The sequence below is a fragment of the Mytilus galloprovincialis genome, chromosome 11 (assembly GCF_965363235.1).
Source record: "Mytilus galloprovincialis chromosome 11, xbMytGall1.hap1.1, whole genome shotgun sequence".
Classification (NCBI taxonomy): Eukaryota; Metazoa; Mollusca; class Bivalvia; order Mytilida; family Mytilidae; genus Mytilus; species Mytilus galloprovincialis.
Window position 1 is genome coordinate 39,554,508 of NC_134848.1, and position 119,673 is coordinate 39,674,180.

Here is a 119,673-nt window from a genome sequence, read left to right on the forward strand (position 1 = left end):
TATTTGGTATGTGCGTACCTTGCAAGGTCCTCATGCCCGTCAGACAGTTTTCACTTGACCTCGACCTCATTTCATGGATCAGTGAACAAGGTTAAGTTTTGGTGGTCAAGTCCATATCTCAGATACTATAAGCAATAGGACTAGTATATTTGGTGTATGGAAGGACTGTAAGGTGTATATGTCCAGCTGGCAGGTGTCATCTGACCTTGACCTCATTTTCATGGTTCAGTGGTTATAGTTAAGTTTTTGTGTTTTGGTCTGTTTTTCTCATACTTTATGCAATAGGTCTACTATATTTGTTGTATGGAATGATTGTAAGGTGTACATGTCTAGCGGGCAGATGTCATCTGACCTTGACCTCATTTTCATGGTTCAGTGGTCAAAGTTAAGTTTTTAAGTTTTGGTCTTTTTATCTAATATTATATGCCAAAGGTCAACTATATTTGGTGTATGGAAATATATTATGATCTATATGTCAGTTCCGCAGGTTTTATTTGGCCATGACCTCAATTTCATGGTTAATTGCACAATGTAAAGTTTTTGTGTTTTGGTCTATTTTTCTTAAACTATAAGTAATAGGTCAACTATATTTGTTGTTATCGACTCCTCGGAGTCGATATTAAGAATTGAACGATGGACAGTAAGTGCGTGAATTTTTCTTGTTTGTTATAAATTAGGCTGTAAGTTTTCTTTTTTTAATTCTAGGCATTGCAAGCTTACTATACGGAATTGTGTTTTTCTCATTGTAAATGCCGTATATATACGATAGCCTATACCAAAAGTCATTGCTTACATCCACATCAAATGAACTTTGGTGGATATTTATCTCATTTGCAATTCTACCACATCTTCTGGTTTTTGTCGAGCCTGCAACTTTTGTTGCAGAAAGCTCGACATAGGGATAGTGATCTGGCGGCGGCGGCGTTAGCTAACTTCTTAAAAGCTTTATATTGTAGAAGGTGAAAGACCTGGATGCTTCATACTTTGTATATAGATGTCTCATGTTACGAAGTTTCCGTCAGTCACATCTCCAATGTCCTTGACCTCATTTTCATGGTTCAGTTGCCACTTCAAAAAAAAGTTCAGAATTTTTGTTATGTTGAATTCTCTCTTATTATAAGTAATAGGATAACTATATATATTTGGTATGTGCGTACCTTGCAAGGTCCTCATGCCCGTCAGACAGTTTTCACTTGACCTCGACCTCATTTCATGGATCAGTGAACAAGGTTAAGTTTTGGTGGTCAAGTCCATATCTCAGATACTATAAGCAATAGGACTAGTATATTTGGTGTATGGAAGGACTGTAAGGTGTATATGTCCAGCTGGCAGGTGTCATCTGACCTTGACCTCATTTTCATGGTTCAGTGGTTATAGTTAAGTTTTTGTGTTTTGGTCTGTTTTTCTCATACTTTATGCAATAGGTCTACTATATTTGTTGTATGGAATGATTGTAAGGTGTACATGTCTAGCGGGCAGATGTCATCTGACCTTGACCTCATTTTCATGGTTCAGTGGTCAAAGTTAAGTTTTTAAGTTTTGGTCTTTTTATCTAATATTATATGCCAAAGGTCAACTATATTTGGTGTATGGAAATATATTATGATCTATATGTCAGTTCCGCAGGTTTTATTTGGCCATGACCTCAATTTCATGGTTAATTGCACAATGTAAAGTTTTTGTGTTTTGGTCTATTTTTCTTAAACTATAAGTAATAGGTCAACTATATTTGTTGTTATCGACTCCTCGGAGTCGATATTAAGAATTGAACGATGGACAGTAAGTGCGTGAATTTTTCTTGTTTGTTATAAATTAGGCTGTAAGTTTTCTTTTTTTAATTCTAGGCATTGCAAGCTTACTATACGGAATTGTGTTTTTCTCATTGTAAATGCCGTATATATACGATAGCCTATACCAAAAGTCATTGCTTACATCCACATCAAATGAACTTTGGTGGATATTTATCTCATTTGCAATTCTACCACATCTTCTGGTTTTTGTCGAGCCTGCAACTTTTGTTGCAGAAAGCTCGACATAGGGATAGTGATCTGGCGGCGGCGGCGGCGGCGTTAGCTAACTTCTTAAAAGCTTTATATTGTAGAAGGTGAAAGACCTGGATGCTTCATACTTTGTATATAGATGTCTCATGTTACGAAGTTTCCGTCAGTCACATCTCCAATGTCCTTGACCTCATTTTCATGGTTCAGTTGCCACTTCAAAAAAAAGTTCAGAATTTTTGTTATGTTGAATTCTCTCTTATTATAAGTAATAGGATAACTATATATATTTGGTATGTGCGTACCTTGCAAGGTCCTCATGCCCGTCAGACAGTTTTCACTTGACCTCGACCTCATTTCATGGATCAGTGAACAAGGTTAAGTTTTGGTGGTCAAGTCCATATCTCAGATACTATAAGCAATAGGACTAGTATATTTGGTGTATGGAAGGACTGTAAGGTGTATATGTCCAGCTGGCAGGTGTCATCTGACCTTGACCTCATTTTCATGGTTCAGTGGTTATAGTTAAGTTTTTGTGTTTTGGTCTGTTTTTCTCATACTTTATGCAATAGGTCTACTATATTTGTTGTATGGAATGATTGTAAGGTGTACATGTCTAGCGGGCAGATGTCATCTGACCTTGACCTCATTTTCATGGTTCAGTGGTCAAAGTTAAGTTTTTAAGTTTTGGTCTTTTTATCTAATATTATATGCCAAAGGTCAACTATATTTGGTGTATGGAAATATATTATGATCTATATGTCAGTTCCGCAGGTTTTATTTGGCCATGACCTCAATTTCATGGTTAATTGCACAATGTAAAGTTTTTGTGTTTTGGTCTATTTTTCTTAAACTATAAGTAATAGGTCAACTATATTTGTTGTTATCGACTCCTCGGAGTCGATATTAAGAATTGAACGATGGACAGTAAGTGCGTGAATTTTTCTTGTTTGTTATAAATTAGGCTGTAAGTTTTCTTTTTTTAATTCTAGGCATTGCAAGCTTACTATACGGAATTGTGTTTTTCTCATTGTAAATGCCGTATATATACGATAGCCTATACCAAAAGTCATTGCTTACATCCACATCAAATGAACTTTGGTGGATATTTATCTCATTTGCAATTCTACCACATCTTCTGGTTTTTGTCGAGCCTGCAACTTTTGTTGCAGAAAGCTCGACATAGGGATAGTGATCTGGCGGCGGCGGCGGCGGCGTTAGCTAACTTCTTAAAAGCTTTATATTTTAGAAGGTAAAAGACCTGGATGCTTCATACTTTGTATATAGATGTCTCATGTTACGAAGTTTCCGTCAGTCACATCTCCAATGTCCTTGACCTCATTTTCATGGTTCAGTTGCCACTTGAAAAAAAAAGTTCAGAATTTTTGTTATGTTGAATTCTCTCTTATTATAAGTAATAGGATAACTATATATATTTGGTATGTGCGTACCTTGCAAGGTCCTCATGCCCGTCAGACAGTTTTCACTTGACCTCGACATCATTTCACGGATCAGTGAACAAGGTTAAGTTTTGGTGGTCAAGTCCATATCTCAGATACTATAAGCAATAGGGCTAGTATATTTGGTGTATGGAAGGACTGTAAGGTGTATATGTCCAGCTGGCAGGTGTCATCTGACCTTGACCTCATTTTCATGGTTCATTGGTTATAGTTAAGTTTTTGTGTTTTGGTCTGTTTTTCTCATACTTTATGCAATAGGTCTACTATATTTGTTGTATGGAATGATTGTAAGGTGTACATGTCTAGCGGGCAGATGTCATCTGACCTTGACCTCATTTTCATGGTTCAGTGGTCAAAGTTAAGTTTTTAAGTTTTGGTCTTTTTATCTAATATTATATGCCAAAGGTCAACTATATTTGGTGTATGGAAATATATTATGATCTATATGTCAGTTCCGCAGGTTTTTATTTGACCATGACCTCAATTTCATGGTTAATTGCACAATGTAAAGTTTTTGTGTTTTGGTCTATTTTTCTTAAACTATAAGTAATAGGTCAACTATATTTGTTGTTATCGACTCCTCGGAGTCGATATTAAGAATTGAACGATGGACAGTTAGTGCGTGAATTTTTCTTGCTACGTGATTGGAAGATATTACGAGACGTGAATAATCAAAGTTTATTGATTGGTTAGGACAATCAAAACCTAGAAAATGTCCTTCAATCCCGTAGAGTATCGGATTTGTCCTCTCTATTTTTGCAATTTAGCAATTAGATTTTGCCTGGTAATTTATCATGCTTAATTCATGATATTGGTACACAGGTAACTTTTATCTATAAATAGTCAAATCTTCTGGAGTTTCGTAAACAGCAACGTTAAACGATATATACTACTTCATAACGTGTGACCTCACGTGTGTGGTAAAATTTGTTGAGTGATGCACGTGGCTATTCTAGTAAATGAATCTACAAAGCGAGAGCACTTTCCATTTTCATCAGCTAAGAGTCGACTAGCCCTTTTTGAAAGGCTAATGCTTGTATCGAAGCATTGTTAGCTTTACCTGTCTGCCTGGCATGGTTCATCTGACCTTGACCTCATTTTCATGGTTCATTGGTCTTTGTTTAGCTATCTTGGTTAATGTTAAGTTTATGTGAGTCTGACAGTTGTAATAAAGCTTTATACTTAGGACTATCAACATAATATCAATGATTAGTAAAGAAGGCGAGACATTTCAGTGGGTGCACTCTTGTTTTTTTTTTATTTATAAGGCAAGTGCAGAAAGGTGACGCTTTATTTAGAAATAAAATTATAGACCATGTACACCTTGGACGTCTATTTGCTACACATGGTACAGAAGAATAAACAAGTACATATCAGTATCATTTAAAGTGGAGTCGTATCAGTTTCTGTACTTAAACCTGAAAATAAAAAAAAATAAAAAATATTATTGTTACACGAAAAATAAAGAACTGATTTATAAAATTAAAGTCTTTCCATGAGGTCGATACTACGAAAAGCTGAACACAACGGTATTGTCATACAGACTGAATACATACAAAAGTATATGTGTATTTAGTACTATTTACATTGTGTCATAGGTCAAATTTATGTGTTCAGTGTATGTTCACTTGTTGGTGTTAATATGTATTGTGATCGAGTAAAGCCATTTCAACTGATATTTTATAGTGTGTCTTTCTATGATGTGATGTTACACTATCGTTTAAGGTAAGGGTGAAGGTTGGTACTAATTAAAGCATTTAAACCCGCTGCATTTGTTTGCATCTGTCCTAAGTCAGTAATTGTCGTTTGTTGATGTTGTTCATACGTGTTTCTAGTTTCTCTTTTTTAAATATAAAGATTAGACGGTTGGTTTTCCTGTTTGAATGTTTTTTCGTGAACGTGTACTGTGTTAATAGATCGTAAACTAAATTGAAAATAATACTGTAGTTGAAATATAAATTTTTTTCTGAATTAACTATTCTTCCTTATGATACAGAAACTGATTGAAAAATTAAAGAATACTGAGGGGGATACCATCATATACAAATATGAAGCAGAATTCGAATAATATACATTTGTATTACCCTTTCACAGATATATCCTGCGCGACTCGAGCACGGATAATCATTCCATCGGTAAGAATTACTACTGTACATATATATGTGTGCACAGTCTTCTGCACCATAACCATTGTCGGGCTGATTTTTGTTCCAGTTACTGAATGTCAATTTAGATCGGTCTGATTCCCACACCCAGCTGCCTTCTCTTGATATATCGTTTGCGCCAATCCATGTACTTTTTAATCCTGATCCTGAATGTTAAAATGTAAGAGTAAATAATAAAATTGTATTTTGAAGTATTGTGTATGTGGATATAATGTTTGTCTCACTGAATAAAAAAATGAGGAGGCAAACGGGGAATTTGTCATGGAGACAACAACGCGACCAGATATCAGAAAACACCTTTTACAGCACAAGGCCACCAATGGGTCTTCAATGAGCAATCCCTCAACCAGAAGAGGGTTTTTAAAATCTGACCCCTACACAATTACGTATACTAGTTGGCCCGATAACATAGTTATTTCGTAGTATATTTCTTTTAAACAATATTTTTAAATTATAAAAATCGCACCTGCTTTATTTCAAAAAGATTTTTACAGTTTAATGTACTACTACTGGGAGAAATAATATCAAAATCATAGAAAAGTCTACAAGCTCTAACTCAATATATGGACAACTCTGTGTTAAGAGGGTCTAAAATTCAGTTTGACAGTTTCATACATACTATTGTTTTTTTCTTTTTTTAACTAGAATAAATCACTACTTAACATAAAGCACCCATTACATTTTTTTAACACGTAATTTCATTGCATGAAAAATATAAATTGGGAAAGTGTATGAAAAAAAATTGCAAGTTACACACTGTTTACACTAGGGACTATATTCATACACACTGTTTACACTAGGGACTATATTCATACACACTGTTTACACTAGGGACTATATTCATATGTTTACACTAGGGACTATATTCATACACACTGTTTACACTAGGGACTATATTCATACACACTGTTTACACTAGGGACTATATTTAAAAATACACGTCACACTAAACCTGAGAGACGCGCTTTTCGTCTACATAAGACTCATCAGTGTCGCTCATATCAAAATATTTATAAAGCCAAATAAGTACAAAGTAAACTCGGAACTAAATAAATGAACCAGATTTTAATAATAATAAAAAAAAATACAAGGTTATAAAAGGCCAGAGGTTCCTGACTTAGGTAACCTTATAATGGTTTTTATGATAATTTGCAGTGGTCAAGACTAAGATATAGGTTTGTATATATGTTTGAATATGCATGATGTTTTAACCTGGTGGAGTGTCCATGTAACACACTCGATTTGGTATATTTTTATATAGAAAATATTGCAAATGAGACACATATATCTTAGTCAGATGACGTGGACGTAAGGCAATTGTGCAGCCTTTAACAATGAACAAAACTTATCTCGTATAGTCGGATATAAAAGACCATCACATAACAAAATGTGATCGATTCAAACGAAAAAACAAACGGCTGATTTAAGACAACAAATTATTTAACGGAAAAAAATCTAAAAAAGACTAAATCAGACCGTCTAGTCTTCTTTCAAGTACAGTTATATAAAAAAAATTGTTTGATATGAAAAGACAAAATAAGGCAGTCTTATTGAAAATGCATGTGTTAGTAAATAAATTTTCACTTTTTGTTTGGTTTAGATCTGTTATATTAAAATTTTGTCTTTGGCAATTTATAATTTTACTTTAGCAACTTTATCGTAAAATTATGAATTGTTAAAGACAGAATTAAATTAATATAACACCTAGAAAGCACTGGATATTGGGTTAAGATTTGACATTACACACACACACACCTTTCAGAAGAGAATGATGAACATACTAAAAAAATCATGTAATTACAAAAAAGTAATTGTAAATCATATTTATGAGAAATCCAGAAAAGCGCTTCGGACACAAGAAATTGTTAAACGTCTTGTTTTCAATTTTTTACATCACTGGGTCGATACCTCTGCTGGTGGACTATCAGTCCCCGAGGGTATCATCAGCTCAGTAGTCAGTACTTTGGTACTGATATGATTTAACAAACTTTACTTAATTTGCCCGTTTATAAATTTTGATATTATCAAGAAACTATAAGGTTTCAACTTCCTCAGGCATAGTTTTTATGAATTTGGCTATTTATTTTAGGTATTTTTGCATATAGCTCTTTAACGGTTTCGGTACTTATACATCTTCGGATTTCAAATGTTTGGCTTTGAGCTTTCCTGATGAAGGTAAATCCAGAAAACCGCTTCGGACGGAAGAAATTATTAAACGTCTTGTCTTCAAATTTTTACAGAATAAGCATTGTGTTGAGTAAAATAAGATGTTGGGTTAAGATTTGACAGCACACACACAAACCTTTCATAACTTCTATAATCCAAAGGCTTTCTGACGAATCGTCGATCTTAACTAAGTGACCACCCTTGTTATTACACACAGTCTGAAAGAAATAACAAAATTTACTTTTAGGTATAAATATGAAATATTTTTTTTAAGATTGGTTTTTTAAAAGTAAAAACATCTTTGAAATTTAAGTAATTAAGATATCTTATTTACCTCAAATTTTATGCAGATATATCATAAGTAATACAGATATCTCATAAGAATGGATAACATTTATTTTCAATAAAAGATCCATCATGGGCATAATCAGTACAGTGATTTTTATTTGCAATAAAAGATATATTATACACTCAGTAAGATATTTCATAAACATTTTAAGGTACCTTAAAATTGATTTTTTTTTAAATGGCTTTGTATGATTATTCTTTTGTTGACAGATGTCTATTGCATTGTCACAATTTCAATCTTACTTTTAGAATACGTTCTTTTTGTGTTGATTTTTATCAGATATCATAATGCAACGTTATTTTGAAATGCGTTCTATGCTTACCTTTGCGCTTGTCCAAGACATGTTATCGCCGTTGAAGTAATAGCAGTGTCCGCTATAGTGCTTCCAACCACTTGGACAATATACCGGACGGATTCCATTTGTAGACTTTTCTATAAAAAAAATATTCGATATTTTTTATAACCTTGTTAATATAAAGAGCATCAACAATTAGCTTTTTTCACCAGTATTAACACAACTCTTAAAATAGAAAGCATGTATAATGCCTTAAAAAATATAAAATATTCTTATTTGAAATTATAGCTCAGTTTTGTTTTCAACAGTTAATTTAAACTGATAATTTGCTGGTCAGAATATATGTTTATTAGTTTTTATCAATACATTTTTTTCTATCTCTTTGAGTTTAAATTTAAGTATACATCTTTGGTGGATAGTTGTCTCATTGGTCAATCATTTCTCATCTTCTTATTTTTACATAGTAACCTTATAGATCAAACTGATATAATAACTCTTTGGAAAAAAAAATCATACTTTTTAAGTTTGTTTCCAGAACTTGCATCTGCTCATTCAATGCTAGCATCGTCTGTCTCATGCTCGTTATTAGAGCTTCATCTTTCTCATTGAGACACGGTTCTATGTATTGTTCATCTATCTCTATAGCACGAACCAATGTAAAAAGTAAACAAGCAAATTTCACCTGAAGCATCTACAAATAGAAAAGCAATATACTATTTGATTGTACAATTACACGGTCGGTATAGTGTCCAGCTAAAATCGTGGTTTTTCGAGTAATTTGATCGGCCTTTTTCGAGTGTTACCACTTTTTTTCGAGTGATTACAGACTTCCTTTCTGACAAAACGTGATATAGACGCTTGAGTTTAACATACAAAGATATACAAGGTGTGTTAGTATTCAATGCTTTTATTCCAAAAAACTGAATATAGCCAATTTTATACACATACCAATGCATATTTCGATGGAAATGTATACAGAGAATCTTTATATCCTTAGGTATATACAGACACTTTACAAAAATTCTTGTTATTGCATTAAAAACGACATTTTTAGACCAAAAGAGTATGGGCATTTAGGCCTGGTTTTGGCCCAAGAAAATAAAATGATTGATAACCATTTCAAATTGACACATAATGTTAAGAAATGCATAGGGTCAAGAAATATAAAAACTTGAAAAACTTAAAGATTTTTATCTAATGACGTCATAATATGTACTGTTTTCACAAAAACGATGAAAAATAGAGAATTTATGCAGTTTTCTGTCTTTGTTTTCATTGTGGAAACATCCTGCGCAGCCGAGAAACAACAAAATAATTTAACAGAAGCTTTAATATAACTATTGGCATAATCTCACCACTACTTAATGTTATTTCTTGGGTGCGCACATACTTTTTCTATGTAAAATATACTTAAAACACGATGAAAAAACAAGGAAAATCATGAAATTTAACAAAATATGCAAATCAGGTCATGATTTGTTGCCATGGTAACTTGTTCGATTTCAAATTTGTGTAGTTTTTCTTAGTACTTTATACCTTAGTCAAGTTTTCATTAATTTAGGCATATGTATGATAACTTTTAAATTTGCAGTAATTTTTGGGCCAAATAAGGGCCTTATTGTCCCTACTCCTGGGCTGGGCTTTTTCGAGTGCGTCCGTGTTTTATCGAGTGATTATACAAATTTCTGTAGCTTATTGTGTTAAATGTCAGTGTATTTACGTTTAAAAACAATTAAAAAAAAAGAGAGTTCAAATTATGTACTTTTCAAGGCACAAAACCATCATGGCCAATGTATTGTGTACTACGATTAAACTTTATAAACAAGTATCGTACATTTTTATAAAAAATATACTGTTGTATTTTTACTTCTTATAAATTACATGTTCATTATATATGCATGATGCCGAAAATATAATGTAAGCATAGACAATTTGTTTTGAGACGTTCGCATAGTGTGTAAAGCTGATGAACTACAATTCATTTCATTGTTAACTGTCTATATAATTATGAAATTTAAATCTATTGTAAATGGGAATAAAAAATTGGTCGGATTTATTTTGTGTATGTTTTTTGTTCTTGTTTTTATGATTTTATTTTGTGGAGCCAGGGAGCAGACTTCTTTTATTAGAATATTTCTTATTGCATAGCATTTTTCTGATTCTTCTCTGCTGTCCAGTAGGTTCCTTCCTGGGTTTTTTAATAAAAAGCTGCGCCATGAGCGCATGCTACTCCCGTAGCGTTTTCAAAGAATAAAGTTCATTCTCTTATGGTTGTGGCTCATTATCTATATCTTGCATGAATAAATATTTCTCGTACCACACTGCATAGAGCACACGTAAAATCTAAAATTCATAAAAGGGAGGATATCTCAATAGATATAAACAATTCTCCGAAGTTTCATGTAAATCGGTTACTGCGTTTGTGAGTTATTGTCCGACTTGCTGACAAGGACGGACAACGGTATAGCATAAAACGTCCCCTAAAAAACTCTCAGGAATCTGAAGTACAGTAGTTGTCGTTTGTTTATGTAATTTATACGTGTTTCTTGTTTCTCTTGTTTTATATAGATTAGACCGTTGGTTTTCCCATTTGAATGGTTTTACACTAGTAATTTTGGGGTCCTTTATAGCTTGTTGTTCGGTGTTAGCCAAGGCTCCGTGTTGAAGGCCGAACATTGACCTATAATGGTTTACTTTTATAAATTGTTATTTGGATGGAGAGTTGTCTCATTGGCACTCACACCACATCTTCCTATATCTATTGAAAATACTATGAGTCCCCTACACTATATTCTAAAGACCTTTTTATATAGGATCCAATAATTTCTAATTTAATACTGGAAAGTTGTGGTAGAACGTTTTCCAAACGGAATTAATTCGAAAAAGGTTAATTTTGATCACCATAGTAATATGGCTTTGTGATTTGTTGGGAGGGTATGATATTGCCCTTCATTTGATTACAGTCAAAAGTATTTCTTTCAAGTCAATATAACCTTTTTTTTCATCAAAATTTTCTATTAAAAAAACGGACCATTTGTTGAAAAACCCGGACGATTTCACAGTTGCTCTCGAAAAAGCCCGGACAATAATAAACACTCATTTGATCTGTTAGATACAAGGAAATTGTGATTCTTTGTTGATCAAAACATGTATAGGTGGGTAGTCGTGAAAAAACCCCATTATAATTACGAATAAGCAGTTAATAAACGATTTCGCATGCTTTTTCATTTGAAAAAGCAAAGCCCGAACTACACTCGAATAAAACGGACCAAATCACTCGAAAAACCACGATCCTAGCCGGACACTATAACTACCGCGAATTAGATAGATGTTTGGTAAAAATTCGCACATCCAAGTTGAAATATAATCTCATGTCATTGGCAGAAAGTTCGTTGAGTATAGAAAGTTATTAGACAATCACAACGTTTTCTAAAATGGCGAATTCCAAATGAAGTGATATCAGAAGTATCTAGTAGTAATTTGATTTAATATTTATATATTAATGATTAATATATATTGTAAATAAGTCATTCTTTCTTTAATATTCACATATTCACGTAAGTACCGAATGTTATACATGTATAAAAGATACCACAACCAAAATTTATATCGAAATAAGCCAGCACACCCCTTTTCCATTATATGAATGAAAGTAACCTTTGACCACTGAATTAACAGCTGCATGTTTTATTTTAATTAAGCTCTGTCTATATTGTATTTTTTTTTGGCAAAAATTATCAAAATTTAAGATATCTATACATCGATATATTCCATTTAGATTTATAGAAATGGAATGATATTGATAAAAATACAAATTAAAAAGATAAACGTAGAAATCTATACTTACCATTAAATCCTTTACTGTGCAATATAGAATTTGAGAAAAACGTAAAAAAATCAAATGACCGAATTGCGTGCCTTTTTACACACAATACAGCTGAATGTTTGTTAAATAGTTTACTATTTCAATGTCAGATACTTATATCTATTGATGTTTGGAAACATATACTAGATTAATTGTAATATGATCGAAGCCATGTTTGCTCGGTTTAAAAAATAAAAAAAATAACATGTTTACGTGTTGAACTCATTTTTTCAAGCTACGTTTTACGTGTTGAAGTCATATTTTTCAATCTACGTTTTCTATGTATGCTAGTATATGGGTGAGACTACTTTAACACACATGTTATAGTAGTCACAGCTTTCAGTATCAGTCCCAGGTAATATGAATTAATAAAAAAAAAATCTGATTTGACGAACTTTGAAAATTAATTTTAAAATAACTGAGAGAAGTATACAATATTTGTTGTAGACATTGATGACTAAGGCAAACATGATATTTTTTCACATACTAAGCCCACATTACAATAAATATTCATAGGGCCTGCATATAAAAGCTAGCTACTTTCTAGTTACGGGTTTTGTTTGAATCAAGACTACATGACCTACTTTCTAGTTATGTGTTTTATTTGAATCAAGACTACATGACCTACTTTCTAGTTATGTGTTTTATTTGAATCAAGACTACACAAACTTTATTTATATAAATGTAACTTAATCATCGAAAGATGTAATAGCTGTGTATTGAATATGATGAATTGGTGTTAAACGTCCAGTGGCAAATACTACATGCACATCAGGACTTGCATAAATTTGTGTATTTTAACTATTAACCCTGCTAAAATCCAACCAACCACTCTTCACTCTTAATTCTAAATAGATATAAGAAGATGTCGTATGAGTTCCAATGAGACAACTCTCCATCTAAATCTTAATTTGTAAAAGCATTATAGGTTAAAGTACTACAGTACAGGTCAAAAGCTGCATACTTAGCAGAAAAGCAGCAAATATGTAATAAAAGAGGGACGAAAGATACCAAAGGGACAGTCAAACTCATAAATCTAAAACAAACTGACAACGCCATGGCTAAAAATAAAAAAGACAAACAGAAAAACAATAGTACACACGACACAACATAGAAAACTAAAGAATAAACAACACGAACCCCACCAAAAACTAGGGGTGATCTCAGGTGCTCCGGAAGGGTAAGTGATTACAAATCCGGTAAATAGTCTAATTCGGTAGGTCATATTCATGAAAGGGAAGGGGATTGTAGTTACGACGTAAGGAACATATCCGATATCATTTGTGAAACGGTTATTCCATAACGGTCAACCAACTATACTTTTATAGTCTTTGATTTGATCCAGCTGAGTCAATAAACATTTGTAATAGGTAAAAGCAGGGTTCTCATTAGAACAAGACCATGAGTCCTGTGATCCTGTAAGTCTGTCATAGCTGATAATGTTGAAAACTGGTGAGTTAAAAGATACACACAGATTGGACAATGCTGTAGCACACATATCATGATTTTATAATGAGTGTTAAAAAATAAATCTTAAATGTTGTGTCATTTCCTTCGTCTACTTTGTCTTAATTGGGGACTGAAATCATAAATTATATAGAAATGAAATTTCATCTTCTGGATGTTGGACATGTCATGGCAAAAATAAAAATATGTCATTCGACTTGCCTTCAAAAATCCTTACTAAAATCCTGCTGATTGTCCATTTCATCTTGCTTCTTTCCTATTTACAATTTTTACTCATACCAGAGTCCTTGGTCATAATAATGAGTTTTCAAATAAATGATCTGTGTTTAGTGGTAATAAGCATGCCATGGCCACAAAAATATAAGTCCTTAGAGAGAATCCTGCTGAAAAGTTTTGTCTATTTTATTTTGCTTCTCTCTTATCAATTTACAACTATAAATAATACCAGGGACCTTGGTCATAAACCCTTGATGAGTTCTACAAAAAACTGTGTGCTTGTATCACCAAATACAGTATTTAGATGGACAGATTTCTGTAAATGTTTTGAAATGAATAACTAAAACTTAAGTTTTATTTTTTTTATTTGGAAAGATGGCATGTACATTATATGTAAACATCCCTTCATCAAAATGTTCAATAACAAATGCAAAAGAAAACAAAACAAGTGTAAAAGTTCACAAAAAATTTAAATACATGTAAAAAATATAGAAATATCAAAACAACACAAAAAGAGTACACTCACAAAAAAAATTAAATACACTTTGTAATTCTATGAATACAATAAATTAATTGTAATTCTATGAATAGAATAAATTATATATTGTAATTCTATGAATAGAATAAATTACATTTGTAATTCTATGAATAGAATAAACTACATATTGTAATTCTATGAATAGAATAAATTACATATTGTAATTCTATGAATAGAATAAACTACATATTGTAATTCTATGAATAGAATAAATTACATATTGTAATTCTATGAATAGAATAATTAACTCATTGGAATCCATGAATAGAATAAATTACATATTGTAATTCCATGATTAAGATAAATTAGTATTGTTATTCTAAGAATAGAATAAAATACACATTTAATTCCATGAATAGAATAAAATACACATTGTTATTCTACAATAAGAAAAACCAGGTAATGAAACAACAGAATTCCTGCATTCATGAATTAAGAAAGTTATGAAAAATTTGGGACGGAATAGCATAACTTATCTCAACAAAGTTTTTTTCTTATCAAAATAACTAACTGAAAATAAAATACATGTAAAGTAATAGACTATTTATACCCATTTTATTGAGTTCTGACACGAGTAAATACAATGAATTTCCAGTTGATAGGCACTTTAACATATACATTTCTACAAGAGGTCCAGAAATAAGAATAGAACTCTGACAACAATATATTTTTGGAAAAGGCCTTATTGTATGATGTAAATTTTTGCCATGGTTTTATTTTTCAGTAAATTGCTGTTGGATGTTTTTGCAAATTAAAATTGTTTGTATGGAGCATTTTATTTAATGTGATAAATAATTTTGCACCTTTTTAAAAAATTGCAAAAAATGTATGTAAAAATTTCTGAGTTGACATTATTACAAAAAAACTGTTTCAAGTACTAAAACCATCGAGGATTTTATAACGTCACAGTAATAAGTATTAATAATCATTTGTTCTATGATGTTTTTACACTGATTTACTGGGGTCAACTAATTCACCAAAAAATAAACCCATCAAGATTGGTAAATATTGGGCACTGACTTATCAATATAGATCAAATTCACCAGATTTTACTTTATAACTTAATTTTTTTTTATATGAATTAGCAGGTTATTTACAATATGGCGATGACATTTATACTTCAAATAATCTGTAATAGCATCTGTTTACTACAATGGTGTGCTTCAAATCTTCTTAACTTCAAAGTTGGATCTTCTCATTGTATATTTTAATACTTTGCAAAAGTATATATGTATTTACATTTCAGGTATTTAGCTGAATTTGCTCTATATTACACTAGATCTAGCTAAAAATAATCTTTTGAAGTCACAATCAACACTATCTAGACTGAAGATTATAAAGTAAAATTATGATGTCACATGTTTTTTTTCTGATGATTTTTTTTTCTCCAGAGCTTGTACCAAGTAAGAACAGACAAATTTGCATACAAATGTAAATATGTCCATTTAGAAGATGATCAGACTCAATATAACATAATATAGAACAACTTATACTCTAACAGCCAGGATGTAAAAGCAACAAATAACATAATATTGGTTAGGGTCATGATTTTCTAGGGTTAAGGTGGACCAAATTTGGGGCAAAAATCTTAATATTTATTTTTTTTTAATTATAAATTTCATATAGACTTCAATGCATGATTAATACATAAAACCAATAAATCACATATCAACAAAAACACATTTTTTTCTCAATCCAAGAAGGTTGGTTACCAATCATGAATGTTAAGATTTACAATTCCCATCAATCTACTTAGGGCAGCAGTTACTATGTAATGAATGGTATCCACTATTTTAAGCTTCATAATATATCATAAGGACGAGAAATTTAGACTGAAGTATATGACAAAGTTGCTCACTTTATTATGAGAATCTAAGATGATCAGTATTTTTTAAGATTCAATTAAAAGCACAGCCTTCCATAAATCAGGTAATAAAAAAAATATATTTTAGCTGTCTAAGAAAAGAGTAGGACACTGAATGTCTCAGATTATGACCCCTTCAACAAACTACTGTGAATTCATTTAAATTATGTTTTTGTGGGTATCAATTTTTCAGGGATATTGAAAAAAATCATGGTTTTGACTACCGGTAATATAAAAAAGAAGATGTGCATACAAGCCTATAGAACAGTTGTTATTCTTTAAACATATAAATTTGTGGTACTAGGTTATACACAAATTCAAAGAAAATTGGTATCCTGTAAATTGAAGTGTTAGTCTAAAGGATTTGAACTTGGTTCACTGTAGATTACAGACTTTGCTATCTCTACCAGATCTCTCCTTCACTTTCTTCAAATCATTCTATAAAATAAATAAAAAAATAAGATTTTTTAAACAATGACATCAACAAACAATTTGGGATAATGAATTTCAAATAAGTATCATATATTACTTGAACTGTTGAATTTTCTAATAATTTAGACATTCGTCCAAAACTATGTGTTATCTATTTTTCAAAATTCTGAACTTTAATTTGTCAGTGCATCGTAAGCCTATCTGGCTGGCTGTAATGTAATATTGTATTGATATGTATCTATTGTATATATACAGGTTGCACTATAATAAATCATTCATTCATTCATATATGATATGATGATTTTGACGATCAATCTGAGCATAGAAATTTTGATTCCAAATTAAATTTTTGATACTTTTTTTTTAATATTTTTATAGGTTAATGGTGGCCTGACAGGTTTTTTTGCTAACTGCAAATTGGTACAATTTTGAGAGGGTATTTATTTTTAATAATTTCTAGATTATGATAAAAATAAATTGTATCTTTGGAAGATCAGAATAAGATTAAAACAAAGTGAAAGTAAAACTTTGTGATCAGGTTTGACTTTATACACAACCTTGAACTTTACACTTCACAACAAAACACTTTAAAAGGATGTTTGCTTGTCATGCTTTGTAATTTCTGTCAGATATTTGCTATCCTCTTGTTTTATCCATTTGAATGCCCTAAAAAAAAATCCCCATGAACCCCCATTTTTCTTTTTATAAATCTTTTACATGTATAATTATAAGTCATTTGTAAAAGTCTTATAAAATTTTATTTATTTTTTAATAGTATTTGAGAACTTAAACTGATCAATGATAAAGCTATGAAAAAGCATGAGAGAACATTTTCCTGCCAAAATTCCAATGGCTAATATCTCGAAAACAAGCACATTGGCCCCTATATTTTTTTTGCTTTTTTGATTCCTCAATTTATTCCCTATTAATACATACTAGTTTTTGAAAAATTATTTATTTTGAAAATGAGCAGCGAACATCCTTAACACATATATAAAGGTGACCTCTATCATGTCTATAGCAGGTATGACTGTTTTACCTGAAGTGCCATGACAGCTTTCTGATGATCTTGCATCTGTGATTTCTGGTCGGTAATCTGTTTCCGTAGGTCAGATATTTCTCCCTCTAATGCTGCTTCTCTCTCCTATAAAGAAATATGTCATATAAATTTAATTTTTACTTTCTACCTCATATTCTCAAAAGATGGAAATGTTATCCTAAATTCAAAATCAAATGATTAAAAATACATTGATAGAACTAGGAGCTTATTTTTTTAAGATAACACACATTTTGTTGTTGTTAAGGTTTCTTTTTCCTTTAATCATTGTATTTTTTTTCCATTATTTGTGGATGTTTTCTTTTTTACATTTTTAAACAAAAATATACCTTTGCCTTCTTTTCTACCTCTCTCTTCAACAGTTCTGTCTGAAACTTATGTTCCTCTTCTAAGATTTTTATCTTTTCTTGAGCTCTTCTTTTCTCTCCTCTTGTTAGTTCCAATTCATTCTGAAAGGACATAATTTTGTTTTATACAGAAAAATAGCAATAGTATAAAATGATTTAGGTTATTTCCTTTTAACTGAATAAATATTTACACACTATTTACTGTAATATGATTTCAACCAAACATCTAGACGTCGGCATGCAGTCTCTCTAATAAAAATTAAAATGTGTCTACAGTACTTTGTTATATTTTACCTTAAGAGCCTCTTGTTTCCTTTTAACAGTGACATCAGATACAAATCCCCTGGCTGCTAGCTGTTCCTTCCAATCTTGCCTATAACAAAAAATGTTATGTTTGCAAATATATTCAATAGCAATTTGTTTTATATAATATATATTTATTTTACATCAATTGCTCTCAAATTGTCTGCTTACTTTATCAATTAACCAGATGCTCCACAGGGTGTAGCTTTATACGACCGCAGAGGTCAAACCCTGAACAATTATGGACACAACATTCAAGCTTGATACAGCTCTGAATTTGGATAGTGATTAAATAGTTGACAAAGCATAGGTTTCTGACACAGAATGAATGTTGTCTAATGAACTTAAAAAAATCTTATTACTTTTGAGCAATACACTATGCTGTTGGATATTAATCCCCTCAAAAAAAAATTAATGAAGAAATTTTCTTTTTAATTTTTTGTACCCTCCACCAATTTTTTTTCACCTCCCCTTTTCCTCATTCCAGAAATAATCTCAATTCAAATTTCTAATGTATATATAAGGGAAATAATCAATTATATATATATATATATAACAGTATTCATTAAATGGAATTGAAATTACCTCCCTTACACTGCTTTTTAATTGTCTAAATTGTCCTTTAACCAGAAAAACCCTTGATTTCCCCCTTTTTTTGACCCAATTGCTAAATGATTTGAGCCATAACCCCTCATAACCATTCATTTGTAGTATGGAGCTTTGTGGTATAATTTCAGAGAGATTTATACACTTGAACACAAGTTATTGACTGGAAACTATAAAAATGCTTATTTGTGACCCTTTTTGGCCCCTTATTCCTAAAACCTTTGGGACCATAAACCCCAAAATCAATCCCAACCTTCCTTTTGTCGTTAAAAACATTGTGTTAAAATGTTATAAATTTCTATATACTTATACTAAAGTAATTATCCAGAAACCATGCATCTTCGGACAACGATGCAGACGACGCTGAAGACACAGTCGACGCTGACAACAACATGAGGCTGCTGAGTAAAATTAAGCTACCAGAATAAACACAGAATACATAAAACTAGAGGCTCTAAAGAGCCTGTGTCGATCACCTTGGTCTATGTGAATATTAAACAAAGGACACAGATGGATTCATGACAAAATTGTATTTTGGTGATGGTGATGTGTTAGATCTTACTTTACTAAACATTCTTGCTGCTTACAATTATCTCTATCTATAATGAACTTGGCCCAGTAGTTACAGAGGAAAATATTTTGTAAAAACTTACCAAAATTTATCAAATTAATGAAAATTGTTAAAAATTGACTATAAAGGGCAATAACTCCTTAAGGGGTCAACTGACCATTTTGGTCATGTTGACTTATTTGTAAATCTTAACTTGCTGAACATTATTGCTGTTTACAGTTTATCTCTATCTATAATAGTATTCAAGACAATAACCAAAAACGACCAAAATTTCCATAAAAATTACCAATTCAGGGGGCAGCAACCTAACAACTAGTTGTCCAATTCATCTGAAAATTTCAGGGCATATAGATTTTTACTTGATAAACAAGTTGTCCCCTTGTAAGATTTGCTTTGAATGCTTTGGTTTCAATGTTATAAGCCAAAATCTACATTTTACCCCTATGTTCCATTTTAAGCTATGGCAGCCATCTTGGTTGGTTGGCTGGGCCACCACACACATTTTTTAAACTAGATACCCAAATAATGATTGTAGCCACGTTTGGTTAAATTTGGCCCAGTAGTTTCAGAGGAGAAGACTTTTGTAAAAGATTACAAAAATTTGCGAAAAATTGGTAAAAAATGACTATAAAGGGCAATAACTCCTTAAGGTGTCAACTGACCATTTTGTTCATGTGACTTATTTGTAGATCTTACTTTGCTGAACATTATTGCTGTTGAAAGTTTATCTCTATCTATAATAATATTCAAGATAATAAGCGAAAACTGAAAATTTTCCTTAAAATTACCAATTCATGGGCAGCAACCCAACAAACGATTGTCCGATTGATCTGAAAACTTCAGAGCAGATAGATCTTCACTTGATAAACAATTTCACTCTCTGTCAGATTTGCTCTAAATGCTTTGGTTTCAGAGTTATAAGCCAAAATATACATTTTATCCCTATGTTCTATTTTTAGCCATGGCGGCCATCTTGGTTGGTTTGGCGGGTCACAAGACACAATTTTTAAACTAAATACCCCAATGATGATTGTGGCAAGTTTGGTTAAATTTGGCCCAGTAGTTTAAGAGGAGAAGATTTTTGAAAAAGTTAACGACGCCGAATGCCGGACGCCAAGTGATGAGAAAAGCTCACTTGGCCCATTGGGCCAGGTGAGCTAAAAATAAACCATGGGTGTCATTAATAAAAAAAAACATTAGTTTTCTGTTTATAGTTTTTGGTAACTAGAGGTACATTTTCCTATAATAGTTATTTTTCCTCGATGTTATGTACTAACATGTATCTCTTAAAATAAAACCCTCGTTCTTTGAGTTGACTTTCCCTTTGTTTTGAAATGGGACAGGCAAAGAGACAAAAGATGGAAGGACAGAAATACAAAAAGAAGGAAGAACATGAAGACCATAGGACAGAAAGACAGCCGGTCAAGGATAATACTTAATGCCTCTGTAGCCTACGATGGGGGCAAAAAAATACCAATACACAAACAATAACTTACCCTTGGCCTCTATCTCTAGATTGGACCTTATTTCTATTGGTCCCTGATGGTCCTGGTGGTAGTCTGTTCCTGATGGTCTGTGGTGATACCTTTCTTACCCTAGCCACATCAATCTTCAGTCTGTTGTTGTCTTTAGTTTGTTTAGATCTGAATAAAAAATGAAAATCTGATACATGCACTAAAAAGTTTAAATTAAATACAATCAATTATTATTGAACATCTCCACCATTAACAGTACAATTACAATAGTTACTGTTATCTATGCTTATAATGTAGAAGATTACAATTAATTTTACCCCCCACCCCCTCTAATTAATAACAAGAGCTGTCAAAATGACAGTAAACCGGATTCTTTAACATTTATTTGTGTTCTGGCATTTATCAATATTACAAGGACCAAAACTCCTAATAAGTAAAATTTATGATTATCAATATCAAACTTGACTTCCATGTTGTCAACAATAACAACATATAGACTACCGGTAGATAGAAAATGACCCTCTAGCAGGACAAACTGTGTGCCCTTAATGCATAAAGTAAGAAAAAATTACTAAGTCCACCTACCTAGGATTTTGAAAATATCTAAAAAGGTTTGGTTGAACGGTTCATGAGTAAATGCAGGGACACAACATTTTTTAAACTTTCAAGAACCGTAACTCCTGAACAGTAAAAGTCAAAACCGTCATTATTAAACTTGACCTCCATTTTGTTGTCAGTAACAACATATTAAAATTTTAAAAGGTTTGGTTGACTGGTTCATGAGTAAATGCACGGACACGACATTTTTAAAACTTTCAAGAACCGTAACTCCTGAACGGTAAAAGTAAAAATCGTCATTATTGAACTTGACCTCCATTTTGTTGTCAGTAACAACATATTAAAATCTTAAAAGGTTTGGTTGAACGCTTCATGAGTAAATGCACGGACAATATTTGGTTGCCGCCTGCACGCCCGAAGCCGGGCCGCCCGCTGTACATCCCCAAATCAATAACCGACATTTTTGACACAAAAATCTGGTTAAAAACTTCCCATTAATTCTAAATTTCCAATAATTCAATTAAAATGACAAAGACAGGAACGACAATTTATGACTTTTGAAGCTAAACAAGTCCATATTTCAAGTCAGGAAAAATGATAGTAAAATTTTCAATTATAAGGTCATTTAGATTTAATTAAAGATACAGATTCAGTTACAATGACTTGACTGGGTCTGAGATATCTTATTTAAAAGGGGCCAGACTTACTCATTATTATCCTTAGAACTTCCGTCAGATTGTAGATCTAACTCACTCTCTGTACTGTTGTATGACAGGCTTTTAACCTGGTGGACCTCAACCTTTCCAAAGGCCTAAAAAGAAACAAATCAAAGACTTTAACATACACATGATAATTACAACATTATAAATCCAACAAAAATACATAATAAACAAATAAGAATTAATTATAAAACTATTAGTATCTGGAAATTTTAAATAAGATTTTTACTTAGTGTCTTGTTTTGGTTTTTGGTTCTTAAGGTGGTACCCAACACCTTCACTAAAATTAATTTGGTCATTTAATTTTCATAAAATTTTTACAAACAATTTACTTTGACACTTTGACAAAAATATAAAAATTTCAATAAATTTGAATTAACGGTTTTATCAGGAAAATTACACTGGTTATATAGCAGTTTGACACATTTATTTTGATCATTGAGAAGCTTAATATTCCCTTAACATCACAAGGTAATTAAAACGTTAAGCTGATTTTACAGAGTTATCTCCCTGTAGTGTTAGGTACCACCTTAATAAAGATGTGAGGAGGCTTCCCTTATCTACTGATTTTTACAGTTTGTTCTTTAGTCATACCTTTTTACCACTGTCCTAATTGATTTGTTCATAATCTGTGTGCTTAAAATTAAGTAAAATTATAATCTTAATATATTTTGCTTCATATTTTAATTCTTATTTTATCATTTAATAAATGATCATGAATTGAAACTTTTGTTTATACATTCCAACAGAGTTTTTTTTATCACAAATAATTATATATTTGAACTAGTATCATACCTGTACTGTAAACTTTGCTGAGTTACTGAAATCTTTGGACAGTTTCCCTTCAGGATTAGACGAATCATCACAATTTTTTCCTATAAAATATTAAAAGTATAGTAAGTAGGTCAGCATCTTACAAACTATGAATCTATTGGTTGAAAAACATACAACATGTAATTGGATGTTAGAAGGATGCATTTTGGGAAAGCATCATTTCTTCATATATGAAAGGACATTTTAATATAGCCAAAATAATTGTTTCAATATTCCAGAAAAAAACAATTTTGAGTAAAGATTTTGCAATAAAAATCTAAACCTCAGTGGCGGATCCAGGGGGGGGGGGTTCCGGGGGTGCGCACCCCCCCTTTATTTTTGCCGATCAATGCATTTGTATCGGGACATATGTTTTGCACCCCCTCTTTGCCCTGGGTGCCCTGGGTTAGCACCCCCCCCTTTCGAAAATTCCTGCATCCGCCCCTGAACCTTGCTAAAGAACAATGTGCACAAATATGCAATTCAATTCAGTCCAGTTCAGTGATTAAAATTGTCACATGGATACTATTTTGCTCGGCCTTACCAATCCGAATATGAGGTGGGGTCAGATCCCAGGATATTGTATCATAAATAAGGGAGATAATAATTCTCTAATCAGTTTATTCTCATGTCAGGTTTTGTTTGCAGTTTCTGCTTAAGTTGGGGCAGTAAAATACTTGCTGTGTTTTTTAGTCACAATAATTGACCTTGATTTTCATATAAAGAAGATTTTATCTTTCAATCAATTTAATGTAGATCTGGTGCGATCATGTCAGTAACTACTAGTAGTCCTTTGTTCATTCATGTATAATTGTAATTAGGTCTTTCCACTATTCTATGGAAAGACCTATTGTATTTCTTCTGATTATTATTAAATTTTTTTCCGCCAAGTTTTGAAATTTTTGTTTCACAATATGTTGCTTAGATATTTCTAACATGGTATCGTACAGTTTATGCGCTGCTAAATTTCACTCTGCTAAGACGAACAATTTTCTTTGTAAGAGTTATCTCCCTATTTACTGTTTATCATCTGTGTGCATCTTCTTTGTAACAAAATGATATCCTCAAAATTCTTTTTTCTACTTGTTCTTTACATCCTTAGGAATTTTTGGCTAATTTGGAACGAAGCGATTCGATGAAATTTTATAGGAGTTATCTACCTTTACAAAATAAATTTGTTGGTATGTTTTTTTTATCTCATAAACCTTTAACATTATAACCCTAGAACCTTTTTATTTGAGGTCCCTAGGTCCTAACTAAGAAAATGAGGTCAAGGTCAAATTCTAAATATGGACTTTTGCTTATTTTTGCATTTTCCCCAACACTTTTAATGATATATATAAAAGAACAGGTGCAAAATGTTTGCTTCATTGTAATGAAGATACATTACATTTGGTCTGAAACAATCCAATGGCATCTTATAGGAGTTAGTGCCCCTAAAATGTCTTATTATAAGGTTTATTGGTTATTTCTTCAACTAGGTTCATTATAAAGCCATATGATCTTTTACAAAAGGTTGGATGACATATGACCTTGAAAAATGACAACCGGAAGTGACCTTGAGAAAATCAGAAGTAGCCATTTTTGCACTTTTTTCATGAAATAAATTCAAATACTTTTAAGTATCACTTAAGACTAGAAATGACTTTTGATAAACCGGAAGTGGCCAATTATCTCCTGTTTTACAGGCGAAAGTATATAGAAACTAAATATTTTTGGAATCAGTGTGAAAGAAGCTATCATATGAGACCGAAAGTGACATTCACTTCATCGGAAGTAGCTAATTATCTCCATTATTTCACTCAAAAGAAAATACAAACCATTGATTCATCCCCATCAGTATAAAGAAACTATCTTCTTTTCTTAATTTCTTTGATGTGGAAAGACCTTCAATTGTTCTCTGAACAATTGGTTTTTAATTTTGTTTAGTTTCTTTTGTTACCTATTCTGACATAGGACTTTGACTTCTTTTAAACTGAGTTTTACTGTGCGAATTGCTATGTGTTTCTTAATTAAACATTGGCTAGAGTTATAGGGGGAGGGTTAAGACCTCACAAAACATGTTTAACACTTCCACATTTTTGCGCCTGTCCCAAGTCAGGAGCCTCTGGCCTTTGTTAGTCTTGTATGTGTTTTTAATTTTAGTTCATTTATATGTTTTAGAGTGTAGTGTCACTTCAATTTTCACTGAACTAGTACACAATTTTATTTAGGGGTCAGCTGAGGACCACCTACAGGTGGAGGATTTTCTCGCTGTTTTGAAGTTTCACAGAATAGAAGTTCCTTCATAATATAAGTTCCAAGAGAAAAAAATATTGACAGAAGACCCATTGGGGGCCTTTGGCTGTTGTCTGCTCTTTGGTGGGGTTGCTGTCTCTTTGACACATTCCCCATTTCCATTCCCAATTTTATTGTTCTATGTCCTTCAAATAGGCAGTTGATAACCTCATGTAGGGTGAACTTTACAATACATGGTCATTTATCTCATTTGTTTGATCACAAAAGGAGACACATTGTCTATTTTTTTCAATTGATAATTTTCCTTTGTTATATTAGTTTTGTAGATCTATAACTTCTATCATTTCCACTCACCAACAAGGAATGTAATACCTACTATTTGTTAATTCTTTATTTATCTGTATACTGGACATTAACCCGAATAATTCAGTCGTTATATTCCACTCATCTACGAAGGCTACATTAACGCCTAAACGTCTTCCTCGATAAAGACCGTCAACCGGAAAATTCACACCGCTATGCAATATAGGAATTTTATTTAAGTTGGCAGCTAAAGAAGGAGGAGTTCCGGATGTTAATCGATGTTAAATGATGTAAACTGATGTTAATTGGTGTTAATTAATTATTATCGGATTTGTGTTAATTGAACACATGTGTTTGGTAAGACAGTTGCGCAGACTCATTATCCTGATCGCCGCCGATTGGCTCTCTCTCTCAGAGAGCAGGCGACCCGGCCAATGATCATAAGGAGTTCAAGCCCTCGTGTGGGAGAAAATCGAACACGGGAGGGCTTGAATTATTCGAGTTAACTGGACATAGAGGCATCAACAAGTCCACTTCTTATTTGTCAGTAGGGGAGATAACTCCTATCTTCACAACAAGGGAGATAATACCTACTGTTTGTTAATTCTTTATTTATCTGTATACTGGACATAGAGGCATCAACAAGTCCACTTCTAATTTCATCATCAGAATGGTCACTGGTATCATCTGGTTCATTACCATCATTTAACTCATCTTCAGAGAGAGCTAACTCCTGCTTGATCCAGTTTGGTACCTTAAACATGAAAAGGGTAAAAAGGCGCAACTTATTAACTACACTTCTATAAAAACAATATAAAATCTAGCAGATACTTCTTTTCTCTAACAATTAACTTTTACAATAAATAATGAAGAGAAAAAATTAGTCTAGCCTTTGTTTAGCTGCCCCAAAATGATAAAAAATAAGAAATTATTTAAAATGCTTGAAATGTATAGTATCAGTTAACTTGCTTTTATAATGCCAGTAGTGATATTTTCCTTCACATATTTTGTATAAATAAAATTAATTATGTCTCACATTTTCAAGTAATCAGTGATTCTAAAAATAATCAGTGCATGCATTAATATCTAAATTTACAGTATTCAAATGGCTTAAAATACTAACAGGTCCATGTGTATCCATTTCTGATGCTTCTGATGAATATTCATCACCACCTTCATGACTAGATAAAGAGTACAGGGCCTTAGTTTCCTGTGGCACATTTAATGTGTTTCCACTGTAACGTTTTCTACAATAAATGAACAAAGATTATCATCAGTATATATACAGTATACAGGGCCTTGGTTTCCTGTGGCACATTTAGAGTGTTTCCACTGTAACTTTTTCTACAATTGATTAATTATATCATTAGTATACATGGTAAAGAGACTTAATATCCTGGGTCCTAATTAAAATGTTTCCACTGTAACATTTTCTTCAAAAGAAACAGCCATATTATCTTCAATATACAGAGTATTTCTACCACACATAAAGGCAGATTATCTAGAACAGGGCCTTGGTTGGCCATCTTAATATTGGTGTGATGTGTGAGCTGTTACTCCATGTTGGAAGCCTCCTGTTGATCTTCTGATGAAAACCAGCAATACAACTGTTGGCTTTGTAAAGTGTGTTTTAGTGTCATGAATAAATACCTTATTCCCCTTTTCTTTCTACTTTTACGTTTTGGAGGTGGCGCTGTTGTCTCCATCTGTATAAATAGATTCTCCCCATGACAGTTAAAACTACTGATTGTCAGCTGTTCAGCACTATTCTTCATTATTCTGAAAATGGAACATATGTAAGATTTAAATTGTGGTAAAGAGAGATAATTTCTTTTCTTATAATCATTTTTTTTTTTTTATTAAATTGTGGTAAAAGTATATATATGTTTTTTTTTTTTATCAAAACGAAGCTATCCTATGTTGCTATAGATGCAAAAAGAAAAAGTATAAAGAAAGACATCAACGCAGTATTATGGTAAAGAAAGAGGAATAACCTATTTCCCCGAGGGTATCACAAGCCCAGTAGTCAGCACTTTTTGTGCTGACATAAATTGTCATTGATATGGTTAAATTTATAAATTAACTGTTTACAAAATTTTGAATTTTTTGAAATACTAAGGCTTTCTACCTCAGGCATAGATTACCTTAGCTGTATTTGGCAAAACTTTTAGGAATTTTGGTCCTCAATGCTCTTCAACTTCGTACTTTATTTGGCCTTTTTAACTTTTTTTGGATTCAAGCGTCACTGATGAGTCTTTTGTAGACGAAATGTTGTCTGGCGTATATACTAATTTTAGTCCTCGTTTTTATGATGAGTTTATTTTCAACTATAATTTTTAAACCAAACACCTGCATAAGAAGAAATATTGGGAATTACTTATAATATAATCATTGAACTAATTTCTCATTGACATTTACCACACATTTCCTTTTTATAATAAAATATGTAAGAAATAAATAACTGTTTACTTGAGCAAATGTTTTGGCGGGTAGATAATTTCAGCGTCATCTGTCAGTGTATCTTCCTTGTCTTTATTATCTTTACTACTGGCACTTGCTGTCCTTCTTCTAGAACTACCTATAAATATAAATAACTGTTTAAACTTTGTACTTCAAAATCAAATATGAATCCATCTTCTAACTTTTAATTTTCATGGCGAGACTGTCTTAGATCAGGAAATAAAGTTTTATCCTTATCCATCATTCCATTATTCTGAAAAGTTATACAGACTTTTTTTTAATAATCTTCATAAATCGAGCTGATTTTTAGTATATTAGTCTACTATAGATGATAAGTTACAGATTGAGTATACCTTTTGTTCTGCTCTGCTAATTTTTGCTAAATTTACAGGCTTTGGACTTTGAAAATTTTCTATCCTAAAATGGTTTCAGGCTTTTTTGTGAGTGGAGCCATTCTAGTTATTCCAAGTATTAGTTCAAGATTTTTAAAGTTTTATACATAATCAATAAAAACAACATAATACACATGTCAAAGGTGAAATGTTTCTTTTTTTTAATTCTTGCAAGGGACCGTCAACTTTTTTCTGGTTTCTCAAAATACTTACTTAAAGGTCTGAATCCAGGTTTTGTTTCATTGCTTTGAGAAGGAAATCCACTGTCAGTCAGACTGGCTGATAATGCACTGTCTACACTTGTCTGTCTCTGGTGGGAGGGGCTTTGTTTGACACCTCCCCCACTTTCAACACCTGAAATAGGAATAAATTGATTCAGATTATATCTATGCTTGTCTGTTTTTGATGGGAGATGCTTTGTTTGGCTCCTTCGCTTCTTTCTACACCCGAATTTAACAGTAATTGGTTAAGACTTCATATTATACTTTATATTTTGAGAGTGTAAACATTCCATTCTATATATTCTTGCAACTGGTATAATGTATTCTTAATTCATGTATGGAAAATTTAAACAACACTTTGTGTCCATTATAGGTTACTAGCACTATATTTCTATCTCAATTGAACCATTTACAGGGTCAAAACCCAAATTTTGCGTACAAATTAAATAGTTCACATCAAAATGAACATGTGCACTAAGTCTTAATTGATATGATAAATTATAAAATTACCTTCTTCTTTACTGTGATTAAGTGAATCTTTGTTACTAACTATGCTAGAAACACTTGTTAAACTTGTTTGTCGGGAATGTGTCTTACTGGTTGCCAGTTTAGACTGAGAACCATAATCCTTTCTTAAGTCCACTGAGCTAGCATGACGAGAACTATTTCCTGAATCTCTTTTTGCAGCACTGTTTTCACCTACACTAGGACTAGATTGTAATTTAGTCAGGGAACCAGATTCTCTCCGTAAATCAGTAGAACTGGCATGCCGAGAATGATTCCCAGAATCACGCCTCAACATAGTTTCTTTGTCCTTTTGAAGGAAACTATCCATACCACTTCCGTGGCTTAGTTGACGAGTGTGCAAAGATTTACTTCCCTTGTCACTCGTTATTATTTCATTAACACTCGATGAACTATTTTGTCGGGAGTGACCTCCCGCAGCCTTACGAGGAGTAATACTCTCTAATCTACAATCCCCAGTATTTATAACACTGCCGTTGGTACTTGAATGGCTGTCATTATCCTCTAAATAAAATGAAGTAGGATTTTTAAATCTTAGTCCCCAGTAATAAAGTTCATTATCTTCTGTACTGGCAACTGTATAATGATGTCCACACTGCACTCTCTGAAAAAAAATAATAATGTGTAATGTCAGTCTTCACAAATACTGTGGATTCATTATTATACATTGCATACTCATTTTTTGTGGATTTCGTGGTAACACAAAAACCACGAATTCCAATGTACACGAAATAATAATTTTTCTTCTGAATGTATACATAACCACAAAATCAAATACTGTAAACCAACTTATTTTCGCGGATACTTTATTTCCCTTTTAGCCCTTACTAACCCATTTCCCGATTCTCAAATATGTTTGATGTAATTAAATGAGAATAGATCCAAGATTTACATATTCACGGCAATTTATATTCCCGATACTTTTCTAGTCGCGATAGACGCAAAAATAAGTTGGTTTACAGTATCCATGAAAATGCAAGTTTTCCTCGATTCATGAAATTGGTACACACAAACATAAATGAATCTTTTGAACTAAATTTCAATTTTAAGAATATTTAAGTTAAATTCTTTTGTTCTGTAGACCTGTTTTTAACATGCCTGACAGCAATTTACAAGCATGGGTGCATTACTTTTTATTGATTATCTGTTGTTGAAGATCAGATCTGCATAAAATGTTTAAATTATCATAATCATAACAATTGAATTAAAATCAAGGAAACTCCACTCTCCTGAAATGAGCAGTTTTATTCATCGAGTCTAGGAGTATTTATTTAACATTAAACTCATTGCCATACCTTAATTTACCATCTAAAAGTTCCAAATACTTTACTATGTTTATTATATTATGTATAGTCTATTACAAAACATGACATTCACAGCTCTTACATTAACAGTTTTATCCTTCATGGCCTTGACCTCTACATAACCACCAATTTGTTTGACATTACTAGCTCCAAGTTGACCTTCTGTGTTCCTACCAAAAGTATATATCTGCCCTGGTTTCACCATTACAGCTGTATGGGTCGATCCCATGGAGATATCCAGTACACCTTTGATGGCCTTGACTGGTGTAGGGACCTTCTGACCTTCTACTTCTGTCTGGAAAAATTCAAAATATACCATTAAAAAAAATGTGTCGACAATAAAGACAACAACACTCATGTTTTTACCGCATAGTATCTGTTTATTTGGTCTACATGTTTCGCCTAATCGATAGGCATCATCAGGACAATTGTACAAAGAAATATGACAGTGAAGTATGAATTTAGCGGTTAGCGGTTTTAACCGGAAGTGTAAGTTACATAATAGTAGTTATGGTGACGTTTTATGAATAGAAAGTGAAAGTGAAAGTAAATTAAAATAGAAAATATATAAATAGAAATGTTAGTGTTTTCTTGAAAGGTAACAGCATCTCGTGTGGTTGACATCTATCCCGTTCTGTGTAGTTAATCTCATGGGAGGTCTTTGGTGGTATTGTACGTTATTGTTATCTAATAATCATGTCAGTGAATTCCAAATTGGACAACACCTCACTATTCATTCCGTACAGCCAACTGGCTTCGCTCTGGGACCCTCGAGTTACTGCTTCCAATTGCGTCGGTAATGGTGTGAAGTGTATGATCGTCGCACATTTTGGAAATTAAAATAGTGGTAGATCCGTAAATATTTAAATATGAGTTGTGTTAATGATTAAAGCTTTTGCTGTGGTTTGATGTTGAATCTGTAAGGGCTTCCAGCAGGTTTCTTCTTTCTAAACTGGTGGTAAAGTATTGTAATACTCTGTTAAATCTTTATGTTAATTTTGCGTAGTGTCATAAATTCAGCTAGGTGGTCTTGATTTCTTATTAGTGTTATCAGCGGTTGTAGCGGTTTCTTCTTCTCTTGCTCCTTCTCTTCTTGGACAGTGCAGAATCTTGATCATTTTCAGGAAAAGATCGGGAATCTTGGTATTGGTCTGTGGTATCATCCATGCTGTTGGTCGTAAGGTACAACGCAAGTGTCGACACATTCTTTATTTTCAAGATGACTGGGAATACCTAGTGGTATCCACTCGTTTTTACCCTACCGCCCGATCACCACTTCAGGTGTTGGTTCACTCGTATTTTTATCATTAAAAAAAATAAAAAAATATAGAGCCAGAAAATTGAGCTGACATGTCTAACTAGTTTTCATACAAGTATAAAACGTTTAATCCCGCTGCAAATGTTTGCAACTGTTCTAAGTCAGGTATTTGATGTACAGTAGTTGTTGTTTGTTTATGTAATTTATACGTGTTTCTTGGTTTTTTAATTTTATATAGATTAGACCGTTGGTTTTCCCGTTTGAATGGTTTTACACTAGTAATTTTGGGGCCCTTTATAGCTTGTTGTTCGGTGTTAGCCAAGGCTCCGTGTTGAAGGCCGTATATTGACCTATAATGGTTTACTTTTTTAAATTTGTTATTTGGATGGAGAATTGTCTCATTGGCACTCACACCACATCTTCCTATATCTAAGTATATGGTTTTCTTGATATGAGTTTTGTTATACATCATACTTTTGTATGTATCATTAAATTGCAAAAAGTCAATACATCAAAAGTTATGGTAAAACAGTAAACATAATTTTATAACTAAATGTATGATTTCATATCATATATTATACAAAAAATAAATAAAGCATTGACATTACCAAGTCCCAATTTAAACTAAGGAATCAATTATTGTGACATAATTCATTTAGGCTGATACTTTTCTACAGATACACTTTTTAATTTCAGGCATACATTTTACCTTAGTGAGGCCACTCATGGGGGGGGGGGGGTCCTAGTAATCACATAATCACCATTTCTTTGCCAATATAATCACATAATCATTAAATATTTGCTTATCTTTAGTAATCAAATAATCATAAACTAAAAATACAGTCCTAGGTAATCAAATAATCATGAAATATTTGGCTTAATAATCAAATAATCATTAAAAAAACGGCCAAGTAATCACATAATCAAAAACCCCATGAGGGCCCTCCTTAGTGAAAATATATTTCATGAGAAATGATGGCATTGTTCCTAGTCCTACTAAAGGAGGAAGATACAGAGTATAAATACATACCTTAGTGAAGATATTTTTCATGGCCATGATGAAGCCAAATCTGTTGTTAAGCCCCAGTTTGTTGTCTAAGTTGTTCCCACAAGCAAAGACACTGCCCACATCTGTAATGAACATGGTCCCATCCACGCCACATCTTACATCTCTTATCAAAACCTTATCATCTACCAGGATCTGAGTCGGTATACACCTGAAAATTAAAAATACAAGAACTGTGGATTCATTAATATTCGTTGTTTGTGGGTACAGGAGAACCAGGAATGTTCAACCAATTAGAAATTTTCTTTAGGAATGTACCAGTATGCAGACTTTGCCACAAAATTAAATATCCTTGAATATGCAAGTGTTCCTCAAACCACGAAAATTGGTACCCACCAAATTAAATGAATCCATATGCAATGATAAGTAATTTGGCACATATGATTTTCAAGGCAAATCCCAGCTTTTTCTTTTGTCCTTTTTATCATGTTTTGCCGTGCTATTGGTTTTATTTTTTATCAACTTATTATTTTTGTCTCTTTGATGTCTCCTGTCACTTAATTTCCCCCCTAACTCTATTGTGTCTATTGGCACCACAGACCCAATTATTTTGTCATGGAAAACAAAACATTGAATGCTGTTCCCGTTATTTCTGAATATCACCTAAAAAATTTGAATTATCACCAGGAGTGTACATGAGCAAGATAAGGTTGCCACTTGTGGAGCAGGATCTGCTTGTACTCTTTCAGTGTACCTAATATCAAACCCTGTTATGGTGGGGCTGGAGTTGCTTAGTTTTAGACTTAAGTTTTCTATGATGTGTTTCTGTCTACTGTTGTTTGTTTGTTGGAACATTTTCTTTTATAGCAATGCATTGTCAATTCATTTTCCAATTCTGAGTTTGAATGTCCCATTGGTATATATCTTGCACCTTTCTTTTGATGTACCAGAGGACAATTTCTATGTATAATAATGGAATCATAACTAAATCAACAAAAAAAGGCAATTATGTCAAAAAGTGTAGAATAATTTCTGCTGCCTTTTAAACTTACTGATCATCATCGTTTCCTAGCCCCAGACGTCCGTCAGCACCACAGCCCCAGGAGAAAACCTCTCCCTCACTCCCAACTACTACAACATGCTTCTTCCCACAGGCTACAGCAATCACATCAATACTATAATGTATGAAAATTTAATTAAACATCAAAACTATAATGTATACAAGTTAAACTTTTTTTTTATGAATATAATTAGACAATATATGTATAGTGTCTTGAAATATGGAATTTATTTGTATGAGGCTTAAAATGGGGGAAATGCAAGGTTCTAGCGAGCATTTCCCCTGTTTCGTGCCGAATACAAATAAATTTCATATTTCAAGACACTATACGTATATTGTTTTTATACTGAAATCGATAAAAAATTAAAAAAAAAAAAAAAAAAATATGTAACAAACATTGTTAAAAAAGTGTTTGGAATTTCCCTCTTGGGGTACCGTTTTGGGGTATTTCCCTATGAGCCTAGTCCAGGCGGTAAAACATTGACATTTTAAGGAATTAGAAAGAGAAAATGAACTTAATTAATAACATTTAATAAACATGGTATATAAATTACCAATTTGAAGACATAACAAGTTTAAAATCATTAAAGTTTGACCTTTGTTACTACACGTTGTCATGGTTGTGACGTGACGTTGTTGATAAAATACAGTAGTTCCAGTAAGTGGGCGGGGCTTATAGGTTAGTTGAGGTCATTGACGTATAAAGCTAACGTTTATACGTATAGCTTTATCTGTATAGTAAAACAGCTGATTGCAGTATAAAGTGTTTTTTAGTATACTTGATGCTGTATATTTTCATAGTTTTAAATTCAGAAGAACTATCATGCAGACCATGAGATAAAAAAACATAACAATGAAGATTTGTTTACTTTCTTAAGGATGTACTAAGATGAAATTTAAAAAAATCAAGAATTTAAAATCGATACTTTTAGTTGGAAGAGCATTAGTTAAGAAACAAAATAAGCTAAAAATATTGATAGGTCATGGAGCTCCTTTTCAAGATATTTGATTTTTAAAATATGACAGGAAAAGGTTGACTCAGACTTTTATTTTATATTTGCATTGGTATTATTTGGGTATTAAATAAAATAATAAGGTTGAAAAGGGTGAAAGTACCACCAACCTTTGATTTCTCATGGATTGCAACAGAAAATATCTAGATATTTTAAGAACATTTTAAATTGTTGTGGTATGCAGATTTTTCTAACAGTTTCTAACAGTTAGTCAAAATTGCCAAAAAAATGCACCTATAAATCAAGGCTTCCAAAAAATATTTGAGCCAGCCGGACATTTTATATCTGATCCCGATTTTAATTGATTAAGACTAAGTCACAAAAGGCAATTATGGTAATCAGATGGCCATCCAAATGATTGAAATTAAATTTAAAAAAATGATATTATACTTTACTTTGTTACGAATTTGATGTTTTAATGTAAACTGTCCCAAGTCAGGAGCCTCTGGCCTTTGTTAGTCTTGTATTATTTTAATTTTAGTTTCTTGTGTACAATTTGGAAATTAGTATGGCGTTCATTATCACTGGACTAGTATATATTTGTTTAGGGGCCAGCTGAAGGACGCCTTCGGGTGCGGGAATTTCTCGCTACATTGAAGACCTGTTGGTGACCCTCTGCTGTTGTTTTTTATTTGGTCGGGTTGTTGTCTCTTTGACACATTCCCCATTTCCATTCTCAATTTTATGTTAAATTGTTAGTGCATCATTCGAAGAGTGCACATCAGCATCAGCATATTAATACTTTTTGAATTTATAGTTATATACAATTACCTGAGCAATGTCTCTATAAGTCTTGGTCTGTTTGTATTTTTCCAGTCGCCATGTCCTAGACATCCAGAGCTACCATCACCACAAGTCAACACTATACCGTTGTCACTGGCAAATACACTGAACCCATCTCCACAGTAAGCTCTGTTAAATCATGAAAATTATGTTGTACAGCAGAAATATATAGATAACCACTTCTTTATTAAAAAAATAACACTGGTACCTATTGTTCATTGTAATTAGATTCCAGTCTGCTTTAAGTGATTGTTTGGTTCTTTCCCTTGTTAACCTAATCAACATATTATTTATACTTTAAATTTTTGAAAAATAAACTTCAGTTTGTTTTAAATTCCCAATATTGTCCAATTACTTTTACCTTGTCTTAATACATACTATGGATCCATCATTATTTGTTGTATACCAATTTTCATGGATTTTACGGGAACAGCTGAACCACAAAATTAATGTAAATGTACAACAAATTACAAATTTTCTAAAGGTATGTATGCAGACTTTGCCAAATCCATAAAATAAAAAATCTGAGAAAATAAGTTTTCCTCAATACACCAAAAATTGGTGGCCAGGAAAAAAAATGAATCTACAGTAATTTTAAAACATGTGCTCATAAGAAATAAAAAGCCACAATCAACAGTTATTTTACCTTGATATTGATTTGCCAGTAAGACCTTCAATTAGAGCAGGCTTCTCTCTATCTTCTGTATCATCATGACCTAGCTGACCTCTACGACCTTTGCCCCAGGAGAATACTCTTTTTTCAGTGGATATAACAATCACATGATCTTCTCCAGTTGCTGCCTAAAAAAGGGGAATAAACTTTTATGATAGTATAAATTTTAAATCTTTTAACTTAAAAAGAATAAATTTACCAGTAGCAAAATGAATTACTTTTTATCTGAAAGGCAAATGATACCATACATGTAGCTTTACTTTACCCGAAATTTTTGTTTTTAGTATAATAATATACTGTGCGTATTGCTATGTGTTTCTTTATTTTACTTTGGCAAGATGTATAGGAGAGGGTTGAGATCTCACAAGACATGTTTAACACCACCTCATTTTTCAGCCAATCAGGAACCTCTGGCCTTTGTTAGTCTTGTATGTTTTTTTAATTTTAGTTCATTTATATGTTTTGGAGTTTAGTGTAATGACCAATTTCACTAGACTAGTACACAATTTTATTTAGGGTTCAGTTGAAGCCCACCTCTGGGTGCAGGATTTCCTTGCTGTTTTGGAGACCCATTGGTGGACTTCGGCTGTTATCTCTTTGACATATTCCCAATTTCATTTCTCAATTTTATTAGACCATTTAACCACAGAGGCCCCCATATATGATAAAAGTAACTTACATGTATAATTTTGATTTTTGAAGGTAAGTCCACAGGAGTAATGGAGGCTGTACAGCATTCAAAATAATACAACACTGACCTAAATAAAAATTAAATAATAAATTCAAAAATTGTAATACATTTGTAGCTTATTTCATTTTAGAACAAAATAAAAAAGAAGAATTTATATGCAAATGACAGAAAATATCTTATTACTTATCAATCTAGAATTTTAAACTTCCAAAGTTTTGAAATTCCATACAATACTAATATTTCAGTCACACTATCATTTGTTTTTTTTTTAAATACTCTCTTTAATATAGAGATTAATACATGGCCTTTTCCATATTAGTCTGGGTATCATCCCGAGACCCCCATATCAGCCTGAGACGGAGTCGAGGTGCTGATATGGGTCGAGGGATGATACCCAGGCTGATATGGAAAAGGCCATGTATTAATCGCTTTATCATATACTTCCGACAATAATTTTATGTAAGGCAAATAAACAAATGCAATAAATAAAACAGTCAAAAACTTTATAAAGAAGTTAAATTATGAATCAAATATACTATAATTGTCCAACAACAGTATCACTACCTACATATATATGTATGGTAACATTTGCTATAGAGGCATTTTGAAACATTGAAAATTTGGAAGAGTTTTATGATCATTATTACTCCATGTTTGTTGTACTATAAAATGATTCATAATTGTCAATGGCATTTGTTAGCAAGTCCTAAACTATCCCAACAAAAGTTCCTGTAAACAGCCAATACTGGAAACACCGGAAGTAACTTGCACGAAAGGCACTATTATGGGTTTTGTGCATGAGATGCACCTGATATGGGTTATCACCCTGGGTGGGAAATTATGGCTTATGTACTTCCGCTCATTACACATATGCAAAAGCTATCATATCAATGCTAAATATATGATAAACATAATTATACTAGCCAAAATTTTACTTGCATTGAGTTTACATAGTTTATAGTTTGGTTAGTTTAGCTCAATGTTTAGTTTTCTGTGAGTTTTTCGTAAATGGTTGTCTGTCTTTTTGTTATTTGTCTTTTTTTATACATGGTGATATGTTTATATTGATAATCTTTTTTGTTTCCAGTTTTTCCTTGTCCCTTATAAAAATGATGTATGCAAGAAATTCTATACCATCAATGTTAAAGTGTTACTTTATTCTAGTGACCTATCACTGCAACTTCAAAAGCTCCATCATCTTGTGATCGGACACTGAAACTTTGTTAGATATAATTGTACAATATTTAATGCAAGTAAACTACAGCATAATATTAAATAGATGTGAAACAAAGCAAAGTACCAAACTGAACAACGAATGTCCATTTGACATCCACAGCTTTAATATATGTTTCTAATTAAACTTGTTTATAAAGCAAATCATGCACTTATTCTGTTAAAAAAGAAAAGTTGAAGTTGACATATAGCTAGCTGTTCATGATCAGATATTGGTAGCAACTTCCAAATTTTAAGATATTCATAAAAAAAGTAAAAAGTAAAATAAGGGGTCAATTTTTATTTTTTTGGGCCAAGAGTATTTTTTCCAGATGTAAAATTTTATGTTATTCCTGTTTAAAAATTTGACTATTATATATAACTGTGTTGATTAACTTAACATATTTGGGCGCATTGCATTTGCGCCAATTTTTAACAAACCAATCTTTCATTTGCGCCACAAGGTTATATTTCATTTGCGCCACAAGGTTACCGTATTTATTCCATTTAAAGCCCCCCTTCTAATTAACACCCCCCTACCGAAAATCGTGCGTTCAGAACTTTTGACTTCTAATAAACGACCCCATTTTGTAGTTAAAAAAATAAAATTGAAACTAACCCATTACAATATTTCAAAGACATCGACCCGGTCACTCAGAAACACTAAACGAAAAATCAATAATGCCCATGTTTTAATCCACTCCGATAATCCAACACAGTGTGTACAAGTTCCAAAAATAGATCTGTCAGTTACACAGTATGCTGTTGAAATTATGTTCCATTGATGTTAACATTTGTTCATTCCAAAATTTTAACAAATTATTTGATGAGGTCACATAACCGATAAACGCTATTTATAGATTATAGAGACAATAAGAAACAAGTGTATGTTACTATAGTCTGTTTCAACAAAATTCAGGTAAAGGTCAATGAAGTAAGGTACGAAATTCGTTTCTCTAATTGACGCCCCCCCTTTCGGAAATTGTCTTCGCCCCCGGGGCGTTTATTAGAATAAATACGGTATATTTCATTTTCGCGACAAGGTTATATTTCATTTTCGCCACAAGGTTATATTTCATTTGCGCCACAAGGTTACATTTCATTTGCGCCAAAAAAAAAAAAATCATTTGCACCATTTCACAGGTAATACAGGTAAGATATAATATAACAGAAAAGTTGAATATTCATTGCTCTAAAAGGTTTGTCGCTACAGTATTCTCCTTGGATAATTGAGTGAGTTTATACTCTTTACTGATACAAAACTGAGAGTTACAAAGGTTTTAAATTATGTGTAGTTTTCACATGTTTGAGCTGTCAATTTAGACATTGTCAATTCAGAGACTAACAGAGGAAATAAGTCTGTAATTTATGATCACCACATATATAGATAATCATATGTTTTGAAAAATTGAGACAAGTCGTTTAGGTGTATAAAAAAAAAAAATATTTGGAAAGCCAGAATAACAGCTGATATGGACTGCATTTCGACGATGGGAAAAGAAAAAAATAGACTATCTTTTGGATATATAGACTAACATGGTATGCACATAAGAAGCGAAATTTCCAGACATGAATACATGAGGACTGTCGCTTAACCAGAACAGACTTATAACTTTACTATAGTGTATCATGCTTTGAACTGTTCCAATATTTTACTCCAGTGTGAAGTGCTTTCTTTTAGGCTTTATATTACGTGTAATGATCATGTTAATTTATAACAGAACTGTGTTTTAACAAAGTTTTAACATGACTCGTTTAGTTTTATGATGACTGATACCTGAGGAATATGTTAAATTATGCCAACAAAAACTGTCTTTATTATTATATAAGTTTTAAAAAAAAAAGGATTTTTTATACTTTTTACCTGTACTTACCTGTAATATTGGCGGAAATGAAATGTTTCTGTTTTGACGCAAATGAAAGAATTTTTTGGCGCAAATGAAATGCCAATTGCAGCAAAAGCAAAGCACCGACATATTTCATTCTAAGTCTCTATTATTTTTTACTGATTTAACTTTGCCTGTATGAACAGCATTGTTAGATAATTAGATAACAACAAACATGCTGGATTAGACAACATTCAGATACCTAGTATCCAAGGCACTGCATGTCATAAAAATAGATAATTACTACACTATACATTTGTAAAAAGTATTTTCTCTGCTTTGCAATGTATCATATTTCTTAATCTGTGTGAGAAAATATATTCTCCTCACTAGTGAAAAAATCTGTTCTTGGCAAATGATTGGTAGAAAGGAGTAGGTCCGATTTTGGCCTCAAATTTCAAGTTAATCTAACGAAAGATTTTGAACATTTTTTGAACACTTAAGTGTCTATTTCAGTTGATTCACTTAAGGTATGTGAAAGATTTAAACTGATGAAGTCAATAAAAACGCTTCGATTCAAGGTACCACCTTAAATTATTGCGTTTACAACTCTGTCGCATTATTTGCAATAATTAAAACCTCACAGTAATTTATGAATTTACAGTATTGCATGCAAATTATGCTTCCAAAATTTTTAAACACCACTTTTTTTATACCTTTTCTGTCACAGCTTTTTGAATGAATAAAATAATCAGAAAAAAATTCTGAATTTACTGTATTTAAACATTTTTCTTTTAGAATGTAAACATCATCTCGGGGCGTTAACCAAGTACCTTGAGTCGAGGGATGTTACTTGTTTTAAGCTAATATGCTGACCTTGTTTTCTTTTTTGACCGACTCTCACTCAAACTGTTTTGGTGAGATGAATCTTCATCTGTTTGAGATTCTTCATATTTCTGCATCAACTGTAAATGACAAATTTGTTGTTAAAAGTTCATTTAAGCCAATCTTAGGAGGCATTTATATAACAAAAGTAAAATAATAAGCATTTTGATTTGAATTAAAAAGGCAAGGGTCATTACTTCCAACTTTAGCAAACAAAATTGAATTTTATGAGTGGAGTTGCACTAATACTAACATCATTTGTCCTGAAATGAAGTTATCTTTTTTTAACCTACTTCATTCCAACGACTAAAATGTAATAAAGTATTTCTCTATTTATAAAATTCAGAAGAAAGTGGGAGATCTAGGTCTTGTTTTAACATATCCATAATCAGTAGGATTCACAGCTTACCTCAGGAATCCTAATATTTAATATCTCACAAGCTGAAGGTCTCAGATCAGGGTCTTGTTTTAGCATATCCATTATAAGGTCTTTCAATTCTTGGCTATAGTTCCCCTTCACTGGTGCAAACTGTCCCTGTAAATTTTTAAAACATACAATTACCATTTATTGGCGAAAACATTTATTATCCTGTATAACAAAAGATACATGAGGGTATATATAATTTAAAAAAAAATTAATGGCCATCTCTCACTTCAAATTTTAACCCACAAATCAACTGTCTGCCAATATCTATTTGAATGGCAATGTTAAATTTTGCTTGCTAAGGCCATAAAAAAGAATAGGTTTGTTTGCCCAAACGCTACCTACCCAGAAAAAAGCTGCCTACTCAAATTCTTTTATTGTCCTGATTTGAAGAAGTTTTTTTTTAATCAGATAGGCATGAAGACTAATAAACACCCGATACTTCAATTTCTCTTTTTGAAAAAAAAAGAAAATGCCTACCTACCTACCCACTGTCTTAACCTTTGGGTAGGGTTTGGGCAAACCAAAATATTTTTAATTGTGGCCTAATTCAATAATATTTTCTTCTTTCCTATTTTCCATTATTTTTAATAACAGTTTAAAAAAGAGTTCAAGTGTATATGAATATTAATTGAGAACTCAAACATTCTTTAATTCTTAGGGGTTATTTGTATCCTAAAATGTTAGTTTGATTAGAATTCCTGATATAACTTACTTATGTTTTTCAAAAAGGAAGAATACTGTGGATTCATTATTATTCATTGGATACCAATTTTCGTGGATTTCGTTGATATAGGTGAAACACGAAATTAAATGTTCAACGAATGACAAATGTTCTAAAGGCTTGTATAAAGACTTCGGTAAAACCATGAAATTAAATGTCTACGAACATGCAAGTTTTCCTTCATCCACGAAAATTGATGCCCACCAAAAAATATGAATCCACAGTAGTATTTTTATAGCGGAGCCATATTGTTTTTCTCTTGTCAGTCATTTTGCTATGATAATTTTCATGCCTTTTCAACAAATCTTGTTATATTTACATCTCAACCACTTCCTGTTTGCTAATAGTTCGAAATTTAACTACTTATTGATCAAGGAATTTTTTCATCAAACTAGTATATTAGTCTGGAGAGCTGGATACTGTCCATGCTGCTGATGATGATGTTTGTGTCTACATGTGTTGTTGAAATTAAGATTTTTCAACTTTTTGAGATGGGGTCATTATCTAGTTGATGACTGAAGTACCATATCAAACATGATTACAATAATCACCTTATAACTTCATGAGGGGCCTCAAAAATAGAATTCTCATCTGTTCAGAGATGTCAATTTAATATCTTTTTTCACTTCTTTACCTAAGTAGCAAAATATATCAAACCTTCATGATTTTGTTTACTAAGGCAGGAAGATTTGATCCTTCAAATGTTTTCTGTAAACATGCCATCTCATACAGTATACAACCAAGGGCCCAAATATCTGATTTGTCATAATACTGTTTCCCTTCACACTGTAAATAAACATATAAAAACTCATGTAAACATGCCATCTCATACAGTATACAACCAAGTGCCCAAATATCTGATTTGTCATAATACTGTTTCCCTTCACACTGTAAATAAACATATAAAAACTCATGTAAACATGCCATCTCATACAGTATACAACCTAGTGCCCAAATATCTGACTTGTCATAATACTGCTTCCCTTCACACTGTAAATAAACATATAAAAACTCATGTAAACATGCCATCTCATACAGTATACAACCAAGTGCCCAGATGTCTGATTTGTCATAATACTGCTTCCCTTCACACTGTAAATAAACATATAAAAACTCATGTAAACAAGCCATCTCATACAGTATACAACCAAGTGCCCAGATGTCTGACTTGTCATAATACTGCTTCCCTTCACACTGTAAATAAACATATAAAAACTCATGTAAACAAGCCATCTCATACAGTATACAACCAAGTGCCCAAATATCTGACTTGTCATAATACTGCTTCCCTTCACACTGTAAATAAACATATAAAAACTCATGTAAACAAGCCATCTCATACAGTATACAACCAAGTGCCCAAATATCTGACTTGTCATAATACTGCTTCCCTTCACACTGTAAATAAACATATAAAAACTCATGTAAACATGCCATCTCATACAGTATACAACCAAGGGCCCAAATATCTGACTTGTCATAATACTGCTTCCCTTCACACTGTAAATAAACATATAAAAACTCATGTAAACAAGCCATCTCATACAGTATACAACCAAGTGCCCAAATATCTGACTTGTCATAATACTGCTTCCCTTCACACTGTAAATAAACATATAAAAACTCATGTAAACAAGCCATCTCATACAGTATACAACCAAGTGCCCAAATATCTGACTTGTCATAATACTGCTTCCCTTCACACTGTAAATAAACATATAAAAACTCATGTAAACATGCCATCTCATACAGTATACAACCAAGGGCCCAAATATCTGACTTGTCATAATACTGCTTCCCTTCACACTGTAAATAAACATATAAAAACTCATGTAAACATGCCATCTCATACAGTATACAACCAAGGGCCCAAATATCTGACTTGTCATAATACTGCTTCCCTTCACACTGTAAATAAACATATAAAAACTCATGTAAACATGCCATCTCATACAGTATACAACCAAGGGCCCAAATATCTGACTTGTCATAATACTGCTTCCCTTCACACTGTAAATAAACATATAAAAACTCATGTAAACATGCCATCTCATACAGTATACAACCAAGGGCCCAAATATCTGACTTGTCATAATACTGCTTCCCTTCACACTGTAAATAAACATATAAAAACTCATGTAAACATGCCATCTCATACAGTATACAACCAAGGGCCCAAATATCTGACTTGTCATAATACTGCTTCCCTTCACACTGTAAATAAACATATAAAAACTCATGTAAACAAGCCATCTCATACAGTATACAACCAAGGGCCCAAATATCTGACTTGTCATAATACTGCTTCCCTTCACACTGTAAATAAACATATAAAAACTCATGTAAACAAGCCATCTCATACAGTATACAACCAAGGGCCCAGATGTCTGACTTGTCATAATACTGCTTCCCTTCACACTGTAAATAAACATATAAAAACTCATGTAAACAAGCCATCTCATACAGTATACAACCAAGTGCCCAAATATCTGACTTGTCATAATACTGCTTCCCTTCACACTGTAAATAAACATATAAAAACTCATGTAAACATGCCATCTCATACAGTATACAACCAAGTGCCCAAATATCTGATTTGTCATAATACTGCTTCCCTTCACACTGTAAATAAACATATAAAAACTCATGTAAACATGCCATCTCATACAGTATACAACCAAGTGCCCAGATGTCTGACTTGTCATAATACTGCTTCCCTTCACACTGTAAATAAACATATAAAAACTCATGTAAACATGCCATCTCATACAGTATACAACCAAGGGCCCAAATATCTGACTTGTCATAATACTGCTTCCCTTCACACTGTAAATAAACATATAAAAACTCATGTAAACATGCCATCTCATACAGTATACAACCAAGTGCCCAAATATCTGACTTGTCATAATACTGCTTCCCTTCACACTGTAAATAAACATATAAAAACTCATGTAAACAAGCCATCTCATACAGTATACAACCAAGTGCCCAAATATCTGACTTGTCATAATACTGCTTCCCTTCACACTGTAAATAAACATATAAAAACTCATGTAAACATGCCATCTCATACAGTATACAACCAAGTGCCCAAATATCTGATTTGTCATAATACTGCTTCCCTTCACACTGTAAATAAACATATAAAAACTCATGTAAACATGCCATCTCATACAGTATACAACCAAGTGCCCAAATATCTGACTTGTCATAATACTGCTTCCCTTCACACTGTAAATAAACATATAAAAACTCATGTAAACATGCCATCTCATACAGTATACAACCAAGGGCCCAGATGTCTGATTTGTCATAATACTGCTTCCCTTCACACTGTAAATAAACATATAAAAACTCATGTAAACAAGCCATCTCATACAGTATACAACCAAGTGCCCAAATATCTGACTTGTCATAATACTGCTTCCCTTCACACTGTAAATAAACATATAAAAACTCATGTAAACAAGCCATCTCATACAGTATACAACCAAGTGCCCAAATATCTGACTTGTCATAATACTGCTTCCCTTCACACTGTAAATAAACATATAAAAACTCATGTAAACATGCCATCTCATACAGTATACAACCAAGTGCCCAAATATCTGATTTGTCATAATACTGCTTCCCTTCACACTGTAAATAAACATATAAAAACTCATGTAAACAAGCCATCTCATACAGTATACAACCAAGGGCCCAGATGTCTGATTTGTCATAATACTGCTTCCCTTCACACTGTAAATAAACATATAAAAACTCATGTAAACAAGCCATCTCATACAGTATACAACCAAGGGCCCAAATATCTGACTTGTCATAATACTGCTTCCCTTCACACTGTAAATAAACATATAAAAACTCATGTAAACATGCCATCTCATACAGTATACAACCAAGGGCCCAAATATCTGACTTGTCATAATACTGCTTCCCTTCACACTGTAAATAAACATATAAAAACTCATGTAAACATGCCATCTCATACAGTATACAACCAAGTGCCCAAATATCTGATTTGTCATAATACTGCTTCCCTTCACACTGTAAATAAACATATAAAAACTCATGTAAACATGCCATCTCATACAGTATACAACCAAGTGCCCAAATATCTGACTTGTCATAATACTGCTTCCCTTCACACTGTAAATAAACATATAAAAACTCATGTAAACAAGCCATCTCATACAGTATACAACCAAGTGCCCAAATATCTGACTTGTCATAATACTGCTTCCCTTCACACTGTAAATAAACATATAAAAACTCATGTAAACAAGCCATCTCATACAGTATACGACCAAGTGCCCAAATATCTGACTTGTCATAATACTGCTTCCCTTCACACTGTAAATAAACATATAAAAACTCATGTAAACAAGCCATCTCATACAGTATACAACCAAGTGCCCAAATATCTGACTTGTCATAATACTGCTTCCCTTCACACTGTAAATAAACATATAAAAACTCATGTAAACATGCCATCTCATACAGTATACAACCTAGTGCCCAAATATCTGATTTGTCATAATACTGCTTCCCTTCACACTGTAAATAAATATATAAAAACTCATGTAAACAAGCCATCTCATACAGTATACAACCAAGTGCCCAGATGTCTGACTTGTCATAATACTGCTTCCCTTCACACTGTAAATAAACATATAAAAACTCATGTAAACAAGCCATCTCATACAGTATACAACCAAGTGCCCAGATGTCTGACTTGTCATAATACTGCTTCCCTTCACACTGTAAATAAACATATAAAAACTCATGTAAACATGCCATCTCATACAGTATACAACCAAGGGCCCAAATATCTGACTTGTCATAATACTGCTTCCCTTCACACTGTAAATAAACATATAAAAACTCATGTAAACATGCCATCTCATACAGTATACAACCAAGGGCCCAAATATCTGACTTGTCATAATACTGCTTCCCTTCACACTGTAAATAAACATATAAAAACTCATGTAAACAAGCCATCTCATACAGTATACAACCAAGTGCCCAAATATCTGACTTGTCATAATACTGCTTCCCTTCACACTGTAAATAAACATATAAAAACTCATGTAAACAAGCCATCTCATACAGTATACGACCAAGTGCCCAAATATCTGACTTGTCATAATACTGCTTCCCTTCACACTGTAAATAAACATATAAAAACTCATGTAAACAAGCCATCTCATACAGTATACAACCAAGTGCCCAAATATCTGACTTGTCATAATACTGCTTCCCTTCACACTGTAAATAAACATATAAAAACTCATGTAAACATGCCATCTCATACAGTATACAACCTAGTGCCCAAATATCTGATTTGTCATAATACTGCTTCCCTTCACACTGTAAATAAATATATAAAAACTCATGTAAACAAGCCATCTCATACAGTATACAACCAAGTGCCCAGATGTCTGACTTGTCATAATACTGCTTCCCTTCACACTGTAAATAAACATATAAAAACTCATGTAAACAAGCCATCTCATACAGTATACAACCAAGTGCCCAGATGTCTGACTTGTCATAATACTGCTTCCCTTCACACTGTAAATAAACATATAAAAACTCATGTAAACATGCCATCTCATACAGTATACAACCAAGGGCCCAAATATCTGACTTGTCATAATACTGCTTCCCTTCACACTGTAAATAAACATATAAAAACTCATGTAAACATGCCATCTCATACAGTATACAACCAAGGGCCCAAATATCTGACTTGTCATAATACTGCTTCCCTTCACACTGTAAATAAACATATAAAAACTCATGTAAACAAGCCATCTCATACAGTATACAACCAAATGCCCAAATATCTGACTTGTCATAATACTGCTTCCCTTCACACTGTAAATAAACATATAAAAACTCATGTAAACATGCCATCTCATACAGTATACAACCAAGGGCCCAAATATCTGATTTGTCATAATACTGCTTCCCTTCACACTGTAAATAAACATATAAAAACTCATGTAAACAAGCCATCTCATACAGTATACAACCAAGTGCCCAGATGTCTGACTTGTCATAATACTGCTTCCCTTCACACTGTAAATAAACATATAAAAACTCATGTAAACATGCCATCTCATACAGTATACAACCTAGTGCCCAAATATCTGACTTGTCATAATACTGCTTCCCTTCACACTGTAAATAAACATATAAAAACTCATGTAAACATGCCATCTCATACAGTATACAACCAAGGGCCCAAATATCTGATTTGTCATAATACTGCTTCCCTTCACACTGTAAATAAACATATAAAAACTCATGTAAACATGCCATCTCATACAGTATACAACCTAGTGCCCAAATATCTGACTTGTCATAATACTGCTTCCCTTCACACTGTAAATAAACATATAAAAACTCATGTAAACATGCCATCTCATACAGTATACAACCAAGGGCCCAAATATCTGATTTGTCATAATACTGCTTCCCTTCACACTGTAAATAAACATATAAAAACTCATGTAAACATGCCATCTCATACAGTATACAACCAAGGGCCCAAATATCTGATTTGTCATAATACTGCTTCCCTTCACACTGTAAATAAACATATAAAAACTCATGTAAACATGCCATCTCATACAGTATACAACCAAGTGCCCAGATGTCTGACTTGTCATAATACTGCTTCCCTTCACACTGTAAATAAACATATAAAAACTCATGTAAACATGCCATCTCATACAGTATACAACCTAGTGCCCAAATATCTGACTTGTCATAATACTGCTTCCCTTCACACTGTAAATAAACATATAAAAACTCATGTAAACATGCCATCTCATACAGTATACAACCAAGTGCCCAAATATCTGACTTGTCATAATACTGCTTCCCTTCACACTGTAAATAAACATATAAAAACTCATGTAAACATGCCATCTCATACAGTATACAACCAAGGGCCCAAATATCTGACTTGTCATAATACTGCTTCCCTTCACACTGTAAATAAACATATAAAAACTCATGTAAACAAGCCATTTCATACAGTCCCAAAGACTGTAGCATGTAGTGATTGAAATAAAACAGTGATACACTTAAAATCACAAGACATTATGCTTATTTTATCTAATTATATAAAGAGATTTACAAAATATTGATATTAAACTTGTACAAAATAACTGTACAAATTATAATTTGAGCACAGCATATACATTTCTTCTGTCAATAGAATTTATTTCCTGTAATCAGCTATTTTGATTAATTAAGTCTCTCCCGGTAATCGGTCTCTCCTATTTTTCTTTTTTTTTTTTTAAACTTTTTGAATGATTGTTTCAGCACTATTGGCTTTATTGTGGAGGCCAGTATTTATTGGTTGAAGTAGCAGGAATGGCCAGAGATAACTGCCAACCTTCAGCAGGAACAATCCTTATCAATAAAGATCTAAATTGAATGCAACTGCCACATGTTAGGTTTGAACACACAACCTTAGTGTTTACAATACAAGTTTATAATTGCTGCTAAGACTACTCAGCCAACGATGCCCTTTAACTGGTGTTTAGTTGTGACTTGTCTCATTTGCAATCATACCACATTTTTATTCCCTAATTTTATTTTTACCTGTGCAGTGGGTTAAACAAGAACTTACCATTTCAGGACTTATATAGTAAGGTGTTCCAAGCACAGTGTTAGCACCCTTGTTGGCAGAACTCATCATTTTAGAAATACCAAAATCACCAATCTTTATTATACCTTCTTTGGTGAGAAATATGTTTGCTGTTTTTAAGTCTCTGAAATCATAATACAAAAATGTTGGTTGTGCTTAGAATTCAGTCATACTTGAAAGATGTTTTTGAGCTCCATTTTTGGATGTATAAATAGTTTCTGAAACACTTTTTATTTAAAAAAAACAAACTATTTACCTCTACTTTTGAAAATCCATGCAATTTATCTTAGTTTTTCAAAAGTTTTATATAAAGATTGTTTTCTTCTATTGAATTATTCATACAATATTCAGACTTAAATAAAGGAGCATAAATAATGTTTACTGTTCCTAAAACTACACTTTTTGATACAACATTGACTGAGCGTATTATGCTCCTAGTGAACTACAACCAGAAGCAATATTTTAATTTCAAAAACAATAAGTAATAAGTTAAAATTAAAAGCAGCCATCCATATATTACAGTTATTTCAGTACACTTAGTCTGATTTTGAACTCAAAAGACTAGATCAAGAACTCTAATTGGCTGAATTCAGAGTACGATAGTTGTACTTGTCAGATATTTTTAAGACTGGTAGGCCTATATTTCTGTCTGCTCTGGATTGAACTCTAACTTATCTATGCAGTATACAAGTGCCTGCCCCAAGTCAGGAGCCTGTAATTCAGTGGTTGTCGTTTGTTTATGTGTTACATATTTGTTTTTCTTTATTTTTTTTTAAATAAATAAGGCTGTTTGTTTTTCTCGTTTGAATTGCTTTACTTTGTCATTTCGGGGCCTTTTACAGCTGACTATTCGGTATGGGGTTGATCATTGTTGATCATTGTTGAAGGCCATATGGTGACCTATATATGTATCTCTCTTCTTATGATCACTGTTTTTTAAATAGAATTTAGCTCTACCTTACCTATGTAGTATATTTTGCTCATGTATATGTTTAATGGCTGAGACAATCTGTTGGAACATGACCAGGATCTCTCTCTCTTCTAAAGGTTTCTAATTCTAACGTACCTATGTAGTATATTTTGCTCATGTATATGTTTAATGGCTGAGACAATCTGTTGGAACATGACCAAGATCTCTCTCTCTTCTAAAGGTTTCTAATTCTAACGTACCTATGTAGTATATTTTGCTCATGTATATGTTTCATGGCTGAGACAATCTGTTGGAACATGACCAAGATCTCTCTCTCTTCTAAAGGTTTCTAATTCTAACGTACCTATGTAGTATATTTTGCTCATGTATATGTTTAATGGCTGAGACAATCTGTTGGAACATGACCAAGATCTCTCTCTCTTCTAAAGGTTTCTAATTCTAACGTACCTATGTAGTATATTTTGCTCATGTATATGTTTAATGGCTGAGACAATCTGTTGGAACATGACCAGGATCTCTCTCTCTTCTAAAGGTTTCTAATTCTAACGTACCTATGTAGTATATTTTGCTCATGTATATGTTTAATGGCTGAGACAATCTGTTGGAACATGACCAGGATCTCTCTCTCTTCTAAGGGTTTATCTCTCTGTGACAAATACTGGGATAAAGTTCTAAAAAAAAGGAAAAAAGTAATCAATCCATTTTTCTAAATATTATCTACGGTGTTTTGTTTTGCAGACCAGGCCATGATAAAAATTAATGCTATTCAAAACGCTTTAATTCTTAATTTATGTTTAAAAAACACTGGTGTCATTTCTGAAAGCTATGACTGACAATCCTATCTGTTGATTGCATTTTGCTACACTCCTATTTACAAAAAGTGATAATTTTAAATGAGTTAAGTTAACTTTGAAAATGTTTTACACTATTTCGTCATTTTTTCAAAAGAAATATTAGTCTATTATATCTTTTACATGTCGTTAATTTATAATTTTGTTATTATCTAATTTCCTTTCTATTATGGGGACGAAGTTCCCAATAACAGTAGAAAATTCAATAAAAAAAAAATTCAGGAAAATTTCCCGAATTTTTCATTGTATACTAATGAACTCAAAATCGTTCAATTTTATTTTTGTCGTGTTTTGAAATCCAGGACCTGCGCAGAAATGTACAATGTACTTCCTTTTTCTGGTCTCGTTTGTATGAAACTTTGAGTAAAATATATATTTATCAGTCTAGTATAAAATAGGAAGGAACGCGCAATACCAATTTCATTTTTAATAATTCCTTGATATGAAAAAACGTTACCTGATGATAGCGTTTCTTTGTTTACATTGCATATGACGTCATAATTTAAACAACGTCACAACTAAAATCCCTAACAACAGAACCAAAATCGGAAACGTTCCGGTATTTCCGTTTCTTTTTTTAACAAATATTTAAGTTACAAAAAAATAATTCATACAGACTTCGTCCCCATTTACAGGTAATGCCTGCCTCATATTAGGCTGTTCCATTAAAACTGATGTGGATGGGTTAGGTGGGACTTCAAAAAGCCCTGCTAAACCGACACTCTTTTTCCTTAAATTTTACTAACATAAAATGGACAGAACACTATTAAACGACCCATGTCCCATATATAACTCTCCCTCCCTACCCTCCCTAAACATTTAAATGAAATAACCCTTAATGACATCATCCCCCCATAAGTATAATGTACTCACCCTCCATCTGCATATTCTATTTCTATCATTAATACGCCATCTTCTTCAAAACTGTCATAATAACTAACTATGTTAGGGTGCATCAACATGGCTAAAATGCTGACCTATATAAAAACAGGCATAATATTAGTCCGTCAATGCATAATGTAGGTGTTGATTTCTACAGTAACCTATTGTTATCTAAATCATCTTAATTTGGTCCCTGCAGGGTAAGTTAATGAAGTCATTGCATATTTATCAAAGGAGTAGGTCCGGTAAGGGCCGATTTTGGCCTCAAATTTCAGGTTCATCTAACGAAAGATTTTGGACACTTTTGAAACACTTAAGTGTCTATTTCAATTGATTCAATTAGTATATGTGAAAGATTTTAGCTGATTAAGTCATTAAAAACCCTCTGATTCAAGCAAAAATATGAAAAATCTATCAAATATGCAAAAAAATCGTCACTTTTCAGATGGTTTTTGTCAAAAATGAAAGTGGCCGCATCTGTGTTCATCCTCAACCTTTATATATGTCATGTATTATCATTAAATACAACTCATATTTAAATATTATGAATGAACACAAATGCGGCCACTTTCATTTGAGACGGAAACCGTCTAAAATTTAAGCAAAATGTTGAAATTTTAAAGATTTCAGTAATTTAGCATGACTTAATGATGTTAGTACCCGATATATGTGCATTGTATTGTCAAAAACAGACCATATTTGTGTAGCAGAAGCATTCTACTTTCCAATAAATAGCTAAAGGATTACATTTTCACAATTTTGCAAAACTGCTATATTTTGGGGCCAAAATGGGGTCTTACTGAACATACTCCTTTCAATAATTATTATATATAGGATAGTTATTTTAATGTTTAATGTGTCTATCATGTTTTCATATTTACAATACATTTTGTCAATTACATTTGGTTAAATAAAATTCAGGAATTTTCAAAACATTATTATAATTGTTTGCCACATGTACAATGTGTAAAAAAGGTGGACTTAATTGGTGGGCCAAGATAATAATAGTTGCTCATACATAAACTGGGAAATATATAACTTAAACAGACAATTGATCTTGCAGGTAAGTGGTCTCCGTGACTGAGTGGTGTAAGTAGTTTATCTATTGTATTACTAGCCTACCAAGGCCGAGGTTGAGCGTTTGAACCACATATGTGTCTGGTGGATTTAGCTCCAATATTAACTGACTAGGATTATCAGTTTTCTTATGGGTGGTTATAAATTCTTGGCACTTCAGCTTCCTCCACTAAAAACTGACTCCAGGATATAGCAAGAGTGCTGAAAGTGATGTTAAATACCAACAATCAATCAATCTAGCAGCCAATAAATTATCATTATTTTTTTTAACCCTTTCCTCCATGGAATTTTTTTCCCACATACTTGATTCGCATAAGATTTTTTCAATAAAAAAAAATCATCAGGTTTAAAGAATTAATGCATTGTGAAAACAAATATTTCATCTATGAAATTCAAGTCAGATATTCTCATGAATATCCTTTTCATATTGGATACAATTTTGTTTAAGTCTGATGTAGACATTTTGTAGTCAAAGCATTTCAACTGAGGTACTACAAAGGCATCAAAAGGCGTCATTATGGAGAAAAGGGGTTGGCGTCAACAAGCGTCTTTATGGAGGAAAGGGGTTGGCGTCAACAAGCGTCATTATGGAGGAAAGGGGTTGGCGTCAACAAGCGTCATTATGGAGGAAAGGGTTAAGATAGGGTTGAATTAGAGCTATACAATATGTGTGTATGTGTGTGTGTATGTGTGTATGTGTGTGGCATTGGATTGCTTGTTGATAAATATATACTCCAGACATAAAACTCCTTCAAAAACTCCTTTCCATTTTGAAAGTGACAGTTTTACCTCATTCAGAGCCAGTTGTCTCTCAGCAGCATTTAAATCATGCATGTTAATTTCCTTCAGTATAACCAGTGAGTCATCGTCTTTCTTCCTGTATAATACTGCGGCACCATAAGCCCCTGCAATATATAAGTCTTGTTTATCCTTCTCTAAAGCTGAACCTTATTTTAAGTGAATTCAATTATTTTTGTGGGTACAAATTTTTTAGAAAAAAAATATATTTTGTAGGATATTAGATTTTGTGGTTCACAAAAGTCAGCATTTCAAGCCAATAAAAAATTCATTGAACATTTAAATTTCTAATTCCCATGTCATGCTGTCACGGAATAGAAGTTCCTTCATAATATAAGTTCCAAAAGGAAAATATATTCTGGAATATAATTTCCACAGGAATAAATATTACAGTATATATTCCTAACGGAATAAATGGTATAGAATATTTGTTCCAAAAGGAATAGATATTATGACATTGTTTATAACAAAGTTTCCATTAGAATTTCTGTTAGGCGGAACAAATATACGTTGACAATGCCTGTACACATGAAATCTATGAAAATTTGTATTCCACGAATAAAAATAAATCCTCAGTAATCTGTGCAAGCTCTTGTTGATATTTGCTTTTTTTTTTATGTCAATACTCTTCTTCTTCAATAAGTGATTGCTTTAAGCTTCTTGGTGCAATCTTTGTTTTTGTAGTAAATATATTTTCATTTCAAACTCATAAATTTGGCATTTCAATTCTTATTTCGACCTAAGTATCAAGAAATATTAACCTGATTTGCTCCTTGAATTTAAACGAGTTTGTTTCACCCGAAATTTGGTCTGAACTTCAGTGTTGTCTGCTGTGCATATGTGCAAAGTTTTTAGTAATTGTTTGTGTCTTGATATTTATTCATTTTTACAGGATGTATAAAATTTTCCATTGCCAATGGAATATCATAAGGTTTCTATGAGTTTTTGTTCTATCCACATAAAACAGTGCTTATAAACATATTTACCCTTTTGGTATTTAGCTGAATTTTGTCTCCAAATGACCTGAGATCTGTCTCCAAATAACCTTCTGAAGTCAAGCAACAATCATTTTTTAATTATGACATCAAATTTTTTAAATTGTGATGTCAGATTTTACTGGAACTTGTGTGATTTTAAGTAATGGCTGACAATTTAAATATGTCTATTCTCTCAATGCCAAATCACCTACCTTTACCCACTGTTTGGATTTTCTCAAAGCCAGCCATAGACTGTTGTTGTCTGGTCCATCCCTTTAGCCTATCAAGCTTGAAGTATAGTTCTCCCACGCAGGCACTAAAATATATAACTCTATGTCACATATAACTGTAAATCACTGTCAAGCTGCTGATCAAATATGAAGTTATTCTGTTTTGTTCCCAAGAAGTCTGATGTATGTATTTGTGGGAAGAATTGACGGCCTGACAGGCAAGGTGAATGCAATAAAGCCACCATTTTAAGAGTGGGGGTATGGAAATATCCACTTATGTTGATACTTTTTTTTAATATGTCCATTAATAACAATAACTCTAAGAGCAAAATTTTAAATCTTAAGCTAAATTTATGCTTGAAGACTTGAAAAGAGACTTGTAAAATTTCCTAGTTTGAAGTTCCTTATATAAACTAATACAGTAATTTAATTTCTCTAATTCTTACAAAATTTATCCTTTTCCAGACATGTTGATTATTTTTATTTAATCAATGTGTGGTTTGTTCGATCTCAATTCTTCATTGGTCAAAATTTGATTATGAGGTCGAATTTTCTTGCTTTCCTCTGAATTTCATATTGATGACGTCACATAGAAAGAACACATCTTTTTGCAGATCATTTAAAAAGGAGGAATAAGTTTGACTGCATATTGTTTAAAATTCATTAGAGAAACAGATTCCACCACCAAATCATGTGCAATACGATATTTATCCACTCTCGACAGTTAAATTTTAAATATTTAAAACGCGCGGCAAGCCTTGCGTTTTAACTTTGAAAATTTAACTGTCTCGAGTGGATAAATATCGTATCACACTCAATGCTATGATTAACTAATTGATTGTTTGTGTTTTAGCGCTACTTTCAGCAGCCAATTTGAAAGCACCTGCCACAAGAAGTGTTTGAAATCACCTCAGCGGCACATTTCGTCAGGCTAGTGATTGCTTTAAATGAACATCTGAGACCACTCAGCCACCAAGGCCTTTTATGATAATAATAAGAATAAAATTGATAATGATAATTATAAGAATAATATTGATAATGATAATTATAAGAATAATATTGATAATGACAATTATAAGAATAATATTGATAATGACAATTATAAGAATAATATTGATAATGACAATTATAATGATGATTATGAGAATTATCATGATGATAACAACTATTACTATAAATAACTTTGAATGATATATATGTTACCTTAAGTTTTTTGTAGATCCATCCTTTTGTCCTGTGTCTGTCCCCAAAATATCTCTGTACATACCAACAGGAATCTGAGAAATGAAAATAAAATGTCAAGGAAATTTACTCTTACCTTAATTAAAAATTCTGTAGTTTATGGACTAGTTATCATGGTTATATATCATGGTTATAGTGATGGAAAGTTTTTGAACAAGTATACAAAATGTTCTATCTGCACACATGCTTGTCAAAGTTTAATTGACTGGATAACAATATGAATTCAACTGTTGTTGGATGTCATGTCTCTTTTCTGGGTTTATTGATTGTTTTACACTGTTGGTTATTGAACATACAGACAAATACTTCATACGCTTGATTAGTTAATCAGTAAATCAGTTGGTAGTATGTGCATTATGTCAATTGTCAAACATTGTCCCTGCTAACAAAAACTATAGTAGATTCAAAACTTTTGCCTTGTAAAGGACATCATGGAGATGTTTTTGTGCATACATTTTTTTTCTTTCTCACAACATACCTTTTTATTAGACATTTTCAGTTTATAAATTTCACTAACCTGAAGCAATTTCTCAAGTTCCTTGACTAATATCATACTGTCTGTGTAGATGTAACTCATGGCATGACAGGCTAAGAAATCCAGTCTAGAGTTAACTCCCTCTACATAAATCTCCTTTAGTTTGTTGAAAAAATCTTGTATTTGTGTCTCAGCAAACGTATCTTTATTCATTATCTGTATAATCATGATAAATAAATTATAGAAATTTGATTTTAAACAACCAAATATTTCCTCAGAAATAAATTTTTTGAGGTTACAAACTTCAAGAGTGATCAGTTCAAATTTACAAAAAAAACACACATATTTGGCATACAAAATATGAACCCTGGTATCTATGATGAGTTTATTTACAGCTCCTGATAATCTAAATGATAATTAGGAACTTATTTCAACTAAACTAAATTTAGTGCTGGTTGACCTTATGACATATCTTACATCAAATGTTTTCTATAAACTTTGATGCTGAAAAAATTGGGAAATGTTTTATATCCTCCGTGGTGAAAAATTTGCAGTTGTTGTATGACAAACACTGTATAACTTAGGTTTATTATTTCTAATACTAAGGACTTCTAAATTCATCTTTATACTGCCATGTACCATTGAAGAATAGTACAGCTTTACATAAATGAGGGGGAGGACAGGGGGGTACCCTTCTCCCTTCTCCCACCCCTCTTCTCCTTTCTCCTACCCCCATTCTCCTTTCTCCCATTAGAATAAAACATCTCCTTTTGAGATATTTTTTCTTGAAATATTAGATCATTTTTTAAAAGGAGAGATATTTTATTTTTTCTCTTTTCTCCAACTTTTTCTCCTTTCTCCCAGCCTTCCTCTCCTTTCTCCTACCCCCTTTCTCCCTGTCTCCCTTACCCCTGTCCTCCCCCTCATAAATATGAGGAGAAAAGGATGAGTTTAGATATATCCACAGTTCTGTCTATGATTCCTTCACAACCAGTGACAACTATGATACCAGAAGTCCATAACTAGGGACTCGACTTTTGATGTTACTTAGTTACAGAAGCTTTGGCAATGTAAGCAGATCAACTGCAGTTACTTACTGTTTCATCCTTTCCAGTAATCTGTATTGAAGACCCCACACAACTCATCACCATGGCGATACTTACTGTTTCATCCTTTCCAGTAATCTGTATTGAAGACCCCACACAACTCATCACCATGGCGATACTTATACTGTTTCATCCTTTCGAGTAATCTGTATTGAAGACCCCACACAACTCATCCCCATGGCAATACTTACTGTTTCATCCTTTCCAGTAATCTGTATTGAAGACCCCACACAACTCATCACCATGGCGATACTTACTGTTTCATCCTTTCCAGTAATCTGTATTGAAGACCCCACACAACTCATCACCATGGCGATACTTTCTACTTTCCTCACTTTCAATGTGTTGATTATTAAATCTATATAAACAGATAAAGAAAAAATCCTCAGGTTCAATAAATTTGATTGATTGAAGTCCAGTGGCAAATAGTTAATGCATAATAAAAAGGAGAACAAAGTAACAATAAATTCAATATGTCACCCAAGATAAAAGAATTTACAGTTTTAAAACAAATTATAAGTTTAGTTTAGATCAATAAATGTTTCTTTGAGTCTCAATACTGTCAAACAGTTATACTAATAAATTACTTTTTTATTACTCCATAACTGACTTATTTCTGATATTGAAAAACAGGATAATACAATTGATGTGATATGCAGCTGATGATTTTCCTACCCTTTCTGAGCACCTGATGTATGGGACTTTGTATTTTATTGGTCAATGATTGTGTGAATATACTGTATGCCTATTTGTTTTCTGATTGATATATATTGTCCAGCGGATTTTCACATCTTGTTATTGCATAGTAAAAGACCCTTTGGCACTCCCAAAATCTCGTATGATAACATACTTTGCAGCGAGTCCAATGAAGCAGACTCATATTTATACTGTACAAAAACAACATTGGACAGGATGGCTGTTCTGAATGCATTGCTGTTCCTGATTTTACTGGAGACGATGAGCAGTCGAAGAGGAGTCCCAGGTGTGACTCCACTACCCACATGTGCACCCCCATCTGTCTCTATCAAAATGGGTTCCTCCTGGTATCTAACAGTTGGTTCCTGGGCAGGGATAACTGGCAGTGGGGCTGTAGTTGGTTCCTGTAAATAGTTAGTAAAAACGTAATGACAGTAAAAGAACAGATCATTTTTAACAAGTCATAGGATAAAATATACACAAAATTAAACATGTTAAATGTTTCAATAGTTTTATTTTCATGGTTATAAAAAATATTCTCACTTTATCATGTTTAGCAGATTTGTAAAGTCCTTTATTATTGCTCTCTGCCTTATTTGTTACTTGTTTTGATAGCATTAATCAGGCTATTAGTTTTTTGTTTGAATTGTTTCACTTTTTGTTATGCCAGGACCTTTTATAGCTTGCTTGGCATTGATGTTACTAAGGGTGTTGGTTTTGCTTATCATTAAAGGGTGTAGTTAGTCTTGTATTATTCTAATTTTAGTTTCTTGTGTACAATTTGGAAATTAGTATGGCGTTCATTATCACTGAACTAGTACATGTATATATTTGTTTAGGGGCCAGTTGAAGGACGCCTCCGGGTGCGGTAATTTCTCCCCACATTGAAGACCTGTTGGTGACCTTCTGATGTTGTTTTTTCTATGGTCGGGTTGTTGTCTCTTTGACACATTCCCCATTTCCATTCTCAATTTTAGTACTGTGACCTATGGTTTACAACATTGTACATTCTCCTTAGTCATTGGTCAGTGGTGAATAGTTTTCTTAAACATGTTAAAGGCAATCATACCACATCTCTTTTATAATGTTTATTAATGTTTATATTTTCATATATCATTTTTTTTTCTTTCTTCAATACATGTCAATCATCAGTTTATATTTCTTTGGTACTATTTGTAAACGTTGAAAAAAAATAACCTTTGATAAAAATTATTTTAATAAATTTATGAAAACATACAAAAATGTACATGAATTCAAAATTATATCAAGATAAAGACTACATTTATCATGACTATTCAACATTATCAAGTTGAAATGTTAAAACATACAATACTGTGGATTCATTTATTTTTGTGGGTATCAATTTTCGTGGATTGCTGAAAACTTGCATATTCGTGGATATTTAATTTCATGGTTCACCTGCACCAACGAAACCCACGAAAATTGGTATTCAAAGAATAATAATGAATCCACAATAATACATGTACTCCTCAAAATCTTATAGCTTTACCTGAGGAAGAATTTTAGTTCCATTGTAGTCCAGGGGAGGTAGGCGTTGTCTAGAGGTTACATCTTCACAAGCGTTTACAGCTGCCTTGATATTATGTAAAGATTTACAACCATTATCATGTATAGAACTAGCTGTCCTGGTAGGCGAGGTACCACTGACTAACTGAAAATCATCCTTACTTGTATTCCATGACTCGTTAGATCCAATGTCCATGATTACTAAGGCAATTCACAACTACAGTTTATCATTTCCTCCATTTTCCAATGTTTACTCTTTAAGTTCCAAAAATGTGTGGTTAAATGATCAAATGATTCTCAAGAGAATTTCGTTATGTTATAATATAGTGTTAAAATATGTTATTTACTTGAATCGTCCCAGAGGTCCCTTGAATTACAATACATAAAATTGATCGAATATTGTAATCTCAAATTTGTTAACTTTTAATCACAGTGACCATGGTGACTTCCCCTTTTAGTACTGAATGTCATATATCTTCATCTGTTTAAACTTTTCTCATCATGTTTATGATTTAAGCCAGTGGATTGTACTCATGGTTTAAAAAATTAGAATCAATAATCCTTAAAACTTGTCCAGGCTGACAGACATGTCAATAGTTTCCCCATCCATCATGTCCATGCCATCATTTAGACCTACAGGTGAAAATAACAGAAAAAGATTTCAAATGTTACATCATGTACATTTGAACTACATGTACAAACATGACAAATAGTTAGGATTTTTTTGTTTAAAAAGATAAAATCATTTCTTGTTAAAAAAAACAACTTTTTCTTCTTTTATTACCAGTTTTCCAAAGAAACTAGTAAAAAGACTGATGTAACGAAGAAACAATTGTTATTTCAACATGTTCTCAATTTTTTTTAAGCCAAATTTATTTTTTAAATTGTTACAAGAGTATCCTACGAGTTAGTTCAGACTTTGTTATCATGGTTATTGTACTTATCATGCTTATCACACGGTAAAACTCTGCATTGCCATTGATGTCACAACACTGAATACTAGTATACAAAATTAATGCAGAATAAGTTTTTTCTACTCTTCTGAATAAAAGAACATTTCTAAAGATATTATTTCATTGTTGTTATAATTTATTGCACAAAAATACTAATTTTGTTATGGCTGTTTCAAACCTGACTTTTGATTCATTAAAGCGTTCAATATTCTGACCATCATGACCATAGGTACATTTAAATATTCATTTAAAAATTCCATTGATCATGATTTCGAATTTCATGGCTAATAATGAGTTTTCCTATTGAATAAACCTCTAATTAGTAATTAATTGCAAATTATTTCAAAGCAATATCCCACAAACAAATAATATAATTGCCCTAATCTAAAAAAATATCCTAATTGACAATACAGCAATTTGATCATTGGGTAGAACGATTCAATGCGTCACATGGTTTTGACGCCCATTGGAATTTGAATGTAAACAAACAGGGTCAGCAGCTTTAGAATGGAACAACATCATACATTCAGTGACTAAGTAACCAAGCTTAACAAGACACAGCTGAGACTACTATAACACTGTGTTATAGTAGTCTCAGGACACAGTAATGGAAAAACAAAGCTGAATGTAAGTCTACCAGAAAAATAAGAAAAAATGTCCTTCGCAGTTTTAACCAAACTGTTTTACAGTTTGTCTGACTGAAAAAGAAATTTGACATTTTCTAATATAGCCCTCCCCCTTTTTTCAAAGATTTAATTTTAATCGTCAAAGAAGCAAAGATTCTGTATAGATGGACCCTTTCCACGTGAACTTTTGTAATAAAACTTACAGACTATAAACGTATTATACCTAAATCTCATATATCTGTGTATAATTTCATTCTTAAATTTGAACTTTTGGAAATTCCAAGGAAAACAAATGAGGAGACAACTCTGTCAAATTGTAATACACGAAACCGGTTCCGGACATCATGTGCAACGTTTTGGTTTTGGATTGTCTACATAAACAACCTTATTGAGCACCTTCTAACCAATCAGTGTAAGAAATCTTTACTAGTTAACGAAATCATAAGGCCACGACACAAAATTTTAAAAACATTTAAATTGTTTATAGGCATAATCTCTTTCTTCTGCAAACTTACACAGTTACAAATCAAACACATGACAGAGGGTAGTCTAGTCCAAATAATTATGACGTCTGGCAAGGCTAGTATTTTAATTATTTTCTGGGATGCCTTCGTTGTAGGAAGGCGTCCCAGAAAAAAAGATAAAATAGCCTTGCCAGACGTCACAATTATCAGGACTAAGGGTAGTCCAAATAATTATGTCATCTTGAAAGGCTATTATACATTTTTTTTTTCCTTTAATGCCTTACATCAATGAGGGGGGATAGGACCTTTATCGGGACTCCGGGATCAGATGTTTTTAAACTTGGGATTTCGGGATTGACCCTTTCAGGATCTTTTTTTCCAATTTTGGGACCTCAGGATTTCGTGGTATTAAGCCCGGGATTTGGGGATCTGGTGTTTTTAAGCTCTGGATTTCGGGATCAGGACCCCTCCTACCCCCTCTCATCAATCAGGAAGGCGTCAAAGCAAAGGTCGTCATAATTATTTTATAACAGTAAAAATTCTTGCTAAATGACTTAACAGTAATTGTTGGTGCATGACGATAAAATATTCACTTTCTTTTAGATGATCTTAGATGATAAAAAAATCGAATGATTTTTACTGTTATTTTTTTTCCAAAAACAACAGTCATAACAGTAACAATAATAATTTGAGACCTCTGGTGAATCTCAATAAGGATATTTTGACGAATCACAGTACAATTTTAATCAATTTGATGCTAACAGTAGCCAGAAATGTCAAATGGCTGTTTGACGCCTGTCGGTAAAAGGCATTACTACCCTCATGGCAGTACTGCCAGTACAATCATGCAGTTTATTGATTGTAGCCATTATCTTGCAGAAACAGAAGCAGAATTAAAAATCAAACAACATGAACTAATGCATAAATAATTCTTAATTTAGTTAATAAAACATTCTTTTGATTTTAGTCGGCATTTGAATACACCTATACCTATCTTGAGGGGGGTCGGAGGGGTCCTGATCCAGAAATCCCTGGCTTAAAAACAAAAACATGAAATCCTGAGGTCATGCATTTAAAGAAATTTAAATCCCTACATCACAAAATTTGAAAAAAAAAGAATTCCCAGATTCCTGGATCCTAAAAAGATCAATCCTGAGATAAAAAAAAAACCCACCAGATTCAAAAGTCCCAATAAAGATCCATACCCGTAGCTAGGGGGTTTGGGGTTGGTCTGACCCCCCCCCCCCCTTGAAACCAAATAAGCACTGTTAAAGTCAACGTTCTGTTCAACATGTTCAAATTGTGACTGTTAAAGTTGAGTTCAGGAGTCCAAATAACCCCCATGGAAATTCCTGGCTACCGGCCTGGGATCTCTACTAACACAAAGGTTTTTGGGTGGATCTTGCTCGGTGGAGGAAATTTCAGGGACTGAACAGTTCTCCCTTGACACCATTAGCGAGTATGGTCTTGAGAAACCATATGAAGGGGACAATAAATGGCTGACCTGTGTTCAGAGAGAGCCATATATCTTGCACATAAAACACACCCTTTTGGATTCGAAGAAGAGCAGGGTAATGTCGCTATGAGGAAGCACTCTCACCCGCAAAGAAGAAAGGGATTAATATAAATTTAAGTTGCAATAGATTGTTTCCCAATCCATTATAAATAAATATGTTTAAACTAAATTAAGACAGTTAGTAAACAGTAAAAGGCCCTGAGATTTATTATACTATTATTTATGTATAATTATTATAATAGCAATATTTATTTTATGTCTTTAAACATTTAAATAGAACAAGATGGAACAACAGTTGACACAGATGGTAGATTTCCTGTATGAATTTGATTGGATATACAATTTCAAACTGACAGACTATTTTATTGATGAAGTTTGGGAAAATATTCCAGGGTTGGTAAGTCATCTTTTGAGAGATAAATAAATTGTCAAAATAGATGTTGGAAGGGGTAAGTACTGTAAATTCAGAAATTATTGCATGCATTTATTATTGCGATTTTGTCATTTTAGACTAAAATGCGATTTTGATTTTTACGATTTTGAATCAAATCCTGTTTAATTCATCATGTTCATATAAAACATTTCAAAATGCGAGTTTAGATTATTGCGTTCACAACTCTGTTGCATTTTCGCAACATTAAAAACCTCACAATAATTTCTGAATTTACAGTAGTTAATTTATGACAGGAAACTTGAATAATTATAAATAAATAATTTGTTTATTTTAAAAAGTGTCACATATTGATTGCAATAAAAATACTTCATACACAATATACATACATAATAAAAACAACAATATCCAGCCAAAAACTGACTTATGAGACACTAATATAATAATTGGAAGACAGTCTGGGACATGGTCAAAGGGCCTGAAGGGGTAATTAAAATCATTAGTTTTGAAGCAACTTGAGCAAATACAACATACATGCATATTTGAACAAAAAAGACAAACTATTTAAAAAAAAAAAAACCTAACAAGAGAACAAAATTAAATATAAATAAGATTAATTAATTTTTGTTTGCCTTTCATCCAGTTGCAAATTTACTAATCTATGCATGAGAGGGGGTAGGAGGGGTCCTGATTCTGAAATCCCAGGCTAAAAGACACAAAATCCCGAGGTCCCGAAATTCGAAAAAAAGAATTCCCGGATCCCGAAAGATTCAATGCCGTATTCAGAGCTTAATAACACCCGATGCCGGAGTCCAGATAAAGGTCCTATCCCCCCTCATGCATGTTTAGGATGATAAAGCAATAACAATAGATTTTCTTATTTTGTAATGCATTATATGATAATTTTTTATCTAAATGACAAATCATTCAGATATAGCATATTTTGTAAACTGTTTATCTTGGTTTCTTGATAATTTTTTAGCATTGGTGTAAGAGTTAATGTTCCAGTACATGATTCTTTGGAGTTTCTTTATTTCAGTGGGCTGAATGTTTGCTATCTTTATCTCATGAACATTTGAACCAACTGCCTTTTGGATATATGATGGTAAGTAAATAATAGATATAAGTTAACTAATATCTGTGACTTATGTATCAACTTTTTGTTAATTTAAACTTTCCTAAAAAGTACCTGTGACATCACAAATCTGTTACTTAATTATAAACCTTATTTTAAGCCTGGATTTTAGTATTCGTATTGTCATCTGATAAAAGTGTGCTGATTATAAGGTGCATAGTTTGATCTGCTATTGAAATCTTTCTTTTCATGCTTTAGGAACCAATACTTGTTTTCTTACTCAACAGGAAAATTTATGTGACAAACATTGAATTTAGTAGTATTAATCCCTGTATAATGATAATGTTCATTAATATTTTGCTATTGTAGTATTTTAAGTTTGGAGGGCAGTTTGTCAACTAAGAATGCGAGAAATTGTTTTAGACACGGTCAATAATGGTCTCTAAATTTGGATATTATATAAATAGTACAAAACACTACATTTATACGTCATATCACAAATATTTTTGACATTGTATGGTGTCTGAGGAGTTGCAGCTCAAAAAAATTGATCTCTTCCTTTAGTAGCATAGATTCAGAGATGTATAAGGCAACACAATGATTTCTTATGTTGTTATCTTTGATGTTTTGTCTTGTTTGATAATACAGTTGTCAAAATGATTTTGTTATTCTCCATATAAACTTGTCACAAACATCAATTGTTAAACAATGAGTTCCATCAGCTAAAAATTACAATCAGCATTAAAACCAAACAATTATATTTTTGGTAAAATCCACAAAAAGTAATAAAACAAAAATACTGAACTCCAAGGTGAATTCAAAACGGAAAGTCTCTAATTAAATGGGAAAATCAAATGGTAAAACATATCAAACGAATGGACAGCAACTGTCATATATATATATATATATATTAAACTCTCCTTGAAAACACCTGCTTATCTTGGTTTCTTTATTATGTTTTTAGCATTGCCATTGGTGAAAACTATGCACCTTATATTTGTGATATGACATATAAATGAAGTATTTTGTCAAATATACCTCTTCAACAAAAATCTTGTTTGACATTTGTCCATTTACAGGATACATGGCCTGTGAGTTTCAGAGAGTACCTGCAGAAAGCAATGTCTCTTTCCTCCAGCAGAAATTGTAAAACTTTGGAGACATCAGTGGAAATAGACCCTAATATTAAAAGGGGAATGAATCCAAAGAAACAACATGAAGTTTCCAAGATGGCAGCACTGGTACATGACCTTGTCAAGGTTACAGGAAGTGATGTCATTGTTGATGTAGGCTCAGGATTGGTAGGCTATTTATTTATCATTAGAATAAAATTGCTTCAAAAAAACATACTTACAAGAAGACTTTATTGAGGGTGGTATTAAAAGGGTTGTTTTATGCAACATGTTTTGCCATTATTATTTCACTTACAGCCGTGAAAAAGGTTCGTTATTTACTGTGTTTTGTGAAATTGGTAAAAAGATCAACTTGCAAGAATTTTTTTATTGTTTGTTCATTGTGAAATGGCAATTTTATTTTGCGTTCTTTCGTGAAGATACATCCCTTTACGCCCCTCTTTATTGTCCCCCTTTCCATGTGTTGCAAGGGACATAGAAATTATGGAACTTCTGTCCCCCCAGTCTTTTTAGCACTCTCACATGAAAAACAAATATCATGCAGAAATATATATATATGTACCTCTGATATACTGATATTCATACTGATATTTATGAATATCAGTGCCAATTAACAAATTTTAAAAGAGTTGATCATACCTTTTGAAATATTGATCTTTAGGGGAAATTATCATGTGTACAATTCATGCTAGATTTAAATAAAACTTATATCATAGGTTTATATCTGGAATGTGTCAAACAATTTCATGAATAAGTGACAATCAATTATTTTTAAAAGAGTTATGCCCTTTGGAAATTATATATGATATGGAAAATTGCATTGTAAATGCTTTCACATGTACAATTTTTGCCAGATTTAAAAAAAAATTATTTGAAAGGTTTTTACTAGCAATGTCTCAGACAAGTTCAAAAATCATTGCCAATCAAATATTTCAAAAGAGATCTGTGACCCATCATAGGCCCCTTGTTAATATTAAATATATGCAAAATTACTTTGTACATGTATATGCTTAGATCAAGCCTTCATTTCTCTATGATATTTATAAAAAGTTTAGAAAAAAAAGAATAAAATTTTCAGTTATTGCTCTTAGACAGATAAAATATGTGAATTTTAAGGACATTGGAACTCTCTTCATTTATCTTTAATGCAATCATTATCAGTAAAGCAGACTACACATGTCAGTGTGGGCACTTTTGTTTTGTATTTTACTTTACATTTTACATTTAAGTAACTATATGATAGCAGTACAACAATGATAAAATATCCGCCAAAAGTAGGGTGTTTGCATTGGAACTAAACACATTTATTTAAAAACCAGTTGTTGGCATGACACAGGTTATGTTCTTCTCATATATGTCGTATATCATGATGGTATGATACTAAACCCCTAATGGGAAGGATTGTGCCTGATATTCATATGATGAAGACATAATCTTTCAATCAGTTTAATTGAAGTCTGGAGCTGGCATGTCAGTTAACTGCTAGTAGTCTGTTGTTATTTATGTATTACATTGTATTGTCATTTTGTTTATTTTTGTTGGTTACATCTTCTGACATCAGACTCTGACTTCTTTTGAACTGAATTTTAATGTGCATATTGTTATGTGTTTACTTTTCTACATTTGCTAGATGTATAGGGGGAGGGTTGAGATCTTATAAACATATTTAACCCGCCGCATTTTTGCGCCTGTCCCAAGTCAGGAGCCTCTGGCCTTTGTTAGTCTTGTATTATTTTTAATTTTAGTTTCTTCATTATCTGACTGAACTAGTATATATATATTTGTTTAGGGGCCAGCTGAAGGTCACCTCCGGGTGTGAGAATTTCTCGCTGCATTGAAGACCTGTTGGTGACCTTCTGCTGTTGTCTGTTCTATATTCGGATTGTTGTCTCTTTGACACATTCCCCATTTCCATTCTCAATTTTACAAATTAACAGTACAATGTATTAAAAATTATTAAGTAGTTTTTGTTCTTCATTTCAGGGTTACCTGGGACAGACATTAAATAAAACCTATGGTCACACAGTTGTTGGTATTGAAGGAAAACAATCTCACACAACTGGTGCTGATAAACGGGTCTGTTCAGTAGGTAAGTAGGATTTTTAGCTTGTATTACCTGAAAAGGCAACTTTCCAGTACTTTCTAGTGAAAAGTGTTTGTACTTAATAGTCATGATAGTATACAATAACATTAATGGTACCAATATTTCTGCACCAGATGCACATTTACATGCCTCTTCATTCAGTGAAATGTGAGTTGAAAAGACTGTAATTTACAGTGGATAAGACAATATTTTTTAAAGAAAACAGTTGTCTTATGCGAGGAATTGTCCTATCTTAGATAAAGAAAAAATTGAAAATTAAAAAATCAATAATATTATCAATGATCTCTAGCTTCAAAATTCAAAAATAAAAATTGAAGAAGTGAAAAAAATATTAACCTAAATGGATAAAAAGTATAGCCAAAGCTAGGAAAAACAGAGCTTTGCAATATGCAAATTATTTTTTACTATTCACCATAGATGTATCCTGATTTCTAATGATTGATTTTGATTTGTTGTTAAATTATCTGCAATTTTTAAGACAGTTTGAAGCCATCAATTTATTAGATTTGAAATTTGTAATAGTTTAATTATATTTTAGATGGAGTTATTAATGTCACTTGTGAGTTGGATAACTCAACAGAAAGCATGGACAATTTCAAACATATCATAAAACATCTATCTGACCAAGGAGTTATTCACATCAACAAACAGTCTAAAGCAAGGAACATAACTCATGATGAGACCAGTGGACATATTGAATCAGCAGACTGTTCCGTTAAATCACATGACAATCTTGATAATGATATAGGAACACTAAAGAGTGAATATATTGGCAAATCTGCATCAAGTTACTTTACAGACGATCTAGCTGACAGTGTTAAACCATCTAGTGCAGATGATGATTGTGGTTGCCATGACAATAAACATTCTCAAATTGTATGTAATTCTGTAGATGGTTGCCATACATGCCAAAGTCATAACTCAGATGCCATTTCAATATCTAGCCATAGCATAAGTTCAAACAATGATCAAAAACCATCAATTTTTGACAATTGTTGCCATGGTAATAGACATATAAAAAAAAGTAGCAGTTCTCATAAATTAAATAAAGGAAGTACGGATAATCTAACAAATGACGAAAAGACATCTACTATTTGTGATAAATGCGTTCTCAGTGATCATGGTGATGAAAACCATGATTTTAAAAATGTAGAAAAGATGTCTGATACTTGCCAGAACTGTGTGCTGAGTAACTATAAACATGATTACACAAATGTAAATAAGACATCTCACGATAGTTGTCCTCTGAGTGAAGACAAACAGACATGTGATAGCTCTGCACCTGGCCATGATTTACCAAGTATTTTGATGATAGGCCTCCATTGTTGTGGAGATCTGACACCTACCATGATGAAGTTTTTCAGTTCATTAGATGACATTAAAGGACTGTGTTGTGTCAGTTGTTGTTACCATAGAATGAAGTTTGATGGTATGTACCTTAAACATGGTACTGTTAATTCAGAAATTATTTCAAGGTTTTTATTAATGGGAGTAATGCGACTGGGTTGAGTATCACAATTATAAGAACTCTCATTCTGATATTGAATACATGGACCTGTAGACAAATTTTCATGAGATCACAATATTAAGTTTACATTTTTGTCCTGTCTTCAAAAATTGCAATAAAAAATTTAAATGCACACTACTATTTCTGAATCTATTTTAAACCTTAAATGCACTTTAAAATAAAAATAAACTGTACAGACAAATTGTTGGTAGTGCATCGATAAAGCAATATTATTCTTCTTTTTTAGCTCACCTGGCCTAAAAGGCCATGTGAGCTTTTCTCATCACTTGGCGTCTGTCGTCGTCGTCGTCGTCTGTCGTCGTTAACAATTTTTCAAACATCTTCTCCTCTGAAACTACTGAATGGATTTGAATGAAACTTAAAATTATTGTTCCTTAGATTATCCTGCACAAAGTGTGTGCTTCGATTTTTGATCCGTCAAAAAACATGGCCGCCGTTAATTAAAATAGAACATAGGGGTCAAATGCAGTTTTTGGCTTATATCTCAAAAACAGAAGCATTTAGAGCAAATCTGACATGTGGTAAAAATGTTCATTAGGTCAAGATCTATCAGCCCAGAAATTTTCAGATGAATCAAACAAACCATTGTTGGGTTGCTGCCACTTAATTGGTAATTTTAAGGAAATTTTGCAGTTTTTGGTCATTATCTTGAATATTATTATAGATGAAGATAAACTGTAAACAGCAAAAATGATCAGCAAAGTAAGATCTACAAATAGGTTAATATGACCAAAATTGTCAATTGACCCCTTAAGGGGTAAATGTCCTTTAATGACAATTTTTCACAATTTGTTCATCATATTTGCTAACTTTAAAAAATCTTCTCCTCTGAAACTACTGAATGAATTTGGATGAAACTTAGCATGATAGTTCCTTAGAATATCCTGCACAAAGTGTGTGCTTCTATTTTTGATCCGTCAAAAAGCATGGCCGCCCTTACTTTAAATAGAACATAGGGGTCAAATGCAGTTTTTGGCTTATATCTCAAAAACGAAAGCATTTAGAGCAAATCTGACATGGGGTAAAAATGTTCATTAGGTCAAGATCTATCAGCCCTGAAATTTTCAGACGAATCAAACAAATGATTGTTGGGTTGTTGCCACTTAATTGGTAATTTTAAGGAAATTTTGCAGTTTTTGGTCATTATCTTGAATATCATTATACAGTCAGGGGACTTACTTAAATAAGTGATTTTCAAAATCACTGATTTAAGTAACATTATTTCCATAAAGGTTGGAAGTTAGAGTTGTCTTTCTTTAATAATCACCTATTTAAGTAGTACAAATTAATCACTAGAAGAAGTGATTTAATTTTATTGTAGCTTTAAATATAGAATACTAATGATCCAGGGACTAATTATGTTTTTAAACTCATCAGAACCAACATCTGTGTTGTCTAGGATGACCAGGTCATTTCAGGTGATGACCTTGTACTGAATCTAGGATAATGACATAAAAATCACTTGTTTAAGTATCAGACCTCAATTTCCTTCCCAAAAATCACTTCTTTAAGTATCATTCTTTTAATAATCCCTACTAATTTCAACACCCCCAAACAGTGAGATTTTTATCGCGAACAGTAGAATTTTATTACATAATCTGAAAGATGAAACCTTGAACTTCACAGGAAAAATACTCCCACTGCTGGGAAAAATCTTTTAAGAAAGTATCAGTTCATTATGTAAAGCCATTATTATAGCATTTTTTCAACTAAAATAGAATTTTCAGCTAAATGATAGCATCAAAGGCAGAAACCTTTCTACTTAAAAGAAGCAAAAAGTTTATTTTTTTTCAATTTTACTAATTAAAAGATATTATTTAAACCTATGTGTTTAAAATTTGGAAAAAAATACAAAGTTCCAATTTGTGACAAAACCATGATTTTGCTACTCAAATAAGTGATTTAAAAATCACCTATTTCAGTAAGTCCCCTGACTGTTATAGATAAAGATAAACTGTAAACAGCAAAAATGATCAGCAAAGTAAGATCTACAAATAAGTTAAATATGACCAAAATTGTCAATTGACCCCTTAAGGGGTTATTGTCCTTTAATGTTTTATAGAGACACAGAAAAGATTTGATAATTTTCCTTTGAGCTCTACACTGAAGACTGTCTTGGAAAATAAGCAGACCTGGAGTCTAAATTCTTATGCTATGAGACTGGCTGCTCAAGAAACGAGGTAAGATACAGGTACTAATCAACAGGATCACAAAGACGGATCCAATTAAATGAATTATTTAAAATCCTCCAAAGATCTCCCTTAGTAACACATATAAATAAGATTTTTGAACTGACGATAAAAAAGTACTTCTATTTATCTTTGACTAGTATATCTATTGGATTTCATGTTTTTTAGTCTCATAAAACAATGTGGGTAAAAAACCAATTCACTTTACATCAGCAACTCATCTCTTATGAATAAAAGGGGCTTACCAGTAGGTGCCATAATAATCCAAGTAATGAATCAGTCATCACTACACTGAGATTGTTAGTGAGAAATCTGCTTCTGGTGATACATTTTGAATTTGATCTCAACTGTTAATTCACATTGCTATTTTTTTGGCACAAGGCCAGTGGTTTCTACCAGGTAAATAGGTTTCCTTTTCAAGGCCCTCTTCAAAAAACAGAACTTATGATGAAACAAAAGTTGTTTGAAGTGACTTAAACACTAAAGAGCTAAGAATAACCTATGGATAAAAGTTATGCAACACTATGCAAAAGAAAAAATGTATTTATTGTATATATATATGTAGGACTCAAATCTATGGTGGGTTCCAAATCTATGTCAGATTCCTAATCTATGGTAAATATGACGTCATGCTATCCCAAATCTATGGTAGATTTTTTAAAATCCTAATCTATGGCAAGTTTTGTTATTTCCTAATCTATGGCGGATTTTTGTTTTTTCCAAATCTTTGGCAGATTTGGTGGAAATAGAGAACAAGGCAGTACATATACGATCAATGACTTTTCTTAAACAAGTGGAAATGTAAGCTAAACGGAAGCATGTCTATAAAACATTCCATAATGGTCATTCTTATTGTAGAAGTGAATTATACTATAATACAGACTTCATGATTAAAATGATGTGCCCCGGAAACAAATAAGCATGTCCTAATCTGTGTATGGTACCTGTTTAATCCAGTTATTAAATTAACTAGTAAATATTGAAGTAACTTTAAAACAAACAAGAAAGCACTTTTAATAAAAAGAATTAAACAGTTTGACTTTTCAAATAATATTTACTTTTTTAACTGATGACGATTTAAGTCAAAGTAGTATACTGTAAAATTCATCTCTCACTTAATATACTTTGCTAGTCGTAGACGTTTGATTAGTTACTATAACCCCTTTCTTAAAATATCCACTACTAAAAACAGCGATGCCTTCCTTCATTGCGGAATTTGGACGGTACAGCACATATTGTCCCTCCTCTATATAAAATGCCACATCTTAATTAAAGTGGAAAGTGTGACCATGTGCATTTGTTTGTTAAAATCGGTGAGCCCCTTGTTACATATTATTATCTGTCTTTGATTAACATTTGACAAGTAACAAAAAGTAATCTATACATGGTGTTCAATTCAATGGGTTCTGCCATCGTTGGCGGAGGCGGCGACGGCGACGCAATATTGCGTTGGTTACTTGTGACGCATTTGAAAGATCTGCCATAGATTTGGAGAAAATAAAAACAAAAATCTGCCATAGATTTGAATTGTTTGACGTTTGTTACGTCACATTTACCATAGATAAGGAATCTGCCATAGGTTTGGAACCCCCCATAGATTTGAGTCCTACATATATATATATATATACATGAATAAAAAGTGGGGAATACAAGGACAGTTTACTATCTGAGGTCACACCTGTTTGTTTTCTTTATATTGGAACTATGATGGGAAAAACAAAACCAGAATGAGAAGATACATAATGATTGCCAATGAGACAATTTTCTACCTGAGACCCAATATTTGTCCTGTTTTAAGAGGCAACTGTTTCCCTGTTTTTGTCCTTAAGGTCTAGATGGAGGAACCAGACTACACAAGACCATGAATATCACATAAAGAATGTAGCTTACAGAGGAATACTGGAAGTCTTTATCAAACAAGGTTAGTATGTACACAGTGGTATATTACAATTTCAAATGACAAGCAGGGTCTCAGGGTTATTTTGGGGGTTATTTTGCCCTTAATTGTTGCCTACCATAACATTCAATTTTATATGAGGAGAAAATTTAGCACTTTTTTTGTTAAATGCAGAAAATAACAAAAAAAATCCACTGGCAAAATGGTCCTGCTTTATAGAATCTCTTTGATGAGTGCTATGGAATACTGTGAATTCATTTATGTTCGTAGGTACCAATTTTCGAGAATAAAGGAATACTTGCATATTCGTGGATATTTAATTTCGTTGTTTTGCGAAAGTTTGCATACAAGCCTATAGACAATTTGTTATTCGTTAAGCATTTAAGAGGGTGTCCATGGAAAAACCAGGCAGTGGATGGCACATGACATATTTTGTTTTTAAAATTTTTTCATCTATTTCGTATTCCAAATTTATTCTTTCTCAAAGTTAAATTTTATTTTTTTTATTAACTGCAACAAATAAAAAGAAAAAAGTACATAGAAAGCACTAACAATTCATTGAAAAGGGGAGATAACTCTTCATTTTGTACATAATTTTGTTGCATTGTTAGTGAACTTTAAAATCATTTTCTGAGCCATCCACTGTTGATTCAAAAATATCTTTGACATATATATCCTTTGTATGATATAAACATTGCATTGGAACCAAAATTCAGTGGGAAAAAAATTATGTTGTGCCACCCATATCATAGGATATGCCTAATATTAACTTGGACAGCCTCTTAATTTAGTGGTTCACCTTTTCCCACGAAATCCATAAAAATTGGTATTCAACGAAAAATAATGAATCCTCAGTATCATGGGTTTGTTTCAATTATTGTAGCCCCAATGCTGTGTTCTTCTTGGCCATCCTACATTGTGACATCATAGAATAAGACTTATAAGTTAATTATCCTTGCCATGAGCAGCAACGGACTCTACTAATGGATTGATTGATTGGTTGATTGATTGGTGTTTAAGGTGGTACCTAGCACTACAGGGAGATAACTCTGTAAAAGCAGCTAAATGTTTTAATTACGTTGTCATGGTTGTGTTGTTTAGGGAATATTAATCTTCTCGATGATCAAAATAAGTGCTTGTCAAACTGCTATATAACCAGTGTAATTTTTCTGATAAAACGGTTGGTTCAAATTTTTTGATTTTTTTTTATATTTTTTTCAAAGGGTCAAAGTAAATACTTTGTCAAAATTTTATGAAAATTAAACGGGCCAAATAAATTTTAGTTAAGGTGTTGGGTACCACCTTAATACTACTTTCAACACTATTTCCTGGCAGTCAGTTTTTATTGGATAGTTGGAGCAGATGTACTTACCCATACCATACTTATTAAGCAACAGTCATTACCCTTTTTTATGTTTTTAGTTTTGTGTAGTGGTTTGTGTCTGTTTTTAATTGAATGATTGAAAAATTATGAAGCAATTAGTTTATTTATAGATTTTCCACAATCATGTTACCATAGTTAATTTTTTTCAGAATCATGTGACCATAGCAAGCTATTCCGTAAACTGACAAGGAAAGGAGATATGGCTACATTTTCAACTTATGTAGAGGCCATTGTTAAAAGGACTACACTGAATGGGTGTGAAGGTAACGAAAATGCAGAAAAAAACACAATATTTTAAATAGTTGGGTGGCTTTCATATTGACCTTCACTCATCATCGCTTTTGTTCATAAAAATCATGTTATAGTTTTCTATTCTTAAATGCAAATTCATTTGATTTATGTTGAGTCTAATAAAGTAAGTCACAGACTCCTTATGTCATGTATATCAGAGTTTTATAACTTTTAGGTGTCAGACCACCAATTGCTCCCCCCAATTTAGAACATACATAAAAGTAGCCCTACCCTGACACAAACTAGTGCTTTTGATGTCATTGTTTACTTAAACTACCTAACAAATTTGCAGAAATGAATCTTTTGGTGAAAGAGAAATATTTTTAGACCATTTTGAGCCCAAATTTACATGTCTATGAGTTTGCACTAAAAATTCAGGATTAATGTGCTCCATAGTATACTTAATTAAAATTTCTAGAAAACCAGGGGTTACTTTGGTAGTGCTTGTGTTCCCAAGGTCAGATTTTTCTTATAAGACTTTGAAGGTAAGTATATTCAGAATGTACAGTACCTGGTTTCTATGATGGTAAAATATTTAGAAAGCTGTGAAAATTGTGCAAATTTTGGTTGAAGAGATAGGGATTTTTAATTGGTGGTCTGACACCTATAGGCTTAACAAATGTATAGGGTTTATCTATTTTTAGCAAAAGAATAAATATTTTTCAAACAGAACATACATCAAAGTTATCAGATTTATAATTAAGTACATCACACACATGTATCATTTGTAGAAGACTCATTAGAGGCAATCAAAATAAAACAGTTTAAGAGCCTGTAATTCAGTGGTTGTCATTTGTTTATGTGTTACATATTTGTTTTTCGTTCATTTCTTTACATAAATAAGGCCGTTAGTTTTCTTGTTTGAATTGATTTACATTGTCTTATCGGGGCCTATTATAGCTGACTATGCGGTATGGGCTTTGCTCATTGTTGAAGGCCGTACGGTGACCTATAGTTGTTAATGTCTGTGTCATTTTGGTCTGTTGTGGATAGTTGTCTCATTGGCAATCATACCACATCTTCTTTTTTATAAGTAATAAGAGCTAATATTTCTTTTTAAGCTGAAATGGATGGAGAAATAATGAAAAGAAAACTGGAAAAGATATATTCTCAGTATGAAAAGTATTTCATGTATATAGAACCTTTTACGGTAAGTTTTACAAATGAATATAATTATAAATTTAGCGAATGTACTCAACCAGAAAGATATGTTGCTAAAATTTTAGTCCTATCAAAAAGATTTTTTAAACTTTTATTATTTAATTTTGGCCTTACCTTAAATGCAATAAATAAATAAAACTTATTTTCTATGCATATGTTTGGCTATGGTCTAAGTAGCACACAGAATAGGTCAATAATTATCAAAGCTGCAAGGCTTATAATTTGATATGCCAGACGCGTGTTTCGCCTACATAAGACTTGTTAGTGACGCTCAGATTATAAAGCCAAACAAGTTTAAAGTTGAAGAGTATTGAGGACTTAAAATTTGAAAAAGTTGTGCCAAATACGGCTAAGGTAATCTAAGCCTCAAATGAGCTATTAGTCTTCATTCATCGATCATTCATTCATCAATCAAGTTTAAGTTACCTATGAATTAGCGATTAATCAAGGTCATGCCTAAGTGTAACACTTCAGATTTAAAGTACTGTATAATAAATAATTGGATGTCCCAAAAAGGGTTAAAATTTCCTCCCCTTACCAATATATAGTCATAACTGCCTTAGTAAGAATTATCTAGTTCAACACAGGTTTTGTTCATGGGGAACAACCTGCATATCACCCACAGTTTTTTGTGGGGTTCGTGTTGCTTATTCTTTATTTTTCTATGTTGTGTTTTGTGTACTATTGTTTGTCTGTTTGTCTTCTTTTTTTTTTAGCCATGGCATTGTCAGTTTTTTTTTTTACATTTATGAGATTGAATGTCCCTTTGGTATCTTTCGCCTCTCTTGATCAAATTCTATTAAACAGACATTATATTTTTTGAAGTATTTTATATCCGTCATATTGATGAGTTTAAATACCCCTCTGGTATCTTTCTCCCCTCTTCTATAGAAATAATCGTGAAATATGTGGAGCAGGATCTGCTTACTCTTCCGGTGCACCTGAGATCACCCCAGTTTTTGGTGGGGTTCGTGTTGCTTAGTCTTTATTTTTCTATGTTGTGTTTTGTGTACTATTGTTTGTCTTTTTCCTTTTTATCCATGGCATTGTCAGTTTGTTTTCGATTTATTAGTTTGAATATCCCTCTGCTATCTTTCGCCTCTCTTTTAAATATTTTGAAGACATGGTTTGGAAAAAAAGAAGATTCTGGTATATTAATTCATGATACAAAATCCCTACACACACTTGACAAAACCCAGTGCAAAGTGCTTTTATAGTTGTGCTTCATTTTAAAGTCACAGTCGTTTTTATTATTTGTTTGTATTCTATATAATCAGATTTAATTGTGACAAGGAATCCATATCATTCCTCAAACTTCAGTCTTTATTTGTAATTTTTCTTGTGTTTTATTCTTTTTATTGCCCACTAAGTGGGGCATTATGTTTTTGAGTATGACTGTCTGTTTGTCCGTTTGTCCCACTTCAGGTTAAAAGTTTTTGGTTAAAGATATAAGAAACCTCAAATCAAAAAAAATAATGCATACGATTTTTTATAACTCAATGAATAGTTTTCATTATAAAACTTATGTACATATACTTTTTTCTGAAGAAAATCCTTTAATTTATTCATATTTAGAAGAAATCAATTACAAACAAAAGTGAACCAACGCCTGGTGAGTCTGTAGTACGGTAGAGTCCATAAAGTGGATACCTCGCCAGGTATGCAGGGTCGTTATGATAAAAAAACATAAAATGTAGAGAGTCTTATAACAACAACACTTTAGGGACTGCTGCAGAAAATTTATTGATCGACATGTTTCGGTGCCTAGGGCACCGTCATCAGGATAAAAACAATACATAAAATCATGTTGAAGTACAAAATCGGGTTGTTAAAATTTAAACGTCACAATGTTACAATGGTAAGTAACGTTATTAATAGCAACGTACTGAAAGTGAAAGTGAGAGTTCATTGCAAGTATGTAAATAAACTATAAAAAGAAATTAAAATAAAATGTTTTTGTTGTGAAAATGTTTGTTAAAATTATTCTGCCAACATGTGTGTGTCCTCTTGCATCGTGGAAAGAATAATACAATAAGTTGTCAGGCTGTGTATAGACTGTATAGGTTGTGTGGTCTGAATGTTCTGTTAAATTTCTTGCCCAAAATAGACGACATTTTATCAGCAATTCCGTACCATTTCGACTGGCTTCCCTTGGCCAGAGGTACTGCTTCCAATCGCGTCAGGAATGCTGTAAAATGTTTCGGTCGCCGAGAGTAAAGGACAAAGTATAAATATCACTAGTCTATGTTGAATTTTAACTATGTGTTCGTTCATCAAACTATCGGGAATGGCCAGTAATCCGTAAAAGTGGTTGTATCTCGAGGGTTGTATGTTTGATTAACATATTTTCGGGAGCATCAGATTGAATTTGAAGAATACGAAATCGGGTGCATTTATAAATTTCAAATGAATTCTGTTAGAGAGAAATAATTTCCTATCACTGTTCTTTTCCTCCTTAAGGCTCGTTGTGGGTTAAGATGGTCCGTTATTATCTATTTCTTTTCTTGTGGTTGATGGCAGCATTCTCGGAAGGTTCCTGTGGGTGCCTCAATAAAATATAACTTTGTTTACTCTGTGCGAATGGCTAGTATGATTAGCGCTGGTTGAAACGGCGGTTTCCTTACGGAATGCAGGGGTTCACGATAAAAAATAAAATCAATTACAAACAAAAGTGAACCAACGCCTGGTGAGTCTGTAGTACGGTAGAGTCCATAAAGTGGATACCTCGCCGGGTATGCAGGGTCGTTATGATAAAAAAACATAAAATGTAGAGAGTCTTATAACAACAACACTTTAGGGACTGCTGCAGAAAATTTATTGATCGACATGTTTCGGTGCCTAGGGCACCGTCATCAGGATAAAAACAATACATAAAATCATGTTGAAGTACAAAATCGGGTTGTTAAAATTTAAACGTCACAATGTTACAATGGTAAGTAACGTTATTAATAGCAACGTACTGAAAGTGAAAGTGAGAGTTCATTGCAAGTATGTAAATAAACTATAAAAAGAAATTAAAATAAAATGTTTTTGTTGTGAAAATGTTTGTTAAAATTATTCTGCCAACATGTGTGTGTCCTCTTGCATCGTGGAAAGAATAATACAATAAGTTGTCAGGCTGTGTATAGACTGTATAGGTTGTGTGGTCTGAATGTTCTGTTAAATTTCTTGCCCAAAATAGACGACATTTTATCAGCAATTCCGTACCATTTCGACTGGCTTCCCTTGGCCAGAGGTACTGCTTCCAATCGCGTCAGGAATGCTGTAAAATGTTTCGGTCGCCGAGAGTAAAGGACAAAGTATAAATATCACTAGTCTATGTTGAATTTTAACTATGTGTTCGTTCATCAAACTATCGGGAATGGCCAGTAATCCGTAAAAGTGGTTGTATCTCGAGGGTTGTATGTTTGATTAACATATTTTCGGGAGCATCAGATTGAATTTGAAGAATACGAAATCGGGTGCATTTATAAATTTCAAATGAATTCTGTTAGAGAGAAATAATTTCCTATCACTGTTCTTTTCCTCCTTAAGGCTCGTTGTGGGTTAAGATGGTCCGTTATTATCTATTTCTTTTCTTGTGGTTGATGGCAGCATTCTCGGAAGGTTCCTGTGGGTGCCTCAATAAAATATAACTTTGTTTACTCTGTGCGAATGGCTAGTATGATTAGCGCTGGTTGCAACGGCGGTTTCCTTACGGAATGCAGGGGTTCACGATAAAAAATAAAATCAATTACAAACAAAAGTGAACCAACGCCTGGTGAGTCTGTAGTACGGTAGAGTCCATAAAGTGGATACCTCGCCGGGTATGCAGGGTCGTTATGATAAAAAAACATAAAATGTAGAGAGTCTTATAACAACAACACTTTAGGGACTGCTGCAGAAAATTTATTGATCGACATGTTTCGGTGCCTAGGGCACCGTCATCAGGATAAAAACAATACATAAAATCATGTTGAAGTACAAAATCGGGTTGTTAAAATTTAAACGTCACAATGTTACAATGGTAAGTAACGTTATTAATAGCAACGTACTGAAAGTGAAAGTGAGAGTTCATTGCAAGTATGTAAATAAACTATAAAAAGAAATTAAAATAAAATGTTTTTGTTGTGAAAATGTTTGTTAAAATTATTCTGCCAACATGTGTGTGTACGTTGCTATTAATAACGTTACTTACCATTGTAACATTGTGACGTTTAAATTTTAACAACCCGATTTTGTACTTCAACATGATTTTATGTATTGTTTTTATCCTGATGACGGTGCCCTAGGCACCGAAACATGTCGATCAATAAATTTTCTGCAGCAGTCCCTAAAGTGTTGTTGTTATAAGACTCTCTACATTTTATGTTTTTTTATCATAACGACCCTGCATACCCGGCGAGGTATCCACTTTATGGACTCTACCGTACTACAGACTCACCAGGCGTTGGTTCACTTTTGTTTGTAATTGATTTTATTTTTTATCGTGAACCCCTGCATTCCGTAAGGAAACCGCCGTTGCAACCAGCGCTAATCATACTAGCCATTCGCACAGAGTAAACAAAGTTATATTTTATTGAGGCACCCACAGGAACCTTCCGAGAATGCTGCCATCAACCACAAGAAAAGAAATAGATAATAACGGACCATCTTAACCCACAACGAGCCTTAAGGAGGAAAAGAACAGTGATAGGAAATTATTTCTCTCTAACAGAATTCATTTGAAATTTATAAATGCACCCGATTTCGTATTCTTCAAATTCAATCTGATGCTCCCGAAAATATGTTAATCAAACATACAACCCTCGAGATACAACCACTTTTACGGATTACTGGCCATTCCCGATAGTTTGATGAACGAACACATAGTTAAAATTCAACATAGACTAGTGATATTTATACTTTGTCCTTTACTCTCGGCGACCGAAACATTTTACAGCATTCCTGACGCGATTGGAAGCAGTACCTCTGGCCAAGGGAAGCCAGTCGAAATGGTACGGAATTGCTGATAAAATGTCGTCTATTTTGGGCAAGAAATTTAACAGAACATTCAGACCACACAACCTATACAGTCTATACACAGCCTGACAACTTATTGTATTATTCTTTCCACGATGCAAGAGGACACACACATGTTGGCAGAATAATTTTAACAAACATTTTCACAACAAAAACATTTTATTTTAATTTCTTTTTATAGTTTATTTACATACTTGCAATGAACTCTCACTTTCACTTTCAGTACGTTGCTATTAATAACGTTACTTACCATTGTAACATTGTGACGTTTAAATTTTAACAACCCGATTTTGTACTTCAACATGATTTTGTGTATTGTTTTTATCCTGATGACGGTGCCCTAGGCACCGAAACATGTCGATCAATAAATTTTCTGCAGCAGTCCCTAAAGTGTTGTTGTTATAAGACTCTCTATATTTAGAAGAAGTTTACTTTATTTTAATTGCTTCCTTCCAGGAAGCAATTCCCCTGACATTGATCACAATACGCATGGATGTCCTTAAAATAAACTATTATCTGAATTTAAATGTTAAACACGTGCTCAATTTCCATGCTTTTTTGGTTGATTTTTTGTCGATTGTTGACAAACAGGTGGCAATCATTAAACTTCAGCTTCAAAACACGAACTTTAATTACCTGCCATATTTTCACAACAACACTAACTGATTGAAATTTTTTTAACAATTATACGAAATTTACACAAAAAAAAGATAAATTCGTGCACAGAAGACTTAGTTTATGATGTTTGTATGCATTGGTTCAAGAATTGGAAGAACATTATTTTTCACCGGTCACTCGTTTCTTATGACTTAAAGGTAGTTTTTGATGAAGTTGAAGTCCAATCATCTTGAAACTTAGTACACATGTTCCTTATGACATAATCTTTCTAATTTTTATGTCAAATTAGAGTTTTGACCCCAATTTCACGGTCCACTGAACATAGAAAATGAAAGTGCTAGTGGGGCATTCCTGTAAAATGGACACATTTTTGTTTACTGGATGTCATGTATTCCACTAAAATAAATGTAAAGCGAAAACTTTCAATAATATATTTTATGGAAGATACCAAGAACTGTTGAAAAATACTCTGTATCAACTTCACAAATGTTTATAACTCAATGTTGACTGCTGTACCCCTATTTTTGACATTTTTACCTATTATGTCTGTTTGTTTTGTTCACACATCGTTGTCAATATAATGGAATACTATACGACTGTCATACAAGTGAGAGATTTAGGTAGCTATAAAACCAAATATTTAATCAACCATTTTCTACATAAGAAAATGCCTATACCAAGTCAGGAATAGGACAGTTGCTAACCATTCGTCTGATGTGTTTGAGCTTTTGATTTTGCCATTTTATTACGGACTTTCTGTTTTGAATTTTTGTCAGAGTTCGGTATTTTTGTTATTTTACTTTTCAATAGAACTGCAATATCTTGTTTATTTTACATTTTTATCATTTATCTTTTATTTCAGGCACTACAAGTCCTAATTCAACCAGTGTTAGAAACTTTAATTTATCTAGACAGACAAACTTGGCTAGAAGAACACACGCATAGGACGTCTGTTGTATCAGTATTTGATGACAGTATATCACCTAGAAATCTGGCACTCATAGCTGTCAAAACATAATAAATCTTTTAAATGATATTGCATTAGTCTTTTATGCCCCTGCCATAGCAGAGGAGGAATTAAGTTTTACCGTTCTGAAATTTGTTTCTGTTCTCTGACTGTAGTTTGCCTAAACCGAATGTTATGAAACTTATACACTATTCTTATTACAGCAAAACACGGATCAAATTCGAATTTGGGTAGCATTACTTTTACCTGTCTAGAGTTATGCCCCTTTTCAAATGGAAAAAATGCTGAATTTTCTGTTTCTGTTCTCTAACTTAATTGAGCATAAACCAAATGTTATGAAACTTATACATAATAATAATTCCACAAAACTTAGATCTAGGACGAATTGAGGTCATGTCTTTTTTACTGTTCTTGAGTTATGTCACTTTATAACGTTATATGCAAGCAGGGGCATCATCTGTGTCCCATGGACACATTCCCCGTTTCAAGGGATATTTTTCAGTACCTGAGGGATATATTCCGCTTATTTACTGTGCTTTGTAACTGGCATGATACTTTCAACAGATTTTAGCAGTATTTTTTTCAGTCAGTAAATAAAGCAATTACACTTTAATGTTTCAATTACCACAACTTTACGATTTGTAAATTTGGCATTTCTCTTTATATAAAAGTGAGATATTGTATGATTACCAATTATACAACTCTTTGCCAGAGAACAAATGAAGTATATCTGAGCAATAGTTGGTCAAGGTACAGCCTTTAACAATGAGCAATATCCAAACCACATAGCAATGACAAATGTATAAAAATTCCACCAAGAAAACCAACTGGTTAACAATAATTGACATGTTTTTATCATTGGTAAAATTGCAATGTAATAGTTTAGCAAAATTTAAAACTGCCATTTGAAATATTGAAAGAACTATTTGAATGCAGCATTCTTGAAACAGCAATAGTTTATATCACATTTTTATCAATTCTTTACGAATTTTAGGAATATGGACATGCAAAACAAATTCTGAACATACTGAACATGGGAGTGTAATTGTATGATATGGTTGATACTCGCTTAATTAAACTGTACCACAGTCAATGTTTATCAGTGTAAGCCCTGTAATTGTTTGATGCTCTCATTTAAATAAAGGCAATAGTAGTATATCGCTGTTCGAAAGTAATCAATTGATTAAGGGAAAACAAATCCAAGGTAAACACATCAACAATAATATGAAAACAACGAAATAACATTTAAACACTGAACTGCTACAAAAACAAATGCCAACATACATAGAAACGGACTGATTGATAACAAATGCCATATTCCTGACTTGGTACAAGACATTTTAAGAAAAAAATGGTGAATTGAGCCTGTTTTATGGCTAGCCAAAACCTCCCGCTGATATGGCAATGTTAAAAATACCGCTAAAACGAAAACTTTGTGAAGGTTTACCTAGTTTTGGTTAGTCAAAACATGTGTAATGCACACTTAAATCAGTATTGATATACCTGTTACTGTTATTTTTACCGGTTTGACATTGTTACTGGTCATGGATCAGTCTTTCTGCATTTATTTATTAGTCTCTCTTAGACGTTCTTACAGCATGGAAGACAAACTACGTCAATGTATTAGTGATTTACAATAATTCAAAATGTTTCTCTGTCTAGATGCCATGTATCTGCATTTTCTCTTTAAAAGTATTCAAATTATTTTGTGTTGTAATTTCAAACCCTTAAGAGCTAGAGGCGAAAGATATACCAAAAGAGGGACATTCAAACTAAAAAAAAGGTAAAAAATAAATTGACAACGCAACGCAAAGGCTAAAAAAGAAACTACACAAAACACTGCATAAAATATGAAAGACTTAGCAACACGAACCCCACCAAAAACTAGGGGTAATTGTAGTTTAACAGGCCTGTTTAAATATATATGGTATATTTTATATGGTATATTTCTTTACTCAGGTTTGGCAATCTTATTTGTTGTACTGGTACAATATGCATCTTTGACTTCATAACTCACAGTTGAACATCTTGTATCTTACGCTGCCGAGGACTACTATTATTTTAAATCAGATAATAAACTTTCCAAGAAAATATACTACGGTAATATATGCAATGACAATAAACGAATCGATTCCGAACATTAATAAGAGTTTTACAATGGTATGAATGTATATTTAGAAAATTGTCATTGTTTCCTGTTATTGATAAATTACAATATAATATCATTCACTGACAATCCTACGTGACAAATTTTGCCATGGGATAGAATTTGTTTAATAATTCATAGAAATCTTTCATCTGCATGAATTCAATGTGAACAACTTTGTTTTAACTTTGAAAGCAAATGAGTTTCTATGTAGGTTTATTTGAAGACATTGTTTAAACAAACAAATGCTAACACAACACATTAAAATTACATATTAAGGTAAGGTTTGCGTACACAGGGAGATAACTCGAATTCAAATAATTGAAAAAAGGAGGGACCCGCCATTTTGAATTGCTTTGATTAACCAATTGTCGATAACTACAATATTATCGAAAATAAAACAACACCTACCTCAAAATCGCCGTTTTGATGTAATTTTATCAAAATTTGAATCGTACAAGTAACGTTATGACCTTCAGTTTGTTAGTTTCCATTTATATGACGTCACGTTTAGTCAAAACGTCTTTGTGCAAAAACCATTCATGAAGTTTCGCGGAGTTTTATTTTATTTCATAAATGTACATTTTTATGCCCCGCCGTAGCAAAGGGGGCATTGAGTTATATCCTTGTCTGTTTGTACGTAGATCCGAATGTACGTATCATAGTGTACGTCCGTTTTTACAAAATTGGTTTCCATTCTCTAACTTTAGTTTTCCTCAACCAACTGATATAAAACTTATGCACAATGCTTTTTGCCACAAAAACACAGAATAGATTTGAATTTTGATGTCACTTTTACAGTTCTAGATTTATGAGGGGTCGGACAGGGGATACTTTTCTCCATTCTCCCGTCCCCTTTCTCTTGTCTCCCGCCGTAAAACCTAAAAAAAACTAATGTATGTGAAGCTCATTTCAATAGAAATCGATCTAATATCTTGTGTTTTTATGGCTTGTCCCCGTCTTGTCCTTTCACAAGATAGAAGTGTTGTTTATTCTGCTTCAAGAACTCCGGTAGCTTTTTTCACTGACTGTTAAGCTGTCTCTTTAATTGAATTTGTAAGTCTGATCATGGAAGTAATATTGGATCTAAATATTACTTCCATGGTCTGATGCACGCCGTTTCCGATTTTTTATAGAGTATAAAAACCAATTATAGAAACGCAGGATTGAATGAAAAACTGCACATTTTTGTGACACTTTTAGTCAATTTTAGTTTTAAAATTTACATAATGCGCCATGTGTTTTACTTATAGAGGATGCATATATATATTCTCAGATATTTTTATTGCATAATTTTTAAGAATGACAGAATGTTGAACTTGGTTTTTTCAAATGAATAGTTTGCAAGGTTTGTCCGCAAATACGCACACAAACCACACGTTTACATCATTTGAAATATATTTTATTTTATCAATCGCTTTTACAACTGACGGAGTGTTCTAATAGTAATTTTTTGTGGATGCATTAAGACACAACTATTGTATTGTGTCGTCCTGAACATGCCTGAAGTATTTGCCACTGGACACTTTACAACCTCTAATCAAACAAACTTCTATGCATATCAGTAAACTTTGAATCAATTTATCTAAAAACCAAGGATGGTAATATGTGTCTCTACACATGCACGGACTCACTATAAAATCCGGGAAATTGTTAGTTTTTAGTCTTTCTCCGTATATAAGAGATCATGACGCTCGGGGTATTTTTATGAGGTCGTTTTCTGAAATTCTGTTCTCCAACTTTAGTTTGCTTTTACCAAATGTTATAAAATTTATACGTAATGCTTTATAATGTTTCATGTTTATGTAAGAGGGGGCATCGTCAGTGTCCCATGGACACATTACCCATTTAATCCAAGCTCTAACGTATTATTTCTTTTTGTAATGCATTATAATCGGAAAACATTACTGTGGTTGAAGAGTAGCCACAATCAATTTTGATTTGACGGTCGCAAGTTTCCGTTTTACTGTCTCCTCTACGTGTGGACAGTAAAACTGCATTTGCGAACATCAAATCGCCAATTGACGGTGGGGATTCCTCAACTACAGTTCCGTTACTCATGTGAACTTCATTGAATTGATTTTAATTTTTTTAAAGTATGTGGAAGATTTTCATATTATAGGTCTACATAACTGCATTTCTTATTTTAAATATCAACAACACATATACGGCTGGTCATTTGTATTCCAAGGCCATCGTCTTTTTCGTCTTTCATCATGTATAGGAGCATGTAGTTTGTTTGTTTGGTCAAAGACCCTAAATCTGAACCTCATGTGTAACAATTGGACAAATCATACCAGTAATCTATCTTCTCCTGCAAGGCTTTCCCTTGTTTAGTCATAAATATTTGATCATATTTGAATAACATTTGTTGATGTCTAGATTTAAATGAATGAAATAAACACGGCTGCTGTAAATGACTTTACTATAGTCAAAACTGATGTCTTTTCATCCAATTGCTGCATACAAACAATTTACCAAACATGGGGCAATGAAGCAATTTTCATTACTTTTAATGGCAATTTGAATGCTTTTCTAAGATTTAAAATATTACAGTTTGAAGCACTGAAAGAATATAAGTGTTTCCTTCAAAATCAGAGTCTTGTACATGTATTAATACACAAGTATGACCAAAGTTAAACACCTCCCTTTCCGACTGATAGTTGTGGGCATAAAAGTTCAGGGACGACATCAAAACTTTAATGTTGGATAAAAAAAAACTTAATTCACAATGTTTGTTCACTGACCCTCCCCGCCCCCCTTTTAACTTAATTTGGGAAAAATTGATTAACCGATATGGATATATGTAAAATCGATGTCAAATTAATAAAACTTTTATACCCCACCCCCAAGCTATTTGAATTTAGTTTTTTTATCCTACATTGTTCTTTTGATGTCATCCCTAAGTTTATCACTGTTTTCTCTCATTGATTATGGTCAATCCCAAAGTGTTACAAGACAAAATGATTCGTTGTTAAAAGATACTATTAAAGATGACTTTCTTCTTTGCAGATCAACAAAATTTTTTTTTTTTGTGTTTTACAGAAATGACAGGATGAACACATATAACGGCAATTTCCGTAAAAACGAGTTCGGGGACATACCAATTTTATTAGCTCATTATAATGCAAATAATTAATTCCTTAAGTTCACAGTTTTTTACAAAAACGGTGGAGCCGAAAAAGGGATATTTTTGGCTTTTTGTTGCCATGGCAACGGGTTTTTTTTAACCCAAAAATTATAAATTCTTGTTTTTAGGAACTTTTTTATAATATTTTTAATTAAAATTTATTATAAACGTATGGACCACAATTATTTATACATGTTTTATTTAGTTTTATTATTTTATAGTCACTCGCATACATTATTATTTCAGAAGAATTCAAATACAATTTTCCCTAAAAATCGTCAAAAATCGGAATTTTGAGCTTTTCACCTGAAAAAACGGGACGGGCGATGTTCGATTTTTTTTCATTAAATGATTGGATACTCCTCCCTGAACAAAATGATGTATCATATTGGTATAATATCACTAAGAAAAAAATCCAGGTTTCATGCAAACCTTACCTTAATTGATTTCTTTGAAATGATATTGCAATTAAAAAAAAAAATTACATTAAAAATCGGTCATTTGTTTTGATAATGTAGAAACAGCGGACTTCAATTCTAATGAAACTTAGAATTGAAGTCCGCTGTTTCTACATTATCAAAACAAATGACCGATCTAGAATACAGATTAGAACAAAAGATATCACAAAAACTGATGATTGCTGTTGATACAAAGATAGAAAATCAAATTGCAATATATTATCACAGACATAAGCGTATGAAATATCCCCTCATCGAGTCATGTCCTTTTTTTTTTTATTATAATGTATTTTTGGATTGCCATATTACACAACTTGATTTCATATGTACTTTGTTCATACTTTATACGAGAAAATCAATTACCAGATTAGAAACAGACACCAGAAACAATATCTAACACATTCAACTTAGGTTTTGTATGATCAATTTATATTCATTGTTATGCAATTGCTTGAAAATATAATAAATTGTTTGAAGTTGACGCTTAAGGTAGATCATCGGTATATTTTTTCTCAGATAGAATTTTCTTATACTTTTCCAAAAGGAAGATTTCACTATGCTTTTTTCAAAAATATAATAAAAAGTATGGGTCACCGTGCTATTTTTCAAGTTACGAGTCGTTCAAAATTTCCCAACTTTGCTTAGATTGTTCATGAAAAAAAAAACATTTTTGTGCATAAAAAAAAATCTATGAGATAGAAGTTTGAAATAAAATACGAGAATATAGGTTTTATAATATGTTTTAAGAAAATAAAAAGAAAAAATGGTGTCACCGAACTTGTTTTCTTGCTACAAGTAAAAAATAGAAATTTCCCTATCTGTCCAGTATAAATTTTGTACTAAAAGAGTTATCTCCACTTAAATAGCTAATTTGAAAAATTGATTTTAAAAACTCTAATATTTGGTATTTGTTAAAACATTTTCAATAATGCAATGACTCACTAAGTTTTCCTGATATAAATAAACAGTTTAACCAGTAAATTGCAAATCTGTCTCCAAATTTGTAGATTTGGGCAAAGAACTATACCGAATATGTACTGCTATTGTACAATCCAAGGTGGCGGTATACCATGAATCTACCTTAAACACATATTTATGTTATAGTAATCTTGTGTGTTATAATGTAAAAATAAAGGAAAATTATTCACATGGACTGTATAGCCAATTGGATTAATATACAGACCAAGAACAGTTGTTTTAAAGTACAATAGATGAGCTATCTCAACTATAAATTTCCAATACTTCTTCCTTATTCCTCTAGTGCGAGGGCTGAAAGGCCAGTCAAGGTCGTTAAACACCACCACATATATATATTATTCCTCTATAACTCTCTCCAATCTCTTTAAGATAAACATTGGTTATCTTTCTAAAATATCTGTTATCTATATACTAGTAATGTGCTTTGTTTTGATGCCTTATTGGTTTTTTTTTTGTTGACATATTTTTTTGTTTTTATAGTAAATAAGATAATAACTCAATGTTGACTGCTGAACTCATATTTTTTTTACATATTTGCCTAGTATGTCTGTTTGTTTTGTTCACACAGCGTTGTCAATATAATGGAATTTTATGCGACTGTCATACAAGTGAGAGGTCCATTTTCTACATACGGAAATGTCTGTAACAAGTTAAAAATATGACAGCTGTTTTTTCCTTTCGTTTGATGTGTTTGAACTTTTGAATTTGCCATTTGATACGGGACTGTCGGTTTAGAATTTGCCATTTGATACGGGACTGTTGGTTTAGAATTTGCCATTTGATACGGGACTGTCGATTTACAATTTGCCATTTGATACGGGACTGTCGGTTTAGAATTTGCCATTTGATACGGGACTGTCGGTTTACAATTTGCCATTTGATACGGGACTGTCGGTTTACAATTTGCCATTTGATACAGGACTGTCGGTTTAGAATTTGCCATTTGATACGGGACTGTCGGTATAGAATTTGCCATTTGATACGGGACTGTCGGTTTACAATTTGCCATTTGATACGGGACTGTCGGTTTAGAATTTGCCATTTGATACGGGACTGTCGGTTTACAATTTGCCATTTGATACGGGACTGTCGGTTTAGAATTTGCCATTTGATACGGGACTGTCGGTTTAGAATTTTCCTTTGAGTTTGGTATTTTTCAATTCTACTTTTTAAAAGGGAAGCATACATACGGTATTAATTCCAATGACAATAAATAAAACGAATCGTAAATAGACAAGACTTTTATAGTTGTATGAACATATGTGTTAAAAAGTTTCCTTGTTTTCTGTTTATTGATGATTTTTAATTATTTTGTTTGTATAGAATTGCTTGTGACAAATATCGCTAAAGAATCAAATTTGTTTAATATACTTATTTTCTGACATCTTTCATTTTCCGGATGCGATTGTTTAATTTTGTTCAATCAGTATGCAATTAAATGAGATAAGTATGTACTCTATTTCAAAACATTGTTAAAATGGATACTAAAAAGGCGTATTTAAATTAAATTATTAATTAATGAAAAATGAAATTGAAAATTGAAAATTATAAAAAAAAAATCTAAATTACATTCCTTTGATTTTATCAAGTGGTGATATTGTATCATAGAACTAAGGTAATGAAATATGACTTTCAAATGCCTGTTTTGATTTTAATGTATAATTGGATTGCAATCTCTTCAACTTTCATATGAACTTTTATTCACATTGGGTATGTAAAATCAACTAACTAAGTTGAGACAAACAGCCTTGGTTTCGTATTGCCAATTTATTAAAAAAAAAAAATGAAAACCACTCGTTAAATAATTCCATGCATACGAAGCGCTTTTCTGGATTTACTACATCAGGAACGCTCAAAGTTGAATATTTGAAAGCCGAGGATATATAAGTACCGAAACAGACGAAAAACTTTACGATAAGAAAGACCTTAAAAAAGATATCCAAATCCATCTAGTAGTAATACCACCATTGATTTTCCCTATTAGTCTTTGTTAAATTTGCACTTTTCAATAAATCGTCCAGAATTTATCTTATCTTTGTATCAAATAAAAAATACGTACTATGAGTTGGTGGTATTACACTTAAAAGATCAACTTTGCCTGAGGGAGTTGAAACCTTAGTTTCAAAATAATTTCAAAATTTATAAACGGGCAATTTTAGAAAGATTTGAGTTCCGAAGTACTGACTCATGGACTGATGATACCCTCGGGGAATGATAGTCCATCAGCAGAGGTATCGACTCAATGCTGTAAAAGATGAAAAGAACACGTTAAATAATTTCATGTGTTCGAAGCGATTTTCTGGATTTACCTGCATCAGGAACGCTCAAAGCCGAATATTTGAAAACCGATTATGTATAATTACCGATGAAAGTGTAGCATCACTGAAGAGACATTTATTGTCGAAATGCGCATCTGTTGCAGACAAATGTGTGTTCAAATAAATATATTGTCGTTGAATTCGATGTTTGCACATAATTCTAGGAAGAAAAACTTTTATCGTAGCAAATAATCGTTTCATCACATACTTTAAAATGACTAATTTTAGAGTACACTTTGATTGGGTGCTCAGGTTAACTTGATTAATTCATGATAATTCACACTGATATAACCAATTGTTCTGAACATGGCACGTGTTTCATGAATTGCATACCTTTCCAATCCTTTATCTCCTGTAACTTCTGCTATCAAATAAATCGTAATGAAATAAGATTATAAATGGTCATTTCTTAAAGATTATAAATGGTCATTTCTTAAAGATTATAAATGGTCATTTCTTAAAGATTATAAATGGTCATTTCTTAAAGATTATAAATGGTCATTTCTTAAAGATTATAAATGGTCATTTCTTAAAGATTATAAATGGTCATTTCTTAAAGATTATAAATGGTCATTTCTTAAAGATTATAAATGATAATTACTTTTGAAAGTTTGTACCATACCTGCAAAAAGTATGTCTTGACAACCTGTTTATTATGTTTCCTGAATATTAAAATGTTTTTCTTCACAAGCCTGACACATCGGCTTTGAGCGTTCCTGATGAAGGTAAATTCAGAAAAACGCTTCGGACACATCGGCTTTCAGCGTTCCTGATGAAGGTAAATTCAGAAAAGCGCTTCGGACGAATGAAATTTATAACGTGTTGTTTTCGTTTTTTTTCAAACCGTTTTGAGGATGCGTCACTAGCACTTTTTTATATTATTATTAAACAGGAACAATAGCCTCAAACATTTGAAAGGAAAAGATGTATAAAAACCTGAATACTCGAGGAACTTTGTCAAGGGACCTCGCAGAAGAATAGTCAAATTAATTAAATGCCAACTTTGCCTGAGGGAGTTGGAACCTTAATTTTTTGTCAAGCTCTACAAAGTCGCTCATGTACAAAAGTAGACTAACACTGAATTATTACATCCTTTGGATCTGACATCAGCTTAATTATTAAAAATGTGTACCACCGTTTTGAGGTTATTTCGATTACACAGACAAAAATACAGTCAGTCCATATTGATCTTATTATAAATCCCATTGTACGAATTTAATCATGAAAAAAGTTGCTATCGTCACAGTCACATGACAAAATTACGTTGATGGGCTGAAAATTTAACAAAGCACCCAATTTGAATTGAAAACTACCTTTGTAATCATTTAAACACATTCGATCCAAATAGTAGAAAAAAAGTTATCTAAGTATATTGTTTGACTAGACAATCCAAAAGATTCCATATAGTGCCTTGGGTAATCAAAAATACATTTACTCTTGATGCAAACGTTATAATTTCAAAAATATATTAGCTTCTTTCGGAATAATTTATACAGTTTAGTAGTATATTTCGACGACAGTTTTATACATTTATATGTGCTGAAGCTATTTCCATGAATTAGATATTTAAATAATCGTTTTAAAACAACCTACACTTGAAAAAATCTATAGCACGTTTTGCATTTTTAATTCGTTTTAACGTTATTTCAGTGTTTTTAGGTTCCCATCCGTAAAAAAAACGCAATCTAAATTCAAGTAATTAAACGACGATATGAATCGTTGTCACGATTATTTTAAATAAATTAAAATACGTAAGTGAGGTTCTGTCATCTTCATCAATTGTAAGATATAGACAACACAGAGAAACACATAACATCAGTGATTTGAAGTTCACTGTATAAGTATGGACAAATTAAATCTTTACTTATTTTTATTTATTTCTATTTTCAAACACTACACGTGTGTATTAGAAGAATTTTGCGACAAAGACGATATTGAATGTCAACGTCCAAAAGATGTAACCAAATTAGGAACCCTTCAACATGGTAAAAGTCAAGAACACAATATACTACGCCGTGTTCAACGTTTCGGTATGCATGAGTGTGTAACAGAATGCTTGGTGACGTCACAGTGCATCGCAATAAACTATCGAAAAGACTGGAAGCTATGTGATCTACTCGGTGAAATACCTAGAGGCAAACAGCTGAGGGATGAGTCTGGAAGTACCTTTAGTAAAATATCAACATGGCCTAAGGTATGTACACATCGTAATTAAGAATCGCTGTTGCTACATATTGAGTAGGTTTGCCTCATTTTAAGCAGCAAATGAGATCATACCGGTTTTTGGTATAGTTCGTGTTGGTCAATTTATAGTTTTCTAAATTGTGTTGTGTGTACTGTTGTTTGCCTTTTGTCAGTTTTAATTTTTTTGCAATGGCATTGTCTTTTTGTTCTTGACTAATGAGTTTGTATATCCCTTTGGTAACAATACAAAAAGACACGAAACCAGTTGCATCAACATATAAACATCAACATTTCATTTACATCTAGATTATAAACATAAGCCAATGACATGCGTAAATACTATATGAATAATTTATTTCTGTTGATTTAACAGTGACAAGTTTCAAATTGCTAACTGATAAGGATTGATAAAAGTCACTAAAGGTTTTGACAATTTCACCAATAGATGCAGCTAACATATTTCTATGCAATACTAATGCGTCGCAGAAATACGACGATATGCAAACATGAAAAGCAGGAAGTGTTGACCCTTCTGATGCACATATTTTAAATCCTGTCTTTTGGGCAGGTGTATCTTTAGTATTTCATAATACCCTTTTTGGTCTGTTATGGTTGCTCACACAATATTGTCAATGTAACGGAACTCTATACAACTATTAAACAAGTCGGAAGTTTATCAAGTTAAAACCCGGGTAAAATCCCATTACAAAGACATGTAGTCCTTCTCCACTTCCTCCGTTGGTTTTTTGTAGGTTTTTATACTTTTCCATGCCTTATAGTTCGTTTTTATGTTATATTTTTTTTTATAATACTGTACACTTTAAAGTTATTGATGCTTCTATTATTGCCATTTTTGAACAATCGATATATGCTAGATTAGTTTTTGCATACAGATGTATATATGAATCAAATGTCAGAATCCAAGTTCTTATAAATGCAGTAGTCACCCAGTCGCATTTGCGAATTATTTGAAACCTCGCAATTATTTCTGAAATTACAGTTCTCAATCTAATTTCTAGTGCAATTTTTTTTATTGTTGTTGCTTATCACTCCGTTTACACTTTGTTTACAGGGACTTATGTCCAATAGTAAGGTCATGTAATGATGCATATTCAATGTTGATACCATGCCATCTTTTCACCCTAGAAATCATAAGTAGTTTTGTGAAACAATAGATAAAGGAGATCTGCAAATACCTGACTTTAAACAATGAATGGTCTATTTTGAACCGGATATGAATTTCTTCACTTTGTAGATCGACGGATTATTTGCCGATTAACAATCTAAAAGACCACAGGATATTTCAATTGTGCGTAACTAAAAATTAACACAAAAAAAAACACGTTACGTCATTGGTTGTATTTTTGTAGCCAATCTCAATGTTATGATGCAGGCTTTTTGAAAATATAAAAAATACCTGCTTAAAACAAATTGAAAATGAAAATTATAGGTCATATAATAAATATTATTTTTAGTCCCTTGCCGGAAGATGTGCAGACCATACGTGTGATGTTGGAAACAAATGTGAGAAACAGCAAAATGGTGGTTTATCCTGTTTACCTGCGTGTAAGAAGATTATATTTTAGTTTGTTAGATGGACTTGCACAGTAATGTATTGATTGATTGATATATGTCTTATCGATGTGTTGAATATATATTTATAGTTAACTTTAATCAAATTGAGGATGAAAATGCGAAATGTTTCAAACATACAACAACCCGCTCAAAGAGCAGAAAAAAACCGAAGTCCAACAATGGGAATAGAAAATCACGCAGCTGGAGGCGGGTTTCCGCTGACCCATGAACAAAAATGTGTACTAGTTCAGTGAAAATTGACGTCATACTTAACTCCAAAAAATATAAATGAATTAAAATTTTAAAAAAATAAAAAAAGACATACAATGATCAGAGGCGCCTGTCTATGGACAGGCGCAAATCTGCTACAAGGAAAATGATTCATTGCATTGGCAGGTTGAATTTTGAAATGAAAAAGGGTCAATATTGAATTATTTTGTTACTAGTATATTGAATTAAAGTCTTATATTGAAATGTCAAATGTTCTTTAAAAGTATTTTACTTCTGACATAGATGACACACATTTAAATGCGTCATGATAATAATAATAATAATAATAATAAATAATAATAATAATAATAATAATAATAATAATAATAATAATAATAATAATAATAATAATAATAATAATAATAATGTTCACCCTCATCACCTTTAACATGAAAAAAGCCGTATCATATAATCGGCTATAAAAGACATAAAAAAGCCTAACTCAAATACTTTTTTATCGGCTCAATTTGGTTCGTGGAATCTAATATTCTAATTCGAGAAACCAGTCAGATGTACTGAAAAAGGGAAACTTTTTTTTCTATCAGGATGACTGATTTGTAATTCTCCTTCAAATCACATGAATGATAAGAAACGTCTTAAATGTTCGTAAATGGTTGAGGCCAAATTTTAAATCTATAAAAAAGTATTGTGCCATTTAAATTTTGCTACCTTCAAGTAATCTTATATCCCAATTTGACTTGATAAACTAGTAAACCAAAAAAAATCTAGAGGTTGAATATCTTATTAGTGTGATTGTATACTATTTACTAGTTTTTTTTTCGATTTATGTGACTGACTGTCCCTCTGGTATCTTCCGTCCCTCTTTTACCTAACTTTATCCTGCAATTGGGTGTCCTACTATACAGATACAGCCCTACAGATATCGCTATGCTGTATCTGTATACTATACAGATATCGCTTTAAAGCTCCGCCCACTGCCGGACTGAGTATTGTTTGAACCTGTGTGACCTCAGAATGTGTATTCCAGTTGCATTCCAATGACGATGACAATTGTCGATTTCAAAACTTGAATGTGAATGATTGTGTTACAAAATCAACCATGTCAATTTCAGCATGCATGTTTAGTGAATGTAAAGTCTGAAGCGTAGGACAACTCGTACACTTCTCTTTCAAATTTGACAATGTTTTGTTATTTGTTTTTACTGTTGAAATTAGTTGTTATGTTAAAATAGATAATTATTCACCTTGAGCGATGTATTATTGTTGACCATTTGAGATTCTTTTTTGGGAACCCGTCTTCAGCGTAATGTGTGATTTTGATATTACTACGCGGGCATCAAGGGATTACAAATCGAAAATAAATGCTAAATATGTTAGTTTTTGTGTCTTTCAAAACACAAACAATATACAGAATTAATTGCAGGATAAAGACAATAACTGTTTAATGTCTTTAAATATCAGCTGTATTTGTACTCGGCTCGAAACAGGTGTAGTAGCTCGCTAAAAGCTCGCATACACCTTGTTTCTTAGCCTCGTACAAATACAGCTGATATTTAAAGACACTAAACAGTTATTGTCTATGTAAAAGTAGGATTCTATTTATCTAACTTATTCAACATATATTTCATGTAAAAAAATCTTTTTCTTTATGTACATATTTAAATTAATTAAACAAAAGTGTTTTTTTATTTTACCTGGAAGAATACAAGATCATACAAGAAGTTCTGTTGACACACTGCAATCGTCAAATTAAAGTTTTACCATTTTCCCTTGTTTGGAAGGTAATATTAAACCTCATTGGATTATCTTTATAAACACAGAGTGTTTTGCACTAAAATGTCTAAATCAATTGAGTACATAATATGGATGTTGAACGTTATGGCATATCTATTTTACACATGACAACGGGTGTTTTCAAATTGTCGTAAATATAACCCCGCTGCCCTTTCCTAATGTGACCTACCAAGTTAAAAATAAAACATATTCAGATTTCAAATGTGCAGAAGCCTGGACCATTCCAAAAAGAATAACAAAGGTGTTATCAATGATTTTGTTATATAAAGATTAATAAATATTTCCTTTTTAGATTGCGAGAAATCTGCTCCAGATATAAAAAATGCAGCCTGCATAGAACACTTTGGAATGTATAAAAATCTAGGAACAGCCAACCTTTTTAAATGCAATTCAGATTTTACCACGAGAGGGAATCCATTTCTAGTATGTAAAGACAATGGGGAATGGAAGAGTTTGTTTTGCTGCCTCCCAAATAACAAAGGTAAAGTAATTATAAAACAAAATCATAAAGATATATGTTATATCTTTTTACTAATTAACAGAAGCTGCTGGGTAATAAGCATTAATACATTACAAAAGATAGGCGAAATATACCAGAGGGACAGTCACACTTATAGATAGAAAATAAACTGAAAACGCAATTATAGATAGAAAATAAACTGACAACGCAATTATAGATAGAAAATAAACTGACAACGCCATGGCTGAAGAATAAAAAGGCAAACAGACAAATAATAGTACACAATACACATCATAGAAATCTAAAGACTTATCACTACGAACCCCACCAAAAACCGGGGGGGTGGCAGGTGCTCTAGTATGGTGAGCAGGCCCGGTCCACATGTGGCACCCGTCGTGTTGCTCATGTTATTACGAACCTTGAAAATAGTGTAATTCGGTAGGTGACATTCGTGGTGAAAAGAGATATGAAATTGGTATGAAAACATGGTTATATCTTCATTCGAACTGTTATTATCTGAGCTAGTAAGTTAAGAATCTATATTTTGGATTAATATGAAGCAAGTCATATTCTGATCTGATTCATTTGAAGACGAGCATCAGTTAAACAATCAGTTTAATAGATATTCTAGCTTATTATTATGGTATCATAACATTTAAAATAGATATGTTGATACAATATGAAACTAGAGGCTCTAAAGAGCCTGTGTCGCTCACCTTGGTCTATGTGAATATTCAACAAAGGACACAGATGGATTCATGACAAAATTGTGTTTTGGTGATGGTGATGTGTTTGTAGATCTTACTTTACTGAACATTCTTGCTGTGTACAATTATCCCTATCTATAATGATTGGCCCAGTAGTTTCAGTGGAAAATGTTAGTAAAAATTGATTATAAAGGGCAATAACTCCTTAGGGGGTCAATTGACCATTTTGGTCATGTTGACTTATTTTTAGGTCTTACTTTGCTGTAAATTATTGCTGTTTCCAGTTTATCTCTATCTATAATAATATTCAAGATAATAACAAAAAAATGGCAAAATTTCCTTAAAATTATCAATTTAGGGGCAACAACCTAACAACCAGTTGTCAAATTCATCTGAAAATTTTAGAGCAGACAGATCTTGACCTGATAAACCATATCAACCCCTATCAGATTTGCTCTAAATGCTTTGGTTTTTGAGTTGTAAGCCAAAAACTGCATTTTACCCCTATGTTCTATTTTAGCCATGGCGGCCATCTTGGTTGGTTGGCCTGGTCAACGGACACAATTTCTAAACTAGATACCCCAATGATGATTGTGGTCAAGTTTGATTTTATTTGGCCCAGTAGTTTCAGGGGAGAAGATTTTTGTAAAAGAACTAAGATTTACGAAAAATGGTTAAAAATTTACTATAAAGGGCAATAACTCCTAAAGGGGTCAACTGACCATTTTGGTCCTTTTGACTTATTTGTAAATCTTACTTTGCTGAACATTTTTGCTGTTTACAGTTTATCTCTATCTATAATAATATTCAAGATAATAACCAAAAACAGCAAAATTTCCTTAAAATTACCAATTCAGGGGCAGCAACCTAACAACCAAGTGTCCAATTCATCTGAAAATTTCAGGGCAGATAGATCTTGACCTGATTAACAATTTTACCCCTGTCAGATTTGCTCTAAATGCTTTGGTTTTTGAGTTATAAGCCAAAAACTGCATTCTACCCCTATGTTCTATTTTAAGCCATGGCGGCCATCTTGGTTGGTTGGCGGGTTCACCGGACACAATTTTTAAACTAGATACCCCAATGATGATTGTGGCCAAGTTTGATTTTATTTGGCCCAGTAGTTTCAGAGGAGAAGATTTTTGTAAAAGTTAACGACGGAGGACGACGACGACGACGGACGACGGAGGCCGGACGCCGGACGCCAAGTGATGAGAAAAGCTCACTTGGCCCTTTGGGCCAGGTGAGCTAAAAGAGGAACCGTTATACAAAACAATGCCAATGATAAACACTAAAGTCAAACGAATCTACAACGGTCCGCAAAAATACACTCGAATATAAAATAAATAAACAAGACCCTAATAAACCATTCCATACCACTACATAGGAACACGACGATGGTTCAGAATATGACTTACCGTAGGAAGACCTGAGAGCATTACTGGTTCTTGATGGGATTTGTGTCTCAGTATTTTTTTTTCTTTGTTGCGATTATTATACTGTTAATTGTTCTTATTTTTCCATGTATGTTAGTTTATTTTTTGAGTATGAATGTCCCTTTAGTAGATTTCGACTATTTTAATCAACTAACAGTACACGTTCCATTAAAACGCCCGTAATACAACACATGTAACATTGACCTTGAATTTATATTTTTAGTGCCACATGATTGTAGTGATATACCATCTGATTGTACTTCTGGGATCTATAAAATAAGTCCTAAAGGTACGAGTGAGTTTGATGTGTTCTGTGATATGGAGACAGCGGGCGGGGGATGGACGGTAAGTATCAGCATAACGATATCAGACTTCACAATAAGAACATGATTAAAACCGAATGGAAGCTCAGGTACTGAAACACACCCTCTGTTAGTGAGATCCGCCGTGTTGCTTTACGTAAAATCCGGCAGTTTGTTGTCATTACTATTACTAAAGTTTCAAAACATTGCACATTACTAAATGTTTTTTACAAACAGTAGTGAGACATCAAGTTTACACAATCATTACATACGAATTCTATAACCCTAAAAAGCAAATATGAAGTTGAAAATGAAATTAAACATGTTTTTTTTCTCGGCAGAACTCATAATATCCTTGTCCTGTTTGATTATCGATGTATGTTTTCAGCAAGTACTTCTAGGTAAAATATAAGTGAATGTGCGAATATTAAGATGCTATATGTAAAGGAATATTATCAAAAGCGTTTGCAAGTTTAAAGAGAAATATTTGCATAAGTATATAGGATGATGCAGGATTATTTGTTATTAATCATTAAATCTACTTATTTGTCTGGTAATGATGATGTAACTTTTTTTTTCTGATTTGCTTAAATATTCAATATTATTGCATAGCAATCAGGGATGGGGTAATTGAAAATGTAATGGTAATTAAGTGTAATGCATTACAATTTTCCATGTAATTGAATGTAAAGTGTAATTGAGAATTTTTTTAATTACTTGTAATGGTAATTTAATTAATTACAATGAAAAAAGCATGTAATGCTCAATTACTTTTGAATTACATTTGAATTACATGTACTTTTATGGTGTTAATGATAAGGATTTATGTTTCATAATATAAATTGTAAAAGTATATTTATTTTTCAAATATTGATATCACATACTTTCTGTAATTTATTCTAAAGTTTTTATATTACTTATTTGATCAACAGAATTTTTTCTGAAAATTACATATGTTTTTAAGAAAGATCTTTAACTAAATAGATTCAAAAGTAATAAATCACCATGTTAAACAAAAACAAAAATATGTGTGAAAAATCTTTATGATAGTTCATTTAGAATTTTGTCAAATTAGTATACAGAAAAGGATTATAGAGATAAAAATTAACAACTGTAAAAACAAACAGCAATTAATCAGATTAAAATGTTCAGGGGCAATGCCACTATTACATGTATTTTATCTAATTAGCAAAATATTGCTAAGATATAGACATTATACATTGTTTGTACTAAAAAGTATTTTTAATATTGTGACAAGCATACCTTTTAATAATTATTAAGTGATTTCTTTTAATTTATTTATAATTTCTTTATTCATGATACGTTTTATTTAAATAACTTCATTTCTGAGATGTCAAAATACCCCTTAATGTATTGGCAAGTTAATAGGAAATAATTTCCTCTTCTATCAACACATCTACTGATTATGGAAGTATAATACCTCCATGTTCTAATCAAGCGATATATGCCACATTAGCTCCTATAGAAATACTTTTGAGAATGGCTGTCAAAGTGTACAGACCAGAGAGATGCAGACTAAATGACAAAACATTAAAACTACTCATGATTATCAAATGCAATGCTTAAACTATGTTTACATGAATATTTTACACATACATTATACATACATGTATAACATTAGTTAACAAATATTGTGATGAAATGTAACGTGTAATTTAATTAATTACTTTAGTAAAGTAATTGTAATTTAATTAATTACATTTCAAAAACTGTGTAATGTGTAATTAGTGTAATTGACCGTTTTTGCAATGTAATGTGTAATTTAATTAATTACATTCCAATGTAATTGACCCCAAGTCTGATAGCAATATAATATTTCCCACAGAAAGTAACAAAAAGTTAGCGTGCAATAAATTTCAATATTGCACTAGTGTAATAAATCTTCAAAATTCATGATGTCACCAACGACAAAATCTTAGTTTAAACCAATTTTTACTTTCAAATAGTATATTGCTATACAATAAAAGGGTTATTTCATGAATACTGGTGAATATTGTCCCTCGTAGAACATATATTGCACTCGCAAGCTCGTGCAATATAAAATTCTACTCGGGACAATATTCCCCAATATTCATGCAATAACCCTATATTATTTAAGATACCTCACATATTTAAGTTTTTCAAATAACAAAACTAAGTAAAATATTTCATTTATAACAGGTGTTTCAGAGGAGACTAGATAACTCTACGAATTTCTATAGGGGATGGTCCACCTATCAAAATGGATTTGGAAACCTGCAGCGGGAATTTTGGTTAGGTATGTACGCTGAAGAAACCCAATTTCCAATTTTTTAATCTAGAATTAGTTTTGGGAAACATTCAAATGCGAACAACAATACCATTAATTCGCCGTTTCAGAATCTAATGCATTCTGGGTAATATTTTCAAAAGCGTACTCCAAAGCACCGTGATTGGTTAAAAACGTTGTAAACAAGGGAAATTCAACCAGTGACGTGACGTTATTTTAATTTTGGGTTACAAACAATTTTAACAAAAGTATACAAAGTGTTGTTTGTTAAAGTAAATTGTAATTGGCAACCTTTATGATAAAAAAAATTTGTCACACATGATCTGATAATGTTTAAACAACATGAACAATATCTTCATTAAATATTCATAAATATGGGGATATATGGAACAAGGCAAATTTATTATTCAAATTTTTCATTCAGCGCTTAACAGTCGTTGGCAATCGTGAACTGATGGCTTACTGTATTATTCAGTGTTCATGACAAATATATTGACAAAAGCCTACTGTTTAAACTTGTATTTTGAAATTAGACACTCAAAGGAATACATGGCAAATGACTGGCTCACACGATCTTATCAAAGAATATCAAAGAGGACAAGGTCTTCGATAAAAATAAATTCTTTTTAAAATGATCGAAATTAACAACAAATGACATATATCTTGTTAAACCCAGCAATAGCTTTAATCAGATTATTTAAATGTATCAATAGAGTTTTTGGGATACGATTGCTTTCAAGCAATCTGTAGACTTATACCATTGGCTCAGGGCCATGCCCTCACGTCAACTGTTTTATTTTAAACATTAAGGAACATTTCAGATTCTTATGATTGTCTTGCTTTAAAAGGTAAAAACAAACAAAGGGATTGAACTTAAACAACTTCCCAATAATGTTCTTTTCATAATCGTCATGTTTGATATTTCCCTTGACTTATATGCGTGTTTTTAACAACACGGAATAAGAATTAAGCAGTATTTATATTTCGTGTTTTTATAAATTTAGAAACACGTCAGAGGAAATTCCCCAGTTTTGTTTAAAATGCGAGAGTTCTCTGAATTCCGATACATCTATTTCGTTCATATAAGAACTGAAGTGGAATTGTTCTTATAAAGAAAGAAATAGAGAACCATCTAGGTCGTTTAATTAACATTTAGTATACGTTCTCGCTCCAGGGTTTGTTTAGGTAATTATGCGCATGCGTATAGTTGTCTTGACTTTAAGGGGTATTATATTAAATTAATGGTTGCTCTGGATTCCCCACTCAATTGATTAATTTAAAACTCAAAGGATCCTTTCTATGTATGTCGGCTATTGAGGGTTATTGTTGTTGCAAAATTTTAAATCATATGCATCATTTAAACTAAAATTAATGTAGTCCACATCTTAAAGGTGTAACTACAACACCCCTTGAGGCGAAATGGAGTCTTGCATATCATAGTTTCGAGTTGTCTCCCTTCCAGAAATTACTTCTGTCAATTCTGAATAAAAAATTACGATACAACACGTCAAGAAAAATTAACTCGTTCTGTCGATAAATGTCGTATTATATTTAAAAACGATCGCTATTTAAACCGAAGAATGTGTACGGAAAGGAGTCATGACCACTGACCCAAAGGAAATTAAATATTTAAAGAGTTAGGAATGGGGTTCCTCCTAGAATTAAGGTAGGAAAATAGGTGATAAGATACGAAGTGAAATACGTAAATTACATTTTACATGTGCAGTTGAATTAGTTTTGAAAATAATATTATCCAGCTACATGTATACATGTGTCAATGGGAACAATGGCAATCGTATCCCTCAGATCAATCTGCTTTTTGATTGAATATTGTTCTTAAATTTGACAGCAATTTTAAGCTATCCAACTTATACCTCTTTAAGTCTTTAATTATAACTAAGTGTCAGTTTGGAAGATTTTTTTGCAGCTTTTTATTACGCCATTTACTTACATGTAAACATAAAACGCACACGATTCCACAATAAAATCTGGTGTGATCCGGAAAGATTCGACACCCGTTGTTTTGCTCATGTAAGTACAAACCCGGTAAATTCTAATACGGTCAACCAACTCGTAATGGCCTCCGTAAAAATTGTCGACGGTATGACTTGAACTTCACCACTTGGAACGATGGTTTTATAGTTTCCTTGTAAATAGTAACCTTGTTTCAAGAAAATCAAGTCCTGTAATATCGTATCATCTTGAAGATATATACTTCACATGCAAACGCTGATGCAAGATGCTACATATCACATGGAACCTTATCATTGAAACTTTTGTCGTCCAATTTTGTTCTCAACCGACCCTTATTGCCACATTCGAGATCCAAGTGAAGCTATGAGGTAAACCTAACTCTTTCAGTAGTATGTTTTATTTCAAATTCGATTGAAAAGATGCGTTCAACATGGTTACCAAACTTTGAAACAATTGTTGAGATAACATTATCTAGTTACCTGAACATAAAGTTAAAACCCTTTCTAAATTACCTGAAATACCCACGATTTTTGGTGGGGTCCATGCTGGTTAGCCTTTAGTGTTCTATGGCGTGTTTTGTTTGTCTTTTCATCTTTTTTGTCAAAGGCATAGTTATTTTTTTTTAACTTATGAATTTGAATATCTATTTGCTATATTTTGCATCTCTATCTGAAACCATCTATCGCAAAACGTCACGCTTTATCGTGTCCATTTATCTCTAACGGTCCTCAAAACCACATTGTGCCAAATTTTTTCAAACTTCATTTTCATCAAACGTGTATTCGCCCAAAAGTATAAAAACATGAGATTTTGTTTAAATTGAACAACTGCTGTGCCTCTTTTTTTTAACAATAATACGATAATAAGAGTACTGTCTCTGCGTGGCATTTTATAATCCAATCGAAGATTTAACCACTAAAGACAAGGTATAATGCCCTTATCATATTCTCAACTGGATAAGTATTCAAACAAAATGTTTGATGAATCACTCTTACAAATAGGCGGACACGGTTTTAAAAAAAATTAAGACCTGTTTTTGCGTTTATGAAAATTACACTTTTTGGCGTCCTACAACACCTTTTCATGTTTGGGCGTACAGTGACTTCATCTGGATGTATCAGCGATTAAAAACGTTCGATTTGGAATAACACATTTCTGAATATGTATAAATATATATTACGGATTACAAATGTGTCGAGGTTTGTGATTGGATAACAACACAGAGATGTCAGTATATATTCAAGAAACTGCCGGGGTATATACGACGTTTTTATTCCCCAATTGGAACCTCAAAAACGTCATCATAACACCGGTTACTATGTGACGTAGGCAAAAGCTATCAGGCTGTCAGAGGCTCACAGAGGGAAAATAATGACGTGCTTCAGTCAATATTACATTTTTGATACAAAATCACGCAATTTACACTTTTAATACTTAAATTTAATGTTAAAAGTGTTATTATAAATTATTACATACAAGATAAAATTATGTTCACAGCAAATTAGAAAATCCTTCACGTATGCAGAACATATCAGGTTGGGGTTTTCAATATATATGTGTTGTCAACAAATACCTGCACTGGAAAATAACATTAAGTCGGGGGTAATCCGTAATATATGTGTAATTCAGGTCTCAGAAAGGGTATATACTGTGACATTCCCGGCTTAGGGCTTATATCCCCTTCGCCTTCGGCTCAGGGGATATAAACTGTAAGCCGGGAATCTCACAGTATATACCCTGTCTGAGACCTGAATAACATATAATATATATACAACTCGTCTATACATCAACCCGACAATGTTAGATCTGTAAATTTGCTTTCGCAAATTTTTGTTCTTCCCTCGCCGGGATTCGAACCCATGCTACTGAGATATCGTGACAGGTGGTCGTGTTGTCTAATGGGACGGCTTCAGTGCAGGCGATTTGGTGTCACGATATCTCAGTAGCATGGGTTCGAATCCCGGCGAGGGAAGAACAAAAATTTGCGAAAGCAAATTTACAGATCTAACATTGTTGGGTTGATGTTAAGACGAGTTGTATATACATAATGTACACAGCCATGTATCACCATCATTGCTGGTGATCCGATGGATTAATCTGTTGTAGAGTTGTCACTGACTCAGACGTACTCATAAATGTATATATATATATATATAGTTGGTTATTACTTCACATGGAACATAATACTGATTATTATATATTGTATGCAGATAACTGTATTATAATTAGGTCTTTCCACCTTTCCGTGAAAAGACCTATAGGTTTTGTTCTGATTATTATTAATTTTTTTTCCTTCCGCCTAATTTTTTTCTTGCATAGCATTGACGTTTCAAAAGATGTCGCTTAGATATTTGGAATAATATATCGTATAGTTTATACGCTTTAAAATCTGACAAAGGCGTAACCAAATACTTTACATTGTAAGAGTTATCTCCCCAAACACTGTTTTTCTTGTGGCCACTACTTCTTCGCAACCATAAAAGATTACGACAAATTTATTTTACAAAATTGCTTGTTACATCTTTAGGATAAGGATTTTTATTTTAACCGAAGCTATCCAGAGACTCCATATGAAAGTTATTCCCCCTTATGTATTTGATATAAGTGAAATGCGTTTCTAACTGGTAAACCATAAGTGATAGTGACCTACGGTCTTTTGATTTGAGATCCTTGGTCTATAAAAATGAAACTTAGGTCAAGGTCAAAGGTCAAGGTCATATTCTAAATTTTGATTTTGGCCTATTTTGACTGTATAACATATCAAAAAATTATTTATACTAAATTGTTAGTTGCGACATGTCGTTACTTATATATTTTGGTTGAACGGGTACGTAGACAATTAATGGGAATTTTCATCCATCCTTTATTTAAAATTACGCGTTTAGTGATATAACTCATTAACCATACATATCAAAGACCTAGGGTCTTTTGATTTTAGGTCCTTTGATAGTGACCTTGAAATTAAGGTCTAAGTCATAGGCTAATTGGACGTTCTAGATTTTGACCTTTGCTTGAAATTCATATTAATACATCATAAAGCCATAGGAACTAACATTTTAATCTGATTTTTCATACTTTCATATCAAAATAGATCTTTACTAGTGGAAAGACCTTCAATTGTTCTCTGAACAATTGGTTTTTAATTCTTATAAAAATGGTATTTGTTGTTCTTTAAGGAAACACATTTATCAACGAGATATCTTCTAGCGGTAAATACAAACTTTACATTGAACTGGAGGACTTTGATGGAATCAAAAAGTACGCAGAGTATAATTTTTTTAGTGTTGGAAATGCGGCTTCTAACTACATCTTAAGTGTCAGTGGATACAATGGATCTAGTACTGCAGGTATAGTATTAGTAATACCAATTAAATACATTTCTTTTTAAAAATATTGGCTCTGTTGATTGATTTCAAAAATCTTCAATCAGTTAAGACTGCGTAATTTCATATATATTGTGTTTATTGATAGGATTATTCCACGAGTGATGATATTTGGGAAACATTACATTCAAAAGAGCAATATGCGGTCGGCTTTGATTTAGATTTAAGAGTTAGAGAAGGTCAGAACTTCTCCATGATAATTCCTTAAATTGCGTTGATAGGTTTGCTTTGCCTCTAGTGGTAAATATTTTATTAATATTCAGAACGAGAAACATGGAATAGTGAATATAATTTGTAGACAGTGTTAATTTGGTTGGCCAGGATGAAAGGACAGGAATTAAAACTGCTTTCCAAAGAAGGTTTCTTAAAAGTGTCAAAATTGTTTTTCTAACAGGCCACCTTCGGAACTCTAAGATATTTGTTTTGTTATTTTAAGCGCAGAAACGTGCTTCTATAATTACTACATTTTTATTATTTTACATTCCTTTTCCAACTGGATTTGACTGCGTATTTTTACATTCTATACACCAACTGATTACAATCTTTAGCATGAATTTAACTGCCAGATGGAGGTTGACCATGTGCTCATATCCATGAAAATCGTTGAAGTTAAAGTATTATCGGTGTATCTGAATATTAGGCGATATGGATAAGGGTGCCTGCGAACAGGTCATATTAAAGCCTTCAATAAAAATTGACCATCAATTAATTGCCGAATTCTAGAACCGCCTTTTTTTTTATTGTATTATACTTATTTATGTATACAACACCGTATTTCCGATGTTTGTTTTTGAGGATTCGGGATGAATGTCAATCCAGACTATTCGAATTCCACCAAATTTATTTAGTATTCGTTAAATACTTTATTAAACAAGAACATAACTTTGTATCCATTTGGTTCCAACGAAGCACTTGTCTGGCTTAACCATCATCTGGAACCTTTCAAATTATAAAACTGTAACGTCAATGATATTTAAATAGTGGAATATATGAGGAGCTATGTTACAAGAAGAAATCATTAAAAGAATAGACAAACCATCTGCAATCAGTTTTTTTCTGATGAAATCCTAAATGATAATTTTCCAATAGATAATTTCAAGTATACCATACACTAATGTCATAAAGTTGTAGTTTAATTCTACACTGTGAAAAATATTTTCCTTGAAATCTTTATAAAAACCCAACCATTTTTATAGTGTAATATACATAAATATCTAATTTGACAAGTTTGATTAATATTTGCGATTTCATGAAATACTCAATGACGCCAAACAATTATTACATGAATGTCGTGGTATATTTTGCAAAATGAACACAATTTTTAAAAGATAAAATACTTGGGTTTTAGTTCTTATTGATATCATTAACTAGGGCTGATAAAGGGTCTGAAATGAAAAATGCCATGTTATAATCTATATATATCAAATTATGCTTGTTACAGCCATACAATCTATTTGTCCTCCATGTCTGTGATTTTTGTAAGACTAATATTGCTTGCTGAATGGTCTGACTTACATTTTTAAATACATTTGAATGTTAACCGGACAAAATATTATAACGCGTACGTTACTGGTGTCAATATGTCAATATGTTTTAAAAATATGCAAACCAATAAAAAAGATATTTAAACAGTTGCAATGAACCCTACACAGAGCGATACCAGTTGGTCAACTATGAAAATTCTTCTGCTATGCATGCATGAACCGTCATTAAAATTTAAGATCGATAATAACAACCGTAAAAGCCAAAGAATCATATTAAATATGCAAAACAATAAAAGGTACTGAAGCAATTGCAATGAACTCGAAATGGAGAGCGACCAGAACGGCAACAATGTTCCTTCTTGTATGCACAGAGCACGTCTACTGGACCATTTTATTTGATTTTATTTGCTATTTTTACCTTCGTCTTATTTTATCTAACCCATATTTTAGTTAATTTTTAAAAACTTAGAATAAATCTACGTTTTACCCACTTTTGTAAATACTCCCTATTACACAGTAAGGGGTGTTCCTAAGATAGGAAGCTTATACATAATAAAAAAATAAGAAAAGAAAGAAGCCAGAACCACCATGAAATCCGGACTCTTGCGTTGACAGTGTAGTCGTCTCCTGCTTTGCATTGCCCAACCACCAATCAAATGCAATCAAAATGTCATGGACACTGTCGATAAACTTTAAAAGACGATTCTGGTATCTGGTACCATGAGAATCCAGATTGTGGAAAATATACCGATAAGGAATAGGAAACAATTGGCAAAATTGCAGGTAAAACATTTTTTGTTGAACACATTTATATAGCAGTGTAAGTTCTTTAATTGTTATAGATGAAATACAATACGTCATATCTTTTGTAGACGACAGTTTTTCATATCATAACGGCATGGAGTTCAGTACCTTTGACAACGATAATGATAGATGGAAGGGTACGAGCTGTGCTATATTGCGAGATGGTGCCTGGTGGTATAATATATGTATAAAGTCAAATCTTAACGGGTTATATCTAGGAGGAAAGACGGATATATTTGGTGATGGAATTGTTTGGACATCATGGCACGGAAAAAAATATTCTCTTAAATCTACAAAAATGATGATAAATAGAAACTAAAGAGCACATTTTTTCCGCAATGGAAATATTTTATGTATATATGATTTATCAGAAAAACACAATACCCACAGTGCATATTAGATAAAGTAGGAAATGATAGTAGAACATTATAAATTTCTTGCGTCCAAAACGCTTTTGTATTTTTGATATGCTTATATATTGTTCATACAGTAACCATTACCGCATTCAATATTTAGTTTGATATAAAACGAGTCAACTATGTCTTTTTTTTTCATTTTATTTTGTTTTGTTTTGTTTTATTTTCATTTTATTTTTATTATTTTATTTTATTTTTATAGTCAACTATGTAAACAACTAATTCCGAATTTCAGAGCTTGTATCTTTTGAAAACAAGCACACATACAGTGCACTTATTTGCCATTTACAAGTACTTTTCTATTTCTGAGTTCTGAGGTGGATGATCAGTATATATTTCCTCAGTCAGAATTTTCTTATATTTTTGCTAAAATGTCGATTTTATCATCAAAGTAATAATGGACACGGGATTTTTGTCAAAAGGACATAAAACATCTGAAAGCCACCAATGGTCATGTTTTTTTTTAAAATAACATAAAAATTATATAATGTGTCACCTTACTCTTTGTTAAGCTACTAGTCGTTCAGATTTGTCCAAACTTACAAAATAATGTTATTCATGAAAAAACAGATTATATATATTTTTTAAATGAAATTTGAGAAAAGTGGTTTATAGGTTTGTATGCATTTAGAAAATAGAAGGAAAACATGGCGAGACTAAACATATTGTCTTGCTTAAAAAGAGAGCATAAAATTTCTTCAACATGCTTTTTTATTAGCTATTATGAATTTGTGACATCTTTTCTGAAGGGCTAGATAAAACATTGGTTCGAAAAATAATAAATTTATACATAATGCAACAAATCCATCATTTTCTATCAATCAATGATCTTACACATTATTTGCCAATCAGTCTAAAAATTTGCCGATTTGTGCAAAGAACTACATGTATACCGATAATTGTGTTCTACCTTTTTTCAATCCAAGTCAGCGGTATGCAGTTTATTTGCCTTGAAATACATGTTTATAGGTTTAAGAACTTTTTATTCTCTGTAATGTGTCTATAAACATGATACTTTTTTGCAAGTGATATATATATTTGTCATCATCATCATAATCCCTTGTAAATGTAAAAAAAAAATGATAATGCAAATGAGGAATGTGCAAAAGAGACAACAACCCGACCATAGAGCAGACAACAGCCGAATACCACCAATGGGTCTTCAATTCATCATAGATACCAGGGCTAAAATTGTACACTTGTGCCAGAGTTTGTTAACAGATGGATTATTATTATGAACATATCAATGATTACTCAAGTCAACACAGAAGTGCTGACTACTGGGGCTGGTGATACCCTCATGGAAATAAATCTCCACCAGCAGCAAAGCAGGTTAACAAAAAAAGGCATTGCCCGCCTCATATAAGGTAAAAAGAATCTTTCGTACACACAGCTTCTCTTGTTGGCTATTCTATAAGATGTTGACCTCTGTCCTCACATATACCATCGCTGGTGATTTAAGAAATCATGGAAGATTTAACATGTATATCTTTTTTTTTTTAGGTCATCAGATACCAGATTACAAACGATTCATATAACGTATTAATCTCACATTGTTGTGGCCTACATCACGCAATGGGATTCTTCCAAAGTTATTTTTTGTAACATGCATGTGGATAATATAAACTGTTATTAATAAAAATATTCAATATTTTTGCATTAAAACATTCCCTATTTTGCACCAAAAAGTCATAATTTTCAATGGGCAGCTGATTTTTTTTCAAACTTAGTTACTTTAAGAATAGAGATCCCGCCTTCTCCAACCATCACGTAACCTTTAAGCTTCACGACGCTCGTTCACTCTCCCAGTGATCCTCGATGCCATTATATTTGAAAATCTAAGGTTTATTACAAATACGGCTATATCTTATCTGACTGCAAAACGAACTTTTTGAACAGAACTGAATTTACAGCATTGAATAGTAAAATAAAAGGATCTGCCATATTCCTGACTTAGTACAGACATTTTCTCAGAAAATGGTGGGTTAAACATGGTTTTATAGCCAGCACTTATATGATAGTTTCGATATATTGACAAAATTGGGTGAGAAACTCAAACACACATAATAAGTGAATGTGACAATAATTTGGATCCAGCTGCCAAAACCGTGTAAACAAACATCACAGATATACAACACAACTTACTTAAGAATTCAAACGAACATACAAATTATTCTCAACAAGACACCAACAAAAAAGAGGTAGATAATAGTAACTTTTAAATTTGAAAAAGATGTCAACAAAACAGTGTATAAATAAAGCCGTTAGATTTCTTGTTTGAATTGTTTTACATTGTCCAATCAGGGCCTTTACTAGCTGACTATGCGGTATGGGCTTTGCTCATTGTTGAAGGCCGTATGGTGACCTATAGTTGTCAATTTCTGTGTCATTTTGGTCTATTGTGGAGAGTTGTCTCATTTGCAATCATACCACATCTTCTTTTTTATATATACCAGATGGTTAAAATTGACAATCGTTTAAATTAGTTGAAAATAAATAAATGGTGATTATCAGCATATGATAAGTTCAAAAGAAAAGAAAAAGATATATTTTGAAATGTATATCAACAATGCACGCACTAGGTCTACAAATGTGTTAAAAAAATGGTATATCAATATACAATACATGTAAACAGTTACACTTTCCATTCTCAATTTTACAAGAATGCAAACATTACTAAGATAAAAATAATACAAATAATTGGTAAGTTAACATAATAAAGAGGTCAATAATATTGATAAATATTGATAAATATTAATCAAATAAGAAGCATATTTATGGTAAAAGCTAAGGAAATATTCCAAAATATATTATGTACAAAGTAAGGATTTAAGAAACGATTTTTTTTATATAAATGGTTTAACACGTGGTGAATAGGTTGTATTTCAATACTGTAAAGTTCTTCATTGCGGTTTGAATCATTGTCGCTGCTGCTTGAATCATTTTCGCTGCTGCTCGAATTGTTATCGTTAGTTCTCGAACCATTTTTAGATTCTAGATTGCGGAAAGTATCAAAATGTAATTTCAATGTTTTAGTTTCTAGATCTTTGTCGTTGAATTTGCATGTACATGAAAAACAGTTCTGGATAATTGAGAGGAAAACTAATAAGACCAGTGCATAAATTGACAAAGTTAGAATACAAAAAAAGCTAACACCTAATAAACATTTACATGTATCATATTTTTTGCATAAATTCCATATGTGTTTGAAGCAGTTGTCTTCATTCTGGTTTACATCACTTGTATCATCTGGTTCGTCAGTTTTTGACATCATATCTTTTATAAAAACCTTACATGTTTCAACATCTTCTTTTGAATCATTATTATGTAATTTCATGGCAACTGCAGGTGTTACAGTGAACAAAATAAGGGGTAAGTATCAATCAATGAAGCTTTCATTACCCACATTATAGTTCATTATCTCAACGATAACAGTAATGATTAATGTCAGAAACAACATTTTGCCTAATAAAAACGCAATTTGCATACGAATAGGGAAAATAATGTTAGCAGTTTTACAATATGTTCTAATCGGGACAATTTTCATTTTGTTCGTGTTATACACATTAGAATATGAAACGCACTGCTTTAATAGTTCGATGTACGGTGCATAGAAATCTTTATAGAAAATTCTAAGGTAAGAAAATGTCGTTATAACAATTGTCCAAAACTTAAATGATAATTCATATATAGGGAAAATAATAAACACATTGTAAATCACAAATCGAATAAAAACAGACAATGCAGCATTAAACGTTATTGAAATATTTGGCACATTTTCTGGTCTTAAATTAAATAAAAACAAAACGGAAGGCATTTGGATAGGAAAACTGAAAAATTGTAAAGATAAAGTAGATAATATAAAATTCACAGATAAACCCGTTAAAGTGTTAGGATTATATTTCGGCACAAATAAAGCAGAATGCGCAAAACTAAATTGGGAAAACAAATTTGAAAAAGCAAAACAACTCATGAAATCTTGGGAAAAAAGACATCTTACTATCATCGGTAAAATTCTTATAATCAAATCACTTATTATTCCACAATTCACATACTAAGCAAGTATGACAGTCATAAATAAAACGTACAGCGACAATCTAGAAAGAGAAATTTTTAATTTTATTTGGAACGGTAAACAAGACAAATTAAAAAGGTCAACTCTCATAGCAGATTACAGTACAGGAGGACTCAATATGATAGATATCGACAGCTACTTTAATACACTTAAAATTAAATGGGTATCAAGATTAATGGAGTCAAAACATGAAAATTGGTCAATTATTCCGAGATTCTTTTTTGATAAATACGGAAAAAACTTCCTTATCTTCAAAATGAATTTAGAACTTAAAAATTTAAAACTACTCAAAATTACAACTGAATTACCAGAATTTTATCTGGATATTGTAAAATGCTGGATACGGAAAGGTGGAGGTCAAACTAAATCACCCACTAACTTTAGAGAAATACGCAAAGAAATTATATGGGGTAATAAAAACATAAAAATAAAAAATATACCATCATTGATGCTCAATTGGATCAAAAGCAATATAATCTATATTAATGAAATTATTGACGAAAACGGTCAAATCAACGAAAAGACAATACTGCGTAAGTTAGAAATAAAACACAACTGGATAGCCGAACTATCAATACTAAAAAAAGCTATTCCAAAATGTTGGATAGATATCCTGAAAACAAATAAATCTGTTAAAACCCAAGTTAGTATTAACGAAAAAATAATTAGAATGAATGAAACAGAAATAAATTTAGCAGATCTTGATAACGAAACCGTCTATCAACATTTTATAAAAAACAAAATAACTCCAAACATTGGAATAATAAAATGGCAAAGAATATTAGGCGTAAAACCATTACAAATTAGACACTCCTTATCATTTACAAACAAAGAAATATACACAAACAAACTTAAAGTTTATAAATGGAAATTATTTAGCTATATATTGCCGAACACAGAAAATCTTTTTAAATGGAAAATATCTAATACGTCAGAGTGTGCTTTATGCAAATGCACAGACAATTATCAACATTTTTTTTTATCGATTGTGAATTTTTAAAAGACTTGTGGAATAAAATAACAGAAAAAATGAATATCATAAACTTTTGTAAGAAAATAAACTTAATAGATATAGTCTTTGGATATAAAATAGGAGACCGACATTATAATGACATAAATCTTATTATAACGTTGATAGATTTCTCAATTTACAAATCATTTTACACGTCAGAACAAAGAACAAAATCTGCCGACATATACAACATCTTCAAAAAAGAATTTGAATTATATTTTGAAGTTAACAGATGTGTAAAAAAACGTAAAAGTAATCTAATTCGCAAATTTCAAAAATTTCTTTAAACTGTTAGATTATAAAATACGTAAACATAATATTCATATATAGTTTCGAAACATAACGCACAAAATATTTACTCAAGTATCTTTAAAATGAAATACTATAAATGCAAAATTAAATTTGACACCTCAGCGGCCGTAAAGAAAAACCCATAAATTACACCTATTCTAAAACTTTAAATCAAAACACAATAAGGTACATATTATGGGGAAAGACAATAAATTCATATTTCGATAACAATAAACATATAATATCTTACCTTTTGATAATAATCCAAAAGCGAAAAGATTAACACATGAACTTTATTATCCTTCAATCATGTCAGGTTACGATTATTTGACCACACTAAGACCTTGCACGATTTTTTTAAACGAACAATTTGTGTCAGGTAGACTGTATCCAACAATGAGAATGTAAAAGTAAAGGTCAAATACGGAACAAAATTACGTAATTATAAATGTGAATGATTTGCAATTATATATGCTTATATTGTATTATTTTCTATTTGTAATTGACTGTATATTGTAATTTTTTCTATTTGTAATTGACTAGCAATTAGTTGGATTATATTATAATTTATAAATGTATGTTTTACAGACAAATTAAACTAACAAGTACTAACAAAATTTAATATATACTACTAACGGTTAACGAGGCCGGGATAAGGTACCGGTATTTGATGTATCCACTAACAAATGTGAAAAACTATCAATAAAACATGATTTACCTTTAAAAAAAAACAAAAAAAAAAAACAGACAATGCTGCTATAAAAAGAAATCTAAATACCATTCGACTGACAATATGACTAATATACCAGACAAAAGTGCTAACACTTGTTTAGATATTTTTGTTTTAGTAGCGTAATATTTGAATAACGTTGGTGCAAAGGCAAAATACAGTACAGGGAATGCACACATATTTATATTAAGTATCACATTTAACAAAGTTAATGTTAAAAGAAAAAAAAATTTCAAGAAACGTTTACATTTACTACCTTCAAGTTTTGTACAAATTGTTTTGAACAAGGAAAGATAAAATTTACTTGAAAAAAGCAAAGCCACTCGATTAAGTATAGCAATAACAAATATTTTATATCCATTTGGGTCGTACGCGATATGTTCATTGCTGTCCATTAATTTTTCAATGTCAACGTATTTAACTATATGTTTTGTCCATAAAAAGTATATGAAATAAAACCAAAGCATTTAGATCAAATTTGACAGGGGTTAAATTGTACATCAGGTCAAGATCTATCTGTCCTGAAATTTTCAGATGAATCGGACAACCCGTTGTTGGGTTGCTACCCCTGAATTGGTAATTTTAAGGAAATTTTACTGTTTTGGTTTATTATCTTGAATATTATTATAGAAAGAGATAAACTGTAAGCAGCAATAATGTTCAGCAAAGTAAGATTTACAAATAAGTCAACATGATCAAAATGGTCAATTGACCCCTTTAGGAGTTATTGCCCTTTATAGTCAATTTTTAACCATTTTTCGTAAATCTTAGTAATCTTTCACAAAAATCTTCTCCTCTGCAACTACTGGGCCAAATTAATCCAAACTTAGCCACAATTATCATTGGGGTATCCAGTTTAAAAAATGTGTACGGTGACTCGGTCAACCAACCAAGATGGCCGCCATGGCTAAAAATAGAACATAGGGGTAAAATGCAGTTTTTGGCTTATAACTCAAAAACCAAAGCATTTAGAGCAAATCTAACATGAGTAAAATTGTTCATCAGGTCAACATCTATTTGCCCTTAAATGTTCAGATATATCGGACAACCCGTTGTTGGGTTGATGCCCCTGAATTGGTAATTTTAAGGAAATTTTACTCTTTTGGGTTATTATCTTGATTATTATTATAGATAGAGATAAACTGTAAACAGCAAAAATGTTTCGCAAAGTAAGATTTACAAATAAGTCAACATGACTGAAATGGTCAATTGACCCCCTAAGGAGTTATTGTCCTTTATAGTCAATTTTTAACAATTTTCATAAAATTTGTAAATTTTTACTCACATTTTCCACTGAAACTACTGGGCCAAGTTCATTATAGATAGAAATAATTGTAAGCAGCAATAATGTTCAGTAAAGTAAGATGTACAAACACATCACCATCACCAAAACACAATTTTGTCATGAATCTATCTGCTTCTTTTGTTTAATATTCACATATACCAAGGTGAGCGACACAGGCTCTTTAGAGCCTCTAGTTTCATTTTTTAAA

At 32.2% G+C, this 119,673-nt stretch overlaps 3 protein-coding genes across 3 annotated transcripts; 2 read left to right on the plus strand and 1 right to left on the minus strand.

The window, feature by feature from the left end:
* Positions 1-14,327: 14,327 nt before the first annotated feature.
* LOC143052162 (uncharacterized) lies at positions 14,328-62,608 on the minus strand. The gene is made up of 33 exons (XM_076225113.1): positions 62,528-62,608; positions 60,709-61,358; positions 59,353-59,602; positions 58,760-58,860; positions 57,439-57,612; positions 56,883-56,956; positions 55,662-55,765; positions 54,464-54,579; positions 52,589-52,692; positions 51,416-51,535; positions 49,916-50,057; positions 42,919-43,047; positions 41,523-41,648; positions 41,105-41,193; positions 37,179-37,257; positions 36,473-36,627; positions 35,815-35,955; positions 34,023-34,145; positions 32,995-33,181; positions 30,789-31,001; positions 29,388-30,006; positions 28,870-29,010; positions 28,274-28,382; positions 27,455-27,583; positions 26,928-27,051; positions 26,399-26,558; positions 23,246-23,325; positions 22,439-22,542; positions 21,195-21,341; positions 18,513-18,591; positions 18,201-18,320; positions 17,854-17,958; positions 14,328-16,820 (listed from the first exon to the last, which is right to left on the minus strand). Exons 2-33 carry the CDS (start codon positions 60,919-60,921, stop codon positions 16,758-16,760), a joined length of 4,620 nt encoding a protein of 1,539 aa, XP_076081228.1. The 5' UTR covers positions 60,922-61,358; positions 62,528-62,608; the 3' UTR covers positions 14,328-16,757.
* Positions 62,609-62,628: 20 nt separating this feature from the next.
* Positions 62,629-84,090, plus strand: LOC143052160 (uncharacterized). The gene is made up of 11 exons (XM_076225112.1): positions 62,629-62,716; positions 64,562-64,681; positions 65,715-65,780; positions 66,830-67,051; positions 68,867-68,972; positions 69,526-70,416; positions 72,578-72,695; positions 74,534-74,625; positions 76,135-76,248; positions 77,338-77,426; positions 83,919-84,090. The coding sequence occupies exons 2-11, from the start codon at positions 64,568-64,570 to the stop codon at positions 84,072-84,074; spliced, it is 1,968 nt and encodes a 655-aa protein (XP_076081227.1). The 5' UTR covers positions 62,629-62,716; positions 64,562-64,567; the 3' UTR covers positions 84,075-84,090.
* A 10,878-nt stretch (positions 84,091-94,968) lies between these two features.
* LOC143051134 (microfibril-associated glycoprotein 4-like) lies at positions 94,969-112,198 on the plus strand. The gene is made up of 7 exons (XM_076224145.1): positions 94,969-95,247; positions 96,713-96,803; positions 99,130-99,318; positions 101,664-101,785; positions 103,924-104,020; positions 109,162-109,332; positions 111,725-112,198. Exons 1-7 carry the CDS (start codon positions 95,086-95,088, stop codon positions 111,973-111,975), a joined length of 1,083 nt encoding a protein of 360 aa, XP_076080260.1. The 5' UTR covers positions 94,969-95,085; the 3' UTR covers positions 111,976-112,198.
* Positions 112,199-119,673: the final 7,475 nt, after the last annotated feature.

What these genes read in the sequence shown, in the direction of transcription:
- LOC143052160 (XM_076225112.1), top strand. Translation starts at nt 64,568, where the DNA reads ATGGAACAACAGTTGACACAGATGGTAGATTTCCTGTATGAATTTGAT. An exon ending in GGGAAAATATTCCAGGGTTG is followed by an intron (nt 64,682 to 65,714) that starts GTAAGTCATCTT and finishes TCTTTATTTCAG; the next exon opens with TGGGCTGAATGTTTGCTATC. An exon ending in TGTATATAGAACCTTTTACG is followed by an intron (nt 77,427 to 83,918) that starts GTAAGTTTTACA and finishes CTTTTATTTCAG; the next exon opens with GCACTACAAGTCCTAATTCA.
- LOC143051134 (XM_076224145.1), top strand. Translation starts at nt 95,086, where the DNA reads ATGCATGAGTGTGTAACAGAATGCTTGGTGACGTCACAGTGCATCGCA. An exon ending in AAATATCAACATGGCCTAAG is followed by an intron (nt 95,248 to 96,712) that starts GTATGTACACAT and finishes TATTATTTTTAG; the next exon opens with TCCCTTGCCGGAAGATGTGC. An exon ending in CTGCCTCCCAAATAACAAAG is followed by an intron (nt 99,319 to 101,663) that starts GTAAAGTAATTA and finishes TTATATTTTTAG; the next exon opens with TGCCACATGATTGTAGTGAT.
- LOC143052162 (XM_076225113.1), bottom strand. Translation starts at nt 60,921, where the DNA reads ATGGACATTGGATCTAACGAGTCATGGAATACAAGTAAGGATGATTTT. An exon ending in TAAATATTAGGATTCCTGAG is followed by an intron (nt 41,194 to 41,522) that starts GTAAGCTGTGAA and finishes TGTCATTTACAG; the next exon opens with TTGATGCAGAAATATGAAGA. An exon ending in AAATGGATACACATGGACCT is followed by an intron (nt 26,559 to 26,927) that starts GTTAGTATTTTA and finishes TTCATGTTTAAG; the next exon opens with GTACCAAACTGGATCAAGCA.